The sequence below is a fragment of the Protopterus annectens genome, chromosome 9.part0 (assembly GCF_019279795.1).
Source record: "Protopterus annectens isolate FY-2018-M chromosome 9.part0, PAN1.0, whole genome shotgun sequence".
NCBI classification, from domain to species: Eukaryota; Metazoa; Chordata; order Ceratodontiformes; family Protopteridae; genus Protopterus; species Protopterus annectens.
This window is the reverse complement of record NC_056743.1, coordinates 1,937,815,461-1,937,940,301: the sequence shown is the minus strand read 5'-3', so window position 1 is coordinate 1,937,940,301 and position 124,841 is coordinate 1,937,815,461. Positions and strand designations below refer to the sequence as shown.

The 124,841-nt window shown below is 42.8% G+C and overlaps 1 protein-coding gene across 1 annotated transcript; it reads left to right on the top strand.

The window, feature by feature from the left end:
• The first annotated feature begins 5,183 nt into the window (after positions 1-5,183).
• On the top strand, positions 5,184-71,043 carry TRIR (telomerase RNA component interacting RNase). Its single transcript, XM_044084744.1, has 3 exons — positions 5,184-5,848; positions 24,703-24,780; positions 63,274-71,043. Exons 1-3 carry the CDS (start codon positions 5,408-5,410, stop codon positions 63,379-63,381), a joined length of 627 nt encoding a protein of 208 aa, XP_043940679.1. The 5' UTR covers positions 5,184-5,407; the 3' UTR covers positions 63,382-71,043.
• Positions 71,044-124,841: the final 53,798 nt, after the last annotated feature.

The window sequence follows — 124,841 nt, the reverse complement described above, 5'->3', positions numbered from 1 at the left end:
CTTCCCTAAACTCAAATCCAAATTCTGTCACACCCTCTTAGGTATACCCCTTCACACCTATTCCTACCCTACTTCTTACAGGAGATATTCATCCTAACCCCGGTCCACTAGCCAACTCTTCTGACCCCAACACCCCCCCCCACTTCCACCTCCAACCAGGTTCCCACTCCATCTCGGCCTACCTCTTCAGCCAGGCATCTTAAAATCTTTGGTCTCAATATCCATAGTACAGTAAAACTCCCTGAACTTCACTCCTGGATAACATTACACTCTCCAGATATCCTCTCCATCTCCGAAACCTGGCTATAACCTCACAAATCAAACAAAGAAATCCTCCTCTCTGGCTACAATATCTTCCACCAGGACAGGCCTACTAAAAAAAGGTGGTGGGGTAGCTATCCTCTACTCAGAAAACCTTGCTCTCTCTCCATCCCTTACCATACCCCCCCACCCAGTTTCCACCCAGCCGAGATTCTCAATTAACTAACCTAAATGATCACAAAAAGTTTGCCAGTGCTATCTACATACCACCTGGTAACAATATCCCTATACCAGAACTACTTCTTGCCTGGATCTCCCAAACAATCTCCTATGAAACCATTATAATAGGGGATGTTACTATCAACTGGAATTCTCTTACCACCAACTCCCTCAACGCTAACATTAATCTATACGGCTTCATCCAACTCATTACCCCCCCAAACTCGTATGAATCAGCAATCCAATACCAGCTCCACTATAGACTGCATACGTACCTCCCATCCCGATCTTTATCACAACCCCTCTATTCTCCCTAAGACACTATTACTCTATCTCTATAATCACTGGTGCCAAACCTCTAAAACACAACACATACAGGGACTGTCAAACTATCCAACTTTAACACTGATTTAATCAAACACATCAATAAATTGATCTTTTCTCCAGCACCTCCCTCTTAAAGAAGCTGTTCTCACATTCAACAGCATCTTCCTTAACACTCAACTCCATAGCCCCTACTAAAAAAGTAGGAGTTAAAACAAACGTTGCTCCATGGATAAGTAAACCCACTCTCTCCCTCAAGCGAAAGAGACAATGCATGGAAAACCTGGAACAAACTTATAAAACCCCTTCCAGCCTCCAGCACGATAGAGAACTTTGAAACACCAAAAAATCAGAAAAACTTTTACCTTATCCCTAAAAAAAAAAAAACCAACTCCAACCCCAAAAGATTCTAGAGTACCATTAATAAGCTTTTACACCCAAGTAACTCTTCCCCTCCCAACAGCCACATTTCTCATCTCCTTCATGGACTCTATACAGAAACTAATCAAACCCAACACAATAATCATGACACCTCCCCCCCAACCAAGCCACCTTCTCGATCAAGCCTATTCCCACAACCGTTATCAGATCCCTAACTCTTTCAACTTAAACCCTGCTCCCCTTCGGCTGATAACCTGCCTCCCCTATACCTCAAACTAGCAGCACACTCCACAGCCTATCCTGTCACCATACTTACTTATTAATTGGTCAATTCAGGAAAACCTTGTCCCTCAAATATGGAAAAAGTCCTATATTATACCCCTGCACAAAGGCGGCAACTCCATCGACCCCTTAAATGTCAGGCCTACCCCTATTCTATCCCCTCTCAAAGATCTTAGAAAAGTGTATTCAGAAACAGCTCATTGCACATCTCATTCAAGAAAATCTCCTCACGCTTACCCAATATGGCTTTTGCCCTCGTCAAAATACTACTACCATACTACTGTCCTTTACTAACTTCATCTCCACTTCTCTGAACAACAACAAACTAGTGTCTTCCCTCTTCCTTGACCTCTCTAAAGCTTTCAACACCGTTTTCCATAACCTCTTGCTCTCCAAACTTGCTTCCTTTAGCCTCTCTACTTCCACTCTTAACTGGTTCTCCTCATAACTACAAAAAGAGCTCAATCTGTCCTTCTCCATTCCTTCCCATTCTTACTGGAGTCCCCCAAGGCTCCATCTTGGGTCACCTACTATTTAACATTTTTACTAATGATCTCTTCCAATCCTGCCCCCACTCTAAAGTCATACAATATGCAGATGACTCTACAATCATCTCTACCTCTGACAATCTATCCCACCTACATACCCTCACACAAGATAGGGTTCTATATCACCACATCGAGTGGTGATAAGTTCGAACCAAAAAGTCAGAAAGCCCTAAACCGCTAAGTTACAGAACATCAATTTTTTTCCCTGGGAAAAAAAGATCGGGGGGCTGTCTTCAGGGCTTTGCTGTTTCCTCCACTGTAGTACAATCTCGGAGTTGGTATATTTAAGTAGGGGTGTGGGGGGCGGTGCCCCCCACTTTAGTTTGTTTTAAAGTTGTGATTTGTTTTCCACGGAGCAGCAATTTTTTTCCTGGGGGGGGGTCACTATTCCGTGAGTTCGCCGTTTAGGGTTTTCAGACTTTTAGGTTCGAACTTATCACCATTCAATGTGGTGATATAGACCCCACAAGACACACTACACTCTGTTGAAAGATGGCTCCCTATTAACCAACTCCTACTTAACCTCAATAAAACTAAACTTCTTTTCCTTCACAAACCCCTCCAACACCTCAAATCTTCCTTCTCTATCTCTTCCCTAAACAAAAAGTCTCACACTAAACTTCTCGGTATACTCCTAGATGATGAACTAAATATCGGCCACCTGCATCAAAAGGACCCACCAGAAACTAGGATTCCCATAAAGAAATAAATAATTCCTTACACAAGAATCCAAAGTATCCCTTGCTCAAGCCTACCTCCTACCTACATCACTATAGGATTCCCATAAAGAAATAAATAATTCCTTACACAAGAATCCAAAGTATCCCTTGCTCAAGCCTACCTCCTACCTACATCACTATATGCCGCCCCTATATTTTCCAACTTAAAAAAAAAAAAAAAACCTTAAACTAAAACCAACATAATAAAAATTGCTAGGTTTGCCACAAACCTCTCCTACCTCTCTCACCACTGCCCCTCCTTAAAAAAAAAAAAAAAAAAAAATACACTGGCAAGAGTTCCATAACCAACTTCTTCTGCCTCAACTTCACTTGACACATTCCATCTTACAACAACCCCTAGCCTGTCCTTCACTAGCAACTCTCATCTCCCCCTATGTCCCTAACCGGGAGCTTCATAGCTCTGACAAACATGTTCTCCAAGTTTCCAAGCCTAATAAAACCACAGGAAAAAAAAAAGAATTTACAATTATGCAGTCTCCACATCTTGGAACAAGCTCCCTCTCTATATCATGATCTCACCAAAATTCACCCAATTTCAAACAAGCCCTAAAGGACTACCTATTCAACTCCTGGACCTACCCCTGCAAAAAACCCCACTTGAGGCAATTCCTCCCCAGCCTTTCTTTTCCCACCAAGCCACTGTCTCCATTTCCTGCATCTCTGACTATTTGTTTCTACTTCTATTTCAGTAACAATGCACCTCTTTTTTAATCACCATTTATTGCATCAGACAACTCTCATCTACAGCTTTCATCCCCTTACCTTGCCCCTTCCCCATGATTCCCTGACTGGACTCCACACTATAATGTAGGACTCGCCTACTTACTAGTCTTTCCTCTTCTCCTATGTTACCATGCAACTATATCAATTACATGTGATTTTAAGATTATTAATTGCACCTTTTTAAGAATTTTTGAGACAAATAATATTTTCATTGTATGTTTTTATTAATATCCGTTTTTCTCTTTTGTAACCAATTGTAATCTTCGTATCTGGAGCTTTTGTCCTCGGGTCTCTGCTGCAAAAGGGCACCTGCCCAGACAGACTAACCGGGTTAACAAATGGCAAATAAAAAAAATATAAACAAAAAAACCATTGGCGTTGCAACTTCTGCCAATTGTCCCGGGCTGTGTCTGAAAAGATAAGCCGACCAATTCACTTACTCAGTAAAAGACTTACATATACTTATATAAATTCCTAAAAAAAAAAAAAGAATACAATAATTATGACTGATTATTCTTAACAGAAATGCAACTAGTATCATTCTTCTGCAACGAACTGGATACCAGTTGAATCTTTTTAGCAGTTTACAGCAATACTTTCACGTACATAATAAGAATGAAAAGCATAGAATTTTATTTTCTGTAATTTGACAAAGGTGGATACAGGTAGCAGAATGGAATGCTATAAAAGGTAGGCCATATTATAGTTCTGGGATTAGCACACTTCTTGCCAAGCCTTGTATTTAGCTGAAGGTGAGAGAAATTTTGTAATACAAGCCTAATTAGAACTTTATAAGAGAATGCTTCATAATTTTCTTCAAATGTAATTTTATAGTCTAATGTTACTCAAACCTGTTTCCACTAAGCAACTATGGAAAGAAGGGTAGTATTAAACAATTCTGAAGTCATAACTAAGACAGACACTTCGAAAAACTACCCAGTTGAGTACAGAATATGCTTTACTACACCCTTACACAGATTACTTTCTACATTTTTTATGCATAAAAGTTTCTGTACATAACCCACATTTGTGTGTCCTGCACTTCCATTACTCGTCTGTATGTTTAAAGATTCCATCATTATATACAACACGCATGTACACTTTTCAAGAAAAGCAAGTAATTTCATGTTTACACTAATATATTACCAGTGAAGTATAACCATTCTCAGTGTTTTTCTTGTGGGGCTGTTCAAACAAAATGAAATTAATGATCTAATCACCCACTCCATCATAACTGTCAGTAGATTCAGCTAGATAAATAAAACCAATGTTCACCTGCAAGTGGTTTTGCCCACACCACCTTTACCCCCTACGAAAATCCACTTAAGAGAGCGCTGCTGAATAATGTTGCCAAGAGTGGGCTCAAGAGGTTCCACATCGAGGGCATCCTCAAACAATTCATCCGTGAAAGCCGCCATCTTCTTTCGGGGGTGTGTACTGGTGATAGTTTAAACCAATCAATAATAAAGTACTAAAACATGGTCAAGTATCAACTCTCTCTCCGCAAAGTAATACGTAAATAAAATTCGTTTACATAAACTAGGTTAACGGTTTTTAAGTACCCAAGTAAAAAGAATGACAGTACTAAATTAATTACAATAAACACTTTAAAATGCTTTATTTGACAACTTCACCCCTTCATTTATGGTACAATCTGCAATGCTCTTCCTACAACACCTTCCGCGTCAACGTTCTTTTGTAAACGCTTCTAGGTTGGATTGGATAATTTCCTTGTCGGTCACTGTATTTATTTATAAAAAAAATCTTAAAATGTAATTACAAACAGTATTACTTGTATATTGGTATACTGTATTATATACGGACAGTGGAATTAAAAAACATTGTATATTTGGATACACTAAGACAAGTATAACGCTCCCATAATACCGTGCGGGTTGGCAGACGTTGTGGTTATGTTTGTTTTCTAATATGGCTACGTCTGGGTCAGAGGAAGACGTTTCCATAAAGTTGCCCTCTTCAGTTAATAGCAAAAGAGAGGGTCATTGTAGTTCTGTGAAGGAAAAAAGGTCTGGTGGGACCTTGGCTAAAATAGCTAAGAACGGCAATAAGATGCAAGAGAGAAAGGGTGAGGCTGGCGGCCTTACGAGCAGTGAGAGTTCATCTAGTTCAGCGACAGCCACCTCCGATGAAGGTAGTTCCAAGGCTTTAAACGCTTTTAAGAATGATGGCAGTTTCTTGGAGTTCTTCAAAAAGAAAATGGAAGAGGAGGCCAGACGGAAGAAAGAACAGTGTGAGGCGGCAGATGAGGGAGACAGTGGTAGCCAAGGCGACGGAGAAGCTGAACGTGAAGACGAGCAGCAGAAGACTCCGACTGACAAACAGGAAAAGAAAAAGAGCACACTTCACTTTGTAAGAAGTTTGTTTAAATAACCGGGTCTGCTCTATCCCTTACAAATCTCGTGGGAATTAGTTGCAGATATCTCAGAGTTAAGATGTGCTGTTTTATAGAATGTTTATGCATTAAAATGTCACACAGAGCCTTGTCAGCCCGTTGTGTCGATGCAAGTAAAAAGGGCAGACACACCAGCAGATCTTTGAGTATACTCCCACCCCTTTGGTTTGAAACAATTATATTAACATGTTTTATGTTCTGATGGTATCGCTTTGGTGATGACTGCGTAGTGTTTTCTTTCACTTTTAGAGGGTCACTATTTAGTGTTTGTGTGGTTTGGATCTTTTAGGTTTGATATTGTACTGCTGATTGTTTGTTTATTAAGCTGTAGTAATTTGAAGAGTGGTTTGAGCAAGTTTTGTTTGGAATGTAGTGTCGTTTTTGCATAATGGTGAAGAAGGGGTTCTTCTGTTCTCAGTATTGAAGAATTGTAAAGAATTTCATTGATGGTAGAAAACTGGAAATGAGAATGAATTTTGTTAACTAGTGTTTTTTGGATGTATAGTTAAATCCACCTGACTACTTCACTCCGCTCTAAACTGCTCTTAAGTACGCTATATGTAATATAATCAATCTTTCATCTTAGCTTTCTTAACGTAGTAACTTAGGGATATTACCAGTATTTTTCAACTTTAAAAACTCTTCCTTTTATTCCCGTTATATAACTATATATGTGTCTGGTTTTAGTTCCACGCCTATATTGTTTTATCAGATTTTATCTTTTTATACATCGATTTTAAACCGTTAATTCAGTATCGTATGTTTGGTTACATTATGATGTAACTTTGGCCCAGCCTGCAAATCGTCATTGATCAATGTTTTCTGTGCAGTAACATACCCCTCCCAAATACCACCCACATGTAGGGGTCTGAAAGGTAGAATCAGAAGAGCTCTGTAATTCTGTTGCATTTTCAGAAGAGCTCTGTTATTCTGTTGCATTTTTACTGATAATATGCTGCAAAAATAATAATCCACAAGGCTTTCTTTAGTTATGTTAGGAACCTGGGTGAGAATTCCCAGATATGCTCAGAATTAGTCCAAAATGACAAGAAATACACAGAACCCACAGACATTGCCAACATCCTAGCTGACGGGTTCAGCGCAAACTTCTCCCCCCCCCCCCCCTTCCCCACCAAAAAGGTTAATATCTATCCCAGCAGCGTGCTGTCACCAAGGCCATTGACAAGGGGAAGGTGGTCCCACAGCCTACCTGGACCTCGCAAAAGCCTTCGATACAATACCCCACTCGGGCATTATAGATAAGCTCACCAGCTTAAATATAAACCCCTATGTCACTAGATGGGTTGCAAACTGGCTCAAGGACAGAACCCACATGGTTAGAATAGCTGGAGCCATGTCAGACTCCAAACCAGTTACAAGTGTCGTCACACAAGGCTCAGTCTTGGGACCTCTCTTGTTCGGTATATATTTCTCGGAGCTACAGGCCAACATGGAAGGACTGTAGCTGACCAAGTTCGCAGATGACTGCAAACTGGGCGCCATAATAGACTCTCCAGCTGACACAAGCATCCTCCAAAAGGGCCTCATAGAAACAGACAACTGGTGCCAGAGCCATGGCCTCAAGCTAAACGCCAAAAAGTGTATAGTCATCCCCTTTGGCAAAAACAGTGCCCACAAATTACCACATAGGTGGTAATCCATTAAGTACAGAAGAAGTAATTAGGGACCTGGGGACCCAAGTTGATAGCAATCTCTCATTTGACAACCACGTGGCCAAAGTGTTTAGAAAAACATTTTATATAGCCCACCTAATCATGAAGGGATTCACATCTAGATCAGGGGAGGTCATTGTGCCTCTTTACTCATCCCTCATCAGGCCCATAATTGAGTACAATGCCCCTTTTGGGATGTACCTTACCAGACACCTGCAGCAACTGGAAATACCCCAAAAGTACCTCACCAAGAGGATCAAGGGGCTCAAACAGATGCCGTATGCTGCCCGGTTAAAGAAACTCCAGCTCTACTCAGTGGCATACCACCTGCTCAGAGGCGATCTGTGCCTGACGTATAAAGCCATGTCCAACCCGGAATTAATGGGCATGCTGCACCTCAGAAAATCCAAATCCCATCAAGCTACGCGCTCGAGGGACTTAAACCTCAGCACTGAAATAAATAGGACATGCTGGAGGGACAGATTCATAACCCAGAGGCTCCCTTCACTCTGGAATAAAATCCCAGTCCAGGTTAGGCAGAGTCCCTCATTGACTCTCTTCAAGAGGAATCTTGATGAGTGGATGGGAGATCGTAGGTTTACCCCGGGTATCACTTCTGTGTCACCGTTAGAGACACAGTATACTAACCTCGAAAAAGGGCATAGTAAAAATAATTTAAAATGGGTGGCGAAAGCCATACACACTCTGGCTAGGCTTATAAATGCCCTAGGGCAGATAGCCTAGTATGAACCTATGAAAAAATCTTTGACAGCTGTGTGATTAATGGTCTGTTTGCTTTTAAGACGCGTAATTGGCCCCTTTGGCTGTTTTTGCCAGCGAGTAAGTTAAAAATATTAAAAATTACATTCCCAAAGATACCAACCATTTCAACCCAGTGTTCTCCATGGTCACCAGTGTCTGTGAACATCTCATTGCTTAATAAATTTTTACTTTATGAAATGTAAGAACTCCAGTTATCTTAAGATTGATTTATGGTTCACCATGTGAAGGATGGTGAGAGTATCCAATCCCTTTGCGATCAAATGTTAGTACAAGTCCCTCATTGCATTTCTGAGTGTTGTACTTGTTCAGCGTCTTTAATTGCTACCAGTAGCACTTCAAAGTGTTCTATGTAAAGGTACTCCAACTTGCACTTAATTCATACATGTACCCTTTTTATTAAAACTGCTGATATCCCATAACATTGTTTGTATCCCAGGAAACATTAAAAGTTTAAGAGATAATGGAGAGAACTGTACTGAGCATAACTCGTGTTCATATTCATAGACACAAGTTACACTCAGTCCAGTGTTCTCTCTTATTTCAGAAGGGCATTTGCATTTCTGGCTGTCACATTGTCGTCCCACGTGACATGAGTTGGGAATGCCCATACCTGTGCAGTTCCACCTGAGGCGGGATATTGGCAAATTGTCAACAAAAAGTAAAGGTAATTTTATTAATTTATTTTAAATTTATTGTGTGTATTTTTTTTAACTTTTGGGTTTGCACGTTTTATTTGTTGAAAGGTTCATAGATTAGTACGAGGCTAACTGCCGTTATGGGCTTTTTTTTAAACATAGTCAATTAACCAATGTCAGAATCAAACCTTGCACTTCATGTTGACCATTATGCTAGTGTTTTTCCCTGGGTAGGGAAAGATCCAGCAACTTGTTATTGATAGGACCCTTATTAGTGCAAATGGAAAAAACTGCTGCAGTACATGTTAGATTTTTGTATATTCATGACTAAATGTTAAAATATATTTTGTTTACGTGGCACTAATTAATATTGATGAAGTTTCTCTCAGAATCTTCATTAATATTGATTGATTTCAAGTAGGTAGTGGCTGGGTGGCATTTGGATGGGGTTTGATGCTGTGCATCTGTGGGTACAAGATGCCAAACCACGTGCCTGGATTACCCAAGTTTAACATAGGTTCATATGTAGGTATTAGGCTATTGGCCCTAGGGCGTATACAAGCCTAGCCAAAAGGGTACCCTGGCTTTCGCCACACAAGAAAGTGTTCCTGTTCCCCTGTCAAGCAGAAACACAGAAGTAATCCCTGGGGTGAATTTCCTATTACCCATCCAATCATCAAGATTTTTCTTGAGTGCTAATGAGGAGCTCTGTTTGACATAGGTAGTCTGTTCCAGAGTATGGAAAGTCTCTGGGACAGGAATCTAGCCTTCCAGCATGTTCTGTTTATTGTGGTTCACATTACATTCTCACTCTAACTGAAACTTGGCGTAAACCCAGCATAAACTATTCTGAAATTACACTCCCTGCTGTAATATCATCGTAATGACCACATAAAAATGAGAGGTGGTGGTATTGCTTTAATATTTCCAAACTGTTACCATGTTTTCCCCTACAGTAAATCAATGTCATTCAGTTTAGCAGAGCTTCTTATTACTTTCCTGAAAAATAAGCAAATACATATTGCTGTGTATCTAAGTGGAATATCCTAAAATCCTTCTCTTAAACATTGCTGTAAATTAATTTAGTCCAACTTTCCTTAATAACTTTGCACCTCCTGGAAGGAAGAAACTTGAAACAAATAGCAAAGAATACTAATGCAGGGTAGATTGGGGGGAGAGAATGGCAAAAACATGAAACACCACAGTATCTCAAAGTTCAGAATGGTCTGCAACTGTACTAAAAAAAAAAACAAATAAAGGGAAAACTGTACTCTATGAACATTCAAAATAATAGTAAACACAACTCTAATATATTCTGGTCAACCAGTAAAGAAGTCTTCATCCCGGACAAAAAATTAAAGCCTAAACCCATCTCTAATAACTCGCCACTCAAAATTGCAGTAGAACACGACTCTTATTTCATAGATAGTATAGCATCCCTAACCAAGGATTCCCCAACATCTAATTCCAACCCTGCTGAATATTCACTTTCACCTTAAAACCTCTGCCCACATTATATATAAAACTATTCTTAAACCCCAACCATATTCTTCTTCAGCTGATGACCTTGTAAGCCACTACTTTAAAGTAGCAGTCAATAGCATTATAGGTTCATAGGTATTTACTAGGTTAATGACCACAAGGGCCTTTTTAAACCTAGCCATGCATCCCAAATTCTGACACGTTCTTGTACCGTTGAGGAGTATATGCAGAGGATTGGGAGGTGAAACATTCATTTATAGGCTGCTTTTGTCCATTATAGATAAGGTGCCAAACCAGGGATCAATTTCTTGTTCCTGTTCAGTTGTACTTGAATTGGGTTAGGCAGGAACTCCACTTCACATGGATGGCAAGCATGTTCCCAGAGACAGGGTGGTCACTGGGATAGATTGCTGTCTCTACAGCAGATCCTATTTATTTCACAGGCAAGGTTTTAAGTCTTTAGAATTGGTAATTTTGGTGCTGTTTGTTTTGTGAATGTGTAGGAGATCCAGAGTGGGATCTATCAATTCCTTCTATGCCAGGTGTAGGTGTCCCCTTGACAGCATGTAGGAAACAGAATACAAGGATAGGGCCTTGATACTATTCTACACAACTGTTCCCTCTCTCATCAATGACTAGAAATGTCACTGTCCAAAAACATATTGTATCTGCTGGACATTGTACTCGTACCATGCTGCTAAGGCTTGGAACTCCTTACCTTTAACCATTAGGTCAGGACTCTCCCGTCAGTCTTTTAAAACCATTCTGGAAAAAAAAGTAATCTCCGTGGTATCCCCAAAGTCTCAAAACAACCCACTAAACAAGTATAGTGGGTCCAAAAACAAAACGGTGTAAGAAACTTCTCTTTGTGGAAGATTTTTAATCCATATGTCTCTAATCGCTGTATATTAATCAGATCAGACAATAGTAGTAGAAGTAGTGAACTTAAACTAATCTTAAGTAAAATAAAAAATAATAATAAAAATATATAATTGTACAGCATTACTAAGTATTCGAAAGTAATCCAAGCAAGGCAGGCAGTCCGTTTCCAGTCGAAAATCCTTTATTAAGTACACAGACAAGCGATCCAAGTAAAACAAAAATAAGAGTAGTAGTTTCCTCACAAGAGATATATCAGGCAAGGGAGTGGTTTATTGTGCTGTAAAACAGTTGTTGGTACACATTAAATTCACATCCCCCCCCCCCCCCCCATGGGATGCGAGTTTAACATGTTACCAATGACACTGTTTTATAGCACAATAAACCACTCCCTTGTCTAATAAGTGTGTGTGTACACACAAAAAATCATATATATATATATATATATATATATATATATATATATATATATATATATATATATATATATGTATGTGTGTGTGTAATGTTTAGAAAGCGTGCGAGGAAACTACTACTCATTTTTGTTTTACTTGGATCGCTTGTCTGTGTACTTAATAAAGGATTTTCAACTGGAAACGGACTGCCTGCCTTGCTTGGATTACTTTCGAATACTTAGTAATTCTGTACAATTATAGATTTTATTTTTTTTTTTTATTTAAGATGAGTTTAAGTTCGCTACTTCTACTTGTATTGTCTGATCTGATTTAATATACAGTGATTAACTGGAGATATATGGACTGAAAAACTTCCATACAGAGAAGTTTCTACTATTTTGTTAAAACCTTTCTGAAAGACTTGCTGGCCAAAATCTAGTTTTGTTCTTGCTTAGCCTCGGGATAGGCTGTCCCTAAATAGAAGTCTCTGTCTCTCTCTGTCTCTGTCTCTCTCTCATTTTTCAATTTCTTTTTGTATTCTAGTAACTTATCTTTGTTTTCTCTAAATTAGCTACCGTTTTTCTCTCAAATCTTTATACAAGTTTTATCTTTGTAACCAATGTTATCGTATTATCTAATTTAGTATAATTATTTAAACCATAGACACAGTTAGGGAAGTTATAAGTTTAAGTATGACTTGGGACAAAAACGTGTCCAAAATTGGAGACATTAAAAAACAAATTTTGTCATCCTGCATTTTTCCAAACGATAAGAAGTATGAAACTGACATTACTGACCAGCTGTGATCCTCAATAGTTTACAGGAAAAACATTTTTGCAAGGGGCAAGGTGAAAGTGTGAGGCAACATACTAGCACTGCAAAATTGTACAAATGTTCTGTTAGCACGTCAAGTGTTGAATTGTTTGGTGTAGGACGGTGGGTATTTGGAATGTTAGAGCAGCAGTATACAGCTGTCTACTCTACTGCCATAACATTCTAAGCAGCACGCAAATGTACTGTTATGGTTCAGTGTTCTCCATTGTTGTCCTGTCTTTGTGTACAATGAGCACAGTGCAGAATATGATCGTACAAGTATTTGCTGCTCTACCTGTCAGATTTGTTGAAGTGCTCACCCAGTTTAATTTGTGGAGGATGCTGTGATGTTATGATTCTTAAAATTAAAAGGTGTTAAATGTTTTGCACAGTTCATAGGTAGGTACTAGGCTACTGGCCCTAGGGCCTATATAAGCCTAGCCAAAAAGGTACCCTGGCTTTCGCCACCCAAGAAAATTATTTTCCTGTGCCCCTGTCAAGCAGAGCCACAGAAGTGATCCCCGGGGTGAATTTCCTATTTCTCATCCAGTCAAGATTTTTCTTGAAGAGTGCTAATGAGCTCTGTTTGAAATGGGAAGTCTCTGGGACAAGAATCTAGCCCTCCATCATGTTCCGTTTATTGTGGTGACAAAGTTTAGGTCCCTAGAGCGTGTAGCTCGGAGGGACTGGGGTTTCTTTAAGTGGAGCATGTGCAACAGCTCTGGGTTTGACATAGCTTTGTATGTTAGGCAGAGATCACCTTTGAGTAAGTGATATGCGAAAGAGTAAAGCTGGAGTTTTAGGGCATCTGTTTGAGGCCAGTAATCCTCTTTTTGTGAGGTATTTCTGCAGCCTTTCCAGTTGTTGTAGATCTGTTGAGGTACATACCAAAAGGGGTGTTGTACTCTATATAATGGGTCTAATGAGTGATGAGTACAGGGGAACAATGACTTTTTTTTTTTTTTTTCCATGATGAGAAACCTTTTGTGATGGTGTGCCATGTAGATTTCCTGACCACTGTGGAGATGTGATTATCAAAGGAGAGACTACTGTCCACCTGTGCCCCAAGGTCTCTTATCACACTTTCGGTTAAGTAGACTACTGCCTAAATGGTAGTTTGAGTACATAATTTTTACCAAAGAGGATGACAGTGCATTTTTTGGCATTGAGCTTGAGGCCATGGCTTTGACACCAGGCATCTGACTCGGTGAGGCCCTTTTGTAAGATGTCCACATCGTTAGGAGTTTCGATTATGGCTCCTAGTTTGCAGTCATCTGTGAACTTAGTTAGCAAAAGACCTTCTGTTTTAGCCTGTACTTCAGAGAAGTAGATGCCAAACAGGAGAGGACCCAGGACTGAACCCTGTAGCACTCCACTTGTCACTGGTCTGAAGTCTGATTTGGAGTCTGCTACTTTCACAGTGTGGGTTCTGTCAGTAAGCCAGTTGGCAACTCATCTTTTGACATGGGGATTTATACCTAGTTTAGTGAGTTTATCTATAATTCGAGTGGGGGGGTGGTGTTGAATGCCTTGGCGAGATCTAGATAGGCTGTGTGAACCACCTTACCCTCATGTATGGCTTTGGTGACTGCTTCAAAGAAGTCTATCAGGTTTAGGAGCCATGATCTGCCTTTTACAAACCTGAACTGTGTGGGGTCCAGAGTTTGGAGATCTCCAATGTCTTTGTTTGAGTTCCATGATGATACGTTCCATGGTCTTGCAGACTGGGCTCATCAGGCTAATGGGGCAGTAGTTCCCAGAGTCTGTCATGGCTCCCCCTTTATGAAGTGGGATAACTGTCATGGTGCGCCATTCAATGGGTACAAAGCCTGAGGTGAGGCTATGACTGAACATGGTACTTGGGTGGGTTGCCAGTTCATTCTGTAGTTTGTGTAGAAGGCAGCTTGAGATGTTGTCAGGTCCCATGGATACTGTGTTCTTTTGTTTTCATAACTAGCTTTGGAGGGTTTTTTGAGGATCTCAGCTTCTTACTGAGGTTGACCAGGGAGTTGGATTTTACCCTTTTTTGCAACAGTTTTTCTTCTGTTGTTGAGTTTGTTTATGGCAGAAGACCACCAGATTGGCTTCCTTTTTTGGAGGATAGCATCTTGGTTCTGTTAGGGATAGCACGATCCATGCACTTGTGTAAGTGCTTATAAAGTGCATTTGTGTAGGATTTAGCAGTCATACCTCTGTTGTCCATCTGCATGGGTGTCGTGAAGTTTGCCACTTCTGTCTTAAGCGTGAAGTTGGCTTTTGAGAAATGTTTTACGGTTGTTTCCCTAATGGGGGGCGGGATGTGGATGTCTAGGGTGATTAGCTTGTGGTCCGATCTGACCAATGAGGAATTGGCCTCTGGTGTGGAACACCGGTCACCCATGTTGGTGATGACCAGGTCTAGGATATTGCTGCCCCAGGTGGGGGTGTGGATAAGTTGATCCAAGGCGTTGGAATTTATGAATTCCAGAAAACGTTGAGCAAAAGAGTTGGTACATGAGTAGTTTTCCCAGTTAATAGTGGGGTAGTTGAAAATCCCCCATTATTAGGGTGTTGGGTTGTACCCTAATATTTTCCAGTGTATCAAGAAAAGACAAGTGGAAATCCTGGGGCATGGGGGGGGGGTCTGTAGCAAGCTACAATCTGGATTGCAGTCTTGCCCTGAGTTGAACTTGGATAATCTCGGATGGAGCACAATTGCACCCCTTTCCCCACCTTGTGAACGGAACTTGAATTTCTCCACACCAAGTCAAACTGCCCTTGCCATGCAGCAGGCCACATCACATAAGGGCATCTCCACCTCTTTATGCTTTGGCAAGACTTTTTTCCAAGTTGAGTGCTGCTTACTTTTTATTCTTTGTGCGTCCTGCAGTAGCAAAATCTGGGCAGTGTTTGGCCCTCCATTAAAAATATTTTCCTTCGCTTTTTCAAGAGTAGCTCGTAGCATTCATCGGTGGTTTTACATTAACCTTTTATAAGCAGTCATTTCTTCAGTAGTCTCTAAAGTGACTGGCAAGCAGGAGCCCCCAGTTGGGCATACCTTCAAACTGGTTAGTGTAAGGGCCCAAACAGAATACTCATTTGCCTCCTTTTCCATTCTGTGCTTTTTAAAAATTTTTTTTTTCTTTGCGTATGTTTTTGCTAATTAAGGACCAGCTCAGATCCTGTAGATCTCTAGCCATATTTTAACTTGTGATTTGACTCTTTCTTTGGTACACTTAACCCAATCTCTCTCTCTCTCTCACTACTGTGGTTCCTCCAGCTGAGAAGTCCTTTTCCTGTTCAGTTGCCCAACTTCAAATGTCTGTGCGTCTAAGCAGAAGACGGGCAGTGGGTTAAAGCTGTGGGCTATAGCCTCTGTAATACAGGGCATGATTTCCTTGGTCCTCGTTTGCCTCTTATATGACCTTGAGCAAATTACTTGACCAGCTTATGCTCCTTGGTTACCTTTAAAAAGGGATTGGATGGTGGTATTGAGAGGCAAGCTATATCTAGCCAGCAAATGGGTTGTAGCACACTTGTTGTCTTAGTCCATGGTAATGTTTTTCAGTTCTTTGAGCCTCTTAAAGTAATTTGCCAACATTATTTTACATATTTTATGGTGCATACAGTGTCATGATGCACTGTCCCTTCAGTCATTCACATATTTGTTAATTGTTCTATATTTCTGAACAGCTGCACTGAATTCATGTACATAGCAGTGGCAGTGCCATTCTCAAGGGCGGCCCCACTGCTGACCCTGGAAAGTATAAGCCCATCAACCTGAAGAGTCACGTATGCAGAGCCATGAAGCATATTATAACTGTCTATAACATTAAAAAACAATTTCAAGGCTATGTTTGCAGTAGATTGGCTTTAAGAATAGATCCTCTCTTAGTGAGTAGTTTAATAGTGACTATGCTGTACATGTGGCATACCTCGACCTGGCCAGGGCTTCAACATCATTCCTTGTGCTAGCCTAGGTAGAAATTTTATTTGTAATGCATTTGGCTTATGTTGTAAGCTGGATAGCAGATTGGCTAAAGGGCAAAACCCATACATTACATCCATACTTTGAAAGGGAACCTGCAATCAGTGGTGTTTTGCAGTCTCCATGCTGGGACCCCTTTGGCACTTTTCAGACCTACAGACCACAAACCAAGACATTTTTTGCATACTTGTACAAACTGGGAGTCCTCGTAGGTTCATGTGTAAGTACTAGATTCATTTTAAGCCTAGCCAGTTTCCTTTTTGTGCTTGAAGTAACTATCCCATTTGATTATAGATTAGCCTTAACCATCCCGTGATCCATTATTGTATATTACCCCTAATAAGAATAGTTGTGATTATATCGTATATAATTTGCATAGGATATAGCATTTAGAGCCATCTCTGTCCATTAGTAGTGCAAGGGGCAGACCTGGGGTAAATAGTTTCCCATCCACAGATCCTAGTTGCGCTTGAAAAATGGGCATAGATGAATGATTTATTTGGATGGGGAGTCTGTTCCACAGCAGCTGTATTCTCTGCAAAATGTACATGTCCTTCCAAACAGTTCTATTGATGTCGCAGAAGAGGTTTGAATCCCTAGACAGAGTATTTCTGATGCACTATTACTTGCTGATGTGCAGTAAATCCATTATTAATGAGTCAGAGGATGCCAGACCTGGTATCACAGGCTACCCTACTAGCAGCTGCCTTGTAGAGTACAGTGACAGTGACAGTATACAAGACAGTTTGTTTTTATTTCTTTGTTTTTTTTCCACATCATGATGTTTCATCATTCTAGATGTTGCATTCTAGTATGATGCAACAACAGGGATTTGCATGCCAAAGGGGGAGTCAGCTGTTAGGTAAATGTTGTGACTGTGGTAGTTACTGTCCAGCAGTCACTGTCCACAAGCTCATAAAGCCAAACAACAACTGAGTCAGCTGTTAGGGTTTCTGTGGTAGTTCACTGTACAGTAATGCATTTAGTTTCGGACCATGATTTAGACACCAGTTATTTGAGACCAACCTTCCTGCAGGATGCCCAAATCATTGGGGATTCTGTTAGTGCTTCTAGCTTAACACAGTCCGTCAACTCAAACTTAGCCCTTGGTGGTATTGGCTTACTTCAGGAAAAAGTAGATGCAGAGGAGAGTCCACCAGAACAGAACTTCTTTGATAATCTGCATCCAGTCTGTGAGCTAGTTGGCAATCCAGCTGGTGACACAGGGATTTTTATCTTTAGCTTTTTTACTTTTTCTACTTCTGAGTGGGGGGGGTGGAAAAGCTTTGGCCAGGTCGGGGTATGTGGTGTGTACCATTTTTGCTTTTATTCATTGCTTTGGTGACCTTCTCTAAATCCACCAGGTTGAGTAAGTATGACCTGCCCTTGACTAATCCATACTGAGAAGGGAGCAGTGTTTGGATTTAAGATGCATCCAGGGATGTTTGAACCCACTGATGCAATATTTTGTAGCTTTAGGTAGCACTTTTAGAAATTGGTCTTGTGTGATGGGTGATCCAGTTTCAGGTACATCTTGAAGAACAGATGCAGGGGAGATGGTGGTAAAGTTAGTTAAAAGGTTCACTGTAGCTTCGGTGTAGGTAACAATCTTTCACAGTCTGCTCAGACCATTGTGCTTTTGAAATTACAAATGCAACTTAAATGCCTCATGGTTGCCTTTGGCTTAAGTATCTATTAAACTAATACTTGGCTTTGGTGTATTTTTATTAAACCCCTGAACTATGTTTCACTGACAAGGGCTCTGAAATTCTGGAAATTACACTTCCTACTTTTGGTCAAAGTAATTTTCTTTTTATTATAAAGCTTGATATGCTTCAACCATGTTGTGTTTCACCATTGTCAAGTTGTTGAAAAGCTTGGATGTCGAGGAAAATACATCCACTTCTAAACACCTGGTGTGCTAAAAATTGACTTTTTAAGTGTTGGAAATGCAGTAGTATTTGATACCCCCCAAAAAGCATAGATCTTGGATAATATCCCACTCCAGAATGAGAGTGTTGTTGGGGAGACCTTGGTACTTGAGTTATTAACTCCCTCTCCTCTGATAATTTCAGAACTACAGTGGACTGGAAGTCCTACTAGTTATTTTCCTCTAATATTCTGCAGTGATTGGGTCAGTCATTGAATACAGTGTCCCCTTTGAGATTCTCACTAGATGATATCCAATGACTAGAAAGACCCCAGGGGTTCTTAACTGAGATCTATAGGCTTAAACCCTTTGCTACTGGAAAAGACTGGAGGGCACTGTCCCTTTATTCCATGTCTTGTAGACTCCTGAGGGAGATGTGAGCCTTGCTTTCAGAGACATTGGGGACCTAGTAGTCCTCTTTCTTGTATCTCCACAATCTAATAATTGGACAAATACCGGAACAAGGGATGTAAATCTTGACCAGCAGGTCAAACAAAGTGGAGAGCTTTTCATAACGCGTCTCTTCCCTCTGTAAGTTCAGCAGTATGATACATCCTTTCTTCTGATAGGAACTGCATTAGTCACAGCTTTACTGCCCCCTCGTATTAAACCTCAATTTAAAACATTAAAAATTTAAAAAGTAATAAAATACAAATCTGTCTACTCGTGTAAATCTCTCAAACTTAGTAAATCAAGTAAAAAAATACAAAAGGATATGTTGAATTCACAGTTCCTTTATTAGTAAGCACACACAAGCAATCCATCAAACTTGAGCAAAGGAAGGAAAAACCCTTGGGACACAACTTCCAGTTTCATTATTGCTGTACATTGCTTTGAAATTTGAATTTTTAAAAGTTGTATTTTGCGTGTGTAAGACCACACAGTGTGTGGTCTGTCATTAATGGCTTGCGTATCGTAATGGATTGGCTATATTTGCCTAGCATTATCGCATCCCTTTTGCCTCATTAATACAGTTTTAGCTGTTTAAAAGTAGCTGTAATCGACTAGCCAGCAATGGCTGTATAACAAATTAATTGACTGGTTATGAATTAGTATAAAATAAGTTTTAAGTGTCTTTAAATGTCAGAGCCTTAAAAGTTGAAAAGCTGGGAGTTCAGATCTAATGCACAATGTTTAATTCCACATGAGGTCTGTTTTTAGTGTTTCATTTTGAAAGTAGCTGCCAGCTGTAAAATATGCAGTTGTGCTAGAGGAAGCAGGGTCAGGAATTCTAGGGGGTGGTTCACTAAAACAAATGTATGACTGGCTTTAGTGCTACTGCAAGGTAACACCTGCACAGGTACAGTTGCTATATTTCAAAGTGGAACTTTTAGTTCTTCTAATTTGTTTCACTTTTTTTTATACAAGTTAATTTCATCCATCCATCAAAAACTACTGCTCTTGTAAATTTTTTATTTTGCTTTCAATTTGAAAACACTACCATCATATCCCATCTCTCTCAGTAGTAGTCTTAACACACCCAAGTTCCTGTCGCACTGTAGCCGTCTCTTGCATAGTTATACTGTTTCTCATTTTGTTTTGGGATTTATTTGAATATAATCCAAGACTTTTCTTATCGTCCTGCTCCATTTTGATTCTTAATCGCGGTTTTCTCTTCTGCACCCTGTACAGTAGTTTTGAAGTTAATTTATCTGTGACTTCAGAACTGCACACAGTATTTTAGCTGTAATTTTACTGCTATGTGTTGTGGCATTATTTCTTGTTTTCTTGTGATCAGCTGTCAGAATTGCACATAGTAAAAATAAACTCCCTCCAACACTGTCGAGAGTGATGCAGTTAAGTTTTGTATCCCAGCCTTTTTCCCCCCTTATTGCTCAGGCTTTTCCTCTCTTACTACTTGGGTTATCCAGTAAGACTGCATGCCTTCCATTACTTGTTCAGTGAATAGAAATTGCATCCTGTCTGCTTTTGTTTTGTCAGCCTTTGTTGGTTTCCTTTTGTATTCTGGTGTCAAAGTGGATGAATATATTGATGCATTTGAGGGTGTCTTTTTACCTCGCCCCTTTCATCAAATATCTTCAGTAGAATCTGCAAAGCCAAATTGTTGTACAATGTAGAGCACAAGTATATGCCTGCTAGTTGGACTAGTTCCCCATGCACAAACACCACACCATACACACACACACACACACACACACACACACATGCAAAGGTCCTCAGTAAAAACTTACTAAATGGCAGAAACCTCCAATACACAACACACACACATCACGCACAGCAGACAACACACCAGTGTCACAAACACAGCCCATAAGGCAAAACAATAAATCATAACAACCCACAAGACTTAGTAAATCAGACATACTGGTCATTAGTGACTCAGTTGTGAGGCACCCCAATGACCAGGCTCAACAAGGTCAGTTGTCTGTCTGGTGCCAGAATCAGCCACATCACACACACACATTTTAAGTCTCTCCACAACAAGTACGACTCATTGTCCATGTTGGTATGAATGATTTTAGACATACCTCCCTGGACTATATGAAGAGAGACATGATTGAACGAGTATGTGTTCCAAGCAGGTATGACCCTAGCCCTAAGCAGCATCCTATCTTCACCAAGAATGATACCACAATACGAACAGAGACTTCAGTTGGCTTAGTTTCTGGTGTCATTCAAAAAGGGGGGGGGGGTTCCAGTATCTGTCTGCCTGGGATGGCATGGTTCACAGGCCTCGATGCTTTGCCAGAGATCACTGTCGCCAATGGGTTTCCGGTTCCTAGCCAAGGCGCTCACCTCCTCCATTGTGCCTTTTTAGGAATGCCCCAAAGACAAACCTTCCAACATAAAAGATCTCTCAAAAAGCAAATTGAAGGTCATGCTGCTTAACACTAGGAGCCTTAACCTGAAAATGGACTCACTGGAGAGACTCCTTGCACTGGAAGATGCCGATAGCTGCGCAATCGCGGAAAACTTGGTTTCAGGGCTATGGAGAGCACCCCTGCCTTACTAGGCTATACCTCATTCCACACATTGACCCCCAAAATGAGGTCAGGAAGACTAAGTGTGGTGGAGTCTCTATCTTCATTAAGGACAGACACACCTCCAGAGTGGTTTTCCAGCATGACTCACTGGAACTACTCCAGGTGCAACTGACAGTTGGCAAGACACCCATCCAAGTTATAGCTAGCTATAGATCCCCCTCCAAGACTCGGGACACCCACTTCTGTTGCTTGGATCTACTTAACTCCAATAAGGTACCCGCGAACACCCTGATCCTCAGCTACCCCACCATAAACCGGATGAACTATTTTTGCACTAATGCACGGTCTCAACAATTCTGTGACGTCATCAATTCTAATGCACTAGACCAGTTCATCTCACCCCCCACAAGGGGAGATAACATTCTGGACTTGGTTCTCGCAAACATGGGTGACCGCTGCACCACTCCCATAGTATGCTCTTCCCTGGTGAGATCAGATTATCAGAATGTCTTATTAGAAGTTTCTATCGCCCCCAGCCCTAATTAAGCTGAAAAAAACTTCTCAAAAGCCGACTTCAACCTCCTAAGGGAGGATGTCTGTAGCTTCACACCACTGCACCCCCAGGATGCAGATAACTATGCTAAACAATACGCCAGTGCAGTATACAAGCACATGTATGACTGCATGGACTCAGCCATACCCAATAGAACTAAAACCTGCTCCTCAAGAAAACGCAAACCTGTTTGGTGGACATCCTCTATAAACAGGCTTTACAACAGAAGGAATAAGCTATTGTCCAAGGGTAAAAAGGAACAGATTCAAAATTGGAAAAATTCCTTCCTTTAGCCTCAACAAGCAAATTAGATCACCAGTGAAAACCTCCAGGGCCAATTATGTATCGGAACTATTCTCCAAAACAAAGGGAAATCATAAAGTCATCTTCAGTTACATCAGGAACCTCTGTGGCAAAGCCCAGGTTTGCAACGAATTGATACCTAACAGTATCACTTATACTGATCCTGTTGACTTGGCCAACCTGCTAGCAAATAGGTTCAGTGCAAACTTCACCCCCCTGCTCCCCCCCAAAGGCCCTTTCAACATCCCCAATACTTGTCCCGCACTCGCATCTTTGTAGTTCATGTTACAGACCCTGTCCAAGGCAGAGAACACAGCTTCCATGGCACCTGATAGTATCCCAAGCTGTATTCTGCATCATCTCCGGCAATAACTGACTTTGCCATTGAGCACCCTATTCATTCACAGCCTAAGTACAGGCTTCATTCCAGCAAAGTCGAGAACTGCCATTGTCATCCCCTTGCACAAAGGTGGTGCCACTACTGACCCTGGAAACTATTGCCTCATTAGCTTGAAAGTCTAGTCTGTAAAGCCCCGGACCGTATTATGGATCTCGTAAACAAGGACATAGGCAGTCGCCAAGCACTTGACCCCACCCAGTTAGGATTAGTCAAGGGCAGATCTTGCCTGTTGAAACTGGTTGACAACTTTGAGACTGTCAGCAAGGCCCTGGATGAGGGAAAGTCTGTGCATACGGCCTACCTTGACTTGGCCAAGGCCTTTGACACAATCCCCCACTCAGGCATCATCAAAAAGCTAACCCAACTGGCTCACTGACAGGACCCTCAGTCGAAACAGGCACCTCCATCTCTGATAGCCGACCTGTCACTAGTGGAGTTCCCCATGGGTCTGTCCTGGGACCACTACTGTTTGGCATCCATTTCTCAGTGGTCCAGGCAAAGACAAAAGGTCTGTGGCTGACCAAGTTTGTAGATGTCTGTAAGTTGGGTGCTATCATTGACTCCCCAAATAACACACTTCATTATGGTCTCTCAGCAACTAATGACTGGTGCTAAAGTCATGGCCTCAAGCTAAATGCAAAAAATGTGTTGTCATACCATTAGGCAAAAGCACGACCCCTACTGATTACCACATCAACGGCAACCCCCTAAGCACACATGTGGTGAGAGACCTGGGCACTCAGGTTGATAGCAACCTCCCGTTCTACCATCATGTAGCGGCAGTGGTCAGAAAAGCCTTTTACTTGGCTCATCTCAATAAGTAAACGGATTTTATCCAGAACAAAGGGCATTACCTCTGTGTACTCCCTCATTACACCAGTAATTGAGTGTAAATCCTCATTTGGGGGGGTGTATTTCTCCAAACATCTCCACCAACTGGAAAGGCTACTGAAATACTCTCACAAAGAGAATCTATGGCCTCCAACACATGTCATATGCAGACTGGCTCAAGTCACTATCACTCTACTCTGTATTGTACAGATTGCTCAGGGATGATCTGTGTCTCGCCTACAAGGCAATCTCGGACCCTGCCCTACTAGAGATGTTGCATATCCGTAAGTGTAACTCCTTGCGCACTACCCTTTCTTCAAAAAGGTCCGAGTCTAATATGCAACATCAACAAAACCTGCTGGAGAGAGAGGTCGGTCTCCCAGAGGCTGCTCCATCTCTGGAATAGACTTCCCGTACACGTCAAACAGAGCACCTCACTGAGTCTCCAAGTGAAACGTGATGAATGGATGGGAATCCACAAACCTATCCCAGGGTTCCACCTGTCCTTCATTGACAGGGGTGTGACAGGTGCTGACTGAGATTTCTTTTTGGAGATGACTCTTGGCTAGGCTTGTAAGGGCCCCAGGGCTATTAGCCTAATAACGTCTTATGGTCTACGCATCATGCCAGCAGTAGAAGTCTCTAACTTTTTTTTTTTTTTTCTCTCGTGTCCTTTTTACATTGGTGGGTAAACACAGGCTATATGCCACCCCCCCCCCCAAAAAAAAAAAAACAAAGCTGCTGAGTCGGTACTAAAATCTGAGATCCCAGTGGCTAGTAATTTGTCACAAGCGACAGATTCTTGGATGTGATTTTTGTGGTTATTCATTGTCTGTTGAGTGTGCAGGTATATGCATGTACTCTTATTACATTAGTGTTTGGTTTGTGCCTAGGGGTGTTGCTGGGTTTTTAATGTACTTGACTTTCTTTTTAGATTTTTTTGTGTGTGTAGTAAAGGGCAGAAATGAAGCCTGCTGTGTAACTGATTTGGTTGAATGATGTTTTTTGCTCATCAGGTGCCTGTTAATTGGGTCTGCTGTGTAGTGTCTGCCCTGAAGTCAGTACAGGTGGGTAGTGCATACTGTCTTATGGTGGGGAAAGTACTAAGAGTGAAGGTGGTCCTAATTCTAGCAATCCCTGTTCCGTTATATAGTGGGATACATTGCCATTGCAACTCCCAGGGCTCGTATAACGGTTGCAGTCTTCTGTTCCTTAAACCCAGGTGGGCAAGCGGAGAGGAGGGGCGAAGCTAGCCCTCAAGACTGGAGCGGTAGCCAAGAAGCAAAAAGTTGATGAGGAGGTAAGTTGCCCCCTTTTTTTTCTTTATGGTACTGTTATTTGGCCGTTAAAAATGCTTTATTAAAAACCTGAACATGCTGAAATTTAATTTTTCTACTAGTTTGCTGTTGTGTGACAAGATTTGTAAGCTGTTTATTAATAGGCATTCATGTAGACTTTAAGAGTGTGTACAATTTCTATTAAAACAGTCATTTGAGCAGTGGAAATTTTCAGTCTTTGTTTTGTGTATTGATTGTAGAATCATTACAGCTGACACTGCTTCCTGGCTGAGGCATAGTTGAGATTTCGGCTTCGACTGATGAGTCTAACCTTGAACCTTGTTTGGAATTGCATTTGGAATGAGCTTCTGGATCCATTGTGGAGTATTTGGCATATTGGTGGAATACATAGTGTTTAGTTTTCTTACACTGCAACTGATGCTACCGCAACTTGTCAGCCATATTGACCAGTGTGGTGGCCTGCACCACCTTTTAGATTAGAATTGTTTTGTTTTGGTTATTTTTCTCCACGCTGCTAGCCTTAGTACCTCTCCTCGTTTACTGTTTGTTTACGCCCACAGACTTCTTCTGATGTTGGTTTGGGCCATTGAGTAGATTGAGGTGTCCCAGGGCAGTGTCATATTGCTGCTGTGGTGTTTTTGTAATGGGTAGCCCTCACAGGACTGACCCACACTTTCGCAAAAGAATGTCAGCCCTCAACAACCCACCCCATCCTTTTGCAGAAGTACTTTGTGTAGGTTTCCTAGTCTCCCAGGAAGATCATACCACATTGTGTGCTCCTGGATATATGTTTATAAAGGCTCAAGTCATTTCCCCATTTAAAAGCTCTTAAAACTTTTATTTTTATGCAGAATGTTCAACTGACTGTTTTGTCCTCTGGGATTTCAGTGCTGAATGACTGCACCACTTTTTCCTCTTAAATACTGGTGCTTGTGGTGGTGGCGATGCAATGGCCATTGGCCCATTCCCCTTTTCAGATTTTTTTGACCATCTTTTATGTTCAAGACGTGTGTGAAAATCTGGTGTTCCTTTTTGTTGCATTGCACATTCAGTGTTGCATTAGAGTGCACCACTTTAGCCCACTCAGTACACTGGGGTAATTTTGATCATAGTGTGTTTAGTGACTGGTTACACTTTCTGGAGAAAGGTGTGACTTGTGACGTTAGTATTGTGGACATTTGTTACATTCCTTACACTTAATTATTTATTGTTGTACTGTTGACGTTTTATCTCAAACTACAAGGGCAATTTTCTTTCTGAATTATTCTCCCTGTTATATCACTAAGATGTAGCTTGGTGCCTAGGGAACCCTTCAGTACCTTTCATACAAATTACAAGGCAAGTAAGCCTAGAGACCATATATGCCTTGATAGTACCCACTTTTTTGAAGTACCTCTAATTTCTAGAAGGGTAAAGCCAGATCAGGAATGAATTTGTGAATGTTCAGCCATTTGTCAAGGTTCATCTTGAGAGATGCTAGGGTACCACTCTGGCTTAAATGTAAAGATAGTCTGCCCCAGAATTTGGGAAAATTTTAATTGGATAATGCCTGCCCTCCTCTCATGTTTTGGTTGTCTTGGGAGACCCTTAAGTCATGAGTTTAACTTAGTAGCACTTTCTGTCTTGCAGAGGTCCAAGAGATGAATAGGACTGGGCTGTTAATGACCTGGAATGAGAACTATAGTGATGCACACAGGAGTCTGTAGGAGGCATAATATAGTGCTAGAGTTGCACGTCTGTCTTTAAATCACTAAGAGTTTGTTTGGAAACTGAGTACTTTTATGTTGTAGTGTTTCTGGATAAATGTATTCTAAAGGGTGCATTGTACTGTACAAGTGGTCTATGTAGACAGAGTACATAATCTCGAACTGTTAATGTTTTCATTTCTGATCTTATGCAGAGTTGGGAAAACTGTCTAGACTTGCTGTGACTGTTAGGGAACAGAGCAAGTCTGAGATATTCTGGATGGTAATTAAAGAGGTAAGTGCACAGTTAGTTTGAAAAACAAAACTGGCGAATAGTTCTACCACACAGAGCCATCTCCATTCAAACACACTAGTCAGACTTCTGTAAAAAGAAGGCAGCAAAGGCAGATTCTATAGTTCATTGGGGGGGGGGGGTGATATCCATATTAAATGTTTGAGATCAGTTTGTTATGCAGAGGTTGGACTTGACTGTTCCAGCATTGTGTGTTCCTGCTTGCCTTTGAGAGAAGATTGAGAAAGAGTATAGCATGAGAAGAGGCTAAGAAAGTGATAAATATTGAAATGTGTCTTTGTCCTGGAAGAGAGGAGCAGGCCACAAATGGAGGAGCATGACCAGTAATTAAGGAAACGCTAATACTGAGGTCCGTCTCCCTCACCTTGAGGACTCTGGTTAACAGTAATTGGACAGCCTGGCATTTGGCATTTTCCCATTCTACTGGGCCCCTCCATTTTAACAAACAGTGCTGTGCATATCTGGGCTTGTCTCCTTTATATTTTTCCTTGTGTTACAGTCGTCTGTAAAATAGCCCCAGGCTGTCTTTTGCTTTCTGATCTCTTCAGTAATTGTCATCCGTTCTTTTGCTGACTTGCAGTCCCTTGGTTTTTATTTATTTATTTTATTTTACATTTGTTAACCGGGGGTGTCTGAGTCGAAAAGGCCCTTTTTCAGCAGAGGCCCGGCGAGAAAAGCCCACATTTAGTTATTTAGATATGATCAGTATACACACAAATTACAGGAGATATGTTTTTACAGTGGTATGCGGCACATAAACCGTTTTGAAGCTTAAATACTCAATAGTATGTTTCCCCCATCTCTGGTTCTCTTTCCCCTCAGGTTTGTTTCCTACCTATGTCAGTAATAGTTTAGCTTTAGATTAGCAGCAATGCTGTCTTATGTTTTGTATTGTTTAACAGTAATTTGTTTTCCGTTTGTTAAACTATTACAAAGTAATCCAGGGAGTCTAGGAAGTGTGGTATGATAGTAAAATTTCCCCAGGATGTTACCCAGGTTCTTTGTGTTTGAGCCTACAAGTGCTTCAAGGAATAGTGTGATGTTAGCTTTAAAACTTTTCTAACTCCCACGTTTTACAGTAGAAGTTTAAAACCACTCAAGTTGTCTTCTCTGCCTTGTGTGTCTCTCTTTGCATTCCTGACTTTGTTTCAAAGCCCTTTACAGGCAGTGAGATTGAAAGAAAAGCTTGCATTGATAGGGACTCTTATCGATGTCTCCTTTCTAGAAGCCCAAGTATGCATCTTCTACTGTGTTTGTCATTAGTGTGGGGGGGGGGGTCTGAAGAGTCCCTTGCTTCTGTTAGAGAGCATGTCCTGTATAGTCCTGTGAAGCAAGGTTTAGGGAGTTTTCTTGATGTACCTCTTAAGATGGTTTATTCCTGTGGAATTACTATGATTATAGCAGGTTGTTGTGTGGAATGCAGTATGATGTGGTGCTAGGTCTCTTCCCATTAATATCAAAGTAATTTGAGCACTCTCGTAACCTAGTTTTTTTTTTTTTGCCTATTTTCCATGGTTCTCCTTATCTGACTCTGTTCAGGCTCCAGTTCTCTCACCACAGTTGTCAGTGGACTGAGTAAAGCCAGATGCTGCTGTACTGTCAGGTTCATGGCCCCACCTGATGCCAAGGCTATTTAGTGTTGGTGCCTCTTTTGGAGGAACTTTTGCCCTTGTCCACCTCAAGACTTAAATGGTTCTTCATCCATTCTCATTGGGGTTTCAGCAGAATGGTTCTTGGCCCTCTTCCTTCAGTCGTGGGCTCAGCATTAACTAATTTATTCTAGTATGACCTGGATCTATGGATGGAAACAAGAAATTTGCCACATGACTGATCTTGGCCCCCCCAAGGGTAGTTACCCTAATATTCACTTATGAAATTAAGATCAGTAACTAATAGCATTGAGTAACTTAACAAGGAGCACTAAACCCTGAATCTGTCAATTGGTTAGAGAAATGGTTTTAATTTTTACGGATGTAGAGCTTCTAAGACTAATAGCGGAATTCATGCAGTGTATGTATAGTGCAAAAATGGGCAGTGCTTTGTGAAAGAGTGAGAATATTAAGTAGCCTGACCTTGCAATAATGGATGTCATTTAACTTACTAAATGGGAATGCACTGGAGTTCTGTGGGTCTGTCTGTGTCAATGCAGCTGACAGTTTTACTGTCATGTAAGTGTTCTCTTCAGAAAGACAGATGATGGTAGCAAGAAAGGTAGATTCTTGGAATTAACTTTTATAGCAATAAGCTCTTCTAGCTTCAGTTGGTGTGAAATGTAGGCAAATAAGTGAGTGTTAACTAGCAGTAATACAATTTTTTTTTGTAGCGAAGGAGAGTAAGTTTCCTTTGAGACCTGTGATTGTTAGGTTTTTAACATTATCACCTTTACTGTCCCAAAAAGTGTATGTATAATATGGAGTAGCGCTCATAATTTTGGGATGTAGGTAGTGGAATTTAGGATTGAACTTGTAACTTGCAGAAGGAAGTCCTCTTGCAAAAAATATTTTTTTTAAAGTAGAAAGATAGATAGGAAAATTTTTTGTGAAGGGCAAGTGTACTGACAGTAATGGTTGTAGGGGAACAAATGGTGCAAGCTGGAGTAGAATGCTGTATTGATGTGAATAACTGCAGCTGTGTCAGAAAAGAGGGAGAAGATTGGGATTTGGGAAAGGTTATTATACAGTGTACCAGAATTTTGAAGGGGGTGGGCTGCAGGATTGGTAGTGTTCTACATTTCTAAAATCTAGTGCCCTTGTGGTATGTACCATTCCAAACATTTGACATAATTTGAAAACCCACAATGCTTAAAGAAAAAAAAATCAAGGGCCTAAAATCATAAAAACTGTGTGCAGACCAGTTTTTTTTGCTCGTCTTATGTCATACCAGGCTGCTAAGGGTCCATCTCTGCTTCCTGTACAGAGGCCTTGACAGACCTTATCCTGTCAGGCCTACTGCATATTCACAAGTCCAGTGGGAGCATAAACACTTCCTCGAGGAGCTCTAACTTTTTGCAACATAAATAGAATATGTTGGCGGGATAGATGTGTGTTGGAGAATACCACCAGTTTGGAATAGTCTTCCTCTCCAAGTAAACCAAAGTATCTGCTAACATTACTTGTATACAATCTGGACATGTACATGGGTAAGTGCGCATTCTGTCCAGGTTTGGCACCTTTGTCTCTTATGGATAGGGGCAACATGTAAATGTTGGTTTCTGGATTATTTGCCTTAACTGTAAGGGCAGTAAACTTCCTGGAAATGTATGGATAGGCTTCTAAAGATCAGTAGCCTAGTAAGTACCTGTGAACTTTGATATGACTATTTTGTTGGTTTGTGTGTTGAGTAGTATAATATTGCTTTGTATTGTTGGAGTTTAGCTGTATCAGTTTCCCAACCTTTCCGTGCATTCTGTTTTAGTTTGTGCTTCAGGTGGAAGATATGTTTTGTTTTGAATATCTACTGTATTATAGATGGTAGATAGGGCAGTGGTGGTTCATTGAAGCTCAGATGATAGCAGAGCATCAGAGTTACTGAGAATGAAATGTAACAGGTGGATGGGGTTTGAAACCCTATTCAAAACAGAATAGTAGGCTTTGAGGCAGTTTTTATATGGTGCCAACTTGGTAAGTTTTATAGGGGGGTTGTGATAGGTCTCGAATAATTAGCCTAATTACCTCCTGTGAGATTCGGTCTTATGCCATTAAGCAGTTTTGTGGCATTAAAAGATGTGGTTGAAGATCTAAGATTGGAATTTTAGTTGACGTTTAGATTCACCACAGATTAATAAAGTTTGTAAAATAGTGAATGGGAAACTAGATTTCAGCATGTTAACAAAGGTGTATGAAGGGATGCATATGGTAGCTATGTATATTTTGGTATAACCTTTTGAGATGAATGTAAGTTGAGGACCAGTTTGAATTACTTATCGGGGTATTATGCGTGGCAAAAGTAGGAGAGAGCTGGGCATCCTTTTCTTACCAGTAGTAAGAACTCTCTTCCTCATGTTGAGTCCTGGACGATAGTTAGAATGTCATAACTAGATTAGAAGTTATTATGGGGAATCCATATTGTGGAAGTACTGGAGAATTTGATTTTAATGGGAGGTGGCTAATTTTATTTTGCCCATTTGTTATACTTCATAGACATACAAACAGAATTATACAAAGTGTCCTGCATAGTTGGGGGTTGGAGTGCAATGGAATGGCCTGGTGATTGGTATTCTTTTTATAAAATGGTACAAAATTTAATATTGTTTTTTTGTGATATCAATCAAATGAATACTATAAGTGCAAAGTTTAGTTTGTGCTGAAGATGTTGCCATTTACAATTTGGTAATTCTAATTATTCTAGAAGTATGACTTTGTTGAAGTTATTACCCAATTTGGTAAGCTGTTTAGGATACCACCTCCACTGGAAGTTGCAGGTTGTACTAAGTTTTGAGCTCCACTAGATGGGATGATTATCACTACATTGGACTGTGGACTCCAGGGTAGTGTATGCAGTAGCAGGGATGCTGTTAAAGGGGGTAAAAACAAAATACTAACCACATACACACACTAATACTCAAAAGTCAGAACTGATGGCAGGAAATATGAGCAGTAAGTTCATCTGATTCCTGCTGGCAAGCTTTTAAGGAGGAAGCAGCAGATTGACTGTTCAAGAAGGAAGAATATGGAGTCCCTGAAGAGTGGAGGGACAGTCCTATTATCTACATTAAGGGATACTTTCGCGTCCTACAATCCAGTCCCATTCTTCAGTCTATTGAGAAGGCAAGGAGTGCCTGGCATATAGCATGGCCATAACATTTTAGTACTGTTTTGAGGTGCTTTCTAAAGGCGAGAATGTTTAGCTGAACTATGGAAACCAGGCAGATGTGGTGGCCAGAAGTTTTGCGGAGCAGGACTGCTGTGCAGTAACTTAAGCTGTGCTCCATCAGCATTATTTCTCCAGTCTTGAAACCTTGTTAAAGATTTTGTCTTCCGTAGTGCTGTATGTCCTGAGTTACCTTGGGTCTTGTGTCGCCATCATGTACACTGATCTCCACCCTCTGTGGGAAAAGTTAAGTACTCAATCGGCAGCGGCCTTAGGTCAGCAGGTGCCCTAGGCAAAAGGGCTCCACGGCACCCCCACACACACACCACCCAGGTGCCCCCATCCTGGTCTACCTACACCAAATAAATACTGGAAAAGCACCCCCTGTTACAGTGGTTGCTGTCTTGTTGGCCTATGCCTAAGGCCGGCTATGTACTCCCATCTCCTTTTTTACAAAGTTTTCTAAATCTTATTTTTCTTAGGCTTGGAGTAGCTGGGTATTACTAATTCATTTTTTGGACCGTACTTAGTTTAGCCCCATTTCTTTCTCCTCCAGTTTCTCGGCTGCATTTTTCCACCACTTTTTTGATTGGAAAAAATACTGTCTTAATTTAGCAGGTTTCCTGTCAACAATGCTGCCTTTTTCAGTAGCTGATTCTTGTCTGCAGTGGTGGGAAGGGGTGCTTCCCCTTTCTTTGAAGCTTTTCAGCGTGGACAAAAAGCAGTGCAAAAAAGCTTCAAAAAATGTGCCAAATCCCACTCTAAGCAACCATGGTGTGCTTAGAAGTGGGTAAGTTTTCTGAGACTTGTGCCATTTTGCTATTTCAGCTTTAGAGGCTCCTCTGATAGTTGAAATAAGTTTATACAGAAGGGGCTGCTGCTTCCAGTCCAGACATTGCTAAAGGCAAGAAAAACTGACAAAGCTGAAAGAATTCCAAAGTTGTAAAATTTAGAGAGGAGTAAAAGGCATTCTGACTGCTTGGGACCCTCTTCAGTAGCAAAGATTCCAAGTCTATATGTCCAGATGGCAGGACACCAACCTATACCCCTCCTTCAGAGCTGTTGGATGAAGGACTGCAGATCACATCTTGGCTGAAAGAGATCCAAACTGGATCTCTTCCCTGCCTCCTGCAATTACTTCAAGTTGTTTCAGGTCCTATAAAAGTACATCAGAGGTAGACCTGGATTGCCTGAAAACCTTTTTGTTAAGATTTAGAGATGTCATTCCTCCTCTGGCTTTTGTGCTTGTCCTCTGTCACTCCCTTCAGAGGTGAGCAGTCTGGCATCCCATTCATCTCTTTTTATCCCTGCAATTGGGAAGCGATCACATTTGAAAGGTGTATCAAAGAGATTATATACAAAGTCTATTCTGTACTCCCTTCCCCCAAGATCAAGGATTGGGCAAGATTGCTGAAAACCTTTCTTGCTTACTGTTCAAAAAAGCCATCAAAGAGGTCTCGTCTCAAAGTTGGCATTTTACACAAGTTTCTCTTTGGTTCCCAAGAAAAATCGGGACCTCTGGGCCCATACTGGGCTTTGGCTACCTCATACAGGTGATTGATCCAGTTTAGAGTGGTCATGCAGTCAACCTTGCTTTTTTAGAGCAGATGGCTGGATGTGCTCAGATTTTTCGAGACACTTGCCTTCACATAAAGATAGTAAAGGATTCTAGAAAGTTCATTTCTGTATGGAAGATTGTCATAGTAATTTTTGAGCCTTGCCCTTCAGACTCACCATAGCCTCCAGGGTGTTCAGGTGTATAGCCATCACAGCAGCTCCAGAATGATTACAGGAAATATTGTTCATGTTTATCACTGCTGCAGAAACCTACGCTAGACAAGTTACGTCCTGGCTAGGATACAGCAGTCATCCAGCTTGCAAAGCATCAGGATACCTTCCATGCACCCATATAGCTCAATTCCTGTCAGAGCTGTCATGCCAAGTGAGACGGGGATGCCAAGCCCCGAGAGGACCTTGCTAAAGTTTTATGTCTACAACCTGGCATAAAAAATGTGCAAAAGGTGGGGGGTGGAGGAGGGAGTGAGCAGCTACAACAGCAGTGGTGATTCAAATATCTACTGTTATGGTCAGTTTACTGTGTGTGTGTCTCTTCATATGGATCAGTGCTGCAGTGACCGTGGCTATATAGGTAGGTTACCATAGCTTAAAATAACTGGGATGTGGCAGGGGAAGGGTCCAGGAGTCCCTGGAGAATGGAGCTAGCAAAGCCTCCCCTACACTTGGAGAGGGGAATTTACTTTATAGTGCTGTGTAAAGTATTTACAGAAGACCAAGTTGCTGCTTCTAGAATCCAACCCTTTCCAAAAAGCCATAGATGGCCAGTGCCCTGAGAGTGAGCCTTTACCCTATTCGGAATAGTTTTGTTGTGGTGGGAGTAAAATGAAATGGCCCGAGAGAACCATTTCAGAAATGGTCTGCTTTGAGCCAGGTTGTCCCTTTTTAGCTTCACAAGAAATTAACTGATCAGAAGTTCTGTAAAAGTTTATCCTGTCTAGATGCTACCAGAGTTGACTGTGGACATCCAGGTCATGAAGTTCCTTTCTTTTCTCCCTCATTTTTGGGTTCTGGAATAAGTGGGGGTGGGGGACAGAGATGAACAGAAAACATAGCTTAGGCTACTGCAGAAATAATCATTCAAGAATCTACTGTTTGTTTACCTACAGGAAAACCCAGAACGTAGAGTTTTGTATCTGGACGACTGGCTGCAAGCTACTTCCACAGTCAGATCTGTCTTGTCCTGAAGTTACTTAGTCATGATATATCTGCCCTTTGAGATACCTATATACTTTCAGAAATCCAATCTTGTCCTTTCTCAGAGGATCTTTTTCATAGGCTGGTACATGGACACAACAAAATCTATAGCATCACTTCTGCAGTAAAGTATTTAGACCTTGAAAGAGGTTCTTGCCCTTCTTCCAGTTGCATTTCCCACTGCAGCTCTGATTCTTGGGTTCTGGACCTTATTCTGCATACAAGTCTAATGGTTTGCTACGCACATTACCTTATAAGAATTCTTCAGAGGCCCTTGCATGCCGAACAGTCGCAGCTTCTGCACCCTTTAAATATGCATAGACAACTGATTTGCCAGGTAAACCTAAGGCTCACTCCTGCAGCAGAATGGCAAACTTCTACTGTCTTTCAGGTGCTCTTCAAAACATGTAGTATGTGAAGCTGCTTCTTTGTCCTCCATGCGCATTTTTGTTTGTCGAGCATTATAATTTGGATTCCATTTTAAGATCTAGAACATCCATTTTTGCCTCTATCCATTAGGGTTTTTTGTCATGATTCCACCCTGGACTTGTAGGAGCTTGGGATTTTGACCCTCATTTTGGGCTGGGCAGACTGAATGAACAGCGCATGAAAGTTATGTACCTAATGTAATGTTAGGTACTCTCATGTCCATCTGGTACGAAAGCCCTCCCTTCATCTCCTTTCCTTTATTTATGTGACCTTATAGGACCTGAAGGATTTTTGACATTTTATTGGTAACTGTGTAAAATCTTTTATTGGCATTTCTGTTCACTTTGCTTCAGTGAGTGGTGCCAAGATGTCAGACTGTCTTTGGTAACTGCACTAGAGCTTGATGGGAAGAAAAATCCTAAAGGGGCTCAAGGCTGGAGCTGTAATGCTGCTTGGTTGAATCTCACAAGCAGCACGAGGGATCCACCGGTTGTATTGGACCGACGCGAATGAAAGGATCTTGCATTATGTTAAGTATATAACTTTGTTAATGCCTACTGAAAATCAAGGTGATGGGGTTCTTGTGTAGTTTCTGTTGAACTATTTGTTTTATAACTTCTACATTTGTACAGTAAAAGGAAGCTGATGGAAGAGCCGTTGAATCATTTGGATAGGTTTAAATGATGGCAAAACGTACTTGTAAAAGTTTTTCTATTGAGCTAAGACGACAGAAGCATGAAGTATCTTAAAGCCAAGTTTCTTGAACAGTCTTGTACATTACTGTAAATAAGACATCATCTTACAGATTTAGCATAAGTGCCCATTAATAATTTCTCCATTTTGTCAGCTATTTCAAAGTTTTTTTGCAGTCCTCTGCCAAACAGCACTTTTAAAAAGAGAATCTGTGGCCTCCTCTTCCTTGCTTCAACCTGTGGATTATCAGATTGGAGTTTGATATGAGGCTGGCAATTTCTCAGACTTCAGCTCACTAGGCACTGCCTCCCCTACCCACAGTCTCTCACTCCCCTAAGAATACTACATATCTAGTTTGCCACCATTCCAGGGTAGCAGTTCAGTATGGCTCCATTTGAATGTATAGTTTTGAAAATATTTTTTTCCAGTACCTTGTAGGAATTTAGTCTGGTTAGGTGTTACTAGGTTTGGGTTGGGTAGTTTTAAGATAGGTGTGTGTTTTTTGCTTGGTGCAGGTCTGTAATGACAGGTTTTTTTCCCCCCTTTTAGAGTTTGCATTTTTCTCTGCTCCTTGTCTAGTATTTGGTCATTGTCAACGGTGTTTAGTTTATGGTAGTAGCTGGTTTAAGTTGTTGGTGTGCAATTTTTTTCTCTTAGTGCTATAAGATAGGGCCAGGTGAAATGTTTGCTACATTTGCTTTGTAGTAGGAATTTCTAGTGTGTGTTTGTAGCTCTGCTGTCCCTTCTCTTTTCAGTTGCAGCAGTTGATCCGAAAGGATTCAAGAAATGTGCAGTGTGTGGGCAATGCTCCCCTCACAAGATGCTCACAACAGGTGCATCTCGCTTGAGGGTTGCTTATCCTGGAGTCCTCTCTGTGACATTCGTGAGAAGTTTGGTACTCTGGCTGTCAACATAATGAGAACCAAGCTGGTCCTCAAGGAACTCCTTCCAGCTTGTGACTCTGCTTCATCTTTCTTGTCCAAGGAAAAATTAGCTCAGCATCACAATCCTACATCTAAGGACCACAAACCTGTGAAAGGGGGAATATGAGGTCTACCTCTGCGGCTCCTGTTCCATCTAGCCTGCCAGATCTGAAGGTCCCAAGGCCGTCTGGGTCCTTCGCTGCCTCAGCACCAGCATTGACTGTGACTCCTCTGGGCTGATTTGTCTTCGGTGCCTGGGCAAGGATCCCTCTTGCAGTGTCTCAAGCCACTTTTTCGTCAAGGGGGCTCTCATGGAGCATGTGGCTTCCCCTTTTTCACATTCTGCTCCACCGGAGTTTTAGCCAGAGCCTTCTCCTTCCCCACCTTGGGTCTGAGCTTCTCCAGTTTGGCCTTGAACAGCTAATTCCTTGCCATCTGAATGAACTCCAGGCTTGCTTCAGTGGCTTCATCCTGTAGGTCATCGTTGTTGGTGGGCAGTCTGAAGAGGTCTTTTCTTGCAAGCACAGGTGCAATTAAGCCTTATTCCTTTGGCTCTGTGTTGCCTCCCTGGAACCGCAGATCCTTGGGCCCCATGGATCTACGGTTACTGGACCTGACTTATGTTCTCATCCCTTGCAAATGGCCTACCTTTCCTTATTTTTATACTTTTTTTTTTTTTTTTTTTTTTTGCTACGACCCCAACTTTAGTCTCCTTGATTTCAGCTGTATCAGAGCTAAGTAGCTCCTCTGAGCTGAGGAGTTGAGGCTAGCATCTCTGGGTTGGGTTAAACTATCCTGGCTTCGGGTTCCTCCCTTCTGCTGGGAGTGTCTGTTAGCTTTGCCCTGGTCTGAGGCAGGGTGTAGCTTTCCTCCATCCTACCCAGACTCCCATGTCGGTGTTCCTTGGATCCGAAGACCATCTGCATCAGTCAGCTACCTTCTGCCTTCGATTTAGAGAGCATGTTCTCTGGTAAGAAGGATTGGTTGAATACAGCCGGTGCCCACACCACACCCACCTGAGACCATCCATCATTCTGCTCTGGGAGTGCTCATTCCTGTTAGTATCCATTCTGTGCCCCTACCCACACCCCCACAGACTCTCTGGAGTGGTAGTGACCGATAGAGTTTATGCAAGAGGAAGCACCTGGACTCTCCCCAGGAGTCCCTCATGGAGGATACTGAGCTCGAGAAAGTGTGATCCACAAAGTCTACGTGTGGTAATCTCTTGGAGCATCTTCTCCAGCACAGGGACTGGACCACAGAAGTCCTTTTTCAGAGGGAGTCAGTATTTCCGGAGGCCTTTGGGGTTGGCCTGTCCACTGCCTGGGTGATTTCCCCTGCAAATGTACTTGTCAACCTGATGTCTCAGGTGTGTGAAAGGAACCTGATACAGTGGAACCAATCCCCAAGAAGCTGGATAAAATCTTATGGCTGTGGATGCAGTCATGGTGACAGCTGCCACTAAAGAACATTTTAGGAGAGTTCCTTGGTCTGTCCTGTGAAAAGTGAATCTCTAGCGTTTGACCATTTGGAGGAAGCTGTCTTCGCCCTCCAAGTGACTATAGATGCGTTTTATGACCATCTTTCTCACTTGAAACTACAACATGATATAGTATCAGTAGTAGGATCATAGGAAGTTACTAGGGTATTGGCCTAGCCAAGAGTTTAGCCCATGTTTAGACAAGTCAGCACCCAGAGCCCCTGTCCAGCAGGGACATAGGTGGAGTCCCAGGGGTGTATTTTCTGTTTCCCATGCAGTTATCCAGGTTGTGCCTAAAAAGGGATAATGAGGTACTCTGCTCGACATGGAGAGGGAGTCCATTCCACAAATGGAGAAGTCTCTCCGGGAGACTCACCTGTCCCACCAACAAGTCCTGTTGATGTCCCAGACCAGGCTGAGGTTACGAGTGTGGGTTACTCGAGTGGAGCTAGACTTGTGGATATGCAGCAGTCTCCTCAAGGTGAGGTCGGAGATTTCTTTGCAAGTCACAGTCACCTCTGAGGAGTCTGTACGAAACTGAGTAGAGGGACAGGGTTTTTAGCTTATCTGTGTAGGGTGGATGTTTGAGGCCCTGGATTCTCCTGGTGAGGAACCTCTGATCTCTCCAGCTGCTGCGTGTGCTTTGCGAGGTACATGCCAAAGGGGGGGCATTGTACTCTAATTGGCCTTATGAGGGAAGAATACAGGATGTTATGATCTTGTCCCTGGATGAGATGCCCTTACTTATGAGGTGGGCCATATAGAAAGCTTTCCATACAGCAGAAGCAACATGGTTGTCAAAAGTCAGGTTGCTATCAACCTGGGTGCCCAATCCCTCATGTCTGACTGCATGCTTAGGACATTGTTGTGTCTTTCGGCTTTTCCCCATTTAGGGGTCGCCACAGTGGAACTCCGGTCCGCTAATGATTGGCCATAGATTTTTACATGCCGAGTTGCTGGCCCTGATGCACAACCTTCAATGAAGGTATGCCCATTCACTCATGTCTCCACACAAGGTGCTCTAGCTAAGAATCTAACAGGGCAACATCTTACTGTGAGGCGACAACGCTGCTGCAGCACCACCACCGCTTAAGACATTGTTGTTAATGTGATATGAGGGGAAGTCACTCTCTTTCCCCCCCCCCCCCCAAAGGGGATGATGATGCATTTTTTGGCATTCAGCTTGAGGCCATGTTTCTGGCACCAGTCACTTGTTTGGGTGAAACCCTCTTGGAGGACGTCCATATCACTTGGGGAATTGCTGACCGTGCCCGACTTGCAGTCCTCTGCAAACTTGGTCAGCCATAGCCCATTGGTTTTGGCCTGCACCTCCGAGAAGTATATGCCGAATAACTGAGGCCCCATGACCCATCCCTGGGATACGCTACTCTGGTCTAGTGCTTGAGGTGGCTTCCTCTATTTTGATTAAGTGGGTTCTGTCCATGAGCTAGTTTGCTACCCATCTCTTAACACATGGATTGATGCCTAGTTGAGAGTTTAAATATCATGTTCTAGTGGGGAATGGTGTCGAAGGCTTTGGCCAGGTCGAGGTAGGTGGTGTGCACGGTCTTCCCCTCGTCCATGGCTTTGGTGACTGTCTCAAAGAAGTCGATCCAATTTTTAACAGACCTGACCTCCCCTTGACAAAGCCAAACTGTGTGGGGTCGAGTGTTTGGAGGTTGCCAGTGTCCCCTGTTAGAGGTCCATGATCTGTTCTGTGGCCTTCAAATCAGGCTAGTTAGGCTGATGGGTCTGTAATTTCCCAGATCGATGGACACTCCACCTTTGTGTAAAGGGATGACAGTGGCTGTCCTCCACTCAGCTGGGATAAAGCCGGTACTCAGGCTTTGGTTGAATAGGGCGCCTAATGGTGCTGTAAGCTCATGCCGAGTTCATGTAGGATGGATCCTGGGATGTTATCTGGTCCCATGGAGGCTGTATTTTATGTCTTTGAAAGGGCAGTGATGACCTGCTCCATAGAGATGGGGGGGGGCAGGTACTGGGGATATCCAGATTTTACTGATTGGGGGGGGCACAGAGGGGTGAAGTTTGCTGAGTATGTCAGCCAGTAGGTTGGCTGTATCTACAGCATTTATGCATGTGGTGTTCTTGACCTCCGGTTCTGAACAGATCTGGGTGCTTCCTTTGAGATTGCAGACATATATTTGAAGAAGGACTTATGATTGTCTCTAGTAGATGTGGCCAATTTGAACTCTTACGTTGGCTTTAGAGGATTTCACTAGTGCTCTTATTTATAGGTTCATACTAGGCTATCTGCCCAAGGGCATTTATAAGCCTAGCCCAGAGTTTTGTGGCTTTCGCCACCCCTTTAGTTTGGAGGATACTATGCCCATTATTTTGCTGTGCCTCTGTCAAGCAGTGACACTGAGATAATCCCTGGGGTATATCTGCGATCTCCCATCCATTGGTCAAGATTTCTCTTGAACAAAGCCAGCGAGGTGCTCTGCCTCACATGTACTGGGATTTTGTTCCACAGCATAGGGAGTCTCTGGGTGATGAATCTGTCCCTCCAGCACGTCCTATTAATAACCGTGTCAAGGTTTAAGTCTCCCGCCCTTGTAGTTCTGAGGGATCTAGATTTTTTGAGGTGAAGCATGTTCATCAATTCTGGGTTGGACATGGCCTTGTATGTCAGGCACAGGTCACCTCTGAGCAGACTGTAAGCGACTGAATAGAGCTGAAGTTCCTTCAGTCGGGCAGCATAGGACATATTTTTGAGACCCTTTATTCCTTTTGGTGAGGAACATAGGACATATTTTTGAGACCCTTTATCCTTTTGGTGAGGAACTTTTGGGGCCTTTCCAGTTGCTGCAGGTGTCGTGTCATATGCATTCCGAATGGGGCATTGTACTCTATCATTGGTCTGATGAGTGAGTACAGGGGGACGATGACTTCCCTTGATCTAGATGTGAATCCCTTCATGATCAGGTGGGCAATGTAGAAGGTCTTCCTAACTACTTTGGCAACGTGAGTGTCAAATGAAAGGTTACTGTCAACCTGGGTCCCCAGATCCCTGATAACCTCTTCTGTGCTTAGTGGGTTGCCGCCTATATGGTAGCTAGGGGTAACCTTGTTTTTCCCGAAGGGTATGACTATGCATTTTTTGGCGTTTAACTTTAGGCCATGGCTCTGGCACCAGTTATCCGTTTCTATAAGACCCTTCTGAAGGATATCTGTGTCAGATGTGTTCTCAACTATGGCGCCCAGTTTGCAGTCATTTTGTCAGCCATAATCCTCCTGTGTTTGCTTGTACTTCTGAAAAGTAGATGCCGAACAGGAGAGGGCCCAGGACTGAGCCCTGTGGGACACCACTTGTGACAGGCTTTGAGTCTGACATGGCGCCAGCAACTCTGACCCTGTGGGTTCTGTCACTTAGCCAGTTTGCAACCCATCTTGTGACATATGGGTTTACATTTAAGCTGATGAGTTTTTCAATGATACCCGAGTGGGGTATTGTGTCGAAGCCTTTGCCAGGTCGAGGTAGGCTGTGTGGACTGCCTTTCCCTCATCAATGGCCTTGGTGACTGTTTCAAAAAAGTCAACCAAGTTTAAAAGGCATGATCTGCCTTTGACAAAGCCAAACTGGGTCGGATCCAAAGTCTGCAAGTTTCCTATGTCTTTATTTATGAGTTCCATTATGATCCTCTCCATAGCTTTGCAGATCAAGCTTGTCAAGCTGATGGGACGGTAATTTCCAGGGTCGGTGGAGGCACCGCCTTTGTGAAGTGGGACCACAGTTGCCGTACGCCACTCCTTAGGCACGTATCCTGAGGTGAGGCTAAGATTAAACAGCTGCCCTAACTGCAGGTTTAATTCCTCATTGAGTTCGTGGAGCACACATCCGAGGACACCATCTGGTCCCATGGATGCTGTGTTTTTTGCCTTGGAGAGAGCAGTTCTCACCTGAGCGTTAGAGATGCTTGGGGGGCTATAATTCTCTGGTATAGATATCTCACCTTTTGGGGGGGGGGGTTGCACTGAACCTGTCAGCCAGTATGTTGGCAATGTCTGTAGGTTCAGTAATTTTTACATCATTTTGAACTAATTCTGAGTATATCTGTGAGTTTCCTCCCAGGTTTCTAACATAGCTAAAGAAGGCCTTATGATTGTCCTTTTGAGTCCTTAGCGACTTTTCTCTCAAAATTTGCCTTGGATGATTTTATGAGAGATCTTAGTTTTTTACTTGTAATGATCAAGGGTGTTTTCCCTTTTGAGGATTTTGCTCTATCTTGTAGTAGCTTCCTCCTTTTGTTGTAGAGCTTGTTTATGGCTGGGGTCCACCAAACTGGACGCTTGCCTTTGGTACAAAGAGTCTTTGTTTTGTTTGGGATTGCCTGATCCATGCAGTCCTGTAGGTGCTGGTAGAAGGCATTTGTAAGTGATTCAGCGGCTTGAGTAATGGTTTCCGCAGGCTCGGGGGGCCTTGAAAGAGACCACACTAGTCTTTAGAAGTGTGAAGTCGGCTTTTGAGAAGTTCTTCACTGTGGTCTTTTTTTATCTCGGGTGGGGGCAGGATGTGGACTTTATGGTCTGATCTCACCAGTGAGGGGTATACTTCCGGTGTTGAACATTGTGACCCCATGTTCGTGATGATGAGATCTAGTATGTTATCTCCTCTTGTGGGGCTGGTGACTAGTTGTTCCATGGCATTTGAGTTTATGAACTCTAGGAACCTTTGGGCTAGAGTGTTGGGCTTGTTTGCCCAAAAGAAAAGTTAAGATTAGAATTTTGCTTTTTTATGCTAAAAAGAGATCACTTCCAATTGGGCACCCACTGCTCCTTGGTCCTGGACAGCAATTTTTTCCTATTCTATAGTTTATTTGTTGCAGATGTCCACCAGACAGGTTTACTTTTCCTTGTGGAGGATGATTTTGTCCTGATAAATCCAAAAGGCATACACAGATCTGGAGTACCAAATGGCTTTAATCCTTTTTAGTCCCTTTTCTGACACACTTAAGGTGGTTTCAAGGTCAAGGCCAATGATAACAGCTGATGACAAACTCAGCACTTCATTTCCACAACATGTGACTTTTTTTTTTTTCTTTTTTTTTGGTAGATTTTTAAACCTAAAAGAATTGTTGAACTACCCAATTTCCAATTGAACCCAGAATAGTTCTTTTCCTTGTGGGAGATGCAGTGTGTGCCATAGAATCGGAAATGTATCCAATACTATGATCAGTAGGCACAGATTTGTGTCTCAAGCAAGGTTGGTCAGTCATGTGGTGTTGTATACATTCTGGGTTGTGGGTGTGATGAGGTTAGATGGTATATTGGTCAGACCAAAAGAAAAGTTAAGATTAGAATTTTGGAACATTTGGGAAATATTAGGGGTAATATAGGCTTCATTCCAGTGGCAGAATATTTTATTGAAGCCCATTCGGGAAATTTTGATTCCCTGGGAATTAGCCCAACCATCTGGCAACTGTGATAGTGGTGCTGTATTTGCTTATATGTTAAATCAGCTGGTGACTACTTTCATTTATAACTTTGGAACCTTGGTCCCTGTGGATTAATTCAGGAAGTGTTAAATTTTTGAAGAAATTTCATTGACAATATGTCCATATATGTATAGACAGTGGATAGAAAAAGTTTACACACCCCTGTTAAAATACCAGGTTTTATGATCTAAAAAATAAGACCACAATAAATCACTTCAAAACTTTTTCCACCTTTAATGTGACCTTTAACCTGTACAATTCAGTTAAAAAAACAAACCTGTTGGGGGAAAAAATTGCAAAAAGAAAAAGTACAATATGCCGATTGCATAAGTGTGCACACCTTGAAACTAATACTTTGTTGAAGCACCTTTTGGTTTTAATTGCAGCATTCAGTCTTCTTGGATAGGAGTCTGTCAGCATAGCACATCTTGACTTGGCAATGTTTGCCCACTCTGTCACATTGCGAGGGCATCTCTTGTGTACAGCCCTCTTCAGGTCACCCCACAGATTCTATTTGATTTAGTTCTGAACTCTGGCTGGGCCATTCCAAAACTTTAATTTTCTTCTGGTGAAGCCATTCTTTTGTTGATTTGGATATATGCTTGGAATCATTGTCATGTTGAAAGCTAAATGCCTCTTCATCTTCAGCTTTCTAGCAGACACCTGAAGGTTTTGGGCCAAAAGTGACTGGTATTTGGAACTGTTCATAATTCCCTCCGCCTTGACTAAAGCCCCAGTTCTAGCTGAAGAAAAGCAACCCCAAAGTATGATGCTGCCACCACCATGCTTCACCGTGGGGATGGTGTTCTTTTGGTGATGCAGTGCTTTTGTGCCAAATGTACCTTTTGGAGTTGTAGCCAAAAAGTTCATCCTTGGTTTCATCAGATCAAAACACATTTTCACACATGCTTTTGGGAGACTTTATGTATTATTTTGCAAATTTTAGCCAGGCCTGGATGTTTTTCTGTGTAAGAAAAGGCTTCCGTCTTGCAACCCTACCCCGTAGTCAAGACACGTGGAGAATACAGGAGATTGTTGTCGCATGTAGTACACGACCAGTACTTGTCAGAAATTCCTGCAACTCCTTCAGTGTTGCTGTAGTTCTCTTGGCATCCTCCCTGACCAGTTTTGTCTCGTCTTTTCATCAGTTTTGGAGGGACGTCCAGTTCTTTACAGTGTCATTGTTGTCTCATATTTTCTTCACTGTTTGATTTTGTCTTCACTGTGTTCCATGGTATATCCAGTGCTGTGGAAATTTTTTTTTACCCTTCTCCTGACTGATGCCTTTCAACAGTAAGATCACTTTGCTTTGTAAGCTTTCTGCGAGCCATGGGCATCTGCTGTAGCAGCAACTGAGTAAATGTCAGGAAAATCCTACTAGGACAGCTGAACTTCATTTGGGGTTAATCAGAGTCACTTTAATTGCTGGCAGGTGTGTACCCAAGAAGACTGAATGCCGTAATTCAGTCAAAAGGTGCTTCAACAAAGTATTAGTTACAAAGTATTAGTTTAAGGGTGTGCACACTTATGTAACCAGCATATTGTACATTTTTTTTTCCCCTAACAGATTTGTTTGTTTTTCAATTTAATTGTACAGGTTATAGGTCACATTAAAGATTGGAAAAGTTTTGAAATGGTTTGTGGTCTCATTTTTTTATATCACAAAAACCTGGCATTTAATGGGTGTGTCCACTGTATGTGTGTAGATATTTTCATGAGTACATGCACAATTATGAGAGGGTGTTGTATTTTTTATGTAGACTTGGTTGAATTTTTTTTTTTTTTTTTTTTTTTTTTTTTTTTTTTATTATTATTATGATGCTGTCGCTGTACAATTCATTGTTATTAAGTTGTAATTTTGCTGCTGCTGAAGTTCTGTGGGAAATGTGTATTGGTTTTTCATGACTAAGGGAAGTTTATGTATAATGTGCAGTGGTCACTTTAAAAGTGGGATGTATAGGCAAATTCTGAAACACAGTTGTTTAATATATTTAAGCTTTACAATTTGATATGTTGATATCCCTTGAAGGCAAAATGCCGAGGTACCAGGATTAAAGCTGTTTGATACTCCAGATCTGTGTACGCCTTTTGGATTCATTAGGTTCTTGTGCTTTTTCTTTGGTTTTGATAGATGATTTTGTCCTGTCGGGTATTCCTGAGTCCATGCATCTGTACAAGTGCTTGTATAATACTTTGGTGTAGATTTGGACATTGGTGCTAGTTCCTACAGAGGGGAAGGAGGCTGTGAAGCTGTTTATACTATCCCTCAGAAGGTTGTAATCAGCTTTGGAGAAGGTTTTTTTGTTTGACCCTAGCTGGAAGAGGGGGGGTCAGGGGAGATGCTGGCTTCGAAAGTGACTGCTTCATGGTCTGATCTTATCACGGAGGATGATACTGTAGGGGTGCTACAGTGGTTACTCATGTTGGTTAGTACAAAGTCCGATATTACCACCTCTTGTGGGGGTGTCGACTAGCTGTTCCAAGGCATTTGCAGTGATTAAAATCGAGAAATCTCTGGCATTTGTGTTCTGGCATGCTAATCTATTTGGTAGTTAAAATTGCCAAGGATCAGGGTAAAGGGTTGAATCTCGATAGATTCGAAGAGGTCCAGATAGGTGGAGTGGGCATCTTGAGTCAAATTTGGGGAGCCTGTAGCTAGCTATAATTTGAATAGGGGTCTTGCCAACGGTTAACTGCACCTGGAGCATCTCCTGTGCGTCGTACTGCTTGCCCAGCCTGGAGGTGTGTTTGTCTTTAATATATATTGAAACTCCACCTCCTGTGGCTTTGCTGACCACAGTTTGGGGTTTGGATGTATGATAGGATGAGTAACCAGATAAGGCTTGGCTGCTGTCTGCAGCTTTGAGCCAGGTTTCTGTGACTGTACAAATGTCAGCATCTTCCAGGGTTAAGAATGCTTGCAATGAGTGTAGTTTCATGTTTTGGACTCCTAGTGTTTAGCAGCATGACCTTTTAATTTGCATTTTGTTGCAATCTTTGTTTGTTGTGTTGACCTCCTGACATTTCCTAAAACAGGCAGTATGGGGATGGCCTTTGCCAGAAGCCTGAAGCCCAAGTGAGATGGATGCAGGCCATCTCTAGCAAAGCATCGTGGTCCGTCAATCGTATCTTCCCAGCCTTGTCTGGTATTGGATCCCCCTGGAATGACACCAGAAACTAACCCAATTGTTAGTCATTTTCTGTGTGTATTGAGGCATCATTCTGGGTGACAGTGGAGTTCTGCTTAATGCTAGGAACATATCTGCCTGGGACACGCATTCAGCGAGCTCAGTCATGTCTCTTCATGTAGTCCAGGGAGGTACATCTCAAGTCGTTCACCCCAACATGGTCTGTGACATAACATACAGTAGCTGTTGCTGAGAGACTTGAGTGCGCGTGTGATATGACAGATTCTGGCACCTAATGGACATCTAACTGTGACTTTCTCCTTATCCAGCCTGGTGGGAGACGCATGGGTTTATGGTTAGGCCTTAGTGGTTGCGAAACACAGGTGTGTGGACTATGCGTGGTATGTGGTGTGAAGGGTTGTGGAGTTCATAGGTAGGTACTAGGCTATCTGCCCAAGGGCCTATGTAAGCCTAGCCAACAAGTTCCCTGGCTTACGCCACCCAAGAAAGTTATTTTCCCGTGCCACTGGCGAGCAAAGACACAGAAGTGATCCCCGGGGTGTATTTCCCATTTCCCATCCACTCATCAAGATTTTTCTTGAAGAGTGCCAATAAAGAATTTTGCTTGACATAGATGGGTAGCCTGTTCAGAGTATGGGAAGTCTCTGGGACAGGAATCTATCCCTCCAGCATGTCCTGTTTAATGTGGTGTCTAGGTTTAGGTCCCTAGAGCATGTAGCTCGGAGGGATTGGGATTTCTTTAGGTGTAGCATGCCCAACAGCTCTGGGTTTGACGTAGCTTTATATGTTGGGCAGAGATCACCTCAGAGTAGGCAATATGCTACGGAGTAAAGCTGGAGTTTTGAGGCGGTCAGTGTAGGGCATTTGTTTGAGGCCAGTAATCCTCTTTGAGGTACTTCTGTGGCCTTTCCAACTGCTGCTGCTGCAGATGTCTTGTGCGGTACATTCCAAAAGGGGCATTGTACTCTAATGGGTCTAATGAGTGTCGAGTAGAGGGGAACAATGACCTCTTCCCCCCCCCCCCCGGATAAGAACCCTTTTATGATGTGTGCCATGTGAAAGGACTTCCTGACTACTGTGGCGATGTGACTATCAAAGGAGAGAATACTGTCCACCTGGGTCCCAAGGTCTCATCACACATTCTGTGTTAAGTAGATTGCTGCCTGTGTGGTAGTTCATGGTTACAGAGTTTTACCAAAGGGGATGACACTGCACTTTTTGGCATTGAGCATGAGGCCATGGCTCTGACACCAGGCATCTGTCTCAGCGAGGCCCTTCTGTAGGATGTCCACATCATTTGGGGACTTGACTATGGCTCCTAGTTTGCAGTCATCCGCAAACTTAGTTAGCCAGAGGCCTTCTGTGTTAGCCTGTACTTCAGAGAAGTAGATATCAAACAGGAGAGGTCCCAGGACGGAACCCTGTGGTACTCCACTTGTCACTGCTTTGAGGTCAGATTTGGAGTCTGCAACTTTTACAGTGTGGGTTCTGTCAGTGAGCCAGTTGGCAACCCATCTTGTGACGTAGGGATTTATACCTAGAAGTCCTTCAAGAATGCAACTGCAGTCATGACATGTGGGTTGTCCTGCCTCAGGCAGCCCTCGGTCGGCCGGATTCCAAAGTCTGGGTCCGACGTCGGCTGATGTCGCATTTCTCTCCGTCAGAGCGGCTGGAGTATATAAGCATCAGCCGACGCCATTTTCTTCAGTCTTTCTTGCCGCGCGGTGCCCGAAGCAGAAGCGGTTTGCAAGTGCCGGTCGGTCAGCTCCTGTATTCTACGATACCGAAGTCATCAAAAAAGCTAAGTACCCCGTTGGGGACCTTTTCTTGCCTCAGCCGATGTCAGAAATTACTGAAAAAGTTAACAATTGTCTTTTTTGTGGTAAACAAATACCTCATAAGGATTTCCACTCTTACTGCCTCCCTTGCCTGGGCCCAGACCACGACGTCTCGGCCTGTGTAGCCTGTGCTCGCTTCAACAAGCGCACTCTCGGGCGCCGGGCGGAGTTCGCTGAAGACTTTTTGGCGATAAATTTGCCATGCCGTCGGATCTTCCGACATCGCAAACTCCAAAAAAAGCGAAAAGACCAGGACCGGCATCCTCGGCCCGCGTCTACTACCGACTCCACACCAAAATCTAGCGCAAGTGCTCCGGTTCCCTCTGAGACTGTCTCTCCACCGCTCCGAACCAAAGACACCGCATTACCGACGACTCAGATTCCAGACATTACTCCGCCAGTTATAGATTTTCCTCCAGATATCGAAACCGAGGAAATTCCCGAGACCATTGCTGTAGACAAGGTCACTCCTGTACGTGGAGCTGCCAGGCCTCCTATGGCCATGTCTATTAAGGCCTACACTAGGGCTAAGGCAGCCAGCAAAACAAAGCATATTACTTCCAGATCTTTACCTCAGCCGACTCCAGAGACACAAATTATGTCCATGGCTGCTGATTTAATTTCCATGATTAGAGGTTCGCAGACCCATCCAGAGAGAGCATCCCAGCCTCCTCCTGATAAAAGGCCCCGGGTTGAACCCTCTGACCCTACTCCTTCAGATGAAGACTCTGAGGGCTCTGTCCACTCTGATAGCCAGGAAGAGCTCTTCCAGACGTATGAGGACTCAGATGCAGAAGATTCAATACCCTCGGCCTCCCCACCTGAGGATATTTCCTTTGGGGAAGTTCTGCACACCATGAGGGAACACTTCAAGTAGCAGGGCCAGGAATATTCTGATTCCAGGAAACGCCTTAGGACTTAAGAAGCCTCAGCACAGGCCCTTAGCTATTCCTCCTGTACTTGATGTTTTGGATGATTTGTATTCTGATTCTAGTGCTACCCCTGATACTCTCCCTCCTGCACCAGCCAAGCCATTGGAAAAGAACAAGCTTTTTGGTGCAAATGCTAAGGATGTACTAAAGACCATCGAAGAAAAAGCAAAATCAGTTCAAACTGTAAAGGATTTCCTCCAGGTTCAACCCCCCAGATTCAGTAGGAATTGGCCTTCAAAAAACTGGTCCTTTCCTAATCCAGAAAAGTTTCAAAGGGGTAAGAACAGACGTGGCCGAGGAAGAGGCCAATACAGAGGCCCTTACAGGGGACGTCAATGGCAGCCAGGAAACCAAAGAGGTGACGCAGGGGTTTCTCCTGCCCAACAACCACAATCTCAATGACTTTCCTCTACTACCGCCTACCAGGGAACAACTGGAAGCTCCCTGGCACAGACTGACAAAGGACAAATGGATTTTGGACATTATAGACCGAGGGTACAGGTTTCATTTTCATACCTTACCAAGAAAACAAGGCATGCCAAATCTACCACAACATCAAAGGGCAGAGGCTATCAAGCAAATCTCTCTGCTAACTCAAATGAAAGCAATAGAAAGAGTTCCACAACAAGAAGAACAGGGATTTTACTCAAGACTGTTCCTTTTTCCAAGAAAAGAAACTCAATGGAGACCAATACTGGACTTGTCCGCATTAAACACCTTTCTCATAGTACCAAAGTTCAAAATGATGACTTTACAGCAACTCCTTCCCATGCTGGGCAAGGAGTCGTGGCTGATTACTCTGGACCTCAAGGAGGCATACCTGCATGTCCCTATCAGACACAGTTGCAGAAGATACCTCAGATTTCTTGCAGGGCCAGAGCATTATCAATTCTCAGCATTGCCATTTGGCTTATCTACTGCGCCCAGAGTGTTTACAAAATGCCTGGCTTCAGTAATTGCTCATTGCAGGCTCCAGGGTATACAAATTTTCCCGTACCTGGACGACTGCCTCATACAAGCGGACGACAAATTGATGACAAAAAATCTGGAATATGTCATACGATTACTTCAAGCTCTGGGATACACAGTCAACTTCCAAAAGTCAAGACTGCAGCCATCCCAGCAAATAATCTTCTTAGGAGCCAAATTAGACACAGCCTCTCAAATGGCTTAACTGACAGAAGACAAGCAAGAGAAGTTAACTCAATACTTCAAAGGTTTAGCAAAACTCACCCAGATGACTGCAAGGAGAGTCCTACAGGCCCTGGGTTACATGGCATCCTGCATCCTACTGGTTCCATTAGCAAAACTACACATGAGAAAGCTTCAATGGTACCTAAAAAGCGTTTGGTCTCAGCACAGCAACAACTTGGAGACAATCATACCACTCATCCCATGCTTACAAAAGGAATTCCTATGGTGGGCTTCGGTGAGCCAGGAAAACACAGGTTTGTCATTCAAAAAACCACAGATAACACAGACCATGACTACAGACGCCTCAGACCTCGGATGGGGGGCGCACATGGAAGGCAGATGTATACAAGGACAATGGTCTCCAAAGGAAACACATCTGCATATAAATCCAAAGGAAATGCTGGCAGTAATGCATGCTATCGAGGCTTTTCAAAACCAACTCCAGCAAGGTCACTTAATGATACGGACAGACAACACCACAGTGATGTGGTACATAAACAAGCAGGGGGGCACTCACTCTTATCCCCTTTGCAGATTGACAATGCAGCTTTGGGAGAAATCACTGAGTCTAAACATCCAGTTGCAATCACAGTTTGTCCCAGGAAAAGACAATGTGTTGGCGGACAGCCTAAGCAGGAATTTCACAGATCCACACGAGTGGAAGTTGCATCCAAAGGCTTTCAGACAACTCACTTCGACATGGGGCAAGCCAGAAGTGGACCTATTTGCCTCTCACCTCAATCATCTACTACCAAAATTTTGCACAAGGACATACCATCCAAAGGCTTGGAAAATAGATGCTCTTTCATTCAACTGGAGCTCCCTAGCAATCTATGCATTCCCACCTCTGCCACTGATGACCTCAGTATTACTAAAGATCAAAGCAGAGAAGCCCAAGGGAATTATAATAGCTCCGGATTGGCCAAGACAACACTGGTACCCACTACTACGGAGCATATGTCACACCAGGAGGTGGGCCCTCCCTCAGTGGCCTCTACTTTTGACTCGGCACAATTTCGAAACACTGCATCCAAACCTTCAAACTCTGCAGCTAACAGCCTGGGAGATCCCATAAATACATTCAACGTACCTCTCTCCAAGGAAGTCCAGAGAATACTAACAGAGGCTCGAAGACCATCCACCAGAAAGGTGTACTTAGCAAAGTGGAAAAGATTCAGCAATTGGAATACCAGCAAAGGGCATGATGCATCATTGTTGGACATCCCACTTATCTTGGAATATTTGGCAGATATGTTGCAGAGTGGCCTATCATATTCGTGAATAAAAATACATGCATCTGCTATTTCAGCCAGATACAAGGGGAATCAAGAACATTAAGCCACCAAGGAAGGTCCCAGTGCCAGCCTGGGACCTCAATTTTGTCTTAGAAAAACTGACTCTTCCTCCTTTTGAGCCAGCAGCTTCAGTTGACTTGCAATTTCACTCATGGAAAACAGCCTTCCTGTTGGCAATTACCTCAGCAAGAAGGGTTTCGGAACTACAGGCCCTAATGGCAATACCACCCTTTATTATTTTCCACAGAGACAGGGTTTCATTAAGGACCAACCCTACCTTTATGCCAAAGGTGGTATCTAGGGTTTCTCTAAATCAAGCCATCCATCTGCCTGCCTTCTTCCCCAATCCTGAGAATAAGGGGGAAAGGATTTTACATACCTTGGACATTCATAGACAACTTCGATACTACCTGGACAGAACCAAGGCCAGTAGGAAGTCTGAACAGCTTTTTGTAGCTTACGCCCCTGCAGTCCAAGGAAAAGCAATTTCAAAACGGACTATTTCTAAATGGATTGGACATTGCATCAGATTCTGTTGTTCCTTTCATGGAAAGACTGTTCCAGCCTATGTCAGACCACATTCCACCAGAGCTACAGCCACCTCTACAGCATTTTTAAGAGGGGTGCCTACAAAGGACATTCTAGAAGCTGCTACATGGAGCTCCATGCATACATTCTCAAAACACTACAATCTCCCCCTATACTCCAGATCCAGAGCAGGCTTTGCTTCGGCAGTCCTGCAGGGTTTGATTGCCACACCATCTCTTTCCTAGAGCATACCTCCTCCCCCAGCTAAGCTATGGTATTCTACCCACATGTTATGACTGCAGTTGCATTCTTGAAGGACATAGTACAGTTTTGTACCTACCATAAATGTAGATGTCCGAGAGACATGCAACTGCAGTCGGGTTTTCCCTCCCTCCATACCCCTCTATGCTTAGGGTCCACTCCTATCCCTCTCTCTCTTAGCTGGGGATATCTGTTATGGTGTATTTGTTGTATTGCTCATGTATTTGTTTGGAATCCTGTTTTTGTCTTCCAATTTGATTACAGCCTTCCTTGGAGGGCACCTGGCATCTGGGGCAAGAAACACTGAAGAAAATGGCGTCGGCTGATGCTTATATACTCCAGCCGCTCTGACGTCGGAGAGAAATGCGACATCAGCCGACGTCGGACCCAGACTTTGGAATCCGGCCGACCGAGGGCTGCCTGAGGCAGGACAACCCACATGTTATGACTGCAGTTGCATGTCTCTCGGACATCTACATTTATGGTAGGTACAAAACTGTACTTTTGGTGAGTTTAATTCCAGAATGGGGGGTGGTGTTGAAAGCCTTGGTGAGGTCAAGATAGGCTGTGTGAACCACCTTACCCTCATCTACAGCTTTGGTGACTGCCTCAAAAGAAGTCGATCAGGTTCAGGAGGCATGATCTGCCTTTCACAAATCCAAACTGGGTGGGATCCAGAGTTTGAAGGTTACCATTGTCTTTGTTTAGGAGTTCCATGGCCTTGCAGACCAGGCTTGTCAGGCTAATAGGTAGATAGTTCCCAGGATCAGTGGTGGCTCCCCCTTTGTGGAGTGGGATAGCTGTTGCTGTGCGCCATTCAGTGGGCACAAAGCCTAATGCGAGGCTGCTATTGAACATGGTGCTTAAGTGGGGAAGCCAGTTTGTTCTGATGTTCGTGTAAAACGCAGCCTGGGATGTTGTCCGGTCCCATGGATGCTGTGTTTTTGGCTTTAGAGAGTGCAGCTTTTACCTGCATAGTTGTGATTACAGGAACTCTGCATTCTTCCTGTATAGATATGGGCCCTTTAGGGAGTGAGAGTGGGGTAAAGTTAGCACTGAACCTATCTGCCAGGATGTTGGCAATATCGGTTGGTTCTGTAATTTTTGTGCCTTTGTGCTGTAACTCTGAGCAGATCTGGGTGTTGCCATCGAGATTCTTGACATAGCTATAGAATGCTTTGTGGTTGTCCTTGGAATAAGTGGCGATTTTTGTTTTTCATAGCTAGCTTTGGAGGATCTTTTAAGGGATCTCAGCATCTTACTGAGGCTGACCAGGGAGCTCCTCCACTCATGGGATTTTAACTCTCTTGCAACAGTTTCTTCCTTCTGTTGTACAGTTTTCTTTATGGCAGGGGACCACCAGATTGGCTTCCTTTTTTTGGAGGATAGCGTCTTGGTTCTGTTTGGGATAGCACGATCCATGCAGTCGTGTAAGTGCTTATAGAGTGCATTTGTGTAGGATTCGGCAGTTGTAACTGTATTGTCCATCTGCATGGGTGTCATGAAGTTCACCACTTCTGTCTTAAGAAGCATGAAGTTGGCTGTGGAGAAATGTGGATATCAAGGGTGATAGCTTATGGCCGGATCGGACCAAAGATGAGTTGACGTCAGGTGTGGAACACCGGTCACTCATGTTGGTAATGACTAGGTCTAGGATATTGTTGCCCCTGCTGGGGGGTGTGGATAAGTTGATCCAGGGCATTGGAGTTTAAGAATTCCAGAAAGCATTGAGCTAAGGAGTTGGTACACGAGTAGTTTTCCCATTTAATGGTGGGGTAGTTAGTCACCCATTATTAGGGTGTTTGGTTGAACCCTAATATTTTCCAGTAAATCAAGAAGAGGAGTGGGAATCCTAGGCATGGTGGGGGATTTATAGCCAGCTACAATTTGGATTTCAGTTTTGCCCAGAGTTAGTTGCACTTGGATAACCTCTAATGCATTATGCTGAGCAACTAGCCTGGAGGTGTGGATATCCTTAATGAATATGGACACACCTCTGCCTTTGGTGTTTCTGTCCAGATTACATGGCTGAAAAGTGTGGTATGAGTTATAACCTGGTAGTGCCTGGTTTTGCCTTTGCGGTCTCCTTTGAGTTTGTTTTTGTTGAGAACCTCTGCATATGTGGTTGGTGATTGTGTTGACAACCTTCTCAGTGCCAGATATACTGGCTTGTAAGGGAGAGAGAGCATAGACTCTAGGTTCTTAATGTAATTGCATCTCTCTCAAATTGTGTTCCTAGGTGGTAGTAGTAGATGGTTGTCTCTGTGCATGAACCAGTTGCTACACTGTCTCAGGATCCCAGTATCAACCAGCTGCTGCCAGGAGAAACCACAGGAAATTATCCATCCATATTTGTCAGAATTTGAGGGAGAGGGGCCAGGGAGAGCTAAGGGGTAGGCCTACAGCCCAAGTGCTTAAACCAAATCTAAGAGGATTAGAACAATACTTACTGCTGATTTTAGCCTGTTTACATTGTAATTAATGCAGCAGAAAAGATGCAGTTGAATGCTGTAGAGAACAATTTATTTATTTTACATTTGTTAACTGGGAAATTCCGACTGGACCAGATCCATTGTCAGCGGAGGCCCGGGGAGAAAAGCTCCAACATCAATTTATACAAATACAGTACATTTATTTATTTTATTTATTTATTTTACATTTGTTGACCGGGCTAGTCCAACTGGATATATTTCCATTTTCAGCAGAGGCCCGGGGAGAAAAGCTCCACATTTAAACAAAAGGAAATACATTTTAAGCACAAATATCATAATACACATTATTACCTCTTTCTAAACAAGAATAGTAAGAGTATGAGCAGGGAAAGAGAAATGAAAGAAAGTTATCAAAAGAAAGAAAAGGAAGTTGACTTTCTAGGGAATAAGTAACATCATGATGAACATACTAACATGTTTTCATACCAGGAAGAGAGAGTAAAGATCAAGGAAAGAGAAGCAGCAAAAGTGAGAGAGCAAAAATAAGGAGACAAATATTTGTTTGAAAGATTTGTAGCCATAAGGAGGAAAGATGAAGAGGAGGAGTTTAAAGAGGTAGAGAAAGAAAGGTGAAGAGAGGAAGCAGGATGGAGAGTAAAGTATGGAGAGAAAGATGGATTAGATGAAGCAAATAACTTTAGTCAGGATTAGAGCAGGGACACATCCAGTGGTTTTAAGGTAAATTCTGAGTTTTTGTTTAAACAGAACAGTAGATGCAATGGAAGTAAGTTCAGTAGGCAGTTGATTCCAGTGTTTTCCAATAGTATTACAGAAAAGGGAGTCACCTGCTAGGTTATTGGATTTGGTTAAGGTAACTAGCAGCTTACTTGATGAACGGAGGGAATTCAGATTAGAGTAGGGGGTTATGAGGTTGGAGAGTATAGGTGTGTTGTGAGGTTGGTAGAATGCTCTTTGGACAAATGTCAGTTGGGAATGAAGCAACATGTTTGACAGTTCAAGCCAGTTAAGTTGCTGCAGATTCAGACAGTGGTGAGCTCTGAAGGGTTTATCAGTGACAAATCTAGCTATATTATTGCGTGGACGATAATTTTGAGAGATTATTTTTCTTAAGGTTAGTATAGATTGGTGAGGCGAGAGAAGAGTAGAGATAAGATGAGAGTGGGCAAGAGTAGCTTTGGCTTGGGAGGTTAAGAAAGTTTTAATTCTATAGAGAGCCGAGTTTCCTGTTTACAGATTTAATGTTATTATTGATATGACAATCAAAGGTAAGGTTGTTGTCAATCGTGACACCTAGCAGTTTGGTATTGGGGTCAGGTGATATAATGGTTCCATTGTTAGATAGGATAGTAAAGTCTAATGTAGGGGATCTGGTAGTGGGCTTAAAGAGTAGGAGTTTGGTTTTTTTAGCGTTTAGGAGTAGGCAGCGTTTTGAGAACCAAGTTTCAACTTTAGAGAAAACAGCTTGAGTATTACTTTGAAGTTCAGAGATGGATTTAGCAGAGCAAATTAATGTGGAATCATCAGCATATTGTATACAAGTAGCCTGGGGGATAGCTGTTTGTAAGTCATTTATAAAGAGGGAGAAAAGAAGTGGTCCAAGAATAGAGCCTTGGGGGACGCCAAGTGAAATTGGGAGAAGGGATGAGAGTTTATTATCCCAGAGAACGGCTTGTTTCCTGTTTGTGAGATAGGAACAAAACCAGTGGACAGCCTTAGATTCTAAGGAGAGATTCAAGAATTTTTAAGAGAATAGAGTGGTTGACCATATCAAAGGCTTTAGATAGGTCAATGAAGAGAGCTGAGGACAGGGTGTTATTATTTCGATTCTTGTTAATAAGGTCTGTAAAGGTGAGGAGAGCGGTGGTTGTGCTATGAAAAGGCCTAAAGCCATGTTGACAGGGAGTGAGAATGTTGTTTTTTATTAGGTGGTCCATTAACTGATAATGGACACATTTTTCCATGATTTTTGCTAGTGGGGACAAGAGAGCTATGGGCCTATAATTAGAGTATTCATATGAGTTACCTCCTTTGTGTAAGGGTATGATGTGAGAGATTTTCCAGATGTCAGGTATGGTTTCTTCATTTATAGTTCTATTAATGAGAATAGATATGGGATAGGCAATTTCAGAGGCTGTTTTTTGAAGGAATTCAGATGGGAGTTGGTCAGCAGAGGGGGTGCATGGTTTGAGTTTGTGAATACATTTTTGTATGATGGCAGTGGAGGTGGGTTGTAGCCTAAAGGTTGGTAGTTTGGAGGAGGTGGGGTCGGGGATACTAGTGTTGTCACTAGAGAGGTGCGAGGCCAAAGAGTTAATAGTATCAATAAAGAAAGAGTTGAAAGTGTTGGCAGTATCAAGGGTGGAATTCTTTTCAGATCCGGTAGGGGAAGGAGTGGTAGTTTGTCCAGGGTGTAGAAGCCTGTTAAGGGTTGACCAGAATTTTTGAGGGTTATTGTGGTTAGCTTGTTGGAGATTACTATAATAAGTTCTTTTATCAGAGAAAATAGCTTTTTTGGTACAGTTTCTTAGATGTCTAAAGGTCTGTTGGTCTACACTAGATTTGCTAGCTCGCCATTTTTTCCATGCTTTGTTTCTAAGTAACATTTTTTGTCTTGTATCTTTAGATAGCCAGGGGGCAGGTTTAGATTTAATTCGGATGGAGCGTGATGGTGCATGATTATCTAGAATAGTTAGGAAAGTGGTGTTGAAGTAAAGCACAGCTTCTTCAAGGGGAAGTGGAGATGGGGCTCGAGTAGAGAGAGGTTCAGACCTGAAATGACTTAAAAAAAAAAAAAAATGAAGAATGCCCTCTGCTAATCCAAGATGGCCTGGAAAATCTGCTCAGAACAAACGGCCACTGCAAACAACCAACCAGGCCCAGAGACAGCAATCCTGAAACTGGACTATGCTACAGGTACTAGCTACACTATATTAGGCAGAAAACACTACAGAAATGTTTATCACTGCAGAAAAACAGCAGTGAGACACTGTCAAAGCATCCAGACACAGCAGTCCCCAGAGGCCCAAAAGAGTTTTAGTAGTACATCCAGCATAATACACAAAACAGGTTACATAATGTATGCTGAGCATAGTAATATAACAAGAATTAATAAAAACACTCCAGGTAAAAAGACAATGTCAGTCATACATTGGTAAGAAAAGAAAATATATAAAGTAAGATTTTACAGTTAAAAGTACCCTTTCAGATGACCAAGCGTACAGGGGATCAGAGCTCCAGTATGTGATCAGAGAGGAATTTGGGGAGTTAATAGTAGTATGGGTAGGGTTACGTGATACAAGGGCATAACCAGGTGCTAAGAACAAGTAGCAGAAAAAGCTAGTTGAAGAATAGTGTAGGAGGAAGAAACGCAAGTACTATAAACTGCTGAATAAAGAAGTTTTTTTGGGTGGGGAGGGAGACGGGAGGAACAGAAGATAATTCAAGGTTAAGAAACTAAGGGGGGGGGGTTGCCCTTCCCAAATGTTCTTTCTGTATTGGGTAGAATGAGCCAATGAGACTAGACAGGGAGGAGTGTCCCACATCAGATTTACAGTAGGGGCGGGCGACTGCAAAGCCAGTAAGACAACAATAGGGAGGGAGAGTGGGGAAACTATGCTACAGCTACTAGCTGCACTATATTTTAGGCAGAAAACGCAACAGAAATGTTTATCACAGCAGAAAAACGGCAGTGAGACACTAAATGAAAGCTTTAAACAGAAAAAGCAGCAAGGAGACTCTAGAGAATGCTTTTAACTGCAAACAAATTGGTTATATGATGCACTCCTTGGCAGGAAAATCAGAACAAACAGATGCTTAATAAATGGAGAAAATTTCCAGTTAATACTTTTCACACAGTGAAAGTAGCTAAAAAGCTTTACAAACAGTGAAGCAGTAACAAAAGTAATTTAACAGGCCCAGTAAGGCAGACAGTTGCAGTACAACCCGTGCACATTAGTTTGTAGCAATAAAATACAGTGAACAGTAGGCAACGGGTAATAAAAAGTAGGCAGCAAACAAGTGCAATAAATGGTAAGAATATGCAATAACAAGTATCCTGTTTTCTTGCTTATTTTTAATAGTTATACATAACAGATCAGAGTTGTGGTCGGTGTCCCTTCTCCATTCAGCTCCGTGTGAATAGGCAGAAACCCTTTCAGAGATGGGGCTCGAGTAGAGAGAGGTTCAGACCTGAAATGGCTTTAAAAAAAAAATGAAGAATGCCCTCTGCTAATCCAAGATGGCTTGGAAAATGTGCTCAGAACAAACAGCCACTGCAAACAACCAACCAGGCCCAGAAACAGCAATCCTGAAACTGGACTATGCTACAGCTACTAGCTACACTATATTAGGCAGAAAACACTACAGAAATTTTTATCACTGCAGAAAAACAGCAGTGAGACACTGTCAAAGCATCCAGACACAGCAGTCCCCAGAGGCCCAAAAGAGTTTGGAGATTCAGTTGTCCACTCTAGTCTAGTCTGTTGCCAGCCTTTCATGCCTTTTGAACTTGGTCGACTTCTTCGAAACAGTCACCAAGGATATTGATGAGGGAAAGGCAGTCCATACAGCCTACCTTGACCTTGCAAAGGCTTTCGACACAATACCCCACTCGGGTATTGTAGAAAAACTTACCAGCTTAAATGTAAACCCATATGTCACAAGATGGGTTGCAAACTGGCTTAAGGACAGAACCCAGAGGGTTAGAGTTGCTGGCGCTATGTCAGACTCCAAGCCGGTCACAAGTGGTGTCCCACAGGGCTCGGTCCTTGGCCCCCTATTGTTCGGCATCTACTTCTCAGAAGTACAGGCCAACATGGGAGGACTTTGGCTGACAAAGTTTGCAGACGACTGCAAACTGGGCCATAGTGGAAAGTGCATAGGACACGGATATCCTTCAGAAGGGACTCACGGAAACAGATAGCTGGTGCCAGAGCCATGGCCTGAAGTTAAACGCCAAAATGTATAGTCATACCCTTTGGGAAAAACAAGGTAACCCCAAGCTACCATATAGGTGGCAATCCACTAAGCACAGAAGAGGTTATCAGGGACCTGGGGACCCAGGTTGACAGTGGCCTTTCTTTTGACACTCACGTTGCTAAAGTGGTTAGAAAGACCTTCTACATTGCCCACCTGATCATGAAGGGATTCACATCCAGATCTAGTGAGGTCATTGTTCCGCTGTACTCTTCACTTATCAGACCAATGATAGAGTACAATGCCCCATTCGGGATGTATCTCGCCCGACATCTGCAGCAATTGGAGAGACCCCAAAAGTTTCTCACCAAAAGGATAAAGGGACTCCAAAATCTGTCATATGCTGCCAGATTGAAGAAACTCCAGCTCTATTCAGTCGCATACCGTCTGCTCAGAGGTGACATGTGCCTGACATACAAGGCCATGTCCAACCCAGAATTAATGGACATGCTCCACCTCAAAAAATCCAAATCCACCAAAACCACTAGAGCAAGTGACTTAAACATTAGCACGGATATAAATAGGACGTGCTGGAGGGATAGATTTATCACTCAGACTCCCTATGCTGTGGAATAGAGTCCCGGTCCATGTGAGGCAGAGCACCTCGCTGGCTCTGTTCAAGAGAAATCTTGACCTGTGGTTGGGAGATCGTAGGTTTACCCCGGGAATCATCTCTGTGTCGCTGCTGGACAGAGGCACAACAAACTAATGGGTACAGTATTTTTTCATATAAGGGGTGGCGTAAGCCACAAAAATTCGGGCTAGGCTTATAAATGCCTTGGGGCAGATAGCCTAGTATAAACCTATGAACCATGAGGCTCATTTCCAGTGTGGCCAATGGAATGCCCCCAGGCTGCCTTGAAAATATCTTAAACTTCAAAGGTACTCTAGTGTGTTGTCCTGTGTGGGACTCCCATACCTCCCATGGGATTTACCCTTTGTGCTCCAGGTTCTTGCAGGCCCTCCTTTTGAGCCTTTTGCTAACTCAGATTTGAAACTTATCTTGGAATACATTGTTCCTGGTAGCTTTTACTTCTGCCAGGTGTGTGTCTGAATTACTTGCTTTTTTCTGCTATTCTCCTATATTTGTTTTCTCAAAAAGATAGTATGTTTCATCATGCAGACCCTTCTTTCCTTCCAGAGGTCACTACTGAAAATAACTTTATCCAAGTCTATTCGCCTTCCAGTATTTCCCAGTTTTTCTAACTAGCAAGATGAATACTTGTTGCATTGTCTGGATGTACATAGACACTTGAGATTCTGTTTGGTCAGGACAGTCTTTCAGGAAGTCTGACCAGTTGTTGCTGTCTTTTTTCAAAGACTAGATTGGGTCAGCCTGTTTCTAAAGTTGCACTATTCAAGTGGCCGTCGGACTGTATTTCCTTCAGTTATACTTTGAGAGGCAAGACCTTACGTTGCAAACCAAAAGGTTCCACCAGAGCTATGACTACTTCATGGCTTTTTTTCCTCCAGAGCATATTTAGATGGGTGTGTGCAGCTGCTGCTTGACTAGGTGTCGCATTTGTTGTTTTTCAGTCTAGGCCCAGGGCATCATTTGGTTCCACCATATTATGTATTATCCTTCCTTGGAACCTCTCATGGTTGTTAATATGCTGGTGGAAGTTATTCTGTAGGTTGAAGCAACATGGAAAAGACAGCATTTGATACGAAAGTTATATATGTACCATAACAATAGGTTCTACATTCCCTCCCTCCTGCTCCATCTGTATGGCAGATATTTTGTCCATAGGTTGATAGAGTGGGAGTGGTTACTTCTCCCTTTCTGTTGGTGTTTAGTGCCTCTCTTATTAGTAGGCAAGTGTCATACATAAATTTAGACAGCGGAGGAAAAACTCCTATGTGACATCATCTTGGCAGAATGAGGGATTGTGGGTAGGGGAAGCAGAGCTTGGCGAGCTGAAGTTTTAGGGAAACTGACTGCCTTGGGTCCGATAACCTGCAGGTTGAACCAGATTAAGAGAAAACACGAATATATTATGGTGAGCACATAACTTAGTTTTTTGTTTTATAATGCTGGTGTTTTAATTTGCTTTTTGTTTTTGTTGTATTCTGTAATGCTAGTGTTTGTTTTTCTTTTTGCTTTGACAGGAGCAATTTTATTTTTTAATACTCCTTGTAAATGATCTCCATCTCCTTAAGGTTATCCTTCTTGCCTTGCTTTTCAAAATCTACTTGTCTTTTTGTACAGACTGTAATGAGCATTAATTAAATGAGTCTGTACATTTGCTAGTTCTGTCATCCTTATTTTATGCTTAAATATATGGGATATATTTAAGATGCCAAACACCAACTCCTGAGGCGCGCACTACTTTTATTCTTCCTAAATTTGAGCTAAACAGTAGTAGCCATGTCAGAGAGGAGGAAGCAATCCTTGTATAATAGGTCAGGAAAATGCTGGAGGTGTGTGGAGTATGAAGGGATCTATTCCAAGTTTGGGGTTATATGCTTCCCTGATGCTGATGATGGACTGCTGATATTTGGGCTAAGAATGTGATATTAAGTCTTTGAGGTCTAGTAAAATATAAGCATTGCTGTTGTATAGAGCCTTCCTCCATCACAGTGCGAGGGAAGAAGGTAATGTTAGTGCAGGGTTCCTCCTCGTAGAGGTTGGCATGGAGAATGTCCATGAGCCTTTATTTGGCCATGCATTATTTTTTTCCTGCTCTTTACAAAATAGCAATTCCCATGTTTATCTGGAGTGCACCATTTCTGGGTAGGGTACTAGGTTACTAACTAGTAGTCACTGATTTTAATGCAAGATTTAGCACTTTCATCCACTTAACATTTCCAGGACTTCATCCAAGGTTCTAAATGTTGTATTAATTTTTATCAAGCTTTTTACTTTTTTTATGGTTTGCATTACTAAAGTTATGTTGGCATTGCTGAGTTTGTGGCATCTGAGACCTAGGGGAGCATGTTAGTAGTGTTCAACTGCTTTCCCATTTCTTTAAACCTAAACAAAATTTAATTGTAATCCCTGCAGGAAAGCAGCGAGTCATCTTGTGTAATATATCTGTTAATTACTTGGGTTGCCTTTTCATAATTTAAAATCTGTTCATTTATATAGCAGTTTGTGTTTACTTGAGGTTTTTGTGGGAAGCGGCACCATCTAGCTGAGGATTTTGTGATATGACATACACTTCCTCTGTATTGAATTTTAAGGGGAATCTGGGAATAAACATTTTGTGCTGAAAATCTTGAAATTTGGTTGTCTCGACTACTTTTTAATTTAATGAAAATAAAATGCTGATGGACCACTAACTTGTTTTTTTCCTCCTTTTCCTCAGATCGTATCAAGTAAAGATGATGCTTGGGCCAAGTATTTGGCAGAAGTGAAAAAATACAAAGCTCACCAGTGCAGTGATGACGACAAAACCAGACCCCTTGTGAAGTAACGGACATGTGCCACCATGATGCGTACTGCTCAAGGCAGTAGACTGGACACTGAACACTGCCCTAGTTGACTGATTGTAAATTTGTTTTTACTTGCTTCTGAAACAAAGAATGCTCAATGAATGAGTCTGTGGGCAGCAAAGGCTGCATCGTGATTCTGTGGCATAACGTTTTTCTGTAGCTGGCTAGTGATTTCTGTGTTAGTGCCAGCTCTCGGATAGTGAGGAGTCTTGTACCTGAATCGCTTGGTTGTTTGGGACTGGATGGATGGTGGTATAACGTGTTTTTAGAAGTCTGTCACCCCATAATAAGCTTAAGTGACAGAACTGTTGGAATATTAACCCCATAGCTGCTTTATGGACTGGGATTAGAACAAGTGTCATTCCATCTGACAACATTTAGATTGCACCTCGTAAGAAAACAATTTGTCAGTGTCTTTGATTGCAGGAGCAATGGGCACACTTCTCAGTGAAACGAAAATCGGAGTGTTGGTTTTAATTGTAGCCAGTGGTCTTGACCTGTGAGATTGTTTTTTTGGGTCAGAGCAAGAACATAGTACTGAGCTGAATTTTGGGAACTGGGGCTTGTTACAGTCTGTTAGTGGTGCATTCCTTAACTAGCTTACTTTAAAGAAGCCTTCTTTGTTGAGTTACTTTTTCAAAAATGTTTAGTATTTGGATGTAGGTCTTCATATTTCTTTATTGCAGTGCCTAACCCCAGTGTTGAACTACAAGGTACAGTTCTTCATGTTGACTTCTGTCCCTGCTCTTTTTTTGCTTCAGTGCCTTTTGTGACGTCATGACCACTTCCCGTTCCCACTACACCCCTCACATTGCTCGAAGTAGGTTTTGTGCTTGGTGATATTTACTTATTTAGCAGGAATACTAGTTTCAGTACAAGTGTCCTCTTGATACTTGGCTAAAAGCTCCATTGCATTACAGATCTGATGCAACAAATTAAGTTTAAGCATTTTTGAGAGTATACCCACCACTTAATTCTAGTGCATGTACCATTGCCTTTTAATACCTGAATGTAGGGTGCCCCCCTAGACTCTCCTATTCCTTGTCCCGCCCCTCTTCTGTGGGGGAGTGGGTCATTACCTGACCCCCCCCCCCTCTGTAGGAGCACACATTCCTTGATTTGGTGGGGAATCTGTATACCCCCTGGAGGTAAAAATGTAGATGGTCGCCTCCCTTCCAGCACCTACTCGGGCACAGTGCAGCTTTCATCTAGATACAGTGTACTTGTACTGGAGTTGAGAAAAAAGGGAGGATTTGTACATGCCTTTCTGAGCTTGGGTTTCGAGCAGTGTGGGTTAATCCCCTGGTTTTACATCGATAGTCCTGTTTCAGTTCGTTTCCTAGAAACTGATGTGGCTCTGGGCACTCCAGTTTTTTTTTTCCAGTGACTGAGTACATTAGAACTTTGTGGCATGAAGTGCAGCTACTGTAAGCAGTACAGTAAATGTATATTTTTAGCCTCCCTATGCAGCAGCCTGTTGTGCTGTTTGGTTCTTAATGCAAGTAAATTTTTATCTGAATATGCTTGATGCCATTTTGAGAATTTGAAATGTCTTAAAACTATTAGTTTACTCTTGCCTCTGTTTCCTGTGTCCCGTGCTGTAGAAAATATCCCTTCCACCCTTGGAGTTCATTCTGGTTGCAGCCATTAACCCACTTTGGGTTTTTTAGGTTTACAGAACCACATTTTTTGATGCTGCTCATTTGCATAAAAAGTCTGAACTAATTTGCTGCCATGTGTAACTTCAGAAGAATCGTATGGCTGGGTTGTGATTTTTGGCTTATTTGTGCAGTACAAGTTTAGCTAGTCTCTTCGGTGCCCTGTGGAATACTCGCCTAGTGGATGCATATATTTTTGTATTGTGCTTCCACCCATGGGAAACGCCTGTCTCATGCATTGCTGCCCTTTTTCACTATTTTCACATTCCTGAATATTCTTCGTAGCAGTCCTTTATGTGTTGGGAGTTTAGAAGTTAGGTACACTTCAGCTTTTTAGGCATATGGGTATGTGCATCGTAGTGTGGCAGTCATTAGTTTCTTTTTTCACATGTACTGGTGCAGCACAGCAAGCGAGTCTCCATTTCAGTTCTTGACTAAGATGGCATCATTGCAGGATTTGCATGGGTTTTCTGGGTTCTCAGGTTTCCTTCCACATTACAAAGAGAGAAAGGTGGATTAGACACAAATGGTCATAGGTCTGAGTGTGCGTGAATGTGTGGTGTGAAAGAACAAAAGATTCTGTGCTAGCCAGCTGGTGTTGTGGACATTGGCTATAGATGGTCATTGTTGAAGTGACTCCCTGACCCTGTGTACAGAAATGAAGAAAAAGTGGTGATAGGTAGGCAGATGCATGGTGCAGCACTTCCAGCTTCATGCCGATTATTATTCTGTGTGTTGAGTGTCCTAGGTTGTTATGCTATTGCAGCTGCTATGTCTCCCATAAATTTAATGGGGGACCAGATCTTTGGTGCTAGGCAGTAGCACTAGATGGTTTAGATGTATAAACTTGTTTTGGGAGGCTTTGTTCTTTGCTGTAATGCACCATTCTTCTCCTTTCTACTACTTTTGAAAGTCTTGAGAGGAAGTACATTACCTTGAGCTTTTCTCCTTTAATGTTATGGTAGTTCTTTTCTGTGGTCTGAGTTGCAAGCATCTGTATTGTCTTGCTTTTTGCTTTTGTTGGTAACTTGAGGAGAAGACATCCCGTGCAGATCTGCATTTTACTTGAAGCTAGATAATTGTATTTGATGGTTTCCTGTTGGAGAGGAAAGTGCAGTAACTTGGAGATTTGTTTTTGTTTAAATGTGGGCAGAATCTAGTATGAAACTGCAAGTTTAGTTTGACAGTGGACTGATTTTCTATGTTGGCTAATGACTTGTAATTTTGACATTACTGGGGAGATCTTTTGGCTTGTAATACTGTATACAATTATGCTTTAGTTTGTGGTACTGTATGCAGTTAATGTGCTGTTTGAGTTGGCAGTTTTTAAAACTGAGAGATTGAAACCGAAGGAAAAAAATTTTTAGATGGTACCTTTTTGTGATTAAACCGTGGTAAAATTGTTGACAGCATGATTGTGAACTAGCTTTAACTTTCTAGTATTAATGTCATTTGGGGGTGCAGCTTATTCCATATCAGTAGAATTGCATGCTCATCATTTGAGGTTTTCTTGGGGGGGGGGGGGGGTTGTTCTCTCTATGCTGGGAGCAGAAGTTTGATATTTAGGAAGCTGCCCATAGAATCTCATTTGTCCACCTGTATGAAAACGCTCCCAAAAGTGGCTTGATGGGCCGTTGTTTAAAGTAGGAAGAAGGTAAGCTTTTAAGACTGGGTGAGTGCAGTAGACTCATTTTTAAAGCTACAAGGCTTAATAGCGGAGTGTTACCAACAAGTGAAACATGGCCATGGAAGCTTGTTATAGCCAGTTTTGAGGGTGGCTTCTGTGGCTTGTATAAAAGGGAGTTCGCAGAATGTTGTGGTCTTAATGGGTGGTTGAGATGACCATTCTCTTAAGCTACTAGCAGTCTTCTCTCACGTACATGGGTCTTGTTTCCTCCCTTTGTGCATATATGATGGGGTAGAGGCATGACTTTATGAATGGTAATTGTTAAAATCTGAGATTGTTTGCAGATCCTGCCTTGACAAAAAAAAGCATTCATAATGTTTGGCTTCTTGGAGATTTATAATTGTTTTTTTAACTGAGGAGAAAACCTTTCCTCAAATCTGCAAGTAAAGCATTTAAACTAAACTTTTTTCCCCAAAGTATATTGAAGCCTTTTTTACAGTACTGTTGGGGTGTTTTTCCCTGTGTTGGCATATAGTAGCACTGTACTGTGTGCGTTCTGTCAAGCTCTTCCTCCTAGAGGTCTCAGTATCTAAGGTAGTGAACCCCAACTATAGCACAGTTGAGCAGTCATCCAGGCAGCCATGGGAGCAATTTGTGCCCATGCAGATGCTTTTTGGCTGCTGTTATGAGTGTTGTGTCCAAATAGCTTCAGGGGTTTGGTTTCATTCCAACCCCAAGGTAAGGGCCATCACTGCTTCGGGACCAATTTAATTGTCCCCATGCTAAGGAGCCACATGGAAGCATCTTGTCTCTTACAGCTCTCCCATTTAGAGCTTTAGCTATCAGGATGGTTATTTTTGTAACTCACTTCCTGGTGGCTGATATGATTAGCTGCCATCACTGTGGGGACCTCTACCAGTTTCCCAGGTGTTCATATGCTCCCACACACGTCCTAAGGGCTACCGTCACTAGTTTGAGTGCTACATCCACATTTTCCTTTGTTGTACAAAATTTTGCTCTGGCCACTAAAATTACAATCTGCCCCCAGTACCTCAAGTGGTCACCCTGTAAACTCTATCCATCCTCCTCTTGCTTTGCACTTCCAGTACCTGAGCCACTACTGGAATTGTGGTGGTTTGGGTCACACTTGAGGCTTTATTCTGCACCGTGGAGCTGGATTGTTAGTGGCACAGCATGTTTGACCAGAATTACCAGTCAGCCTTCCCTGCTGTGTCAGCATGTCCACATTTGTAATGCAAATATGAATGTCCTTGTTAAACACTACTGTTGTGTAAAAGGTACTTGTTTGTCTGTGTAAGTTTGAAGTCACTGCTTTGTGTACAAAGAAATCCACTTCCTTGATTATGGAAGTTCTGTAATCTCTCTAGCATTGAATGTGCTATTTTAAAGTGCACAATCCAGCATTGCACATTTCATGACAGCTGGTTGCCTGTGCCCTGTATTGACCCATGTGTGCATGCAGCATAAGCTGTTTAATATTTCCTTTCCTTCAGTATTTAGTGCCAGCTGTAAATGCGTTTACATCATAATTGATGTTTTAAGACCAGAGGTTTTGATTTGTACCCTACTTTGATAGTGTTATCTTGATCATGCTGGGAGTATGTTAATGTAGAGCTTATTAGTTTGATTTGGAACATTATTGGCCTACAGGTGCTGGCTGAAGCTTGCTGTCGAGAGAGACTGGTATGTGCTGGGGGAGTACACTAACTTCAGAAGGGGATTGGCAGCAGGTATTTTTCAATTGGATATTTTTGGAATGGTCAGGAAGTGGTTCCAAGCTACTTTTACTTGGCCTGACCGGGGTTTCATAGGTCCAGAATAGGTGTAGTAGATATGGACGATGGGTGCAGTCTTGTGTGTGAATTGTACTGTTAGTTGCTAGTTTCTTTAAAATTATATGCAATGCATGAAATCGCCAGCAGTGTGTTGTGCATTATAGTCATCTTTGTACAGCAGTACTGTAAAAAGCTGCGGTTTTGCATTTGACAGATGGTAACCTGCATGGTAGCAACTGTCTAAATAGGATTATGCCATCACAGGTCTACAAATAGTCTGTGTAACTTGCAGGCTCCGAGACTTTAACTTGTTCTCTGCAGTAGCTGCAAGGCAAAAGTGTGTGGTTTATTTGGCTCTTGATAAACCCGTATTATATGAGCCTGCCCAGCAGTAGTTTGATTAGCTGGCAGAAATGGCTATGAGAAATGTTCTGTGAAAATGTTTTACCTTGCAAAATTTATAAATTGATCATTCAGACTTTTCAGTGGTGATTTGCCCTCTGGTTTTGTCTGCCAGGGTATTTTTGAAGTGTATGTTGTGTTGCTGTTCTGTCATTCTTTGACTTGGTGGCATCTGGTGGTCCAGCTGTTTGGATGGGAAAGTGTCATTTTGCATGAGCATTTATAATCCTGGCTGCTACTTGTCTCATCACGGAGGTGTTCTTTAGGTTACTCTTGGTGATCAGAATATGCTCAAAATGGAGTTGTGGAGAATTTTACTTTTGAGTACTCAGGATGTACACTGATTTTTAATGGCCTTTTATTGAAAAGAAAGAAATTACAAATACCTTGAAATTATTGTGATTAAGAAATCTGACATAATTTTCCAGTGTGCAGACTCATGACCAGAATATTTCTAATAACATTGTGTAAAACCATTGCACCTGATTGCTGTCCTAAACTTGTGTGGGGATAATAAACCAGAATGGATGGAGATACTTTATCAGGAGTGTTCCTCTCTCTAAGTGGAAGGCAGAATGAAAACCAGTTTTCATAGCTGTGTGGAAGCCTTTTAAATCCCCTTAAAATTCTTGGCAAAGGTAGCACTTAGGAAGTACTTGCAGACTTTCTTGTTGGCATTTCACGAGCACGGTCTTTAAGTGTAGCTTGTTCATAGATGTGAACCTAATGCAAAATGTGATGCCTAAGCAGCACCTTTAAATCGGTACCCTGGATTCTTGCTCCAGAAGAGCCCATGTATGGGTGGTGTAGTTAAGGGCCAGTCTTAACTGGTGTTTGTTTGAAACTGAGGTTTATGTTTGGCTGCTGCTGCAAGCAAGTCCTCATATTTGAGAAATAGAGGTGAAAGTCCATTGTATGTGATAAGATGAACCTTATCATAGTTTGTAGTACAAAGTGCTTTATCTGCTTATTGTATTACTTGCATATAGTTGGGGGGGGTACAGTAGAGAAACAGTGGCGGCATCATGTGGTTGTCCGTAGTGCCTAGTACTTCACATACTTATTCTCTCTTGTAGTAGGCTGAAGTCTTCTAATGCTTTGAAAGCTGTAACTCACTCATACGTAAGAGAATAAGTAATGTGAAGTCTTCTAATGCTTTGAAAGCTGTAACTCACTCATTACTGCCTCACTGATGGTGACCAAGAAACAAAGCACTTCTTTGATCCCATTACAGCTTCGCTTCAAAAGCTGTACTACACTTCATGATGCTGCCACATTTATACGTGGCAATGTCAAGTGTTAAGGTTTTAAAGCCGTTTCAGCTTCCCATTGATGTGGCTGCTGTTTTGTGATCTAGGTTGAGAACAGTTGGTGTAGCAGTGCTGAAAGGTGCTTAAGCTCCTTTCTGATGCTGTCTTAAACTGGGGAAAAGAAGTCTGTTAAATTGAGTATTTGGAACTCCATGCATTAGTAAGATTTTAGTGCTGGACCCCCCCCCCATTTTCCCTATATGTATGTCACAGCATGTGGATTTGAATAAACATTTCTAAATCCGTTTAGCTGACCAACTTAAAGTAGCGATAACAGCCTCTTCCATCACTCTATAAAGTACAGGAATGTTAGACTTTTTTTGTTAGTTTCTTGTTGAGCCACGAGTATTCATATTTCTAGCAAACTGAAGTTGAAAACATTGCCACTCCTAAATCACTTCTCCACATTTGCTGTTGCATGGAAAGAAGCAGGACAGCTCTGAACACTCTTCTTCCCCCCACCATGAAAGCCCTGTACCACCTACCCAAAAAAATGTATATCCATTCCACGGTGGCTTAACACTGAGTAAGAGAAGTCCCTAAAAGAGCCCATGGCAGTCTGGGGCTGTCACTTGGGTCACTGTAGCATGGGCGAGCATGTGATTTCCAAGATGATTTTAAATGGGCAACCACTTAAGTATTGTAGTTTAACTTTAAAGGATTTAAAAAAAAAAAAATACCGCCTTGTCTTATTTTTGTACAGTCTTGCACACTTTGCTCTGCAGGTCTCTGGAAGACAGCAAAATGCTTGGTTAAACTTTGATTTGCCATGATCTTGAAAACCTAGTATCTGCTTTATTTTATTGACTGTTTTATGAAATGTGGTCAGTAAATGGTATAATAACCACAATTGTGTTGTGAAGTTTTTGAAGTTGGGGAGGGGGTGTTAGAGAAAATAAAAGTTGATCTAAACTTTTAACTAATTTTAATTTTTTTCTTTTTGCGTGTTACAAAACTACACTGAGACTCTTTCCCTGGAATGCATTTTATATGAGGTAACCCAAAAATTAAATATGAAGTAAAATAATCTTATTGAACTGTCCACCCCCCACAAAAGCTTTACTCCGTATTAACCCAGCAAAACAGTCACATGCTTTTGTACCTCATTCTCTTGCCTTCACTCACATAAGTTGGCAGTTCTCTGCTTAACGAGAAGAGAAGGAATTTGATCAGACTCCCTTTCGTAATTCATAAGCCTTTCAGTTTTATCCTGTCTGGTTCAGCTTATTCTTGAGTTGTTGAGAAACCTTTTAACTTGCACCTTTTTCATATGTTCATTATCCCTGCAGTATTGCTGACAGTTGAGAAGGAACCTGCCAACGATACTGTACCTACGGCAGTGCAAAAACTGAGGCACTTTCCTTTTACTTTGTATGTCTGACCTACACACACAACTACATGCAGGAATATAAGGGACATGAAAATTGTCAGAACTTTTTTCCTGTCGGTCCATATCTCAGTGAAGATGTTCGTGTTACCCTGCTGCAGTAATCACACTTGGGTTATCCTGCCATCAGGCGGTCCCGCAGTCTGCCTGAATTCCAAAGTCTTGGTACGGCATCGGTTGCTGTCGCTTCTTCCCTGACGTCAGTGTGCCAGGAGTATATAAGAGGCATCCGATGCCATTTTCTTCAGTCTTTCTTGCCGCGTGGTGCCCGAAGCAGAAGCAGTTCACAAGTGCCGGTCGGCCGACACCTGAGATTTTCGAATCGAATTTCAGTCCAAAGTCTTCAAAGCTAAGTACCCAGTTGGGGAACCTTTTTCTTGCCTCAGTACGATGTCAGAAAAAGTTAACAATTGCATTTCTTGTGGGAAGCAAATACCTCATAAGGACTTTCATTCTTATTGTATACCTTGCCTAGGCCCAGACCACGACGTCACTGGTTGTCGGTTTTGTACTAGGTTCAATAAGCGAACTATAAAGCGATGCTTTGATTTCGCACAACACTACTTCGGTAGGAAATTTAATTACACTATGCCGTCGGAGCAACTGACTACCGGTGTGCATAAAAAACCCAAAGATAAAGACAGGCAGCCTAGATCCAAGCCAGACTCCGAGGCCTCGGCTGGGCTGGTCGCTGGTTCCCCGGTTTTCAGTGAGGCGCCTACGCAGCCCCTGGCGACCGCAGAATTGGAACCCCAGACAGCTTTGGATTCTCAAGCAGAGAGTTCTAGGCCGACACAGCAATTTTCTTTAGGCCCTACCGACGACATTGCAGAAGGAGAAGCCGGTGCTGTGGAAACACACCTTCGGTTACAGAAGATGTCTTCAGACCGACTACTCTCGCCATAAAATCTTATGCTAAGCTTAAGACGCCTCCTAAAACCAAAAAAGACTGCACATCAGTCTCCAGTTCAAGGCCCCATGCCTAAGAAACAGATGCTTAAAATGGCTGAAGATTTGATTTCTTTAATCAGGGGTTCCCAACCCCCGCCCCGACAAAAGGTCTAGACAAGAGGAGGATTATGCCTCCTCTGATCAAGTGTCTATTTCCTCAGGCTCCTCTGAGGAACAGGATTACTCCTTTCCCCCTTATGAAGATTCTGATGCCGAAGATTCCATTCCCTCAGCTTCTCCCCCTGAAGACTATTCCTTTGGGGAAACCTTACAAACCATGAGGGAACATTTCCACTGGGAAGGTCAGGACTACTCAGACTCAAAGAAAAGGCTCTGAGAGTTTCTTTTACTCCCCCAGCACAGACCACTTGCTATCCCTCCAGTTTTAGACATTGTGGATGATGTTTACTTAGAATCTAGTCTAAATCCAGATTCTCTGCCTCCTGCTCCAGCCAAACCAGATAGATACTATAGAGTGCCTGACTCGCACAAATTCCTTTACAAAAGCCCTGTTGCTGACCCAGAGACAATCTCCCAGGGTCCCAAAGGGGATAAGGCTTCTATGGCTAAAAATCCTGTACCCTCTGAAAACTCCAGAGTACTAGATAGGTGGGGGAAGAAGGTTTACACCTCTGCTACTGTAGCTGTGAGAGCACTAAATTGTCAATTTCACATGCTTAAATACCAACAATTCCTAATGTCTCAAATAAAACAAAAGATGAGCACGCACCCTCAACAGTCTGAATTCAAGGAAATGCAGGATCTGTTGCATGCAGCTGAACAGGTGGGCAAACATACTTTGTAATGTGGATTTGATTCCTTAGAAGCTTCCTGTAGAGCAGCTGTTACTGGGTCTGTTATACGTAGGCATGCTTGGTTAAAGGAACAAACTCTACCTGATCATGTTAAAGCAAAGTTACTAGATGCACCCTTACAGCAGGATGTCGTCTTTGGGGTTAAAGCAGAAGAGGTTTTAAAGAAAATGGAGGATAAGGCAAAATCTGTGCAGACTGTCAAAGATTTCTTACAGGTACAACCCCCACGCTTCAGCAGAAATTGGCCAACAAAAAATTGGTCCTTTCCAGCTTCTGACAGACCACAGAGGGGTAAATACAGGCGCCCAAGGGGCAGAGGACAAGCACAAATCCCTTACAAACCTCGCCAATGGGGCACTGCAACACAGAAGGGAGGAGAAGATTGGTCCCAAACTACTAGAAGGCAAACACAATGACTTAAACCTCAAACTGCCGAGCAAAACTCTCTTGGCAGCTCCCTTGGGAGGAAAATTAGCATTTTTTACAGACAACTGGCGCATCGTCACAAAGGACAAATGGGTCCTAGACATTATCTCACAAGGATACAGATTCCATTTCCACACCTTGCCAAGGATAAAAGGAATGCCAAACCTGCCACAAAATCAATGGGCAGAGGCACAAAAACAAATTACAGCTCTCATGGACATGAGAGCCATTCAACTGGTACCTACACAGGAGCAAGGCCAAGGATTTTACTCAAGGCTCTTTCTAGTCCCCAAAAAGGACAATGCTTGGAGACCCATTCTGGACCTTTCAATTCTAAACACCTTCTTGCAAGTACCCAAATTCAAGATGCTAACACTACAGCAGCTTCTTCCCATGTTGGGCAAGAAAGCTTGGCTAGTAACGGTGGACCTCAAGGAGGCATACCTGCATGTTCTGATCAGGCAAAATTGCAGAAGATACCTCCGTTTCATTGCAGGTTCAACCCATTACCAATTCTCTGCACTGCCCTTTGGCTTATCTACTGTGCCCAGGGTCTTCACAAAATGCCTGGCACCAGTAATTGCATACTGCAGACAGAGGAATTCAAATATACCCATACCTGGACGACTGCCTCATCCAAGCAGAAAGCAAGGACATTCTCTTACAACATCTGGCTTTTGTAAAACACCTAAGTTGCCTAGGGTACACAGTAAACGAAAATAAATCAAAACTAGTGCCCTCACAAAATATGACATTCCTGGGTGCCAGCTTGAATACAACTGCCCAGATGGCTTATCTGACGCCAGACAAACCACTACAACTAACTCAATACTTCAAAACAATGGCAACAAAGACCCAACTCCCTGCAAGAAAAATTCTTCAGGCCAATGGCAACAAAGACCCAACTCCCTGCAAGAAAAATTCTTCAGGCCTTGGGCTTCATGGCATCTTGCATACTACTAATACCATTTGCAAAACTGCATATGAGGAAATTACAATGGTACCTAAAAAGCGTATGGACTCAACACAGCCACAACTTGGAAACAATGATACCTCTCATTCCCTGCCTTCAACAGGAGTTTCTATGGTGGTCACAGGCATGTCACCTCAACAAGGGTCAGCCTTTCACCTTACCCCCAGCCAGGCAAACTATGACAACAGATGCATCGGACTATGCCTGGGGGGGTGCACATGGCAGGACGGTGCGTTCAAAGCATATGGACTGCAGATCAAAGGAATCTGCGCATTAATCAAAAAGAAATGCTAGCTGTACAGAATGCCCTGACAGCCTTCAAGGACCTCTTGCATCCAGGGCAGCTTATAATAAGGACAGACAACACCACAGTAATGTGGTACATAAACAAGGGGGTACACACTCCTACCCTCTATGCAGGCAAGCAATGACCTTGTGGAACACAGCACTGGCTTACCAAGTTCAATTACAAGCTCAATTCCTGCCAGGAAAAAAGATCACATTGGCAGACGACCTAAGCAGAAACATCATGGATCCCCACTAGTGGAAACTGGATCCACAAGTATTTGCAATGATAACTCAAAAATGGGGGCGCCCAGACATGGACCTGTTTACCAACCCCCAAAACTATCAGCTATCAAAATTTTGCACAAGGATATTTCACCATCAAACTTGGAAAGTGGACGCACTCTCATTCAGTTGGAAAATGCTGACAGTATATGCCTTTCCTCCATTGCCCCTTCTCACAAAGGTGCTGCTGAAAGTCAGGATGGAGAGACCCCGAATGATGCTCATTGCCCCAGACTGGCCACGCCAGCACTGGTACCCACTATTAAGGGACATGGCCCAGGGCCCACCATGGATTTTACCACAAATTCCTCATCTGCTCACACAGCAAGGCAGTCGGATGCTACACAGCCAGCTCAAAACCTTAAATTTGGCTGCATGGCAAATCACCTAAGCAACCAGCCAGCTCCTCTTTCACAAGCTGTTATGGATGTTATTCTGGCGGCCAGGAGGCCCAGCACCAGGAAAGCCTACTCGGACAAATGGAAAAGATTTTGTGCCTGGAGCCAAGCTAAAGGCCAAAATACCCTTCAGCCGGACATACCTCAGATTCTACAATATTTAACTGAGATGTTAGACAAAGGACTTTCTTTTTCATCTATTAAAATCCAAGCCTCAGCCTCAGTTATTTACAGACACAGTTTTTTTCACACACGTCATTAAATATTTCAGATATGTGGACGATTTAATATTCTTAGTGGATGGCAGTCATTTTGCTGTACACCAATTTATTGCTGATTTAAATAGTAATAGGTTTATGTTACAATTTGATGGTCTGAAAGTTGGCACCATTGTTCCTTTTTTGGATGTAATATTGGATATTTCAGATGGTGAAAATCGGGTCACCTCTTTAAATAGGAAGTTTGAGGGGGGGTTCCAGTATGTACATGGAACTAGTGGTCATCCACCACATACATTAAAGGCTCTCCCCTATGGTGAAATGCTGAGAGTCTACAGGCTATGTAATGAACCTCAGATATTTAATAAAGAACTATGTTCAATGTTAGAATCCTTCCTAGGGGATATAGCAAAAAAATATTAGAGGATAGTTATAAGAGTTTAAAAGGTGGTAAAAAGCAAACTAATATTCAGCCTTGTTTTATTTCTAATAATTATGTTAATATGTATGATAGGACACAGGAGAAGAGAGAGACTATATATTTTGTAACAACATTTGGCTGCTTTACTATGGAGTTTATTAGAATTGTTGCACAATTTTGGAACTATTTATGTTCACTAAACAGTGTTCAGACATGGTTAAATTTAGAACTTAAATTTTCATACCGTAGGGGCAAAAATATAAAAGACTTTCTAGTGAAAAGTAAGTTTAGTGCACCATTAGACACTATTTATTATAGTGTTGCTAAGCAAGGTACCCACCCTTGTGGGAAATGTAAGGCATGTCATTTTATTGTACCATGTTTTCCTTATATTAATAATATTAAATTTAATACTAAATATCTTTTTCATTGTAATTCAGTGGGTGTTATATATGCATTACAGTGTCCATGTAAAAAATTCTACATCTGTGAAACTAAGAGTATTTAAAGTAAGGCTTTTGGAACATATTAGGGATATTGATAATGGAAAGGAAGAAAGCCCTGTAGCTATGCATTTTTTACAATTTCATAATGGTAATGGTAGGTATCTGCAAGGTACTGTTTTAGAACAAGTTTGTGTTCCTGAACATCAATATGAGAATATTAAGTCACTTGTATTATACAAAGAAGCTGTGTATATTTTAAAGTTTAAAACAATGTCTCCATTTGGTTTAAATGAAGATTTTAATTGGAAAGTGCTGCTTAATTGATTGTCAGTTATCAGTTACTTGTATAATTGGTATCTGTTTGAGTATATATTTGTCAGTGTTTTTTCATGATTTATACTCCTTGAAGGCTTTGGCCGAGACATCAGAGTTTTACAATAAATTGTTCTTTGTGGATTCTGGCTGTTGTTTTCCTGGAAAAGATTTTGTGCCTGGAGCCAAGCTAAAGGCCAAAATAACCTTCAGCCGGACATACCTCAGATTCTACAATATTTAACTGAGATGTTACACAAAGGACTTTCTTTTTCATCTATTAAAATCTACACCTCACTATTTCAGCTCACTACAACATGGATCCTCGCTTATTTTCACATCCACTTCTAAGGCAGTATCTCGGAGGGGACAAAAACATTAGGCCTACCAGGAGAGCGCCTACACCAACTTGGGACCTCAATTTTGTTCTGGAAAAACTTGCGCTACCACCTTTTGAGCCAGCTTTCTCAGCTGACTTAAAGTTTATATCATGGAAGACTGCCCTGCTGCTAGCAGTTACTTCAGCCAGAAGAGTCACAGAGCTACAAGCACTAATGGCAGTAGAGCCTTTCCTAATTTTTCATAAAGACAGAGTTTCTCTACGAACTAACCCCTCCTTTATGCCAAAGGTGGTATCCAGTGTGGCTCTAAATCAAACCATCCATTTACCCACCTTCTTTCCAAATCCACAGAACAAAGGATAAAGACTCCTGCATTCCTTGGACATTCACAGGCAACTACGTTACTACTTGGATAAAACTAAGGTTTTCAGAAAATCTGACCAGCTTTTTGTATCCTATGCTACTGCATCACAAGGAAAGGCTATCTCAAAACAGACCATTTCCAAATGGATAGGACATTGCATACGTTTTTGCTATACCCATCATGGAAAACCAGTTCCTGCTAGCATAAGGCCCCACTTCACTAGGGCAGCAGCTACATCTACAGCCTTCCTCAGGGGGGTGCCAACGAAGGATATTCTGGAAGCTTTAACTTGGAGTTCAGTACACACCTTCACCAAACACCATCACTTACCACTTCACTCTAAGATGAGAGCTGGCTTCGCCACTGCAGTTCTGCCGGGCCTTCTAGCCTCCTCTACACCTCCTCCACCCATCCATAGCTTTGGGATTCTACCCAAGTGTGATGACTGCAGCAGGGTAACACTATGAACATAGTACAGTTTTGTACCTACATTAAATGTAGATGTTCGAGTGTACACCCTGCTGCAGTCCAGGTTACCCTCCCTCCATCCCCTCTGACCTAACTAAACCCTTTCAATACCTTAATATCTGATGCATCCTTTGTGGTGTATTTGCTTATAGCTGGAGGGATGTTTTGTTTGTGCTAAACTTTTATTATTGGTACTATCTACTGACCACCTTTTGGGGGGCACCTGACATCTGGGGCAAGAAACTGAAGAAAATGGCGTCAGATGCCTCTTGTATACCCCATGGCGCACTGACGTCGGGGAAGAAGCGACAGCAACCGACGCTGGACCAAGACTTTGGAATTCAGGCCGACTGTGGGACCGCCTGACTGCAGGATAACCCAAGTGTGATGACTACAGCAGGGTATACACTCTTAACATCTACGTTTATGGTAGGTACAGAACTACTATAATTGAGTGAATGAAAATATATACTTGGGGTCAATAGCTCAGAGTAACGGTGAGTGTGGAAGAGAGGTGAAGAAGCGAGTACAGGCAGGATGGAGTGGGTAGAGAAGTGTCAGTAGTGATTTGTGACAGACGAGTACCTGAAAGAGTGAAAGGGAAGGTCTACAAGAGGGTAGTGAGACCAGCTATGTTATATGGATTGGAGACAGTGGCATTGACAAAAAGGCAGGGGTTTGAGCTGGATGTGGCAGAATTAAAGATGTTAAGATTTGCATTGGGTGTGACGAGGGTGGGCAGGATTAGAAATAAGTATATTAGAGGGTCAGCCCAGGTTGGAAGGTTTGGAGACAAAGCCAGAGGCGCACAATTACATTGGTTTGGACATGTGCTGAGGAGGGATGCTGAGTATATTGGGGAAAAAGATGCCAAGGATGAAGCTACCAGGTAACAGGAAAAGAGGAAGGCCTAAGATGAGGTTTATGGATGTGGTGAGAGAGGACATGCAGGTGGTTGGTGTGACGGAGCAAGATGCAGAGGACAACCATAACTTCTATATTGGAAAAAAAGGCTTAAGAAGCTAGCTTAAGGGAAGATGACCCGAGTCATCACTTTTGGATGTCGTTCAGCAGACACACAAGAACGCGCAAGAGCTGAAGGATTCGATAGCTCTTCCATGTCAGTATTGCAGTATTAATAATGTAAGGACCTCCTGCCAAGGACAGCACAATGTCTGGCCAGTATACCAAAGCCTTTAGTACTTACAGGTGTCATACGTCTCACACATGCTCCCTGCTCAAGGAATGGGGCATAAGGATGATATATAGATCCACACTCAGAACAACTTTGCTTCCAGTTCAAATGCCATTGTTAAACATTGGTCTGAACACCCTTCTGTTGTGCTGGTTACCAATCCAATTTTCAGACATGTGTCCCATTGGGGTTTCTTTAGTGCTGTCCAGAAAGAGAAAATGTCAGTGTCCGAGGCAGCTTCCCTATAAAGACTCACAATCAGTGTCGCTCCTGTTTTGAATGCTTCCCTCAACCATACAGTGTTCTATCTGATGGACCTTTGTCCCAAAGACCCTATATAGTCATCTCTCCCCTTTGTTTACCTTGAAACCTAACGTCTTAACCTGTAGGCTCGAGTTACTATGGCTGAATCTTCCTGTCCTGAGGGTCAGCCATCTGCCAAGAAAAAGCCCCAAAATCTTTGGTATAATATGGCTACTGTCATGCTTCTCTCAAAGCTAGTGAAAGCCCAGAGGTTCATGTGGTGGGTGCTTCAGATTACTCTGCCACAATCCCGTCAGAGGCCTGCATGATCAGACTTTTCTCATAACCTCTGAGACTTTACAAACATTTGCTTCCAACATTGATGGGAAACATTGGCTGATTGTGTCTGAAGGACTGGGAGGAGATTCCTACCACGCTTGGAGGGTCAGAACCCTGGAGACCTTCAAGTGTGTTTTTATGCGGATGTCCCATAGAAGAAGAAGAAATGGAAAACCTAGCATCTTTCTCCTGTAGTTTGATCCCCAGCATAAAGGGCGGGATTTTACTCGGTGGGGGGGGGGGGTATTCAATGCTTAGATGGAGTATGTGTGCCTGCCCCTCCCTGATCTTCAACTTTTCTTAAACGACCCAGGGAACTGGATTCAGGAGAAGAGTCCATGGCTTATTCTTAAATACATTCCTGTTGGGCTATGATATGGTGGAAGATGACTCTTGTGCCATAATCCCCTCTGGAGGAACTCTTTGGGGATACTGTTGTCTTCATGTTGAAGTTTAAGTGGGATTGTTCTCAAGTCTCTGATATTCAGAAATTCGCTTCTCCAGAGGAGTCTCCTAAGCAGTGAGCTGCTGATCTTCGTGTTTCACTGTTGCAGTCATCACATTTTGGGTTATCTGCTTGCAGTAGCCCTCAGTCAGCCTTATTATCGAAGTCTTGGGTCCTGCGTCGGTTGCTGTCTCATGATCCGTGACGTCAGGTAGTAAAGGGTATAAAGCATGCAGCAGACGCCATTACATCAGTCTTTCTTGCCATGCGGTGCCCGAATTAGAAGCAGTTCGCAAGTGCCGGTCGGCATACTCCTGAAATTTTCGTTTTCGACTTTCAGAACCGAAGTCTTCAACTAAAGTCAAGTACCCAGTTGGGGAAACTTTTCGTGCTCTAAACAGATATCAGTAAAAGTCAATTATATTTATTGTGGTAAGCAAACGCCTCAAAGATTTTCATTCATACTGTATTCCTTGCCTAGGCCCTCACCGCGACATACCTCATTGTCTGTTTTGTGCCTTATTTAAGCAACGAACGATGTCGTCTGTATATTTATGCTTCTAAATACTTTGGTACTTGGTTTAATTATCCAGATATGTCTTCAGTAAGCCATCCAACTACCGACATTCCGAAAAAACGCAAAGATAAAGACAGACAGGCGGCCTAGATCCAAAGCTGCTGACGACGCTTTTAAGCCAGTCACCAGTTCGCCGGTACTCAGTGAGGCGCTTTCGCTGCCCCTGATACCTGCTGCTTCAGATTCGCAGGCTACCTACAGAGACCCATTCTGAGTCCGGTATACCACAAGATGCTTCAACTATGGAACCTGCGGATGTCTCTACCTTGGATGGGTCAGAAACCGCTGTGCAGGCACCGGCTTCTGAGGGTGTATTTAGGCCTTCTGACTTGCATATTAAACCAACGCCATCTTCTTCAAGGCCTAAAACTCGAACCATGCCTAGAAAACTGACTCCCAGACCACATGGTCAGGCCTCTAGGCCTAAAAAACAAAAGAATGGCTGAAGACCTTATTACTTTAATCAGGGAAGCTAGCCTTCCCCCTCTGAGACCTAGGACTGAATTTGCTTATGATACTTGTGACCAGGATTCTGAAATTTCTGTTTCCTCTGACCAGGATTTACCCTTATCTAGCTATGAGGATTCTGATGCAGAGGACTTATTCCCTCTGCCCCCCAACCCCCCCCCCCTCCCCGAGGATTTCTTTTTTGGTGAAACCTTGCATACTCTTGGGGAGCGTTTTCGCTGGGAAAGCCAAGATTACTCTGATTCTAAAAAGAGGCTCGGGAATTTCTTACTCATGCCCCAACACAGGTCTTTAGCTATTCCTCCTATATTAGACATTGTTGATGCCTTTTCGGAATCTAGCTTTGCCCCTGACTCTAACTCCTGCTCCCAGAAAACCTGATCGATATTACAGGGTTCCTGACCCTCACAAGTTCCTTTTTAAAAATCCTACTGCGGATCCTGAGACCATTTCACAGGGACTTAAGGGCATTAAGGATACTACTGCCAAACATCCTACCCCCTCTGATAGATACTTCAGGGTGCTGGATAGAGGGGTAAGAAGGTTTACACTTCTGCAACCTTTGCCATTAGGGCCTTAAACTGCCAGTTTCATAGCTTAGTGTCAGCAGCATATTATTGGATTGCTTAAGCAGAAAATGATTCCTGTCTGTGCCGAAAATAAAGATTTACAGGATTTAATGCATTCTGCTGAACGGGTTGGAAAACATACTTTGCAATGTGGTTTTGATTCACTAGAGGCATCTTGCAGGGCTGCTGTCACTGGGTCTGTACTTGGAAGGTATGCTTGGCTTAAGGAGCAATCTTTGCCAGATCATGTTAAAGCTAAATTGCTGGATGCTCCCTTAAATCAGGACCGCCTTTTTGGCAACAAAGCAGAAGTTGTTCTTAAAAAGATGGAGGAAAAAGCTAAATCATTGCAAACTGTTAAAGATTTCCTGTAAGTACAGCCTCCAATATTTAGTACGCATTGACCCTCTAAGAATTGGTCCTTTCCTGCCTCTTCCAGGCCTTCTCAGTCCAAACCCAGAACCAGCAGAACACCCAGGGTATGCACAGGACTAAGGAGTGAGGGGCTCCCACTTCCAAATCGGGGAGTAGTAAGACCCCCCCCCCCTCTGGTAAGCTGTCTCAATGACTTAACTTTAAAACTTCCAAGCACTTCTCAACTGACTGCTCCTTTAGGGGAAAGATTGCTCTGCAGGCCAAAAACTGGGAACTCATTATCCAGGACAAATGGGTTTTAAATATAGTTTCCCAAGGATACAGATTTCACTTCCACATGTTACCAACCCCAAACGGTTGGCCAGATCTACCCCCACATCAGTGGGCAGAGGCTCAAAAGCAACTACTTTCTCTCAAGCATAAAGGCTATTCAAGCTGTACCAGAAGAGAAAACGTGACAAGGTTTCTACTAAAGACTTTTCCTAGTACCCAGAAAAGACAACTCATGGCGTCCTATCCTGGACCTTTCTGTCTTAAACACCTTTTTGGTGATTCCAAAATTCAAGATGCTAACTCTTCACCAGTTGCTTCCTATGCTAGGCAAAGATGCCTGGTTGGCAACATTGGATTTAAAGGAAGCCTACCTGCACATCCCAATCAGGGAATCTTGCAGAAGATACCTACGCTTCAAAGCAGGCTACATGCACTGTCAGTTCTCTGCACTGCCCTAAGTGCCTAGCTTCAGTCATTGCTTTGTGCAGGCAAAGAAATATTCAAATGTGCCCATACCTGTACGATTGTCTAATTCAGGCAGAAAGCCAGGACATACTTTTGAATCATCTGGCATTTGTACAAAATGTGCTAACTTGTCTGTGGTACACCATAAATGAAAAGAAATCACATCTGGTACCCTGTCAACAAATTATATTCTTGGGAGGAAGCTTAAACACAACTTCCCAGATGGCTTTCCTCATGCCAGCGAAACAAATTCATTTGACAACTTACTTCAAACTAATGGCAACAAAAACCCTATCTGCAAGGCAAATACTGCAAGACTTGGGGTTCATGGCCTCTTGCATTCTATTAATTCCATATGCAAGACTGCATATGAGGAAACTACAACTGTATCTATAAAAAGCCTATGGTGTCAACATTCTCAGGATCTAGAAGCAATGATTCCTATCATACCTTGCCTGCGGTTAGAGTTCCTTTGGTGGGCAGAGGCCTGCCACCAAAACAAAGGACTACCATTCACTCTACCCCCTGCCGCCCAAACCCTAACACGCGCATCAGACTATGCATGGGGGGGCTCACCTGGCAGGGAAGTGCATTCAGGGCAAATGGAACCAAAGTCGAATGCACCTGCATATCAATCAAAAAGAAATGTTAGCTGTACAGAATGCTCTGACAGCCTTCAAGGACCACATGCTTCCAGGACAATTAATGGTAAAGAATTAACACCACTGTTCTGTGGTACATAAACAAGCAGGGGGTACCCATTCTTGCCACCTCTGCAGACTAGCCATGGCTTTGTGGAACACAGCCTTGAGCTACCAAATGCATCTACAGGCTCAATTCCTGCCAGGAAAACTAAATACCCTGGCAGACTAACTAAGCAGAAATCTCATGGACCCACATGAGTGGAAACTGGAACCAAAGACTTTCAACATGTTGATAAACAAATGGAGCCCAGATGTAGACCTGTTTGCCTCCCCCCAGAAAGTACACTTACCATAAATGTAGATGTTAGTGTATTCACTGTTGCAGTCAGTACATTTGGGTAATCTGCTGGCAGGTTGCCCTCAGTCGGCCTGATTAACAAAGCCTTGGGTCCTGCGTCGGTTGCTGTCCCTTCTTCCATGACAGGTCGTCAGGGGTATAAAACATGCAGCCGACGCCATTACGTCAGTTTTTCTTGCCCCAGATGTCAGGTGCCCCCCTAATGGGGAGCAAATAAACACAAAAACACAAAAGTATACCTCCAACCAAAAGCAAATACACCAAAAAGGCTTTTAATCATAGTAAATGAAAGTAGATGTATAGCCAGAGAAAACTAGGGGGGGCTGGAGGGAGGGTAACAAGGACTGCACCAGTGAATACACTCTAACCTCTACATTTATGGTAAGTGTACACAGCTGTACTACATTCTTCGTGTTTCACTGTTGCAGTCATTACATTTGGGTAGATTCCCAAAGCTGTGGTTGGGAGGAGGAGCTTATACAGCGTTAGGGGCAGCTATAAAGCCCTGCAAGACAGCAGTGGCAAAGCCAGCTCTGGATGTAGAGAAAATTGGTAAATAATGCTTGGTGAAAGAACTCCAGGTAGCAGCTTCTAGGGTATCCCTGGTAGGAACACCTCTGAAAAAGGCTGTAGAAGTAGATGCAGCCCTGGTGGAGTGAGATCTGATCCCCGGGGGACAGGTTTTCCATGGTGCATTATAGCAGAAATTAATGCAATGGCTTATCCATTTAGAAATGGTTTTGTTTTGAAACAGCCTTCCCCTGCCACAAATGCTGTCCAAGTAGAATGTAGGTTGTCTGTGCACATCCAAGGAATGCAGAATCTGTTCCCCTTTGTTTTGTGGATTGGGAAAAATGTTGGCAGATGAATGGACTGATTGAGCCACACTGGAAACCACCTTGGGCATGATGTATGGATTGGTCCAGAGAGATACCCTGTCCACATGAAAGATGATGAAAGGCTCCCACTGCCATAAGGGCCTGTAATTCAGATATCCTTCCAGCTGAAGTGATTGCTAAAAGGAAGGCTGTTTTCCAAGAAAGAAATTAAGTCTGCAGTAGCAGCTGGCTCGAAAGGAGGTGGAGTGAGTTTCTCCAAAACAAAGTTAAGGTCCCAGGCAGGGGTAGGAGCTCTCCTGGATGGTCTCAAGTTTTTTGTCCCTCTGAGATGCTGCTTGAGCAGAGGGTGAGAGAAGAGGGGGTAGTTCTGTGTTATAATGAGCTGAAATAGGTGAGGCGTGGACGTTAATGGAGGAAAAAGACAGGCCCTTGTGAAGCATCTCAGTTAAGTATTGCAAAATCTGATGTAAATTGGGCGCTGCTGGGCTCATCCCTAAAGACTGGTTCCAGGCACAGTCTTTTACATTTGTCAGCATAAGATTTTCTAGTACTAGGTCTCCTCGCCTCCAAGATTACCTCCATCACAGGTTTGCTGAAGGATGATGAGCATGAATTTAAGTGATTAGTCGGGCTGCAAGGTTCAATGTTGGAAGCTGAGGGTGCAGAATTTGGTTCTCCTACTGAGACAGCAGGGAAGGGGTCTGCGGCAGGTGCCATGGAGATATTTGTGACGTACTGCACAGGAGGGGGTACCAGTGTTGGCACGGCCAGTCTGGAGCAATCAGAATCATCCTTGGTTAGTCCTGTTTGACTTTTACTAAAACTTTGGAGGGTAGAGGGGGAAAGGCGTAGACTGATGGGTTTTTCCAGCTGAAGGACAGAGCATCCACTTTCCAGGCTTGTTTGTAGGGAGTCCTTGTGCAAAACTTGTCCAACTGGTAGTTCTGGGGGGAGGCAAATAGATCTATGTCTGGGCTCCCCCATTTGCTTGTCAGCATGGTGAAAATCTGTGGTTCCAGTTTCCATTCGTGTGGGTCCATGAGGTTTCTGCTTGGTCCGTCTGCCAGTGTATTCAATTTTCCTGGCAGGAATTGAGCTTGTAGGGGCACTTGGTAGCTCAAGGCTGTGTTCCACAATGCCATGGCTAGTCTGCAGAGGGGGTTGTTTATGTACCCCATAACTGTGGTGTCTGTCTTTATCATTAGTTGTCCTGGAAGAATGTAGTCCTTGAAGGCTGTCGGAACATTCTGTACAGCTAACATTTCTTTTTGATTGATATGTAGATGCATTTGATTTTGGTTCCATTTGCCCTGAATGCACTTCCCTGCCAGGTTAGCCCCCATGCATAGTCTGATGCATCTGTAGTCAGGGTTTTGGCGGCAAGGGGTAGTGTGAATGATGGTCCCTTGTTTTGGTGGCAATCCTCTGCCCACCATAGGAACTCCAGGCGTAGGTAAGGTATGGTAGTAATCCATTGTTTCCACAAGTAATGCAATTATCAACTTTTACTGACCTCTGTATGGAGCAAGAAAATTTCCCCAACGGGGTACTTAGCTTTAAGCTGAGGACTTTGGTTCTGAAACTAGAAAACGAAAATTTCAGTAGTCTGCCAACCAGCACTTGCGAACTGCTTCTGCTTTAGGCACCGCATGACCAGAAAGACTGACGTAATGGTGTCAGCTGCATGTTTTATACCCCTGACGTCATGGAAGAAGGGACAGCAACTGACGCAGGACCCAAGACTTTATTAATCAGGCCGACTGAGGGCAACCTGCCAGCAGATTACCCAAATGTAATGACTGCAACAGTGAAACACGAATAACACCTACCAGCTGGACAAATTCTGCACAAGGACTCCCCACAAACAAGCTTGGAAAGTGGATGCTCTGTCATTCAGCTGGAAAAATCTCAGTTTATGCCTTTCCTACTCTGCCTCTCCTCTCCAAAGTACTACTAAAGATCAAATGGGATAAACCAAGGACGATACTGATTGACCAGACTGGCCATGCCAACACTGGTACCCCCTCTTGCGCAGTGTGTCACTGCTGGCTCCATGGCACCTGCCTCAGACACCTACCCTGCTTTTACAGCAGGAGAGCCAGATTCTGCACCCTCAGCTTCAAACCCTGAACCTGGCAGCCTGGCCAATTACCTAATCTCTCAGTTACCAACCTTCAGTAAACAAGTTTTGAATGTCATTTTGGAGGCAAGGAGGTCTAGTACTAGAAAATCTTTTATGCTGAAAAATGGAAAAGATTCTGTGCCTGTAACCAAACTCAAGGGATGGGCACAGCAGCACCCAATTTACCTCACATTTTTCAATACTTAACTGAGATGCTTCACAAGGGCCTTTCTTTTTTCTCCATCAAAATTCACGCCTCAGCCATTAAAGCGCATTACAACACAGAACCACCCGTCTTCTATCATCCACTGCTCAAGCAGTTCCTCAGAGGGCCCAGGAGAGCCCCAACTCCAGCCTGGGACCTTAACATTCCTTTCTTGAAAAACAGCCTTCCTTTTAGCAATCACTTCAGCAAGAAGGATATCTGAATTACAGGCCCTTATGGCAGTGGAGCCTTTCATCATCTTTCATGTGGACAGGGTGTCCTTCAGGACCAATCCCTCCATGCCCAAGGTGGTATCCAGTGTGGCTCTTAATCAATCCATTAATTTGCCAACCTTTTCTAATCCACAAAACAAAGGGGAACAGATACTCCACTCCTTGGATGTGCACAGACAACTTGGACAAGACTAAGCCTCAAAGGAAATCTGAACTGCTGGTGGCATTTACTGCAGGGACAGAGGGGAAGGCCATTTCAAAGCAAACCATTTCTAAATGGATAGGCCATTGCATTAATTTCTGCCATAAGCACCATGGAAAAACCTATCCCAAAGGGGATTAGACCCCATTCAACCAGGGCTGCATCTACCTCTACAGCCTTTCTCAGAGGTGCCCCTATCAGGGACATCCTAGAAGCTGCTACCTGGAGTTGTACATACTTTCACCAAGCAGTACCATTTGCCAATTTTCTCTAAATCCAGAGCTAGCTTTGCCACTGCATTCTTGCAGGGCCTTATAGCTAGTCCTAATGCTTTCTAAATTCCTTCTCCCATCCTTGGCTTTGGGAATCTACCCATGTGATGACTGCAACAGTGAAACACTAAGAACATAGTACAGTTGTGAACACTTGCCATAAATGTAGATGTTCAAGTGTATTCACTGTTGCAGTCCTGGTTACCCTCCCTCCAGCTCCCTGACTTCTATTGACTGTACCTCTATTCTGAATTAGTATGCTTAAAGCTTTTTGGTGTATTTGCTTTTTGTTGGAGGTGTAACCTTGTGTATAATTGCTTCCCGTTATGGGGGCACCTGACATCTGGGGCAAGAAAAACTGATGTAATGGCGTTGGCTGCATGCTTTATACCCCCGAAGATGAGACCGCAACCGACGCAGGACCCATAACCCAGAGGCTCCCTTCACTCTGGAATAAAATCCCAGTCCAGGTTAGGTAGAGTCCCTCATTGACTCTCTTCAAGAGGAATCTTGATGAGTGGATGGGAGATCGTAGATTTACCCCAGGTATCACTTCTGTGTCACTGTTAGACAGAGGCACAGTATACTAACCTCGAAAAAGGGCATAGCAAAATTAATTTAAAATGGGTGGCGAAAGCGAAACATTCTGGCTAGGCTTATAAATGCCCTAGGGCAGATAGCCTAGTATGAACCAAGACTTTGGTCAGGCCGACTGAGGGCTACTGCAAGCAGATAACCCAAATGTGATGACTGCAACAGTGAATACACTCTAACATCTACATTTATGGTAAGTGTACACAACTGTACTTTTCTACTATTCTGGCTCCCTTTCTTGGTGCCTTTTCAGCAGCTTCTGTGGCCCATGATTCGCAGCCCTCTGCACCAAAGAAACCTGATAGATTTTACAAAGTGCCCAAAGAGTGTAAATTTCCTTATAAATGCCCTTCTGCTGACACTTCTGTATGTCTTTCTTTTCTGACAAGCACTCAGTTGTTGCCCTCTACCAAGTTCTCCCTTCTGATGAGGATAGTAGGGCCATGGAGAGGCTGGGCAAAAAGGTTTACACTGCTGCCACTCTATCCTTTTGTGCCACCAGTTACCAGATATGTGACTAGGTATGTTTTGGCCTTCCTTCCTCAGGCTTCCAAAGTGATGTCTGATCTTTGACTGAAGGGAAGGCTTCTGCCCTTTCCCTGTTGGGTTCTACTTCCCAAGTTGCTCGCCATTTTGTCAAACATAGCTGATGCCTCCTCCAGGGATGCTGCCTTTGGTTGTTATGTGGCTTTACTCCTGGCATTGTCTTCAGACTTTGCCCAGTGATATTGAGGCCAAACTACTGGATTCTCATTTGGATAATAAAAACCTTTCTGGTGCTGTTTCAGTTGAACTTTTCAAGTGTCTCTCCAGGATAAGGGTAAAACCTTTCTGGAGTTGAAACATGTTCCAAAAAATTCTGATCCACCTTAAGTAAGATCCTACACCCGGCAACCTCTCTACCGCAAGCCCCTTCCCCAACACTCACCACTAGAGGTGGCCAGATGACTTCATAGACACCATCCGTAAACTAACTCACTCAGAGAAAACACCAGTTCCTCCCACTCTTCCCCCCCCCTTCTACTAATTCAAACAAAACCCTTTCTCTTTTAAATCTGTTCCCACCTCCTATATCAAATCTCTCCTCCATGAATTTAAACAGTGTTCCCCATCTGCTAATAAACTACCCCCCTCCCTCCCGTTTCTCAAACTTGCTGCTGACTTCATAGCCTTTCCATCTCTTATAAATCAGTTCAAGAAAGCACAGTTCCTGACATATGGAAATTGTTCTATTCCATACCACTGCACAAAGGAGGTAACTCCACAGACCCCTTTAACTTCTGACCAGTAGCCATCCTATCTCCTCTTTCTAAAATTCTAGAAAAGTGTATCCACTCTGAACTCCTTAAATACTTTGTACAAGAAAATTTTATTTTTATTTTACATTTGTTGACCGGGTTAGTCCAACTGGATACATGTCCATTTTCAGCAGAGGCCCGGGGAGAAAAGCTCCACAATAAAAACAAAAACATAAAATTACATACAGATAAATTCTTAATAACATAATAGAAAGAAACACAAATTTACATACAAATAAATTCACAATACCATGATATACAAGTAACAACAATATGGATACGTTAAGCAATAGAGAGGATTACGATTATACGCTCAGAGGAGAAGGATGAAATTTTTCCCACAAATCGACCCTAGTAATTATGAGGTGAAGGCAGGCCAAGAGGAACTAGAATCCTATAAACGTACAGAGATGAAGGCATGGTGAATAGAGGAGATACAATTGTAGGGATCTTGATCGAAGAGAAGAGAGAGAGGCCATTAGGTAATAGTATGTGGGTGGTATGCGACTTTTAAGATTAGTCAGGATTAGCACAAGGACATAGCCAATGTGCCTTAAAGAATACTGTAAGATTCATTTTGAAATGACTAAGAGAGGTAGTTAGTCTTAGGTTATTAGGAAGGGTTATTGAGAAAACCTCTTGACCCCTACTCAACACGTTTCTGTCCTAACCATAACACTGCTACTGGCCTCCTGTCTTTCACTCATACAGTTGCTGAGGCCAGAGACAATAACCAACTTGTATCCTGTCTCTTCCTTGATCTGTCCAAAGCTTTCGATACTGTGCGTCACTCTAAACTTCTAACAAAACTAACTGAACTTAACCTCTCTCTTGCCACCATGCAGTGGTTCTCCACCTACCTTTCAAATAGACTACACTATCTAATGGCTCACTTCCTGCTCTACTTTCTTACCTGTAAATACAAGGGTCCCCCACTGTTCTATCCTAGGCCCCCCTTCTAGTTAATATCTTTACCAAGAATCTTCATTTTTCCTGCAACCACTCTACTCTTATCCAGTATGCAGATGACTCGACTCTCATCACATCATCTAACATGTCTCTGCTCCTTTCATTTACACAAAACACCATTGAAAAATGGCTCTATGAAAACCAGCTTCTCCTAACCCCTAAAAAAACTAAACTTACTCTTCCTATCTAATTCACTCTTGGTGCCTAAATCCTCTTCCTATCTAATTCACTCTTGGTGCCTAAATCCTCCTCCTTCTCTATCTCCTCACCAGATAATACTATCATCAAAGCAGATCCACATACAAAACTCCTCGGCACCATAATAGATGACTATCTTAAATTTGACCATCATATTTACTAGGGTATTAAGAAGACTCCTAAAAAATTAGGATTATTGCATCATAACAAAAAAATCCTTACTCCAGAAGCTAAACTATCCCTAGTGAGAGCATTCCTTCTGCCAGGCCTACTGTATGGTGCTCCCATTCTTACAAACCTACAATCCACCTTAATCTTACAACTAGAGCATGATAAAATCGCCAAATTTGCAACCAACCAATGTTGTACATCTCACCATTGCATTGCACGGAAACAGCTGCAATGGCCAGATTTCCCCCACCAACTTCTTATAGCACAACTAGAAATCACCCACTCCATCCTGTACAAACCTGCTGTTTGCCCCCTTCTTCTCTACACTAGTTTCATTCTACACCCCCATTAGACCTCTCAGCTCTGACCAGCAACTCCTTGTCATACATAAAACCAACAGAAACGTAGGTAAATTCCTCTACAACCACAATGTGTCTTTAGCCTGGAAGAAACTTCCTTCCTACATTTAGAAATGCCTGTAACACTAATAAATTCAAAAACCAGCTAAGCTCTTGGATCTGTCCATGTCAGGAACCTATCTAAATCATTCCATCCTTTCCCAACCCTGCCTCTCTCAAAATATTTTTTCCCCACTCCACCATCTTTACAGCTTACTCTAATCTTTAATCTCCCATTATAGATATTTTTTTCTTTAATGTCACATCTTGGCTTCCACTGCATCTGCAAACAGTGTAATTTTTGTTTTGTATTCTAGATTTAACTGTAACTGAATCTTAGTGGACTTCCACCCACACCTACTCTGGTCTCTACTTACCAAGACTCCGTAATTAATACATACTGTACACAGTCGAAGATGCTTAGTTGTAAATATGTACTATACTCCAATGATGCTTTTCTTTAAACTGTAAACCTTGAAAGTGTATGGTCTATGCTAAAAAATGCTTATTTTTGTTTTTTCATTACAAACTGTATAATTCTGATTATATGCTTTTTTTGTATTTGTTGAATTTATGTATTTAAATACCATGGAGCTTTTCTCCTCTGGTCTCCACTGAAAATAGGCTTCTGGCTCAATTGGACTAGCCTGGTTAAATGTTAAATAAGTAAAATTCTGCTATTCCCAACTACCAGAGGAATTTGTGCATAAGCAGTCTCACCCTCTGCCTAAGGGGGGAAAAAAAGCTTCTCCTGCTAAGTCTAGTAAAGACTCCTACCTCCCAGAAACCTGCTTTTCAGGCTAAGCTAGGTTCCGTTTGACATTTGTTTCCTCTCTCCCTCGGCCAGGTTCCCTTGTTCCCTCCGTCTTTCCCCAAATTGGTTACAGATCACAAGAGACTCTTGGGTTCTGTCCATTATCTGCCAGGCATATTTTATGGTTTGGAAATCCCTTCTTCCCTTGTTGGGCATTCCTCAAGTTCATCGGGAACAGCTGTTTTCCCAGAGGTGCTCTGTTCTCTTTTGGTTCAGGGCACCATTCAAGCTTTACCTCCTGCCCAAGTAAGGAGAGTTTTTTTTTTTTTTTTTTTTTTTTATTCCAATATATTTTTGGCTCGCTAAAAGGAGGGCACTTGGAGACCAGTTCTGGAGTTCTCCCACCTCAGCATTTTTCTCAAGATTCCTTCTTTTCAGATTTTCTCTTCACACTTCTCATTTCCCTTCCTTGTACCTTTTTTTTTTGGTCTCAGTTTCTCCAGGATGCCCACTTTCATATCCCATGCATCCCCTTTTCAGAAGATTTTTGTTTCTCTGTTTTTTCCTGGCATTTTAATTTTTGTGCTTTGCCCTCTGCTGTCCCAAGGGTATTCATCAAATGTCTCACTCCTATCATTGCCTCAAAGGAGTTCAGATCTTCCCATCTGAACATTGTGCTCATTCAGGTCCCCCCTCCCCTGATGCTCTGCTTCAGGATCTCACTGTTTCTCTGTGGCAGAGCCTAGGGTTCACCATAAACTTCCAGAAATAATCTGTGATGCCTTCTCAGGATCATAATTTCCTCTCTTGCAGGCTTCAGACCATCCATATGCTGGTATTTCTGCCTGTCCTGTCCCAACGACTCTGCCCCCCCCCCCGTTTTTAATTTAAAAAAAAAAGTGTTCTTGGACATTGTCCATTAGTGGGGTTTTCCTTGGGTAGATATTGGTGACGCCCTGTCTTTTCCTTAAAAGAGAATGGTTCTGTACACCTTCCCCCTCCCCTGCCAGGAGTTTTGCACAAGATTAGGCAGGATGCTCCCAAAAATCTTGTTAGTGATTCCCTTTTGGCCCAGACAGTATTGGTTTCCCTTCCTTTCTCACTTGGCCAGGGATACTCGGAAGTTACCTTGCCAGATGGATCTTAGCACACAAAACAAGGAGACTCTTGTCCATCCTTACTTGTCCAGTCTTCTGTGGTTGATAGGGTTTTGATCCCTTTAAGGCACTTCTTTTCTAAGGATGTGCTGTGGGTTTTGTGGGAGGCAAGGAAATCATATTTGTCCAAATGGAAAAGATTTTCTGTCTGGTGCCTCTCTTGCTATCAGGCTCCCCTGTTTGTGGAGGTTCCTCTGGTTTCTCTCTGCATGATCTGTTTCATGCTGGGTTAGTGAATTCTTCAGTTAAAGCTGTCCTGTCAGCAATTTTCTGCTTGTCTGCTCTTGCATCCTCCTTTGGCCTCTAGATTTGAGGTCAACCGGTTTCTTAAAGGCTTTCTTCATATCTGGCTTCCAGGAAGCCTATTCTGACACTTTTTCGTAGGAGCTCAATTTTGCTCTTGAAAAAAATGACTGACACTAGCTCCTTTTGAGCCCACTTCAGCTTTCTCACAGCATTGTACTTGAAAGACTGTTCTCCTTTTGGCTCTCTTCAGCCAAGAGAGCCTGAGGTTCAGGTACTCGTGGCCATTCCTTTCTTAGATTCCCACAAAGACTAATCCTATTATGTCCAAGGTGGTCATCGGTATTTCCATTAATCAGTCTCCATAGTCCCTTCTCAGTCTGCCTGTAAGAAGGTTCTTTACACCATGGATTTGCATAGACCACTCATATTTGGACAAAACTAAAGTTATTCTCAAATCTAAGCAACTTTTTATTTCATCTCTGGTCTTTGGGTTTGGCGGTTTCTAAGCAAACCATCTCTTCTTGGTTTCTAAGGCCATTTCTTTTTTAGTTCTTTTCATGGAACATGCCTTTCCTCACCAGTAAAAGCTGAGCTTCAAGGTCTGTTACCTCCTGTGGTGCTGTTTTTCAAGGGGCTGGATACAAATTCCACCATCCTCGAGGCTGCTACTATGTCCTCTGTTCATACTTTCACTAAGAATTAGAAGGTGGATGTTTCCAGAGCTGGTTTTACTGCATGGATGTTTGGAGGTCTGTTCTGTGCCACCCTCCACCCAAGCTTTTGTACTCTGCCTTAAAGGAAAACTCCACCTTAGAACTCAAACATATTTTTCCATTGTATCTTTGTTTTTGAGCTGTTTTAATGCATCAAAATCACTCCAAGTGCTTCTTTTCTTTTACAATTTTAATGTTTCTCTCAAAATGGCAGATGATGGGGCCTGCCTTGGTAATGTGATCTTGTTTTCTTGCTTTCATTCCTTCTCAGAATACATTTCAAGTCCTCTTTTTATATGACTCATGCTAGACATAAGGAAGTGGTGCTATTTTTTCATGCCATTAAGATAGAATGGCAGGACTGTGAAGCACTGTTATCTAAACGCACCTTCTGTAACAGAGCTGCTTCTATGTTTTACCTGACTGAGCTTCATTTATGTGTCTGTCCGAGCTTGTTCTATGCTACAAATAGCTGTTGGCTACTTGCAGCAAAAGAAAGTAGATAAAGAACAGTTTTTTTGTAAGAGGAGTCTTTTGTAGTTTTTAAAAGATTTGACAAACCCTCCCCACACTCTCATGTTGAGGTGTGAAAACTCAATGCAGTAAATAATCATTGCTGTGCATTTACAAGTGATAAATAGTAGGACTCTTGAACTATCTGCTACTTCCCAATGCCTTCAGTGGGAGGATTTTTGTGTGTCATGAATGATGCAAACTTAAAATGTGCTTTACTAGTTTCTCTGTTATTTCTGTCATGTTCACCCTCCTTTTTTCTATTTCATATTTATTTACACTTTTGTAACCAGGAAAGTGAACTGGTCCCAGGACCCTTTTCGGCTACAACTTAGCCTACATTGGCAAAGATAATAATTAAATGTGCTTGGCAATACAAAGAAAAATACTGACAAAGACATTGACCAAGATTGCATGTGCAACACACAGCCAGTGTGTGACAGCGATAAAGTAAATCATTTTTGCAACATTTATTAGAATGTATACATTAATAATGTTTAACTATACTATGTTGTACACATATTGCGCACACAAAGTATGTGTCTGTCTTTGTGTATATGTGCATGTGTATAAAGTACATTTACAAACTTGTGTGTGTGTGTGTCTAAAAGCCGAAAGACCACTCCCACAAGAGGTGCAAACATACTGGACCTGATCATCACCAACATGGGGACTCTATGCTCCAGACCAGAAGTGTATCCCTCACTGGTAAGATCAGACCATAGACTAATCTCACTGGATATTCACATCCCGACTCCACCCCCTGCCCTGAAAACCACAGTGAAAAACTTCTCTAAAGCAAATTTCACACTCCTCAAAACCGAGGTGGAATCCTTCAAAGCCCCCGGGCCTGTGGAAAATATGGCCCAGACCGCAGAATCCTTTATAAACGCATTCTCTGAACACCTTCAGGAATGCATGGATCATGCAATCCCAAATAAAACCAAGACCCAATCCTCCAAAGGCAGACGTCCTGTCTGATGGACCCCAGCCATAAACAAACTATACAAAAAGTGTTCAACACGGTTGAGGATTGGCTTCAACATCAATGTCTCATCCTAAATCCGAAAAAAAACAAACTTCTACTTTTCACTCCCACCCATAGAGCCACACCTCTAAACTTCACTGTCACTTCTAATAACGGAACCATCATTTCCCCTGACTCTAACACAAAACTCCTAGGGGTACTAACTGACAATAACCTTAACTTTGAAGCCCACATAAGCAGTACCATAAAAACAGTTAACAAAAAACTAGGCTCACTATATAGGATCAAATCCTTTCTTACCCCACTAGCAAGATCTACTATTGCCCAGACCCACCTAATTTCTACCCTCCTCTATGCCTCCCCAATATATACTAACCTCTCAAAAAACAACATGAACAAACTAGCAGTCTCCTACAACAATATTGCAAGATTTGCAACTGGCTCAACATTTAGGACCCACCACTGTATTAATTACAAAATCTTGGTTGGCTAGAGTTACCTAACCTACTGCTACTTAAACAATTAATATTTGCTTATAAAATCCTGTATCAACCTAGTAACACACCGATTCTTACCAATCTTATCATCCCCTACAGTAACCTCAATACCCTCCGCTCAGCCACTAAAATGCTAGTACTAACACAAAAAGCCAACAACAAGGCAGGGGACTCTCTATTCTCTAACACCGTGGGTAAATCCTGGAACTCTCTTCCCAGTGACCTAACCTCGCTGCCATCACTTTCACAATTTAAAATCAGGCTTAAATCCTACCTTAAAAGACATTGGCTATGCACCTGTCTTAACCCAGACTAACCTCTCTTGTCTTCTCACTAAATTTCTAAATCTCAATGTCTGCATAATCTACCTGCTTACTGGAATCCAGATTCATAACTTCTCTTTCAACTAATTTGTACTCTCTTTTATATCTTAATATGTCTCTTTGTCACTCTATCTCATGTTGACTCACCTCTTCAAGTGTGTTCTTGTATTGTACATCTTACTTATTTTACCCAACTGTTTACTTCAATATGTTCTTTTTTGCATGAAATAGCTTAATTGTATATACTACTTCCATTTTGTTAACCTTGAATTTATTTTATAGTTTTGTTTTATTAAAATCAAATATTTTGTACTCTCGAGGAGCTTTTCTCCCCGGGCCTCTGCTGAAAATGGATATGTATCCAGCTGGACTAGCCCGGTCAACAAATGTAAAATAAATAAAATAAAATAAACAATAGAAGGAGGAAGCTACTACATGATAGAGCAAAATCCCAAAAAGGGAAGGCATCTCTGATCAGTATTAGCAAAAAACTACAGGCACTCAAAATCGTCTAAGGCCAGCTTCGAGAGAAATTGCACAGGACACTAAGGATAATCACAAGGCTTTCTTTAGTTATGTTAGGAACCTGGGTGGGAATTCCCAGATATGCTCAGAATTGGTCCAAAATGACAAAAAATTCACTGAACCCACAGACATTGCCAACATCCTAGCTGACAGGTTCAGTGCAAACTCCCCCCCCCCTCCCCACCAAAAGGGAAAATATCTATCCCAGCAGAGTGCTGCCCCCCTGACATCTCAGATGCTCAGGTAAAGAGCTGCCCTCTCCAAAGCAAAAAACACAGCATCAATGGGACCAGACTGTGTCCCGGGCTGTATCCTACATGAACTCCAAGAAGAGCTAAACCCAAACATAAAACTACTGTTCAATCTCAGCCTTACTACAGGATATGTACCCAAAGAGTGGCGTACAGCAACAGTGGCCCCTCTCCACAAAGGTGGTGCCTCAACAGATCCTGGAAACTATTGCCCCATAAGCCTGACTAGCTTGGTCTGCAAAGCTATGGAAAGGATCATCATGGACCTCATAAATAAAGATATTGGGGACCTACAGACACTGGATCCTACCCAGTTCAGCTTTAAGGGCAGATCCTGCCTCTTAAACCTGGTTAATTTCTTTGAAACAGTCACCAAGGCCATTGACGAAGGGAAAGTGGTCAACACAGCCTACCTGGACCTCGCAAAAGCCTTTGATACATTACCCCACTTGGGCATTATAGATAAGCTCACCAGCTTAAATATAAACCCCTATGTCACTAGATGGGTTGCAAACTGGCTCAAGGACAGAACCCACATGGTTAGAATTACTGGAGCCATGTCAGACTCCAAACCAGTTACAAGTGGTGTCCCACAAGGCTCAGTCATGGGACCTCTCTTGTTCGGTATATATTTCTCGGAGGTACAGGCCAACATGGAAGGACTGTGGCTGACCAAGTTCGCAGATGACTGCAAACTGGGCGCCATAATCCACTCTCCAGCCGACACAAGCATCCTCCAAAAGGGCCTCGTAGAACCAGACAACTGGTGCCAGAGCCATGGCCTCAAGCTAAACGCCAAAAAGTGTATAGTCATCCCCTTTGGCAAAAACAAAGTGCCCACAAATTACCACATAGATGGTAATCCATTAAGTACAGAAGAAGTAATTAGGGACCTGGGTACCCAAGTTGATAGCAATCTCTCATTTGACAACCACGTGGCCGAAGTGATTAGAAAAACATTTTATATAGCCCACCTAATCATGAAGGGATTCACATCTAGATCAGAAGAGGTCTTCGTGCCTCTTTACTCATCCCTCATCAGGCCCATAATTGAGTACAATGCCCCTTTTGGGATGTACCTTACCAGACACCTGCAGCAACTGGAAAGACCTCAAAAGTACCTCACCAAGAGGATCAAAGGGCTCAAACAGATGCCATATGCTGCCCAGTTAAAGAAACTCCAGCTCTACTCAGTGGCATACCGCCTGCTCAGAGGCGATCTGTGCCTGACGTATAAAGCCATGTCCAACCCGGAATTAATGGACATGCTGCACCTCAGAAAATCCAAATCCCATCGAGCTACTCGCTCGAGAGACTTTAACCTCAGCACTGAAATAAATAGGACATGCTGGAGGGGCAGATTCATAACCCAGAGGCTTCCTTCACTCTGGAATAAAATCCCAGTCCAGGTTAGGCAGAGTCCCTCATTGACTCTCTTCAAGAGGAATCTTGATGAGTGGATGGGAGATCGTAGGTTTACCCCGGATATCACTTCTGTGCCACTTTTAGACAGAGGCACAGTATACTAACCTCGAAAAAGGGCATAGCAAAATCAATTTAAAATGGGTGGCGAAAGCCAAACACACTCTGGCTAGGCTTATAAATGCCATAGGGCAGATAGCCTAGTATGAACCTATGAAGAAGTACTTCTGACTGCTTTTTCTTAGTGTTTTTAATGCAAGGGCACACAGTAAATTCAGCTGTATATTACGGTTGCACTCTAACAATTTTAATGGGTGACGCAAAGTCAGTGGGAATCTCTTACAATGGAGCTGCATATACCAGATATGCATCCCCCTCTGGAAGGATGTCACAAAAAAACATAAAATACCTTTTTATGAACAGTATCAGTGCACCTAGTTGATAGGGATGCCACCTGACTCTCTGTAGTTCTGGCCTGTTTGTGTTGGGGTGGCTTGAAAATTCTACATGCATTGACTGATCTAATTGCTTTGTTTTGCTCTGAAAGAGGAGTGTTAAGTTCTCCTCCCATTTGCAATAAAAGCAGTGGAAAACAGTTCCACAGCTTTCTGCCTTTTTTGTATTAGCTGTTGTGTTCCTGACATTAGCAGGATTAATTGCCCATCTAAGATTGACAGCAGTCTCTGACAGGGTAAACTTCATGCAGGTGGAGATGAATTTCTCTGCAAAGTATTTGAGAAATTGAGTTTAAAAAAAAAAAGTAGGTGGGCCTTACCTTCCTTTGACTCCAATGCAAGGAAATAAAAGTTTTAAAAAGTACAAGCAGGTTTCTGATACCTACACAATCCCGGAAACCATATTGTAGGGAGAAAAGGAACCTAATGATTGAGTTAAACTATGAGAGGGTGGAGTATTCCTTTTATGAATACTGCAGTAGTGATGTGGAAGGACATAGTACCGTTGTGTGAAACCTTACAATAACAGTAGATCTCCTTCTCTGCACTTTTGCAGTATTGGCTCTCTCCCTCCTGCCCCCTCTGCTCTAGCCTTGTTTCTTTTTGCCCTCCTGGCAGAATACCTTTCTCCTCCTGGATGCACGTTTTTCCTTGTCTCTAGAGACAATCTGTTTCTTCTGGGGACTCTTTCATTTCAGAGTATGCGTTTGTACGTCACCTCTATGCCCTGGGCTTTGCTCGAGGAGTGTACGTCTGATGTACAATGCCTGTAAGTGCTTATACTGGCCAGCTTTGCCAGAGATGGTCTGCAGTCATCACCCCTGGGATCCATGTTACTGGCTAAAGCTCTTGCCACCCCTATAGTGCCTTTTTTAGGCAAGGTTCAAAGGATAAAACCACCACCGTAACAGAAGCAGGCAAATCTGAAGGTAATGCTACTCAATGCTAGAAGTCTAAACCTCAAAATGCACTCTCTCGAGGCACTCCTAAAAATGGAGAACATAGATATCTGTGCAGTAACTGAGACCGGGTTCAAGGCTCCAGAGAGCACCCCTGCAATACCAGGCTACAATTCTTACCACACTTTTCGGCCACAAAACCAGGACCGAAACACTAAAGGTAGAGGAGTGTCCATATTCACCAAGGATACTCATACCTCCAGGCTAGTTGCCCAACACAATGCATCTGAAATTCTCCAGGTGCAACCAACACTAGGTAAGACTGCAATCCAAATTGTAGCTTGCTACAGATCCCCAACCATGCCCCAAGATTCTCACTACACCTTTCTAAACATACTGGAAAATATTAAGATACAACCAATCACCCTAATACTGGGTGATTTCAACTACCCTGCCATTAATTGGGGAAACTACTCGGGTACCAACTCCTTTTCCCAGCGGTTCCCCTGCCATTAATTGGGGAAACTACTCGGGTACCAACTCCTTTTCCCAGCGGTTCTTGGAATTCATAAATTCCAACGCCCTGGATCAACTAATCCATTGTCCCATCAGGGGCTCTAATATCCTAGACCTGGTCATTACCAACATGGGAGATAGATGCTCCACACCAATGGTCACCCCCTCGTTGGTCAGGTCTGACCATAAGCAAATCACCCTTGACATCCACATCCCACCCCCACCACGCAGTAAGCAAACCTCCTTAAAAAAACTTCTCCAAAGCCAACTTCAAGCTACTGAAGTCAGAAGTGACAAACTTCACAACACCCACGCAGATGGGATCTGGAAGTTCGACTGCAGAATCCTACAATAAGGCACTGTACGAACACATCCACTCATGCATGAATCGTGCCATCCCAAATAGAGCCAAGATGCTCTTCTCCAAAAAAAGGAAGCCAATCTGGTGGTCCCCTGCTATAAATGAACTATACAACAGAAGGAAGAAACTGTTGCAAAAAAAAAAGAGGAAAATCCCAGGATGCAAAAAACTCCCTCACCAGCCTCAGTAAGAAGCTGAGATCCCTCATAAAATCCTCAAAAGCTAGTTACGAAAATAAAATTGCCAAAGATTCCAAAGACAACCACAAGGCATTCTATAGTTATGTCAAGAGTCTAAATGGCAATGCTCAGATCTGCTCTGAGTTACAACAGAATGGCATTAAATATACTGATCCCAAGGATTTTGGCAATATCCTGGCAGATCGATTTAGTGCCAACTTCACCCCGCTCTCGCCCCCTAAAGGGCCCATCTCAATACCAAAAGATTGCCAAATTCCGATAATCACGACCACACAGGTAGAAACCGCACTCTCCAAAGCTAAGAATACAGCATCCATGGGACCAGATGACATCCCAGGCTGTGTACTACATGAACTACAAAATGAACTGGCAGCTCACCTAAGTGTCATGTTTAATCATAGCCTCACCTCAGGCTTCGTGCCCACTGAGTGGCGCACAGCTACAGTTATCCCACTCCACAAGGGAGGATCCACCTTAAATCCCGGGAACTACCATCCCATCAGTCGGACAAGCCTGATTTGCAAGGGCATGGAACGCATTATCATGGGACTTATAAACAAAGTCATTGGCATCCTTCAAACACTAGACCCACCCAGTTTGGGTTTGTGAAGGGCCGATCTCGTCTCCTGAATCTGATTGACTTCTTCGAATCAGTCTCCAGAGCTGTGGACGAGGGTAAGGCAGTCCACGCAGCCTATCTGGACCTCGCCAAGGCCTTTGACACCATACCCCACTCTGGAATCGTATATAAACTTACTAAGCTGGGCATAAATCCCTACGTCACTCGATGGGTTGCTAACTGGCTTACTGACAGAACCCAGACAGTAAAAGTAGCCATCTCCAAATCCAGCTCCAGACAAGTGGAGTACATCAGGGTTCAGTCCTGGGACCACTCTTGTTTGGCATCTACTTCTCTGAAGTACAGGCCACAACACTAAGGGACTCTGGCTAACAAAGTTTGCAGATGACTGCAAACTGGGAGCCATTATTGAATCCCCAAATGATGTGGATATTCTACAAAAGGGCCTTACAGAAACAGATGCCTGGTGCCAGAGCCATGGGCTCAAGCTTAATGCCAAGAAATGTATAGTTATCCCCTTTGGAAAAAAACATGTACCCATGAATTACCACATAGGTGGCAGGACACTAAACCTCGAAAGTGTGATGAGAAACGTAGGGACACAGGTGGACAGTGGTCTCGCTTTCGATAACCACATTGCCACAACAGTCAGGAAATCCTTCTATGTGGCACATCTCATCACTAAGGGCTTTTCATCCAGAAAAAAGGAGGTCATTGTCCCACTGTACTCATCCCTCATTCGACCCATTATAGAGTATAATGCCCCGTTTGGTATGTACCTCACAAGACATCTGCAACAGCTGGAAAGGCCACAGAAATGCCTCACTAAAAGAATCACAGGCCTAAAGCAGATGCCATATACTGACAGTCTGAAAAAAAACTCCTGCTATACTCTGTGGTATATCATCTACTCAGAGGTGATCTCTGCTTAACATACAAGACCATGTCAAACCCTGAGCTGTTGGACATGCTCCACTTAAAGAAATCCCAATCCCTCAGAGCCACACGCTCCAGGGATCTAAACCTTGTCATCACAATGAACAAAACATGCTGGAGGGGATAGGTTCCTGACCCAGAGATTCCCCATACTCTGGAATAGACTGCCCATATATATCAAGCAGAGCGCCTCATTGGCCCTCTTCAAAAGGAACCTTGATGATTGGGTGGGAGACAGGAAATTCACCCTGGGGATCATGTCAGTCGCCCTGCTAGACAGGGGCCTGGAGAAGTAAATATTGTGGGAATAAATGTCCAGGGAATTGTTATGGCTAGGCTTGCATAGGCCCTAGGGCCGATAGCCTAGTACCAACCTATGAACCTATAAGTTAGGCCATCTTTGGTAGGAGATTCCTTAAGTTATGAATACTACAGCAGTGAAGAGGGGGACATCTACGGTTATAAGAATATTTTACACAACTGTACTTTTCTGTTTTAGTCCAAGTCAAATGCTTCCGCAGTCCACTCAACTGCTCATGTCAGGACCCCTCAAGAGGTCTGCAAGGCACAGGCTGAAGCACGTCTTCCAATTGATCAAAAGTCCGTAAGGTCAAGAAAGGAGAACTTTGACTTATTTGTGAAGGTCTGGGAAGTGTCCCACAGTTGCTTTTGAGCAGAGATATGATACAAAGGGAAGTAGACCCCTAACATCTTTTGAATAGTCTTGTTTACCCTTGCTATCACTCCTGCAGATCCACCAAAGAAGTACTGAAGAGCTTTTTAAAGCCCTTATTGCTTAAGTTGCCTCAATTGTTCTTATCCTCCAAACTTTCAAGAGCCCCCCCACCCTTGTGAAGATAGTTCTCCAGATCCAGGTAGTCTCTGGCTTGCTGCTTCTACAATCCACCAGAAATTGTCTGCTGTTTTTGAACTTGCAACAGTAGATGTCTTGCTGATAATTTTCAGTATTCATACCCTTCCTCATGGCCTGAGGAAGATCACTTCCTTTGAGCATATCTTGTCTTTGCTGACCTGTTTGTTTTTTATTTCTCAGGCCTGTTAAGGAATACTGCTTGGAGGCAGTCTGAGGATTTATGTTGTATATATGCTTAGTTACGCTTATGCTTGTCTTGGGTCATGCATGTGATGTACGGCTGTATAGAAGCTTTTGACTTTGGTACTGGATGTCCAGGTTATTTGAGGAAACTCCGAACAGTGGTCAGTAGGACATCTACTGCTGTGGTAAGTTCTCGCACAACTGTACTTTACAACACAGGACAGGACCTTTTTACCTCTTGGGTATAACATTTTGTCCTGTTTGTGTGAGCTGCTTCATTCTGGGCTAGCATACACTTCTAACAAGGGAAATCTGTTGGCTATTTCAGCCTGCTTACTTGTAAACCTCATCCCCCTTCAGATTATGAGGTCATACAGTTCCTTATTAAAGCCATCCTTCATATCAAACTTCCCCCGAAAAAACAGCCCCCCTCTCCTGCTTCGGTTCTGAGCTATATCTTGAAAAAACTAACCCTCCTTTTGATTAGTCTTCCACATCTTTGAAGTTCTGACGTTATGTTGTCCATATCTCACCTTTGTTCTTGCTGTTTGGGTTTGGAGCCGATCCTCTGCTCTGACTCTGCTGTATACTATAGCTTTTAAAGGCTCGAGGCTAGACCCTATCCCAGCATGTCTAGCGGTAGTTACCCAGATCTCGTTTGCTGCTTCTAGTGTCGAGATTGTGGATACTGGCTCAGACTAAGTGTTTTTTCTGTTTGTTCTTGTTGAAATAAATCTTATTTATCTTTCTAACTAGTTATTAATACCTGTCCTTTGTTCTTATACCTTCCCTATCCTGTCCGAGTGACTTTAGTTTGTTGGAGACTAACCGTTTTTCTCTCTCGCCCTTTTTTTTTTCCCTATTGTAGACCCGTTTAACTTAGAGGGTTCTTCACTTTTTTCTGCCATCTTTAACTTTTAAGGGATTGCCATTTAAGTTAGAGGCTCTCCTTAGGTGGGGAGTTAGCCATTTAACTTGGTCTCTCTTCCCCCTTCTCTGCTTTTTTGTCTTTTTTAAAAATATATATATTTTATTTATATATATATATATATATATATATATATTTTTTTTTTTTTTTTTTTTTCTCTCTCTCTCTCTTGACGGTAGTTTATAGCCTTGCATAGTGCTCTTCCATATTATGTCCAAAGATACTGCCAAGGAATCAAAACCTTCGGGTTTAGAAAAGTGCGATTTGTGCTGCCAAAAGATGGCCCTTACAAATGGCGCACGAGTTGTGTATATTGTTTAGGACCTGTTCACCTGCAGGATTCGTTCTCTGCCATGCTTTTAGTTCACAAGTCCTGCAGGAAAGAAGAAACAAATTAATCTTAAGAGGTTTACTGAGGGGTCCCTTTGATGCTGCTATGGAGGGGACTCCGCCAGCAAAAAAAAATGGAAAAACTCAAACCTTCATCCTCTCTAGCTCAGAGTTTGGACCTGTCTAAAGAGAAGGGCAAGCCACAAGCTGTCAGACCAGACTGTTCCGACAAGACACTTTTGCCTACGACTCCGTCTGTGTTTTCAGAGCCAGTAAGGTCCCACAAGCGTTCCACGTCTCCTGCCTTGGAACCGGTGCGGTCTGCTCCACAGTCTCCATTATTACAATCTGTGGTGGGCAGTCACGGATCTTTGATCCATTCCTCTGTCATCCAGGAAGCCTCTCTGATGTGGAGAGGGTGGTAAAGAGACTTCTTAAGACACCAGTATTAGCCAGAATTCTTTCGGGCCCATCCCAGATGGAAACTGTGCAGACAGCCCAGTCAACACTTGTCTCGATTCCTCCTCAGATTCCTTTGGGTTCAGAGCCGGAGTGTATGGAAGTCGTAGTGGTGGAGCAGTCAGTTCCAGTAACCTCCTGGTCTTTAGGTTCTGACTACTTCTCTGATCTCCTCGATACCTCCTATCAAGGGATCTGGGAGCAGACGCTCCCTTGTCTCAGGGGGGGGGGTTGCATTGGATCCTTGTCCGACCCTAATGTACTTCTTGGAGCTTTGGCGCAGGTCAGCTCGGCTCCTACATCAGCCTTGGAGCTGTTGCCCTCTGTTCGGAGGAAGTCTCCTTCTTCGGAGCCGGAGATTCTTTCAGGTCGAGACAGCGATGCCTTGAGGTGATGGTGTCCGCTTCTGAACCTCCCCTCTGCCCCAAGTGTAGGGAACCCATGCTCCAGGATGCCCCATTGGGCGATCCTACCGCTTCTGAAATCTCCCCTGAGCATCCCTCTGGGGAGGTACCTCAGAAGAGGACTTGCAAGAGGAAGCATGTGGACTCCCCTGAGTCTTTGACATCAGACACAGAGTTGGATGACTCAGAATGGTCCCCATGTTCCACCTCTGGAGATGTCTCATTTTCAGATGTCTTAGAAATCCTTAGAGGGGTGACAAAGTCCCTTGCACCTTCTGAAGATGAGTCTCTACCTGGATGCATTTGTTTCCCGACCCTCCACCTCTTTGGTATCTCCTCCTTTCAACCCACTATTGCATGTAATGAGTCGGAAGGCTTGGAGCTCTCCAGACATGATGGAACCAGTTCCACAGAGGCCCAGTAAATTCATTACACCCCCTGAAGGCAGACTCTTCTTATCTAAAGGTGTTCCTGTTAATGCTGTGGTGGTGGCAGCAGCCACCAAGAAGGAATTAGCAGAAACTTCATCTGTCCGTCCGCTGAATAGAGCCTCGTATGATGGATAGATACAGGCAGTGTATGGTTTTTTTCATTGACCTTTACACTCGGGTCACTGAACTATTTGTCCCACTTCACAAGGCTTCAAAGGGATCTCCTCAGAGTTAGGAGATACCTTACAGGATCCTACAGCTGCGGGAGCCTCTGACAAGGTGGCTTCTCAGCTTGCGACCTTGACTTCATGCGGCTAACTTCTTACGCAGCCAATGTGGCGAGCAGGGTGGCACAGGGGTATCCTTATGCAGACACTCCTGGATGCGCCTTTGTCATTTTGCGGAGCCCTTCAAGTCTTCCTTTACCAATGCCCCCCTTTGACGGCTCATCATTGTTCAGCCTCCGGTAAAGAGACTCTTACTAGGTGTGAACAGGATGGCAAAACTCTCTGCCATGGGATTATGTTTTTCTGCTCCATCTAGGCCCTATCCTAAAGGCCAGAAGAGCATGAAAATGTGGTTCCGGAAATCCCAGGGAGCATCGCCTGACATACGTGGAGATTTTCCCCCAGGGACAGAAGGAGAAATAACTGAAGACTCTGACCTCGCAGCCTTCTCTGGTTGGCCCTTCCAGTGCTCCTGAAGGGTGGCCCAACTGTCCAACTCTGGAGGCTGTCTGAGACTATCCTTGTACCCAAAAGCCTGGCAGACAATCACAGAAGATACATGGGTACTATTGATAATATCCGGAGGTTACAATATCCCCTTCTCTCAACTTCCCCTGTCAAAAAGACAACACTCTATACCAGATGTTCCACCCAGTCTTTGGGATTATGCAAACCTAGAGGTTCAAAGGTTGCTAGGAAAAAGTCATCCAGGAAGTCCCTGCAGACCAAATCTGATCCAGAACTTACTCAAGGTTCCTTTTAGTTCCAAAGAAAATGGGACTGGAGACCCATTTGGATCTCAGCAGGCTGAACAAGTCAGTCAAGAAAACAAAGTTCCGGGTGGTAACACTGCAGTCCATTCTTCCCTTTCTGGGACAGGACAATTGGATGTGCTCTATCAATCTCCAGGATGCGTACTACCACATAAAAATGGACATACTGTCAAGGAGATCTATGCTTCCGGCTAGGAGCCGGTCACTATCAGTTCAGAGCACTGCCCTTTGCTCTCGCCACAACCCCCAGGGTGTTCCCCAAATGCATAGCAGTAGTTGCGGCTCACCTGAGGCGTCGAGGATTCCAGGTGTTTCCATATCTAGACGACTGGCTCCTTACTGCCACCACTGAGCATCAACTCATCAGGGCAAGGGAAGCCACAATTCACTCTTGTTCTCAACTTGGGATCACCATAAACTACGAAAACTCTGCCTTGTTGCCTTGTCAATGTATTACCTTTATAGGGGCAGATTTAGACACAAGGGCCATGATAGCAAAGTTATCCCAAGAAAGAGTATTAATGCTCTGTCGCCAAGTTGTCATGCTGTTCACACAAGAGAATTCAAGCAAGATTTGTCCACAAGGTCCTGGGATCTATGGCAGTGACGGTAGCAATCACTCCATATGGCTCGCTTCCATATGTGAATTCTACAGTGGCTTCTATTTGCACAATGGTCATTCCAGGATTTACCCATGTCGCATAAGATTCTGATCAGAGTCTTGCAAAAAGGATCTGGAGTGGTGGCTTCACACCCCTATGGTGACAATAGGCAGGCTGTTTCTACCCCCCCCCCCCAACCTGTAGAAACAGTGACCATGGACGCTTCCCAGTTGGGGGGGGGGGGCATTATCTGGGATAGACTGTTCAAGGGACTTGGCAGGAACACAAGTACCACTTGCACATCAATGTCCTAGAGGTGAGAGCAGTGCTTCTGGCATTGCAAGCACTTCAGGACTCCCTACCTATAGGGACTACAGCAATTCAGACAGACCATGTCAGTAGTATGGTACATCAACCGACAAACAGGGTGGAACCAGATCTTAACCCTTGTGTCGAGAGGCTTTATGACTTTGGCAATGTCTTCCCCAACGCTTTCTGGTTGCAATGCACATCCCGGGGAAATCCAGCGTGATAGCGGAAAAGCTCAGTCGAGCTATCCTGATGCCTCACGATTGGTCCCTGAAACAGGAAGTTGCGGATTTGATTTTTCGCAAATTGTGCCAGCCATGCTACGATCTGTTTGCCACCCCCACTCAAATGCAGCACCTACTTTGCCCTAGTCCCACCACTGGGACAGTCAGCCAGGGATGCACTGGTTCACGGTTGCCCCTCGGGACTGCTTTACGCTTTTCCCCCAAGGTTCTTCAGAAAGCACAGTCGTTGGGTTGCAAGCTAATCCTCATTTCCCCTTACTGGCCTCGTCCGATATGGTCCCCATTCCTTTGGCCTCACCTGCATGAGGAGCCTTGGATCCTGGACCCAGCACCAGATCTTATGCATCAGTTGGGAGCTCTCTATCCTTCCATTCAAACTGTCAAGCTCACAGCTTGGTTTCTCCACATCCGGTCTTACCCAGGCTTCTCGCTGTTTCTCCGGCAGTTCAACACATTTTGATTTCCTCCCATAAGCCCACTACTAGGAAACTGTATGCTAGTAAATGGAAGAGGTTCTGCATGCCTCTTGTCAGGTATGTACCCAAGAGGGCATTATACTCTGTGATGGGCCTGATGAGGGCTGAGTACAGTGGTACAATGGCCTCCCTGTACCTAGTTCCCCTGCCCTTGCTTATAAGCTGAACAATGTAGGATTTTCTTACTACTTTGGACACATGTTAGTTGAAGGCTGAGTTACTGTCTACATAGATTCCCAGAGCCCTGACTAATAAATAAGCTTCTAAAGGGTGTTTTATTGATTACTTTACCTGGTGTGGCAGCCTTCCCCAAAGGTACTATAATGCATTTCTAAGAATTGAGTTTTAAGCTGAGGATTTGGCACAGAGCATTTGTATCAGACCGGTATTTGGTGACTGCTCCCAGTTTGCAGTCATTTGTAAACTTGGTTAGCCAGAGGCCTTTGACATCCAAGAAGTAGAGGCCAAAGAGGAGTGGGCCTAGCTCAAATCCATGGGGGACTCCACTGGTCACTGGCCTCTTTGTGGTGATGGCCTCAGTCTAACCTCCTGGGTCTTACCAGTGAGGAAGCTAGCTATCCAGCTTATTTATAAAGGGTTTATACCTGGTTCTGTAAGTTTGACAGTACACAAGTGGGGTATAGTATCAAATGTGCGTATGCAGTATGCACTGGTTTTTCCCCCCATCCATTGACTTGGTGACCTTTTCAAAAAGTTGACCAGATTCAGTAATTACTTTTTTCAGTCTTTAGTTGCATTTTTTCTGTGCTCCCCACCATGTTTTTTTCTCTCTCCCCATAATGACGAGAGTAAGTAAACTGTAGGACTAATCCACCTTTTACACCTAAAGGTGGTCACTGAAATGTCTTTGAAGTTGGTCTGATCTTCATGTTTCACTGTTGCAGTCATTACATTTGGGTAATCTGCTGGCAGGTTGCCCTCAGTCGGCCTGAATTCCAAAGTCTTGGGTTCTCCGTCGGTTGCAGTCTCCTCTTCCATGACGTCCGGTCATCAGGGGTATAAAATATGCAGCCAATGCCATTTTATTTAGTCTTTCTTGCCGCATGGTGCCTGAAACAGAAGCATTTCACAAGTGCCGGTCGGCCGACTACTGATGTATTCGAGTTTGAGTTTCAGAACCGAGGTCTTCACTAAAGCTAAGTACCCCATTGGGGAAACTTTTTTTCTTGCTCCATACCAATGTCAGAAAAAGTTAATAATTGTATTACTTGTGGGAAGTAAATACCTCATAAGGATTTCCATTTATACTGTATTCCTTCCCTAGGCCCCGATCACAACGTGCCTTGCCGTCTGTTTTGTGCTAGATTTAACCAACGCACTATTAACCGTCTGTATATTTTTGCCTGAAAGTATTTTGGAAACTGATTTAACTACCCAGAAATGTCGGCTAGCAATCAGACTACCGGAGTACATAAAAAAACGCAAAGAAAAGGACAGAGAAAGGCAGTAGAGATCCAAAACCAACGAGACAGCTTCTAAGCCAATTGCCAGTACTCAGTGAGGTGCTTTTGCAGCCCCTGATACCCGCTACCTTCGAATCGCAGGCCTCTACTGACACCCATGCAGAGTCTGGCATGCTGCAAGATACTCAAGGTATCTCCCTCAGATGGGTCTGGAGCCGCTGAACGGGCACCGGCTTCTGAGGGTGTGTTCAGACCTCAACATTTGTATATCAAACTGACAGCTGCAAAACCAAAGACAAAAGCAACTTCTAAAACTGACGCATGAGCCACGTGCACAGGCCTCTATGCCTAAAAAAACAGATGATCAAAATGGCTGAAGACCTTATTACGTTGATCAGGGGTACCCATCCCCCTCCTGATAAGAGGCCTAGGCAAGACATCTTCAGATTAGGTTTCTATTTCTCCTTCTGATAAGGAATTATATACAACTCCCTATGAGGACTCTGATGCAGAGGAGTCTATACCATCTGCTTCTCCTCCTAAAGATTATTCATTGGGGAATCCTTGCATACTTTGAGGGAGCATTTTCACTGGGAGAGTCAAGATTTCTCAGAATCAAAAAAGAGGCTCAGGGATTTCCTCCTTCTCCCCCCTCAGCACAGGCCTTTAGCCATTTCCCCTGTTTTAGACATTGTGGATGATGTGTTTTCGGAGTCAAGCTTGACCCCTGACTCCCAGTAAGCCTGACTGATATTACAGGGTTCCTGACTCGCATACATTTTTATTTAGAAACCCTGCTGCTGATCCTGAAACTATTTCACAGGGTCCAAAGGGAGTTAAGGCCTCAGCAGGAAAAAATCCTACCCCCTCTGACAGAGATTCAAGGGCACTAGACAGATGGGGGGGGAAAGGTTTATACATCTGCAACCTTGGCAATCGGAGCCTTAAACTATCAATTTCATATGCTTAAGTATCAACAACATGTTATGGGATTGCTGAAACGGAAAATGATGTTGATTTCTGAATGTGCGGAAAATAAAGAATTGCAGGAATTATTGCATGCAGCTGAACAGATTGGAAAGCATACTTTGTAATGTGGTTCTGACTCATTAGAGACCTCCTGCAGGGCCGCAGTTACTGGATCTTTGATTAGGAGGCATGCCTAACTAAAGGAACAAAATTTGCCTGATCATGTTAAAGCTAAATTGCTAGATGCACCTTTACAGCATGATACTCTGTTTGGTATTAAGGCAGAAGACGTTTTAAAGAAAATGGAAGACAAAGCTAAGTCTATGCAAACTGTTAAAGACTTCTTACAAGTGCAGCCACCAAGATTCAGTAGACACTGGCCTACAAAGAATTGGTCCTTTCTTGTGTCAGACAGAGCTCAAAGGGGCAAATCCAGATGCCTTAAGGGTTCCGGATACCAGGTGCAAGATTCATACAGGTTAAAGCAATGGGGTGCTTCTACCTCCAAATCTGGAGGAGATGAAGCGCAAACCTACAGAAAACCGTCCCAATGACTATCCTCTAACTACACCAAGCACACATTTTGGCAGCACCCTTAAGGGGAAAGTTAGCACTTTTGCTCAAAATTGGCAGTTAATAACCCAGGACAAGTGGGTACTAAACATAGTATCACAGGGATACAGATTCCATTTCCACACACTGCCAATGGCACTCCTCTAGGTCAGGAGTGTTGAGATCTGAGGTAGTTGCCAGGGTGGCAGGGGTGACAGGCTGCGCAGCAGTGGGTACCAGTGCTGTCGTGGCCAGTCTGGGGTGACTGTTCTCGGTTTTTCCTCCCTTACTTTGGGCAGTACCCTTGAAATGAGTGGTAGAGGGGGGAAATGTATAGACCGAGAGGTTTACTCACTGGAAGGAGAGAGCATCCACTTTCCAGGCCTTGTTGCGAGGTTTACTGGTGCAGAATTTGTTGAGCTGATGATTGGAGTGGGAAGCAAATAGGTCGACCTTCAGGGTGCCCCATTTCTGGGTTACAAGGGTGAAGGTTTTGTGGTCTAGCTGCCACTCATGTGGATCTAGCAGGTTTATGCTCAAGTTGTCTACCAGAGTGTTTAGAGAGCCTGGCAGGAATTATGTTAAAAAGTGTAGTTGCATAGCTGAGGCCGTGTGCCAAAGGGTCATGGCGAGCCTACACAGAGGCTAAGAGTGAGTCCCTCCCTGCTTGTTGATATACCACATCACTGTGGTGTTGTCTGTTTTGATCAGTAGGGACCCCAGGGACAGTAGGGGTCTGAAAGCTGTCAGGGCTTGCTAAACAGCTAACATTTCTTTTTGGTTGATGTGCAGATGTATCTGATTTGGGCTCCATTGGCCCTGAGTGCACCTGCCATCCAGGTGAGCCCCCCAGGCATAGTCTGATGTGAGGGTCTGGGTGGTGTGGGGTTGTGAAAAGGGAAGTCCCTTGTGGTAGCATGCTGCTGGCCACCAAAGAAGATCTTTCCTTAGAGAAGATGGTATTGGCATAAGAGTTTCCAGGTCGAGAGTGCTGACACCAAAGGCTTTTTAGGTACCATTGTAGTTTCCTCATATGCAGACTGGCATATGGAATGAGTAGAATACAAGTGGCCATGAAACCTAGAGCTTGCAGGATTTTCGTTGTGGATAACTGGGTCCTGGTGGCTAGTTGAGAGACGTAGGCTATCAGGTAGGCTTGTTTTTCTGGAGTAAGGAATGCCATCTGGGATGCTGTGTCCAGGCTTGCTCCCAGGAATACAAATTTTATTGTGTGGGCATGAGTCATCTTGCAGAAGTAATTGCTAAGAGCAGAGCTGTTTTCCAAGATAAAAACTTCATAGCAGTAGCAGCTGACTCAAAGGAGGCAGGGTGAGCATTTCCAAGACATAGTTGAGGTCCCATGCAGGTATTGGTAGTCTCCTTGGGGGTCTTAAATTTTTGGCTCCTCTGAGGTACTGCCTTGATAAAAAATGGTGAGAAGAAAGTGGTGGCTCTGTACTGTAATGAGCCGAAATGGCAGAGGCATGAATTTTTATTGATGAAAAAGATAGGCCTTTGTCCAGCATCTCAGTTAAGTATTGCAAAATCTGAGGAATATTTTGTACCGCTGTATCAGTTCCTTGTGCTTGATTCCAAGCACAGAATCTCTTCCATTTGTCAGCATAAGATTTTCTAGTACTAGGCCTTCTGGCTTCCAAAATGACATCCATCACAGCTTTACTGAGAGGCGTCGTTTGTGTGATTACATGATTAGACATGCTGCCAGGTTCAGAGTCTGTAGTTGGTTGTGCAGGATCTGATTATTTTGCTGGGAGAGTAGTTGTGGTCTTTGAGGCAAGGTCCAAGCTGGGTATTGTGAAAAGTTCCTTAGGATTGGGTACCAGTATTGGCAGGGCCAGTCCAGAGCAATTAATATCATATTTAGCTTCTGTCTGACTTTTAGGAGGACCTTGGGTAGGAAAGGCGTAAACTGATAGGTTTTTCCAAGTGAAGGATAGGGTGTCCACTTTCCATGCTTGTCTGTGATAAGTCCTTGTGCAGATTTTCAACTGATAATTTTGAGGAGAGGCAAATTATGTCTGTGGCTCCCCCATTTCTCTTGTCATGCTGAACACTTGTGGATTTAGTTTCCACTCGTGAGGATCCATAAGGTTTCTGCTTAAATCGTCTGCCAGAGTATTTTGCTTTCCTGGCAGGAGTTGAGCTTGGAGATGTATTCTGTAGGTAAAAACTGTGTCCCAGAGTGCCATGGCTAATCTGCAAAGGGGGTATATGAGTGTGTGCCCCCTTGCTTATTTATATACCACATGACCATGGTGTTGTCAGTCTTTATCAGTAGTTGTCCTGGATGAAGTAAGTCCTTGAAGGCTGTTAGGGCATTTTGAGCAGCTAGCATCTGTTTCTGGTTGATATGTAGATGCACGTGTTTTGGGGTCCATATGCCCTGAATCCATCTTCCTGCCATGTGGGCCCCCCAGGCATAATCTGATGCGTCTGTTAAGGTTTGGCTGGCAGGGGGTAGAGTAAAGCTCCATGCCTTTGCCCACTATAGAAACTGGGTATGAGAGGAATCATTGTTTCCAGACTGAGAATGCTGACTCCATAAACCTTTTAGGTACTAAGTTTCCTCATATGCAGCCTTGCATATGGAATCAGTAGGTTGCAGGATGCCATGAAGCCCAAAGCCTGCAGAATTTGTCTTGCAGATAACTGGGTCTTTGTCGCCAGTTTGAAGTAGTCAGTTGCCTTGGCTTACCTCACGCCAGACAAGCAATCTGGGCAGTTGTATTCAAGCTTGCACCCAGGAATGTTATCTTTTGAGAGGGTACCAGTTGTGATTTCTTTTTATTGTGTACCCTAGGCATGTTAGAAGCCTTTTCACAAACGCCAGGTGTTGAAGAAGAATGTCCTTGTTCTCTGCTTGAATGAGACAGTCGTCCAAGTAAGGGTATATTTGAATACTTTTTTTGTCTGCAAAATGCAATTACTGGTGCAAGGCACTTTGTGAAGACCCTGGGCGCAGCAGATAAGCCAAAGGGCAGTGCAGAGAATTGGTAATGCATTAAGCCAGCCTTGAATCCGAGGTATCTTTTGCATGATTGTCTTATTGAGACATGCAGGTATGCCTCTTTTAGGTCTAATGTCACCAGCCAAGCATTCTTGCCCAGAATGGGCAGAAGCTGCTGCAAAGTCAGCATTTTGAATTTTGGAATGCTGAGGTATGTGTTCAAAATTGATAAATCCAGTATTGGCTGCCAGACCTTGTTCTTTCTGGGTACCAAGAACAGTAGAGTAAAACCGGTGTCCTTTTTCCTGTACTGGTTGAATGGCCCCCATATCCATGAGGGATGTAACCTGTTTCTGTGCCTCTGCCCATTGATTTTTGGGCAGACCCTCAACCTGGCAGCCTGGGTTATTCCCTGACCTCTCCTCAAGCTGCCAGTCTAAGCAAACAAGTTGTAGATGTTATACGCAAGGCCAGATGCCCCAGCACTAAAAAATCTTATGCTGACAAGTGAAAAAAGTTTTGTACCTGGATCCAGGCTAAGGGAGCTGGAACGGAACAGCCCTCCCTACCTCTCATCCTGGATTACCTGGTAGACCTACTACACAGGGATCTATCCTTCTCTATTAAAATTCACACCCTCCGCCATCTCTGCTCATTTCAGCACAGAGCCACCTTTTTTCTCACACCCTCTCAAACTGTTCTTAAGAGAGGCTAGCACCTTGAGGCCACCTGGAAGAGCTCCTACCCCAGCTTGGGATCTTAACTTTGTGTTGGAGAAGCTCACCCTGCCTCCCTTGCCACCATTTGAACCTGCAGCTTCAGCATAGTTAAAATTTCTATCTTGGAAGATGGCCTTGCTTCTGGCCATCACTTCAGCTAGAAGAATATCAGAGCGACAAGCACTTATGGCTGTAGAACCCTTCATTTTCCATGCCGACAGGGTCTCCCTCAGGACTAACCCATCCTTCATGCCTAAAGTGGTGTCCACTGTGGCTTTAAACCAATCCATTCATTTGCCCACCCTTTTCCCTAACCTACAAAACAAGGGGGAAAGAATTCTGCACTCTAGATGTGCACAGACAGCTAAGATTCTACCTGGACAGGACTAAACCTTTTAGAAAAACTGATAAATTGCTAGTCAGCTTCGCTGCAGGGGCAGAGGGCAAGGCCATATTCTAACAAATAATCTCCAAATGGATAGCACACTGCATCCATTTCTGCTACAAACAGCATGGGAAACCACCTCCAAAGGGGGTCAGGACACATTCCACTAGAGCAACCTCCACTTCTGCAGCTGTGTACTCTTAATAAATGTAGATGTTTGGGTGTATTCACTGTTGCAGTCCTGGTTTCCCTCCATCCACCCCCTTGTCACTCACTCTCTCTCTCTCTCTCTCCTTACAAGGAAGATTTGGTATTTACTTTCTACTGGTGGTGTTCTTCCACTATGACTTAGCTCCCTATTGGGGCTCCTGACATTTACGGTAAGAAAAACTGATGTAATGCTGTCAGCTGCCAGATTTTATACCACTGACGACCTGACGTCAGTCCTGGAGTGATGGCAACTGAAGCAGAAATACTAGCCCTCTGGTATTCTGGCCAACTGAGGGCTACCCTTAGCAGGATAATACAAATATGATGACTGCAACAGTGAATACACTCTAACATCTGCATTTATGGTAATTGTACACATCTGAACTTTTTGTGCATAGGTTGGATGTACAGTGAGAGAGAAAGTGCCCATGCTTTTGCAAACTTGCCATATCCTTCACAGTTGTCCAAGGGTATTGCAATGGTTATCCATTCGAGCATCTACTGTTACAGTAAGATTAGTCTAACCACATTTTGTCTGGGTTTTGTAGAAAGACTGGTATTGTACCAAGTGCTAAATGAAGGTTCAGTACAAAACAAAATGCAAAGTTCGTGTCTGTAAACGTTAAATCTGTACTTAATTTTATTACATGCAGCAGTTTATGGCATCTGTGGAATTGCTAATATATGAAATTGACATTAATATGACCCCTTCTGGGCAGATCTGTCAAGGCATGTGTTCTGTTCAAATTCCTTATTCTTGCACTATTCCATGTTGAAAATGAGCGAGTAGTTTCAAAGCTTCCTTACTCATCTCGGCAGAGTGTACTTTTAAGAGCTCATTTTTCTTACTCTGGAAACCAGGTGCATTTACTCAAGAGCCTGCACATGGACCCTGTATTATTACCTTATTTAATCAGAAGTACACTTGTTTCTAAACTTGAAGGTGAGCAACCATATCTTTAACCACTAAGTGGGACTTTTTTTTTTTTGGTCTTGCCACTACTGTGCTTGATCTGTTTGATCTCTATTTCCCTGCCTGACCCCCTCCCCCTTTCACAGATTGTTTCTAGTAGCATTCCCAGCTGCCAACACCACCAGCCCTCTTTTTCCAATTTGTACATCCCTGCCTTCATCCACTTTTGGTCACCATTAACGTTCACTAAACTAAATTCTTAAATCCATTTCCTTGATTATCTTAATGGGATATACCCCCCCAAGCTTCCATTCATTTTCAGCTCTGCCACTCCGTGGTATATTTATTTTACATTTGTTTACTGGGATGGTCTGACTGGACACGGGTCCATTTTCGGCGGATTAGTTGTGTCTTTGACCCTGGGTTGCTTTCAAATAATGGGCTTCTGGCACATTTTTAGGATCGCACATAAATGCATGCTTTCTTTTAGATTCACCTTCCTGATTGTTTTAAATTAACAAATGTCATATTAAACAAATTATAGTTTGTTTTAAATTTGTAGTTTTGAACATTTTTTTTCACAAGTAATCCGTTAAACAATTTCTTGACCAGTAATAAAATTTGTTCGGAACCTTTCAACCATATTCCTTATTTATCAGTTACAGCCACTTTTGAATGTATACACACAACTGTGATCATGGTAAAAATGGCCACAGTGAAGTATTCCAGCTTTTGCTTTACACAAATACACACTAGTCCTGCAAAGAGAGTAATGCATTACCTTTAATGTACTAGAGTCGGACTTTTTTTATCCACAAACATCTGCTGAACGCAGTAGTTATAGCCACAGTGTTGACTGCATCCTTCTCTGTTATTCTTCAAAAGAAGGACCAAAGTAATGTTTGTTTTTTTCACACATGCACACATTAGCCATAGTAAAGTATTCCACCTTAATTCTTTCAAACGTATGCACTAGTGTTGCAAAGCCACAGTAGACTGAGAGTCCTCCACAAATAGTCCCCCTCCCCAACCAGGAGTTATAGCCATTTTGACTGTATACACTGTTTATTGCTAATAATAATAAATGCATCTTTGTAGCTTATTGGTAGCTTTGGATGAACTAAATAAAATTGTATAAAGCTCAACTACCATCACAAAATGAGATCCAGCCCATGTGGGGTTTAGTTTAAATGGAGTATTTATGCTGTAAGTATAAAAAAGTTTAACAACCTGCAAACATATGCTAAGACGTTATGCACAATATCTGCAGAAGTCCGTTATCTGAGTAATTCAACATTAAAGTGAACTGTTACTAATGCAGAAGTAGCTGTTGGCAAATTTGCATTTTAGTGCTTCATCTACACATGCATTGTCTGTCTTAAGTAAATGGCTATGTTGCATTAAAAATGTGTGTACTGTGGATATTACCTTAACAACAGTTCCAGAAATAACATCAGCTGTGCAGTAGGGAATGGCTGGGAAAAAAAAAAAGACAACCACAGGTTCAAAGTTACTTGGCATGCAATCTAGTAGACTGAGTTGAGCTTAAATTCTCATTTGCCCCTAAGCACCGACTCAGTAACTTGCTTAAGGCCAGTAGGTAAATGAGGGTGGAAAGATTCAAACCCTGTACCATTGACGCAGGAAGTAGCTCGTTTACAAGTTGGAACTTCGGTTCTCTGTGCTAACTGCAAAAATAACAGTGTTGAACTAAGTGCTGAAATCTTTATAATGTGATGTAGAGAATGCTGCAGTGATATGCAATGACTGCTGAAGGTTTGATTTCACAAATAACCCCCTTCTCAGTGGAGGCTGTAAAGAATATACTACTAAAATTCAACATCAGAGGGCTATATTACACAGTTCAAATCTGTTAATGATTTCATTTTTAAATTTGTGAATAAAGCAAAACAGTTGAAGGCAGCATAGATGCTGCATCTTTTGTTCAACAACCCACAAGTGTCAAAAGTCTGAAATATTCCTGCATACTATTTGTATAATTGTGGTGGGGATCTTGCATGACTGTAGGACACTTGCATCTCATTTTTGATTTCCCTGTGTCTTCCTGTCATCAAGAATAGCTAGTGCTGTACTTCATTCAATATAGGTTTGACCTACATGAATGACTGCTGCCATCGTATTGTTGCAGCATATTCCTCTACAGTCAATATAGCCTGATGATGGTCAGACTGGGCTCAATGCAGGGAAATGAACACATCCCCAGTCAGGCAGCTATCCCATTACTTGGCTGTTTCTTCCCATTTATCATGAAACACTGTTCAAACCAGTCTGTGTGCATGATCATTTCTTTACTCTTACAATTGTACAAAATTTATTTTTTATTTTGAAATGTACATCAAAATGCTGATAGCCATTTTCTAAAAAAAATGCTTTCATTGAAAACCTATTTAGCATGATGAACAAGAAACTTCTCTTCCCTTGAAACTCTCATTTAATGAAAATTCAGCAGGTGACAAACGAAACCACAGATAATGTGCTAGGATTCTTAAAAGTTTATAGTGAAGCACTTGCTAGTGGCTATGTGAAGGGTGCAGGTATTCAAGAGTTGGTTGCTGGGTAGAAAACAGCATTAAGCTTCAGTGTGTTCACTCTAATTATTGAGATGTAAAGGCTGGTGTTCCTCAGAGGTGTGTGTTAGGCCCTGCCTTGTTTAATCTGATGTTACCATTTCCTAAGAACAAAAAATACTCTGTACCAAAGTAAGCTGACTGGATTTACACCACATATGTTTTGATGTAGATCTAAATATCTAAACTTGGTTAGTGATTGGGCAAAGTATACAAGATTATCATTTAGTATAGACAAGTGCAAAGATATGTATTTTTCCAAATTAAATTATTAAACATCCTTTTTCCTTAATGGCTTCTCAACTGTTGGAAGTCAAGGAATATGAAGTATCAACAGGGGATAAAAGTGCATTACCATTAGTATTCACTTAATCAGTCCTCTCCTGGAGTATTATAGTTATTTCTGTACCTGTACAAAAGGACAGCTGAGAAGGCTGGAGGGAGTTCAGAGGAGTTTTATGGAAGAAAGAAAGAAAGAAAAAAAAACTGAAGACCATGGGATATGGATCATGTAAGCCATTAACATTTAGTGTCTGGTCTAGGAGTATTTGGGCTAAATTAATCTTAACGTATATTTTTTGTAATTCAGTTCTGCAAATCCTGTTCAGTTTAGAGATTAATACTGGTGTTAAATGCACAAGCATAACACTATGTGGTTTATAATGAAAATGGGCAATTCTGTGATGAGGTCTCAGAATTACAAAGCTATAGAGTGACATCCCATTTAGTGTTTAAACAGTCTAAAAGCTTAAAAACATTAAAAAAAAAAAATAGTTACATGGACTTGTAGAAAGGCCTACATATCACATTTGGAGGAATTGGCATTTCTTGGATGTCTGGTTGTCTAAAACACTTGTCTTTGAACTTGTGTGTAATGCATTTGCTAACAGCCTCTGACTGCCCACTGGACACAGGTCTCTATTCAGGAGCAACCCAGCAGTACTGTCTGAAGTAACTTGGTTAAAGTTGCAGAGAAGACAAACTAAGTCTGAGAGAATCAAACGCTGTACAGCAGAAGCATCTCTTTAACAGCTCGTAGCCTTACTCGACTGCAGTAAGTGCTAGAAAAACTGTTGTAGCCCAAACATAATGCTTTAATTCCTGCACCCCTGCAAAAATATTAAATTAAAAACGTATGTATTTTAACTTAAAAATCTCAGCCTTCAAATTGTCCAGTTTATTCACAGCTAAGTAAACATACTTTCAGCATTCAGTAAAACCAAGGACCATGCCAGCAATCATGACTTGTATGATGATGTTCTGGTTACTACAGTTAATTCCATCCCTTTGTACCATAACTATGCCTGTTCATTGCTTACACTCAAGGGGAACCATTGAGGAACCAAGCCCAAACTTCCAGTTACCCTAAAGCATGGTCTTGGTTAAGTGATTTGCTCAAGGTTGCAGAGTAAGTGAATGAAGGTTAAGGAAATCAAATTTTGTACCACATGATCTTAACCCTCTGCCAAACTAAAGTAAAAAAGGATTCAAACCTACACCTTGACATTGGAAGCTGCAACATTAATCCACTACACTAATTCATAAGTTATGAATGGAATGCAGGATGCAGGAACTCAATTATACAGACACTTTGAACAAGCTGTAATTGAAGGTATCTCAGCAGTAGGAAGCTTCCTTTTCAAGTTGTGTATTTTGGTCAGAACTGTCCTGTTTTGACTTTGTTGTACTTAGCAATTTTTCAAGTTAGAATGCAGGAGGAAGCTGAAAAATGCTACCTAGGATGCAGTTTTTATAGTTGGTCAGGTCTAGTTGCAGTAAGCAAATGGAGGTTTAAGTGCTAAAACTCTGTACTTTTGACTGCAGGAAACATTACATTTATGACAACTTTAAGTACCAGCCAACTCCAAATCACTTGGCGTTAGTAAAACATTAAATGTTGCATGGTCATGTATTTGAACAATAACAACTGTAATGAATGGCATTACTGACTGGCTGCAATTCTCAGTGATTTCCCAGAAAAACAAAAAGTTATGTGGGACAGAGCATAAATATTAGGCAAATCAGATATGTTCTGCAAAACTGAGGACAGACTACCTGACCTAAAAATTTAACAGAGTAACAGGTTTTGAATCAGCTTGCATTTTGTGAACAATAAACACAATGAAACTCTAATTATTGGCTGACAGTAAACATCTGTGACATTTAATCTTCAGTGATTTATCAGAAAATGAAGTAGGGCGTCAATGTTTGGTACGGATGATGAACTCTTTGTGTAGTCAAGGATGCAGTGTTTGATTTTTTTTTTTTCTTTGTATTTCCTTTTACCTAGTTTGTGACACACAGCAAGTCTCTTAACCAGACAGTGCTCTTGATGCAAATAAAATCTGTTAGAACTAATAACTAGTCTGCCATCTGGAAAAATGTCAACACTCCGGCAAAACACACTTAATTGTACAAGAGATGTCTCACTTTCATTTGCAGAGCCTGGAGTGATAGCACTTGTTAAAATCCATTCCATTCTTGCTTGTAAATCCATTACATTTTTCCTCGTTAATTCCATTCTTGTTCAACTGTTGCTAGCTTCATGCTTGAATCATCTCCAAAGAACCATTCCAAACAGCCAACTGCTGCTAGCTACTATACCATCTGGGTCTGTATTAGAACATCGAAGTTTCACAACTTTAAATATTCTAATATCGACCCCCTATTCAGGGAATGCTGAAAATAGCGATGCTGCGGAACACCGAATTTCTTCCTAGGGAAGGAATTTGGTTGGCCGTTCCTGTGGCTTCGCTATGTTCAGCACTGGTGGAAAGTTATGGGTCAGGATCAGGTAAGTGTGCGATTGTGTGGACATGAGGGTTAGGGCATGGGGTAGGTGTTAGGGTGCGGGTCAGGTAAGTGTGCGATTGTGTGGACGTGAGGGTTAGGGTTGGGTAGGTGAGTTAGGGTGCGGGTGAGGTGAGTGTGCGATTAGTGACGGACCTTACGGTTTGGGTTAAGGTAAGTGGATAGCTAGTGGTGTGTGTACAGTTTAGTGTAGTGTTAGATGTAGGATTTTAGGTGTGGGTGTGGATTGCTGTTTGGTGTGTTGTGTGTATGTTTGTCGGAACAGCAAATTTTTTCCATTGGAAAAAATTTGCTCTTCTGCATGTCCGATGTTGTCAGCGTTCGCTGAGTAGGGGTCGATATTAGAACATTCGACATTTTAAAAAGTATGTGTTCTAATATAGACCCATACCATCCACCTCCCATTCCTTTTGCTAGCTACTACTTCATGTTATTGGCTGCTAGCTACACTCTGGAGGGTGAACCTGCACCTGCTACTTGATCCATGGAAAAGGGTATGTGAAAGAGACTTAATTTTTATTCCAAAAGTGATGTTATAGGTGCAAAAAAGTTTTTAAAAATAAATTTTGTTGGCTGGCCATGAGCCTCCCAAAATCCTAGGCCTGAGGCGGCCACCTGTTTTTTTGTTTGGCCCATTATAATCCCCTATTGACAGTAAGCATAAAGTTGTCTCTTCAGTACCTAAAGCATATTCCACTACATCACCTATACATCTGGTACCCTTCTGGATGATCTAAGTGACCATTCACTAACTTACATTATTAGACATAGAACAAACCTAACTCTTCCTAATACTGTCCTAACATTGCACTCAAAAAAAGCAATTTAACTCCGAACTCTTTCTAGCTGAACTAAAACAATGTAGCTGGTCTCTACTAAACCTTCTTCCCCTTAATGAAGCAGTAGAACACTTCAGTTCCACATTCCTATCCATTCTAGACCGTCATGCACCTCTACGTACTATTAGAACCAAAGCTAAACCAGCCCCCTGGCTCTCCAATGACACCAGGCAAAAAATCACTCTTAGAAACAAATTCTGGGCAAAATGGCACACTACTAAAAATCTGACTGACCGCCAAACCTTCAAAGAACTTAGAAAAACAGTACAAAAAAGCCATTCTGACAGACAAAAAGAACTATTTTCTCCTAACTCAACAAACCTTTAACAAGCAACCTAAACAATTTTGGACAAGTATTAATAATCATCTTTCCCCAGGCCAATCTCTCACACCCAACCCACTAGGTTCCAACCCTGACAATCCCTCACAAACAGCTAATGCCTTTAACTCTTTCTTCACAAATGCTATCCAAACATTGGCTTGTCACCTATGTCCTGACACCTCAAACCTGCCCACATCTTCTTCTACTCCACCTCCTGCTTTTCATTTTGAACCTATTCCTACCTCCTTTATCTTCTCACTCCTTAATAAACTAAAACCTACCACCCCTTCTGCTGGAGTCTCCCTGCAGAGTTCCTTCAAATAGCTGCCAAAGCTATAGCCTATCCCATCTATATACTCTTAAACAGATCTATTACAGAAGGAACTGTTCCCTCTGTCTGGAAAATATCTTATATTATTCCACTCCACAAAGGTGGGAACTCCAATGACTTCTCTAACTATCGTCCTATAGCACTCCTATCCCCTCTTGCTAAAATATTGGAAAAATGCATACATAAACAACTACTTAACCACCTTCTCCAAAACAGCCTACTTGTTGTCAGCATGTATTTAGACCTTCCCGTAGCACCACCACTGCTTTGCTCTCCTTTACTAACTCCATCAACTTTAACCACAATAAAAATATTCTATCAGCTGCAGTCTTCATTGACTTGTCTAAAGCTTTCGACATGGTTAACCACCAACTTCTTCTGCACATTCTTACTTCTCTCTCACTTGATGCTCCTTCCATTACTTGGTTCACATCATACTTAAGTAACTGTCAACAGGCAGTTCTCTGGAAAAACTATCTGATCACCTTCCTATCTCTG

Excerpts from the sequence above, each read along its gene's own strand:
- TRIR (XM_044084744.1), top strand. The coding sequence starts at position 5,408 with ATGGCTACGTCTGGGTCAGAGGAAGACGTTTCCATAAAGTTGCCCTCT. Across the intron at positions 5,849-24,702 it reads AAAAGAGCACACTTCACTTT|GTGGGCAAGCGGAGAGGAGG; the intron begins GTAAGAAGTTTG and ends CCTTAAACCCAG. Across the intron at positions 24,781-63,273 it reads AGCAAAAAGTTGATGAGGAG|ATCGTATCAAGTAAAGATGA; the intron begins GTAAGTTGCCCC and ends CCTTTTCCTCAG.